The following is a 144,179-nucleotide window of genomic DNA, read 5'->3' as shown; positions in this document are numbered from 1 at the left end:
GAGAATGTCCTGAAGGGACACTCCTCGCAACCTGTGTGAACCTGCAGCTATGAAACAGACAAGCCAGTAGCCATCTCAGAAGATGTCACTGAAGATAGAAGTTGCTGAGGTCTCTCTGAGAGGCAGTGACACTGTACAAGATTGCTGCCCCAGGAGAGACAAACCTGGATTTACTGATCACAAAATGAAATTTTAAAATTTATTGGAAATGTGTATACTCTGTTCACGTAAGTGGGAGCTAAAACGAGGATTGTTTTTTCTTCTTACTGGTCACCCAAGCTTTCCAACCCTAGATTGAATGATTTACTTGACTTCATTCTTTTATTGTTTAATTGGCAATATCACCTGCTTGAGAATTTTAAATTTTCACTTGGACAATTTCGTAGGGGAGGGAGGTTTCTGTTTGCTCATCCCTACCATTTGCTCACTGCCTTTGCCCTGCTCCGCAGGTGGAAGCTGGTGCTGTGATCTCCATCTCCCAGGTCCCTTTGCTGCCGGCTTCTGGTTGCTTCAACCAGTGGGAGGCACTGGCAGTAGCTGGGGATGCAGGAGGTGGGCCAACAAAGGGGCTAGTGTTTCTTTCTCATTCCCTCTGGCATTGAGTAATGGCCGTACCACTTCCCAGGCTCAGCTTCTACTTCAAGTGTCCGAGACTGCCATGAGGCTTCAGTAATGTTTCCTCTCTTTCCGCTCCCAGGCTTATGGGCTCCAACACTTTCCCTCTGTCGCAGGACCCCGGGCGCCTCCTCGTGTCTGTTGTTTCCCCTCACTGCCCACGGCTCAGGGCAAAGACCCTTCGTTAGAATCTCTTGAATCTTCTCAGTTGGATTCTCTTTCCTCCTGACTGATACAAACAGTTATTATCATTTTTTTTTTTTTAATTTCTAATTTAGAGTGTCTTGGTGGGAGCTAATAGAGATCCCATTTCTTGGCGGCAATGGTCTAGAGATACACTTGTGAATAAACCAGACATGACCCAATAGGGCTTCTAACTAGAATGAAATTTCAAACATGTAAGGCCTCACTTCTCGAAATGTGGTCCTCCCTCAGATGCACCTGGTATGTTTCAAAGCTGATTTTCTTTCCACGTGGGCATGGATTCAAGCTTCTTGCTGTAGCACAACTAACTTTTAAGTGTCTAAAGTAAATAATTCCACATTTGGTTAGCATAACATTATTTTAGTACTTTAAAGACATTTCCAAGGTATTACATTAATGATAACAATAAACAAAAATTAATATTTAGATGTTATGATTGCAAGTTGCAGTCATAAAGTACTTTAAACATTCACATTTTAAGGAGTTGGTTACAAAATGTCGAGAAAATTTAGATTCACACAAACTAGCAACATAAATTGTGTACTGTTTTTCAACCACTCATCCTACCAACCCAGGGTGTTCTTTATTCAATTAAACGGTGATGGCAGAAGTAACTTTACTCTGTAGTCTTAGGCAAATCTCCAAGTTGGGTTTTTAAAATAATAGTTTTAAAAATAATTGGAAAAATATTTTAAAAGTGAAATTAAAATCAAATGTTTCAGAAAGTACTTCTGTGGAACCCCAGGGTAGGTGAGGGGCCCTACCTAAAATCACCTCTACTGGGCATTGGTTTAGATTTTGTTCTGTCTGCTTAATATAAGGTAGTGATTTAGCAATACTTTTTTTAAGTAGATCAATAGACTCAGCACATTTAGATGAAAGCAAATGCATATGCTTTTCTCTGGGCAATTAACTTAGTGATTAATAACTTAAATCACTCAATAAAAAATTAAGCTGTTAACATAAGGATAGTGTATGAGGCTAAACTATTAGAAAAGACATATCTAAATATTTTTAAATTTTTTCTTATGGCAAATATTAAGCATAATCCATGCTAAAGAGAAGAATTTAATGGATGGTCGTCAACCCGTCACCTAGCTTCAGTATTACCAAATTTTATTTTATTTATGTTTCTCTTCTCCTTCCAACTCCTGCCCTAGAACAATTTGAAGAAAATCTCAAAAAGCATATCACTTCTTAAAGTATTTCGGTAGGCTCTCTAAAAGATAAAAATCTCTTTTTTAGAAACATAACCACAATCCCATAATTCCAATAATGCCTTACTATCATCATATATCCAGTCACTGTATTCATAACTCTCTTATTGTTGCATATTTTTATACTTTGTTTCTATGAATCAAGGTCAAGTATGTTTCATAACATTGTAATTGGGTGATATGGCTCTTAAGTCTCTCTTAATCTTTTTTCTCTTTCTCGTAATTTATTTGCAGAAAAAAACAGTCATTTGTAGAATTTCCCACAGTGTTGTGATTTTGTTGAATGCATCTCCTGTCTTGTATCCTCTGAATTTCTTGTAAATTGGTAGTTGAATCTAGAGCAGTTGTTCTCAATGGGGGGCGGGGGGGCAATATTGCCACACCCAGGGAAGATTTGTCAATGTCCACAGACATTTTTGGTGGTCATAATGGAGGCAGTGGAAGCGAGTACTGCTAGCATCTAGTGGGAAGAGACCAAGGATACTAGAAAACGTCCTACAATACATGGGACAGCCCCCTTCCCCCAACAAAGAGTTAGCTAGTTCAAAGTTTCAATAGAACTAAGGCTGAAAAACTCTAGAGGCACGGTCATTTCAACTTTGATTTTTCCCCAACTTTTTCCAGTTTGTCTAAACATTTTTATCATCGTCATATTTTAAGCACTATTTGCATTATGTCAATTTTCATTATTTCTGATGTATGATTTGAAATATACCATAGGTTAAAAAATATTCAAATGACTTTAGAAAGTTAAAAACTGCAGTTGGGATTAGCATTCATCTTGGTTCCCCCAATGAGCTTATAGTTTTATTCACTAAAATATATATTTTTATTCACTAAAATATAATTATACTCAAAAGAGTTTGATATCTCAATACAGTTGTGGCTCATTCTTTACATACTACTCATTCCAAATTAGTCCAGCTGCCCTGCTGATATCTATTTTCTGAACCTATTATGAAAGCTCAGAAAATTTAATATTTATAAAATTGTGTTCAAAATTTGGAGAAAATTCATGCAAAAGGCAGTAACAAGTTTGCTTCTCATATGTACAGCTATAATTGAATTTGAAAATAAAAAAGCCATCTGTCCTGTCATTTCGAAAAAATAAAACATCATTTAGAAAAAAATTGGAAAGAATATCTAATTTACAAATGGTTCAAATCTTTAAAAGTCACTGAAAAATACACTGAAGAAATACATTTTCTACTGAAAGTAGCCTACTTTTTTGTGAAAAGAAGAAAATTTCTGAGTCCCAATTCTGCCAGTCAACTGAGTGCAGCTTTTATGTCTTTATGCTTTATGCTTTTTCTTTTAAAAAAAATTTTTTTAACAGTGAGCAATGGAATATGTGCATTTTCAGAATGTGTGGTGGATAAAAGAGCACATAAATCTTAAATTCTAAAAATATTTTTATCTCAAAGACTGAAAACAAAATAAAGATGATGAAGCCTATAAAATATCAACTGATTTGATTTTGAAATAGTAACAAAGCCCTGTTTTTGATAACAGCTCAATTATCTCCTCAGTAAGTGCATGAATGCGCTAATTAACACGCATGAAGGTTTAGTAGAACCTATATGAAAATGTGGAAAGAAAACCCATTTTCTAAAAATAAATAACCCTTATAACTTTTATTTATTTGGTAATGGTACATTAATTTATAAGAGATTTCTTGTAAATATTTTTACATGTATAATAAAGATAAAATTTTTAAATGAGATCTTATTATACACGATTGGTTGCAAAGGACTCAAAGTAGCTTAAATAAATGAACTATTTTTCCTCATTTACCTGAAAAATCTATAGGAAATCAGTGTGGTAGACCCTGCTAATGGTCTACCTCCTCATACTATTGACACTGGCATCACTTATAAAATTCTTAATCTTTTAGCAGGAAACGATATGGAACATCTCTTGCAGAGTTCTTAATCTTTTTAGTAAACCTAGTTAAGTTTTCTTCCTTCCTTTCTTTGGGAAAAAAAGAAAAAAATAGTCCCTCTCCCTCAAATCCAGATAATTGCCTAGAAACTGGTGTCTCCTCAGATCCTCTGGCTATTGATCAGGATCATCAGCCCATTGTTAGCAGAATTAGTGTTAGGCCAGACAGGGCCCTTAGAGTCTGAGAAGAGAGGGGACTTTAGGCCAAAGGTCTTTTTTTTTCCTTTAAGACATATGTTAACCAAGCCTGTTTCCCTTTACTCTCATAGTAGGCAGATCAGTAATAGAAATTAATAGATATACAATTTAAATAACAAGCTTATATCTTCTTTTCCTTGTCTAGGGACTGAGGTGACACTACAGCAGGAAACCCAAGACCCCACCCTGACTGAGGCAGAAAGAGCTCCATGAAACTCCAGTAGGCAGGGACAATGACCCTTCTCAGAAGGAAGCAGATACAGGCAACCTCCCATCCCTCAACACCTTACTAATAATAAGGGAGTTCATGGCTCTGAGAAAAGAGTCAGGTAGGAAAGCTAGTTAGGGGGTTTCAGGTCGCCTGCAAGGTCATCCTATCCTAGAAGGGGTCAGCCCTAATCCGCCCATAATTAAGCAAGTCAAAATGCATTTTTTTAACTAATACAAAGAAACAAGTAAGCAGAGAATTAAGTACCAGTTTAAGCCAGCCACTTGCACCTGAGCAATGAAGACCTCAACAACCTTCAACTCACCTGAGCCTCATTATACCATTATTATAATATGATGCATATGCCCAGAACAGACTGAATTCTGGAACAAACATGCGCAGAAAGCCAACGATGAATCACTGAGGCCTGTCAATCTTAGTTGTCAATCAAGGAAGCCCACCCCTCTAAGAAAAGTAACCACCCACAGCAAGTAGGAATAAAAACTCAAAAGGCTTTGTTGCCAGGTCTTTTGAGCCACACTTCTCTTGCTCAAGCATGTTTCCATGTCTGGAAGTGTACTTTCCCTTCTAATAAAGCTTTTTCTTTTCTGCTGTATTTCGGTGTTTTGCTCAGTTCTTTGTTGGAGACATCAAGAACCTGGACAATGCAGTGGGAGAGGACCCCACTCTCTGGTAACACTATCATTTTTTTCTTGTCATGGCAGAAGAGCATGTCACTGTGAAAGTGAAAAGTGACAGAGCTGCCCTTACCCAGGCTCCCTGACAGCTGGATCAATCTTGGCCAAGGAGACAGAAGGGGAAGTCAACTTGAGACTTGTGGAAAGGACTTTCCTTCCTGATGAAAAGAGAGAGAGAAGAATCCACTTTCCTGTTTTTGGCCTTGGTTGTGTGAGGATATGTGATCCTGCGGTAAACTGCAAGTACGGAACAAGAGCCTCGATTTGGTCTACTGAATTGTGCTAGAACGATCTACTCCTGAACTCTTTGTTGCGTGAAGATAAGAAATGCTCACTTCTAATGGAATCTTTTGTTATTAGTAGCAAAAGGCATTTTAATTAACATTGCTGATTTCAGGCATGGTTAGGTGCAGAAGCTGAAAGGGTATTATCAAATCTTTGTGTTTTTCTCAGTATTGGCTTCCAGATCAGGCCCCAGATACTGGCCCCAGGCAGCTTCAAACTAACATAAAATTTATTATCATCAGTTTTAGCCTAAGGAGAACTTCCTCCAATAAAGCACAGAGAACAGTATTGGGATTTGGTCAGATTACTCTGACTTGAGTTCTATACTTTTCCCTAGTACAATCCCTCTAGCCAAGGACATCAATGAAATATGATGATCAGGAACTTTGATGCTAATGATTGAATCTTTTAAAGACATAGATCTTTAAGTTCCTGATATATTTTGGGTATTATGTAGATACTGAGAATACAGAAATTCAGACTCACAAAACCTATCTACTCAGTCAAATGAAGGAGATAGAAGGAAATCAGTGATTACAAACAACATAGAAGATAAAGGCCATGTGTCATGGTTTTGCAAAGGAAAGGCAGAGGAGGGACATCTAATGCAGTGTAGGGGTGAGGTGAAAGTGTCCATAAAACTTTCCAAGAGTGGGTAAGATGACAACTGAATTTTAGAAGGTTGAAATGGTGAAAATATCATGGGCAAAAATCAAAAAAAGAGGTGAACTCTTGTTGCATTTGACTAATTCTAGACTACATCTAACTCTGCGAGTGGCCTTGGACAACTTTTCTAGCTTCTCTGTTTTCTTAACAGTAAATAAACACTGGGCTGTGAAGTAGGGAAAGGGTGGATGGGGTAGGGCTTTTTCAGGATACTTTACAGATTTAAAGTCTGATTATTCTGCTATAACTTCTTGTTATAAATATCTGCATTTGACATTAACGTAAGGAGGAGGTAAGGGAATCAAAACATTAATCAAGCCACAATCAGAGACTACAGTATGCTCATCAGTCCTGCAGCCAGGCCAGGAAGACATCTTCAGAACAGAGGAAGATTTCTGCTGGATTACTAACAACACATTCCCCACATCTGTGCAGGGGAACCAGGAATCAACAGTCATTCCCTATGGCTAAAACCATGAGGGATCTATGCTGGGAACTGCCAGCAGGCCTTTCACTCTACATATTCTTCCCTCCTAGCTATATACCCTACCCCCTTTCTTACTGTATGTCCATATCAGAGGAAATGGGTTAACAAAGTCTTTTAAACAATAGGTCATAGGAACTCAATAATATATAAACTGAACTCCCTGAACATCCCACCTACTATCTTTCTAAACCTCTCTTGTTTCCTCTCTTTCTTTCTCTGAAGGAACATTTTGTAGAGTGTTACCCCTTTTCTAATAAACTTTCCTTTTGACTCTAACTTTGGCATATGTTGAATTCTTTCTACATTTTCCTCCAAAGACCCTCTTCTCTTGGTATAGGGCTTTGTTTCATTGTGAGTTGGGGAAATCTGTCCTGTCCTGCATCAATATGACAAAATGATTTTAACCAATCACAAAATTGACAACCAACCCAGCTTTCTAATTATTGCCAGAAAAAAAGACTTTAGTTTAACACTGAATTACAGATAAACAAGTTCATCATATTTGGGAAATGTTCCCCTAAAATTAACTGCCTCATAGTTAACAACCCATTTTCTAAGGATAAATTTTACTATTTTTCTCTCAGCGAGTTTGTTACAGGAGAGTGGGGTCCTCTCTCTCCAGGTTCTTGATGTCTCCAACGAAGAACTGAGCAAAACACCGAAATACAGCAGAAAAGAAAAAGCTTTATTAGAAGGGAAAGTACACTTCCAGACATGGAAACATGCTTGAGCAAGAGAAGTGTGGCTCAAAAGACCTGGCAACAACGCCTTTGGGGTTTTTATTCCTATTTGCTGTGGGTGGTTACTTTTCTTAGAGGGGTGGGCTTCCTTGATTGACAACTAAGATTGACAGGCCTCAGTGATTCATCGTTGGCTTTCTGCGCATGTTTGTTCCAGAATTCAGTCTGTTCTGGGCATATGCATCATATTATAATAATGGTATAATGAGGCTCAGGTGAGTTGAAGGTTGTTGAGGTCTTCATTGCTCAGGTGCAAGTGGCTGGCTTAAACTGGTACTTAATTCTCTGCTTACTTGTTTCTTTGTATGTGTTACTTTTAGCCCCAAAATGCATTTTGGCTTGCTTACTTGTGGACAGGCTGGGGTCGACCCTTTCTAGAATAGGATGACCTCAGCGTTTTTGCAGGCAGACGTGAAACTCCCTAACTTTCCTGCCTGACTCTTTTCTCAGAGCCATGAACTCTCTTATTATTAGTGTGGATCTTGAATGAACTGCTGAGAAAGGTCATTGTCTCTGCCTGCTGGGGTTTCATGGAGCTCTTTCCCTTTCTGCCTCAGTCAGGTTGGGGTCTTGGGTTTCCTGCTGAACTGTCGCCTCATTCCCTAGACAAGAAAAAGAAGATACAAGCTTGTTATTTAAATTGTATATCTATTATTTTCTATTACTGATCTGCCTACTAAGAGAGTAAAGGGAAACAGGCTTGGTTAATATACTTCTTAAAGAAAAAACACCTTTGGGCTAAAGGTCTCCACCCTTCTTGGACTCTAAGGGCCTTGCTTGGCCTAAAGCCATTTCTGCTTATGATGGACTAATGATCCTTGTCAAAAGCCAGAGGACTCGAGTCAGCAGTTTCAGGGTAATTATCTGGATTTGAGAAAGAGGGCCTTTTTCCCAAAGAAAGAAGGGAATAAAACTTAACTAGGTTTACTAAAAAGACTAAAAACTCTGCAAGAGATGTTCCATATCATTTCCTGTTAACAGATTAAGAATTTTACAAGTGATGTCTTGTATCAAGTGCACCAAGAAACTATGTTGTTAAAATTAAAAGTAGATTTGGTACTTTCCTGAGCTGTTTTGTTGTGATAATACAGATTTTTAAAGCTAAAATTTTCATGGCCTTCTTTGAGGCTTCAAAGACCCATTCACACGAGTTTACCCATATACTGGAGCATGTTTACTGTAATTATTTTGAAAAATCTGAATTACTTAGCCCCTATTGGACTTCCACTGAATAGTACAAAAAAGTTCAAAATTGTACAAAAAGTTCAGAAAGTAAAGAGGAGAAAATAAGGGAACAGAAATTATGTAAGAGGATTAAAGTTGAAAGAAAATTTCTTTTGGGACAGGTCTTATAATGAGAGTCAAATTACTGATCATCCTGAACTTAGCACCTATTTGTTCTAAAAAATAAAAAAATAAAAATAAAGCATCACTTTATCTCTTGGTATCTTATGTCTAATAAATACAGAGTTATTTTTCGTCTTGACTTTGCTCATAATATTGAAGTACTTTTGCCAAATAGCCTCCTTTTTAAATTTATTATAAGATGTGTCCTAATGTTCATATTAACTTGGAATAGATCTGTATTTATAGACATTTTGAACTACATGTTAGAAAACATATTCCTCTGTAGAAATACAGAACTTTCTTATCTCTTTTCCACCCTCTTTTCACGACTTTGACAATCAACAGCAATAGAAAATTCTAATATCTATTAAAGTCAATATCTGAGAAAGAAGCTGCTATTTATTGGACAAATAGTGATAGATTTCAGTTTTGAGGCTTAGCATTTTTAATGTTCTGTATTTCTGATTATATTCAAGAAATTATATTTAAGAAAGGAGGCATTTATTATGCTTCTGTTATTTTTTTCAGAAATTAGAATAGTAGTAATAGACATGAGCTTTGAAAATATTTGAAATTGTTTAGATATATTCTGCTACCATGGGCCTGTTTATTTCGAAGTTTGACAGCAACTTTACAAGAAAACAACAATATCATACATCTTAACTACATGATACATTAATTTGAAAATATTCATTATGACAAGAAATGAGAGAAACAGAATGCTCTATTTGTTTAAGTGATTAGAAAACTCATTTGGAGAAATAATGGGCTTTCTCTGGGAATCTGACACAGGAAACTATGAGAGGACACACACAGCTTATTTAAAGTGTGATTTGTATTTGATTTTATTGGAAAGTTTTTTGTAGATGAATCCAGGTAATTATTTTGGAAGACAGAGTATTCTTATGTTGTACCAAGCTAACTGAACATTTGCCTTATTGCTGTCAGTGAAGCGGAATATTCCAGAACATGAAAAATTGAAATGCTACAATTTAACGGTATATTTGGATAAAAAAGCTCTCCTTAATTTACCATTCTGAAGAAAAGGGATATCCCTCTCCTCTAAATTTCACCCTACTGAGGGAAGTGCTATTAAGATTTACCACTCTATAAACTCCAGACAGTATTGCTTCAATCTATTCTTCACTCACCAATTCAGTTGCTACTACTTGCCATTCACATGCTAGGGCTGCACTAGGAGGCCAAAACTTTTAGGTGACTACTTAAGGTCACACAGGCTTCCCTTTCCTGATCCCTGCAGTCATCACCACGGGCACCCCTGGCACCACAATGCCCTGAAGCTCTTAAGGGCTTTGCCAAAACCATTGCTTCAGCTATCTTTAGCAGCACCACCAGGATTAAAGCTCTCACTCAAATTAAAACTTTTGCTCTGCGAAGAATACAGTTAAGAGGATAAAGAGACACATGTGGACTCTAAAGAACAACAACAAAAATACAGAAACAAACATATACATACAGAGAACATTTTGAAGGTTACCAGATGGGAAGGGAGTTATAGGAGTAGATGAAAAGGGGGAAGAAATTAAGAAGTACAGAATGGTAGCTACAAAATAGCCATGGAGATGTAAAGTATAGCATAAGGAATACAGTCAATAACTGTAATGACTATGTATGGTGTCAGATGGTTACTAGATTCATTGGGGTGATCACTTTGTGAGTAATATAAATGTCTAATCACTATGTTCCACACCTGAAACATAATATTGCATGCCAACTATAATTGAAAAATAAAAAATGTTTTTAAAAAAAAGAAGATGAAGAAACAAGTTACAGATGAGGATAATATATTTTCAAATCACGTACCCTACAAAAAAGGCTTGAATCCAGTATATATAAAGAATTTTTAAAACTTGACAATAAGAAAATAAACTCCCCTAATTAAAAAGGAGCAAAAGACTTGAGTAGACACTTCACCAGAGAGAATACAGAAGGCAACTATATACATTGAAAGATATTTAATGTCATTAATCACTTGGGAAATGCCAATTAAAACTGTAATGAGATATCACTTCAAACTATTAGAATGGCTTTTTAAAAAGACAATATCAAGTGTTCTCTGCCGCTGGAACACTCAAACATTGCTGATGGGAATACAAAATGGTAAAACCACTCTGGAAAACAGTTTGGCAGTTTCTTTTAAAGTTTAATATATACTTATTATCCAGTAATCCCACTCCTGGGTATTTACACAATTGAAATAAAAACCTATGTTCACACGAAAACCCATACACAAACATTTATAGTAGCTTTCTTCATAATCACAAAAAACTGGAAACAATCCAAATATCCTTTAAAAAGTGAATATGTAAACAAACTTTGGTACATCCACATAATGAAATTCTACTCAGTAATAAAAAAACAAACTATTGATACACACAACAACTTGGCATAATATCGAAGACGTGCTGAATGAAAGAAGCCAATTTCAAAAGGTTACATACTATATATATAACTTTTTTAAAAAGGAAAACTCTAACAGTAGAGTTTGTAAGGGGTTAGAGGTGGAAAAGAATATAACTACAAAGGGATAGCATGAGAAAGTTTTGGGATCATGGAACTGTCTATATTCTCACTTAGGTGATGTTTACACAAATCTATGCCTGTGTTAAATTCATAAAACTATATTCCTCAAAAAAGTCAACATTATTGTATGTTTATTTAAAAATAAAACTAAAAACAAAACAGAAAACTCTCCAGCACCACTATCCCCCTAAAAAAGAATAAATAAAAGAACAACTAAACTAATTTTTAAAAAGAAGAACTAGGTAGAAGGACTTATCTACTAGATATCAAGACTTACTATGAAGTAACACTAATGGAAATGATATGGTATTGGCATAAAAATAGATAGACCAATAAGACACTCTAAAGCCCAGAAGTAAATCTACACATATATAGACATTTAATTTATGAAAATGGTGGCATTGCAGAGCAACAGAGAAAGGATGGTCACTTAAATATATGGTGCTGGGACAGCTAGGGTATCCACATGAAAGAAAAATACACCACAATTATATTGTAGATCTAAATATGAAAGACAAAACAGTAAATCTTTAGATGATAATATAGGAGAATTGTTTCATAACCTCAGAATAAGGAAAGGTCTTTTTAAACAGAAAAGTAGAAATAGGAATAAGGATTTTATTCATCACATTTATGATAGCAAGAAACTGGAAATAGTCTAAATGTTCAATAATAACTGAATGCTCAAATTATGAATTGAATGAATGTTACCATGCTAGCAATATTTCAAAAATAGTTAATAATTTGGGAGAATAAAATATTAAGTGACAAAAGCATGATCCAGACTATAAGTGTTACTTACTGGAAATATATTGTAAATAGATATAGAAAATGTTCTTTGTTATCAGTCTGACTCCTGACATAATATGGTTAGCACGAATCAGACAGGTACTTGAAGAGCATTTAATAAAGGACTATTTACAAAGGCGTAGGCAGAATTTAAAGAGAACAGTTGTCAGAACCCACAGAGTGTTTGTATGAAGAGAACTGCTTGAGAGGAGCTGAGGCCTTTTATAGAGAAATATAGCCAATCCATGAAGGTCTAGCAGGGAGTAAACAAGGAGAATAAATACACCAACTTCTCTCCCCTATGCCTCTCCAATCTCTTCAGATGCCTCCCATTGGCCAAATCCAGCAGGAAGCCAGAATGCAAGGGGGATGGTTAATTCAGCCCATACAGATTATCAGGCTCCTAGAGCTCGAAGCAGGGGTGAAGAGTGGATTTGCAGAGGCAAAGGGAAGGTATCAGCATATCTGGGTGGCAGGATACTAGTGATGATGATTTTCTTCTTTGTAATTTTTTCCACCAAAATTTAAGAAAGAACACATATTACTTTTAAAATGGAAAAACATGTTATCAAGCCCTAGGTATATTTTCGTAGTATCTAAACATAGCATGGATTAGGAGTTAGGTGGTTATATGTATTCAAAGGAGTTCGGAGGTACTCTAAACTAGAAACAACTCAATGTCCATCAACAATAGAATGGATCAATAAAATGAAAGCATATTCCTACTGTTTTCAAAACCTTAGCTCTGCCCACCTCATCAACATTATCTCCCTCTAACTTTATGTTTTAGCTTCTGACCTTCCTGTTTTTCAAGTGTGTCACTTAATACTTCCTTAGAGCCTTTGACCTAGGTATTCCCTCTTCCTGGAATGATGAAGATCTTCTTGACCTTTCCATGGCTGGCTACTTCTTGTCATTTAGATCTCATCTTAAATGATACCTCTTTAGAGCTGGCTTCCTAAACTGTTCGATCTAAAGTAGGTCTCAAATCAGCCTGTTTTAATTCTCCAATATAGTACATGGCATTCATCTCTATTTGATATTTTTCTGCTTATTCATTTGTTGTATGACAGCTATTTATTGTCACATCCTACCAGAATGTAAACTTTCTGAAAGCAGGCACATCGTTGGTCTTGAATATTATCATCTCCACCCACAGTGCCCAGCTCATAATAGGGGCTCAAATTCTATTGGTTTAAATGCATGCCATGTCCATAAATATATATGTGCACCCAGGGAACAGAGCAGGGGAGGAGTAAAAAAGAGAGAACCATCACCTTTATTTATTATATCAGGACCAAATAAGTGCAAAATGCTTTCAGTTCTATTTTGAAATCCAGTTTTGAAATGGTGATAAGAGGTAATTTAATCTTATACAAAATTTCAAAAGTAAAGTCCCACTTGCCAAGAGAAAATTGTTTGTTTTTACAGGGCATATTATTTCTTTTGAACATTATCTACCCAATTATACCTTGGAAGTTGGTTTATTGTGCAGTGGTGAGTCTGATTTTCCATTTAATATAAAGGAACAGATGTTTCACGCACGCCAGGGACAGGGGAACCTGTCCTCCTTTCCCTTGTCTCCCACCCACAATCCCACTGACTGTTCTCTGCATTGTGGGCACATTTATTTTCCAAAATGTGCAACACAGAATCACACAGAATGCTACTAATTTCCTAACATTTGATCATCATTTTGCTAAAAAACAATTTTAGGTTAATAATAGAGGTGAACTTTTCATAGAAGTTTGGAATAATCCAAGGAGAAGTGGAGGCTGAGGGATAAAGTTTAGAGGCAGAAAACAATTTGTGAGAGTTAAAAGACCAATTTAGACTGTGTTATTTATAATTTAATTACATTTCCAATAGTGATTGCAGACCAAGGATTAAAATCTTGATTCAAATCGGTAGCAGGGAATTTATCTCTATGAGTTCTACTTAAATAATTTGGAAATTATTTCATTACTAAATGTTTTGTGCACATGCCCTCTAATATATTTTGTTTCAGTTTTGACCGATGTAGTCATTAGGAATTATTGATGGTTTGCCTCTTGGGAATTTACATCTAAGACATATAGAAGAGTATTTATATGTTTGGATTCCATTTTCCACAGTAGAAGGGACTGGAGTGTGAAGAAAGAGCTGCCCACAGGGCAGCCTGAGAAGTGGAGGCTGTCAGGTGTCAACAAGGGGAGGGCAGATAACTTAGAAGTGATAGTGTACCAACTCAGGAGAGAAGACCGAGGTCATTAGCCCTGTTGAAGGAACAGGGCAAAGAAGAAAAAGTAGGGAGGAAACCATGTTGATGGCCAGGGAAGTTTCCAGATACTATAGTTTGGGGATTTTATTTTTTTTAATTGGGTGGAATCAGCAGACAGTTTTCTATTTTTCAGTTTCCTAAGTAAGAACATTGTGGTAAACACTGGCTAAATTACCTACTCAGCATCCTTTTCCACCCCACTAAGAGTCAGACTTGTTCAGATAGAGAGGAGAAATCCCTTGATCTTAGAATAGGTAGGCTTCTACTTCAGGCATCAGGGTGAACCATGAGACCCTAGACCAGTGTGGTCATTCATTCATTCATTCATTCATCCATTCAAAGTTAATCAAGCACCTATCATGAGGTACGCACAATTCTAAGCATTAGGAATACAGCAGTAAACAAAACAAGCAAAGTCCCTGCCTTCAAGAACTTATATTCTAGTAGGAGGAGACATATAATAACTAAATACATAAAGAAATAGAATATGCCAGATGGGGGACTAGAGAGAAAACTTAAGCAAGATGAGATAGAGAGTGGTGAGTTGAGGTAGAGGGTGATTGTTATTTCACTTTACATTGATAGTTAGAGATGGCCTCAGCGAGAAGGCAGTGAGTCATGGTAGTATCTGGAGGCTGAGAACATTGCAAGCACAGAGGTCTTGGAGAGGAGGCATGCTGGGTGTGTTTACAAAACAGCAAAGAGGCTGCAGTGTTTGGAACAGAGTGAGTGAGGAGGAGAATAGGAGACAATCAGACAGGGAATACGGCTGAGAAGTCAGATCGCGCATGAGGATGAGTAGACGTTGTTTTTACCCTGAGCACAGTGGAGAAACCACTGGAAGTGTGAGCAGAGGAATGACATGATCTGGGATTTGTTTTTTAAAAAGTTCTGAAACTGCCTTGATCAGGTCAGTGATTGTGGTATAGGCTATTATGTAGCTCCACTCTAATGAACTATAAAGGGGCATCTACTGGGGAGAGCTTCTTTGGCCAAATTTTTAAAAAACTAATCATTATGAATAGAAGGACTTTGCCTTTTCCCCTCCTTCCCAGACTTGGATGTGATACTTGGAACTGCAGCAGCTGTCTTGCTACCATGAAGTGAGGAGGGACCATGGTAAGGATGGTAGAATTAAAATACATAAGGAACCTGGGTTTTCGATGATACACTGAACTTTTATAGCAGCCCTTGACTACGAACTTCTAAACCTCCTATTAGACCTATTTTAGTGGGTTATTTTTTCTTGTAATGGAATTTGACACTGGAACTGTTGAAAACAACAACCATTACACACTTGCATGGCATTTAAGTACCAAAAAGGAATAGGAAGGGCACAACCTTAGAATATGATAAAATTTTAAAATTGAATCAGTTTGTAACAATCTCATAATTGGGTATTAATTATTCTTATTTCCCTGGGAACCAGTAAAAGCTTCATCACAGACTAATCTCTAAAGCATAAGGATGGAGCAGCTGGACAATTCATCAAATTAGGTCCTTAAACAGTAGTCAGGATCTTGATGTGCCCTACTAGCATTCACATAACACTTCAAGGTTGAATATTATATGTCAATGTTTGCTAAGGACAACCCTAGTTTATGTTTCCTGTCCTTGCATAATTGTTAATAATACCTACTTTCACCTTCAAAAGTGTCTTGGTTTGGATAATAAATTACAAGATTGCGCGCGCGCGCGCGCGCACGCACACACACACACACACACACACGCAGGCACCCACCACAAGATAAATAAAATCTTCCTGAAAAGATCTACAAGGAACTGAAAAAAGGTTTCTTTGGAAATGGGACTGGGTTAGGGAAGAATTATATTTTATATACTATTTGAGTTCATTGTATGTTTTACTTTCAAAATTAAAAAAAAGATTTTTAAAACAATTAAATGAAGCACCTATCAAAAATAAGAAGGATCCTAAACTTTATTTTGCCTACGTAGGAAGACTATTATGGATGAAAATGTCAGATTCTATTAGAATCAACATCTCGATGAGATGAAAAGCTAATTTTTGAGAATAAATGTCAGGTACTTGGCTCTGAGACTGTGGTCAATACATGATAGGATCCTCGGTGTCTGGTTCTAGTGCTGGCTGTTGCGTTTACCCAAATCCACCTCCCCACAGGGTCAATAAGCTTCCTAACATTATTGTAGCTCAGGGATTGAAGAGAGAATGGAAACTTGTGCTTTGACATTCAATAAACATTCAACACATGTTTTTTGAATGCCTACTATGCATGAGGCACTGTGCTGGGCTTTGGGGAATTAAACTGACCTGCTTCCTGCCCTTGTGGAATTTATAGTCTAATAGGAAAAATAAACAACAAACAAATAAATAAATACATATGTAGGAATTACAAATTGTAATAAGTTTTGTGAAGCAAATGAAAAAAAAAGGCACAGTGCTAGAGGATAAATAAATGAATGAACTAACACTAAAAATACATTTATTTTGCTGGAATAACAACAATAAAAGCTGAAAGCATCTGTTTCCATTTACTCTGATGGCAGGTAGTGTCTAGGAGTGGAAAAAAAGATAGAATTTGGGTCAGAAAAGTCCAGTTCTGGTCCTGCCACATAATAATGCTATGGCTGTAAAGACGACAAATATTCTAAGCGTCATTTTTGAGGCCAACCTTCTTTAGTCATAAGGCTGTTGTGAAAAACAAGATCAATGCAATTGAAATGCTATGAAGTACTATTTGTTATCTACTCTCTGAAAAAACATTTATCGAGTACTGTCTTTGGTTTGCGCTTCTGGGCTAGGACATTGCTAAAACAAGACTTCAAGATACAGGTTATAGTTACAAGAAGTTCATCTCTGATTTAGGGAGATAGATAAACATCTGTAACTATGTGCCTCTGTAAGATAGATAAATATATGTAACTGTGCACTGGGGTGGGGTGGAGGGGAGGGAGGGGAAGAGAGAGAGAGAGAGAGAGAGAGAGAGAGAGAGAGAGAGAGAGGTTTACTCTTTAAAGATACTTTTTATTTTTATTTTATTTTTAAAATTAATTAATTTATTTTTATGGTGATATTGATTAATAAAATCCAATAAGTTTTAGCTGTACATTTTAACAGTAAGGCATATATATATATATATATATATATATATATATATATAAAATTTACATTATGTGTTTACCTCCCATAGTTAGATTTCTTTCTGTCACCACATATTTGACCCCTTTTACCCCCATCTATCCTCCTCCTCCCCCCGCCGCTACTCTCTGATAACCACTAGTCTATAGTCCATGTCCATGAGTCTGTTTGTACTGTTCATTTGTTGCTTTTGGGTTTATGGTCCGCATATAAGTGATATCATGTGATTTTCAATTTTTTCTGTCTGGTTTATTTCACTTAGCATGATTATCACGAGATCCATTCATGTTGTCGCAAATGACTGAGTAACATTCCGTCGTATATATGTACTACAGCTTCTTTATCAAATCATCTATCATAGGACACTTTGGTTGCTTTTATGTCCTGGACATTGTGAATAATGCTGCTATGAACATTGGTGTGCAAATATCTTTTTGGATATGAGTTTTCAAGTCTTTGGGGTAAATACCCAGTAGAGGGATTGCTGGATCACATGGTAGATCAATTCTTAATTTTTTGAGGAACCTCCATACTGTTTTCCATAGTGGCTGTACCAATTTGCAGTCCCATCAGCAGTGTTAAGGATGCTTTTTAAACAAATGGAAGTAAAAAGTTCACACAGAAGATTGATTTTGAAAGCCTTTTTAAAGTTTCGCTCATGTGAACACAGTAGAGATATAGTCAGTATTTATTATCATTTATATCTATTATCTTAGACTATGAGAATAAATGTTTGCAATGAGATACTGAGGCTCAATCTTTGTCATGCTATATGAATTACCAAAGATTAAATATTTATCAGCATATTTTGGTTTGTATTTTATATATGTGAAAACCAATCATTTATATATAGTAAAAATGACCACTCTCTGGGATTTTAGTTTGCCATAGCATACTATTCCATGATGACAATGCTAGATTAAATTATAGACCATGTGATATAAAGGACTGTGGATGAGTTGAAGATGATTTTGCCAAAACTGGAATCTTTTTTAAGAAGAGAAGGAGTTAGAAAGATGGTTCTTACAGCTAGCCTTTTTCAAATGTTCAAACAGAACCTTTATTTAAATTTCTTTATTTAAACCTTTATTTAAAATAGAAAGTTTAAAATATCTCTTTTGCAGTAAAAAATGAAGACTCCACAGTGTTAACTTAGTCATTAAGAGTTATTTAGTTCACAAGTTCTACAATTGGTTTGCCTGAAGAGATTGAATTTTTTCAACTAAATTGAGACATTTTGATTTATTATCTCTAAACCTGCAGACTCTCAGAAGTTACTCTCATCAACGTATCCTCTAGTGGCCTATTTATTTTTCACATTCCTACATGTTTTCAGTTTGATCTTTATAAAGCATATTACATAACTGCTACGTGAAACACGTGGTACTTGAAAAAAAATTCTTGGAATAATTGAGGACATGTTCTTAAACAAAATTGAATAAACAACACAAAGAAGTGGGTAAAACTTCTTGAAAATTCATTTTGGCAATTATGTAACAATAAAATTTTATAAATGTCTATATTGCTTTGTGCTCTTATCTACATGGCCCTACTCTGCTTTATTGGCACTAAATTACTCCTGTTTCTGAATTATTACAGTTCTCTACTTCTTTCCTTTTTCCCCTGTTACAACTTGACGCTTGTCCTCAGCAAGAGACTAAATGATCTTTTAACAATTTTTCTATTAATAGTTCTTGTTATGAATAAGATAGAGACAGAAACTGAAGGCATTTACAAAAAGGAAGCTCATAGATTACTGGTTAATAATGACTTCCTGTAAAGTGATAACCCCAGGAGAGCAACAACCATGCCCATCATGTTCGACACCACATCTCCAGGACCTCTCTTAGGACAAGCCTTCAGACACCTTCTGTGAAACCCAAAGGCCCCAGAGAACACAATTTGAAAGCTAATGGACTTAATTATTCTCAATATTCTAGTCTGAAAATTTTATGACTAATACGAAAAGATGTAATAATGAAGAAAGAACACACAGGTCTCAATAATAGCTAGTGTCAAGCTCTAGCCTTACATTACTGTGTGACTTTGTTTCTTATCTATCAAATTGAACTTATCTATCAAATAGAATGCTGCTTAATCGTGGTCTGCTAATCGATGACAACATAACTTAGGAGATAATGCTATACCCAAAACTTGGTGGTTAAAATAGCATCTTATAGTTTTGTGAGTCACAATCAGGCAGAGTTTGCCTGGGGGACTTTTCTGTTTGCTTAATGATATTCAGCTGGAAAATGGGCTAGTCTGGCAAGTCCAAGACAGCTTCATTCACATGGCTGTCTCCTTGGTAAGAAAAGATACCTGGGAGCCTGGATTCAGCTGGGACTGTCAACTGGGGTGCCTATCCCAGGCCTTTGCAGCATAGCAGATTCAAGGCACTCAGATTCTTAAATGGTGGCTCAAGGTTCTAAGAAGAATGTTCCAGCAAACAAGGCAAAAGCTGTGTAGCCTTCTATAACCCAGTCTTGGAAATCACATAGCATCCCTTCTGCCACCCTTTATTAGTGGAAGCTGTTACGATCTTGTCAAGATTTAAGGGAAAGGGCTAACACTCTACCTCTCAATGGGAGGAGTGTCAAAGAATTTGCAGCCATGTTTTAAAATGGCCATTTAACCATCTGTCTTATTACTGCAGAAGTCAAGGAAAATTGGTAGGAGTGAGTGATACATTTCATTCCTCTGTCACAGGAGGAGACTATTGCAAGTGATTTTATACTTTCATGAAAATTTTATGTTGGAATTAAATATGCTAAGTCAAACCAAATGATTACTGAGTTTTTTGAGTTCTGTGCTTTAGACAAGTCTCATACCTGTGGCTACAGAATGTTTTGGCAGAATTCTTTGCCATTAGTATCAATCAATAGAAACAATACTTCTTTAGTTAGGATGTGCTAAAACCACTCAAGCATTGTTTGGGTAATGGAAGCAGGACATGCATATTCGGAGGGCTGCTTTTGGATTTGTGACTATAAGAGTTCCTGGCATGTACTAGAAATACTAGACTAGAAATAAGTAAGTTGAAACTCTAGAAGGTATGTTGTCTAGGGGAACATATTGAATGTGGTTTTGACATAGGTCTTTTTTTGGAAAATGTATTGTTACGTAAAAAAATATAAAAGTGTTTCAGAGACTAAATTACTTATTGTTCTTGATAATGATAAGTGGACTTGGATGTGCTTTTTCTACACAGACAAAAGGTAACAGGGAATCTAGTTCTGCCACTAAAAATTATTTTCTCTGTTTTACCTCTGTTAATTGCACATGTTGCCTGGAGGATTTCTCTTCTGTGTGGAATATATAACTCAGAATTTTTAAAGAAACATAAGTGAAAACAATTTCAGGAATCAAATTACTTTTGTGGAGAATTGCCACAAAATTTTTTCACAAAATGAAACGAGACTTTTTTTACTATCTTGTATTAGACCACTTTATACCCAATAGGTCTGCAGTCCAAGGATATCACCACCAAAATGTCTCTTTTAATCATCACAACAGTCTCTAAAACTACTGGAACAAGTTAACCCCTTTGTTTAAATTAAGGTAATGGGTTAATTAGAGTTCTTGCTACCCCTCAGAGAGGTAATAATTAAAATTTAACAGTAAGTACTGTAGAGATCAATATTATTACCTAGGTAACATGGCATCACTGAAGGAAACGGAGAGCAGTATTCTGAGAGCTTGTGGCACAAGGAAGATGGAAAAAGGTGGCATTTTCCTAAGAGGATTTTTTCCTTAAATAAAATATACTATTTTATTTAATCTACTGTTACTAAGAAAAAAGGTTAGCATTCCCTTAACCAAATAGGATGGACATCAAAGACTAAATTTTGAGACCCGAGGTAGTTATGAATCAGCCACATAAGCTCTCTCCCCTTATCTGTGATTTGAGATGATTATATGGATAGTGGGGAAAAAAGAAATGACTGAGCTAGTGGGAAGGGGCATTTTATCTCCTTCTCTGGACCAAAGCCAAATGTGTTTAGGGAGAATTAAGATAAATCTATTATACCCAGAGCCACACAAAAAGTACTATTTAAATCACTCTTATAGGCAGTTAATGTTATTACTTAAAAAAAAAATATGCTTCATGTTTATAATAATATAGTCATACAGTCCACAAATTGAAATAATTTACAGGAAAAAGTCTTGTTTCACATTCACATCATTCCTAGTTCCCCCATAGCACTCTTCCCAAAGGACGCCAGTTTAATTGGCTTCTTGTATTTCTTTGCGGAGTTTCTTTAGGTTATTGCTAACAAATGTGAATATATTGTTTTACTCTTACTTTTTCCTTTTTCTAAGTTGATGTTAGCATAACTATTTTTGACCCTTATTTCCCCATTTAAAATATATTGCTGGGATTTCCATATCAGTAAGTGTATTGTGTACGCATTCTTTTGTTTTATTTATTTATTTATTGTTCGGAGTCTTCTATTGTAAGGATGTTTTATAACTCATATAACTCTTTTTCCTATTGATGTATATAGATAAAAAATTGCCATTATAAACAGTACTGCAATGAATATCTTTATAAATATGTTATTTTATCTACATGCAGATATATTTTTAACAAAAACCTAGAGGATTGAACTTTAAATGAATGTGTAAGCTGGATGAAGACCTTTATGTCACTGAACACTGTAACATTGCCAAGTCTCATTGTCCCAGGCACCCAGTGAGAAGTATCTTTTAGGTGATCAGATCAGTTAAGGAGAAATAAAGCTACATAATCTTGGCTCATCTAAGAATATTGTTAGTAAGTTTATAACTACTTCATATCCACACACACACATGTAAGCACACATTAAAAATACAAAATTGGGCTCATGGTCTACCTACTGTTATAACAGTTGCAAGATAGAGATCCACTAAGGCCAGATCACTTAAAGGGCTTATTGAAAGGATTTATAAAGGATGACAAAGAAATCGTCTTGGAACTCTCAGAGCAGGAGCCAGGTCAGGGTGGGCTCCTTGCTGGAGTGTGAGTCCGGATCCTAAACAGCTGCAAAGACCTGGGCATCAGGAGCTACAGCCCTCGCTGCAGAGCTGTGCTGACAACATGGCTGGCTGCCTTCCGTTGGTCTTTTTGCCCTACTTCTAACCACTTTTTCTACTAATTCTTAATTCTTCTCTCCTATATTTTCTGTTTATTACTTCTCATAGTAGCTACTCCAGCTTCAACTCTACCTTGTGTCCTTTTAACTCAGCCTTCGCCCTTATTGTCTCATACTTTTTGGGTATTTTGTACAAACGTCAATCTTTGCCCTGTTCATTTTTCATCAAGCCCATACAAATAATAGGTTGCTGACAAGTCTACTGATTGGTTACTCTTGAATCTGTTACTCACTTTTGAATCAGTCAGAAATAGTGGAGGGAGGGGCCATGTGTTAAAACGAGGTCTCCCCTCCCTGGCTGCAAGAGATTTGGGTGAGACAGTTACCCTGATAACCGGGGTTGGTAAGGGCAGGCATGTTAAATTTTCCAATATATCAAATCATGATAACATTTTTTTCCATGTTTTATATCCTCACATAATTAACCGCATAGTTGTGTATCATATGGAAATTCTGTTGTTTATATTATAGATTCCTATTGCTAGACATTTAGATTTTCTTAAGTTATTTTGACAATCCTGTTGAAATAAAATAAAAATGAGACCAGGGTTGAAAACTTCCCAAGCAGACAAAACAATTAAATCACATAAGAAAAACTAAATCTAGCTTATTTCATGAACAGAAGTGAAATAACCTGAGGCTATTTCTTGCCAATGCCTTTAGTACTTATAAAACGTAGATAATCTTCCAAAAATGGCATAAAATAATCCCCCACTGTAATAATCATTGTAAATTAGGCTAAACAACTTTTGTATTTTCACTTTATAAGCCCTCCTGTAATGTCATACCTTGAACTTCATACCAGTTTTGGATTTGAAGTTCTCCCTGTTCTTGAACAGCTTGGTTCTTGCTCAGAAAATACTCAAATTAAGTAAAACTCTCTAAATTTTCTTTTGACAATAGAAACAATATTCCAATAAAAATCAAGGAAAGAGATACTTTAAGTGTTAGAAACAGGGCCAGCTTCTTGAGTGTGACCTGTGCAATCACCCAAGGCCACTGCATTCAGATGGGCCCTGTGCTTTGTTTAATGTTCTGCTGTAACCTTCTTGAAATCAGTAATAATTTTTGAACAAGGAGGCTTGCATTTTTACTTTGTGCTGGGTCCATCAAATTATGTAGCAGATCCTGGATAGAAAATATATACAACAAAGAGAAAAAGACGAAACAGTGATGAATGTTGAAGAGAGGTCAAGAAGTTTATTGGAACCGGATCGATATTGCCCCCGTGTGACTGTGTGGAAAGACATAAAACTAATGTATTAACCGATGTATTTTTCCCCTCTTTCCTCCTTTGTCTCCTGTGACTCTCCTCACCTCTGTGAGGCAGCTTCTGGGAAGAGATGACACAAGAAAAAGGAAGAACAAGTAAGCAATTCTTCATGTTTGAGTTATAAAATATGCCTTGATCGTTTTAAAATAGGCCTTTGGAATCACAGCAAAAACAATTGTCTTGAGAGAAAAGGTGCTTTGAGTTGCAAGAACCTGGATTCTGAAGGCCTCAGAACAGAATAATGATTTTGAAAGAAAATGCTCTCAGTTCAGGACAGTTTTCCCACTCTCTCAACTACAATATTCGTTAAGAAAGAAGAATCAGAAGACACAGATACTGAAGTTTTCTAGAGAAGAACCCTGTGCCTAGGTCCCCACTGCTGGGGCAGGAACTGGAGAAAGTTTTGGGAGGGGATCAGTGGCAGGGAAGAGCTGTGCCTCGCTTTCAGGGTGGAGCTAGGAGAGGCAACCAGCTTTATGAGTCCCCTCTAGGTAGCATGGTGGGGAAGCAATAGAGTAGATATGGTATGGAAGTGTCTGCATAGAGGAAACTGACACACCCTCGCAGGGTTCCCCAAACCCAGGAGGACTAAGGGAGCCACAGAATGCTTCCCAGAGAGACCAAGGGCTGTTGATAAAGAGCTGGACCTAAGAGACTTTATAGTCAGGAATAAACAGGATCCTCATATACCTCATGTTCTGAGGCTAGGTGGGACAGAGGATATTTCAGAGAATGCCATCAAAGACAGACAAGGAGGACCTAGAAGCAGAGTCCCTCCCTGCCTTGGAATTGCCTAAAACTCTGGATTAGACATAACCATAGTCAGGGGCAGGGTACATTAGATATCAGGATGATAGGACATAAAAATAAAAATTAAGTCAGTTGCAGAAAAATGAAACACATTTTAAAAATTGCACTTGTGGTCCAAGATTCTTAGCTGCTACACATATTTTTCATGGGTGCGAATGTTTGAGCTTAGAAAGCCCTTAGAGTTCACCAAACACCTGAAAAAATGTAACTTAAGAACAAACATTCCTCTGTTCTTTTAGTGTTTTACATTTCATTAATTGTTGAACTGGTGTCTGGCTCCTAAGATACTTTGATAAACATCTTAGAAATGGGCACATGATGTTTATATTTTTAGAGAAGGGACTTTTCAGATCTGGCATACCTCAGCAGTAGAACCCTCTCTTCGGACAAAATATGAAGAACCTCAATATACATATACAAATAGCTAGGTGAGGAGTGTTCTGGTGGGAGATCAGCCTCCCCTTCCCTTACTGTCTCCCTTTACGCTCTGAGGTGACCCTGGAAACACCCCCTGTAACCTTGACTCATGCACAAGCTGGAAAACCACCATTTGTTCAGATTGCTCCAGATAAGAAACGAAATGGCGACATTGCCCTTAGCTGCTGCTGCTTTCCAGTTGCCACGTCTGTCAAGTGAGCAGGCTGAACTAGCTCAATGGTGTAATAGTAATTAGTATCTCGCAATGGCTTTAAGGATAATTATACCTGCCCCCTCTTGCTTCTGCTGAGGTTAGTCTGGCATAGGACCCAGGAATCTGTATTTTTAACCACTCCTCTCTGATCCCCACAGTTCTAATATGCAGCCACCATGAGAACCATGGAGGAAGATGATCATTGAGGACTGTTATTAAAAATACAGTTCTGTGAATGAGAATTTTGGGAGAAGAGACATTACATTTTAACCAAATCTATAAGTGATTGGAAAATTTTGCTGGTTTACTTTAATTTGTCAATCCAATTGGAATAAACTCTAGAGGGTAAGAGAGGTCCTTTGAGGACTCGTGGGAAGTAGAAATAATACACTTTCAATTTCCGTGGTGTTAACTCAGACAATGAAGCAGAACAAATTTTATTCTCCTAAGAAAGCAAGAATTTCTTTCAGCAAAAAGTCCTTGAAATAATTATTTGTCCTTGGTTTCTTGGAAAAGCGTGGCTCATTGCCAGGTGGATATAGAAGAAAGATGATTTTATTCATGTGAATGTCAATATTCCCTTCAGGAGGTAGGAATGTTAAAAACAGCGTTTGAAATTTTTGGAAACTAGTTACCATATAATTAAATTAAATCTCAGCTACAATCTTGCCTTCTGCGAGAAGAATATTATTCTATTTTTGTTAAATATTTAAAAATTAACCTATAAGGAAATGAAAATCATCATTTTAATCTTACCTCATATTTGTTTAATAATCTCAAATGATTAATTTTCTAATTAAGGAAATAGAATTGATTTTGGAAAATTATCATGTAGTATTCATGGTTGAAGTGTTCAATATTTCATTATGACATTTAGCCCAGTTTAATAAAAATTCTTCTGCAGTTTTCTAAAAGAGCGTTCCCAAAATGTGTCCTATTGCTGCTGCAAGAGGTTAATAGAGATCGCACATGCCAAAAAAAACATTTTTACAATGAAATAAATTTGGGAAACACAACCAGTGTGTGTGTGTGTGTGTGTGTGTGTGTGTGTTGGGTTTGAATTTCAATACCCTAATTAAAGTCCTTAAAAATTTCCTTTATAATGTGTTTTGTTTTTACCTCAAGACTATTTATAGCCATAGAATAAAAGGCAAAGACGAATTTTTTTTTTTTAAGTTCTTATTTCCAGCACCAACTCTATTTACTCAAAGAACACAACAAATGAGAACCCATATTGTCTGATTCTTGGTTCTCTAAACAGAGATGTTGACAGATTATATGGTCATTCTAAGGAGCTCATTCTCTGGGCCTCTGAAGCAGATCAAGGTCTGAACAGTGAGGTTCCTCTCAGAATTCTGAGGAAGCAAATGAAAAGGCACAATTTTGGAATGAGTTATTGATTTTTATCCCTTCATCAAGGTGAAGTCTGACACGTGATGTAATAGGCACACTGTCTAATATGGTAGGCATTAGCCACATGGGGCTATTTAAATTTAAATGTAATTAATTAAAATTAAATAAAATCTAAAATTCACTCCACAGATGCACAGGCCACATTTCAAGTACTCAGTAACCACAAACATTTTCATTTTGCAGAAGGTTCTATTGGAAACACAAGTCTAGAATGCTGGTTCCAGCCATTGAACCCTAACTCAAGATAAGAGTTTTCTGTACTCTCCATTGGTTTGTTGCTTTTCCCTATCCATCTACACTGAGTTCCCCTGTCTTGACAATTAGTTTTTATTTTATATTTCACATGACTTTCTCTCTAGGCACTATTTCAGGCCCTACCTAGTGTTCAGATGTCTATTCTATTTTTATGATGCTGCGAGTTAGCTGGGCTCAGTTGGTTCTTCCTCTTCACATTATATCCTTTAGGATCTCTTGTGAGACTGTATTCAAATAGGAGCTTCACATGACCTGGAACGTCCAAGGTTGCTTCACCTCCATTCTGGGCACCTCAGCTGGGATGACTGGAGTGGCTGGGAGTTAATTGGGTCTCTCTCTCTCTCTCTCTCTCTTACATTATGGTTCAACTCTTGTTTCACCTTGTAAACAAGTGAAAGCAAAAGCTGCCATGCTGCCTCTTAAGGATTGGGCCTATGGAACTTGCCCAGCATGGCTCCCAGCTCAGTCTATAGGTTACAGCAAATACCAAGATCAGCTGGAGTTCAAGGAGAGGGGAAGCGGTCTTCACCCCTTGGTGGGAGGAAGAGTTATCTTTGCAGACATTCTGTTACACTACCTCATCTCCTTTTGGTCATCACATATGACAGTTCTCAAAGACAAATATATAACATAATTGTAAAATGAATAACAACAAACTTTTACTTTACAGTTTTTACATGCAGTAGTATATACTCATAAATAACAATTCCGCAGCTTCCAAGAACCAGAGGTAGAATCATTATAAACCGAGATGCTTAAAAGAAGTCCTTAGATGGGCAGTTCATAAGTAAAAGAAATGTGTGATACTAAAATTCATTCATAATTTAACGATGCAATTAAAAAACAAGATATGCTTACAAATTATATTTTCTATAATTAGAATATCAGTGACTTCAGGATGTGTGTGAGGAGAGGTGGGGTTCAGGATAATATAAGTTTGTGGGAATATATACTTAACCAACTTTTTAGAGGACATTTGATAATATCAAAATTTGAAAGGCATATCATTTAAGGCAGCATTTCTATTTATGGGAATTAACCCTCATCCAGTAAATCCTTAGTCAAACTCCCTTTTAACACACTCCATATATTTCATTATCTTTTGTCCCTTGAGGAAAAAAAAAATATCAAATTGTGAGATAACAATTGTTTACAAATAAGTCATATCAAGATAAGTATGCTCCTTTCTTAAAAAGAAGTTTCATTATTCCTACGAATTGAACATGTAATGATTGCAGAGTTTATGGAAAATCTCTGTTAAAGAAATTGATCCAGCATGATATTTATTATTACTTTAACAAATTAGCATGAGGGATTTGGGACATCCCAATGATTTCTATCTTAAGAAAGTTAATTTAAAAAGCCAAAAACTACTCACCCTTTGATGATGTCACTCACCTGTAGCCAAAACCCTCCATAATCATCAACATGATGAAGCTAGATAGGTCAGATGTTTTAAACAATTCTGCTCACCAGCAGCGGACTGAATGAAGCCAGTGTGGTAATATCTAAATATTGAATAATATTGCTTTGAGTAGAAAATAAATAATAACTGTTTTTAACTAGTTTCTGGGTCTCTTGGGGCCCCAAAATGTACGCCCCATTATTTATTATAATCAAAGTTAGTGCTTGCTTAGAGGGTAATCCTTGATTTTCAAGCAACTAATTCAATTTGAAAGATAAACTAACATAAGTAATGCAAAGATTTTCTTACAGGACTAATTGTTGCCTGATTGTTTCCAGTAAGGGAAAAAAGAAACAGTCCTAGTAGGGATTGTTACCTGGATGATGTACATCCATGCAGTGGAATGACAATAAATGTAGCCATTAAAACAAAAATGTAGAACTATATATGCTTATATAGAAAGATGTGCAAGATATGTTAAGTGAAAAAAGAAGGGTAAAGATTATGCAAAATATATGTTCATCTAAGCTGAAAAAAATGTGCGTATGTGTATGTGTGTGTTTGAAAATAGGCAGAAGTTTTCTGAAAAGAACTCTGTAAGAAATTTAATAGTGGTCATCTCTAGAAAGGGTTGAGGATGGGGGAAGTTTTACTTTTAACTATAGCTTTCTTATTATTTGATCTTTTAAAAAAACTTAAGAAAAGTATTAGTTTTATAATAAAAACCTAATCAAATGGAAAAGAAATAGAACAATGGCAGAGGAAAGGAGAAAAAAAAATTAAAGGTAATCTTTTCTAAAACAATCCCATATGAATATAATTAAATGATTATTGTAATTTAAAGTACATGAGAATTGATGGCTTTATGATACACAAGAAGAGGTTTAGAGCCAGAGAGATCCAGGATTAAATCCCAGCTACCTAGCACTTAAAGTAGACCTCTAGACAGGTCACTTAAGCTTTCGGAAACTCAATTTTCACATCTATCAAGTCGATTTAATTATACTTTCCTTTTAGTCTCACCATGAGGACAATTATGTTAGTAAAATACTTCATATACTGCCTGTCTCATAGTATTTGCTCAGTTAAGGGTTGCTGCTGTCATTATATTATACACAAGATTCATGGTCTTGAGAAAGTTTCAACTTTAGTTTCTATATTTGAGAACAAAAAAATTAGTACCTATTACATTGACTACAAATAGATGAGCTGAAGCAATTAGCAAATGGTATTTTTACTATCTCTGCAAAATTCCTAAGAGCTGCGCTTGGGGGGTGGTTTCAAACTCATGGAGTAGAGAAAAAGTATTAGTTTTTGTTAAATTCACTCCATGATCAGCCTACGAAAGACAATTCTAGTTGAATGTCCTCTCAATGCCATTCTCCTCTTATACCTTGTTGCTCACAGCCTTCTTAGTTGATTTCTACTTTGAAGACTGTTGACTCATATTCTTAGGCTCTTGACAGTTTACAACTTAGTAAACTTAATTTAGTCAGAAATCACTCCTCAGACCATGTTTTTTCTTCTTTTTTTTAATTACGTAAAAAATTTTTCTTATGGATTGCATTAGTCAAGGTTCTTCAGTGAAACAGAACCAGTGGGATATATCTATATATCTATATATAGATGTATGTGATATATATCTATATATGTGAAATTTATTATAGAAGTTGGCTCACACAGTATGGAGGCTGAGAAGTCCCACAATCTGTCATCTGCAAGCTGGAGAACCAGGAAAGCCAGTGATGTAATTCAGTCTGAGTCAGTAGGCTTGAAAATGAAGGGAGCCAATGGTGTAACTCCTAGTCCAAGGCCAAGGGCCTAAAAACCAGAAGGCCACTGATGTAAGCCCCAGAGTCTGAAGGCCCAAGAACTCAGAGCTCTGATGTCTAAGGGCAGAAAGTATGGGTGTCCAAGCTCAAGAAGAGAGGAGAAATTTACCTTTCTTCCTCCTTTTTGTTTCGATCGGGCCCTCAGAGATTGAGTGATGTCTGCCTACATTGGTTAGGGTGGATCTTCTTTACTCAGTCTACTGAATCAAGTGCTAATCTCTTCCAAAAACACCTTCACAGACACACTCAGATATAATGTTTAACCAGCTATCTGGGCTTCCTTAGCCCAGTCAAATTAACACAAAAAATTAACTATCACATGTATTTTCTAATTTCACTCTTAAAACATTCCCATCCATCTGCAACTGTATATATCAGACTATTTTTTCCAAGAATATTTCTTGGCTCATGTATAGAAATAGACATAAAAATATTGTCTATTAATGGTTAAGAAAATGGAGTCTTTGTTTATGTTCAACTAAGGACTCAGACAGAATACCAGGCCAAGTTTCCATATGAAGCCAAGCAACTTGATTTATTTATCATATATATCTTCGTGAGTAGAAAGAGGTAGTTAGTATAAAAATATTAAAGTAGATTTCTCAGTCTTCTTAATTTACCCTACGAGCAAATTCTATAAAATGTTAAAAATTTAACTCATAAACTCTTTAGTCCACGTCTCTGATAGATATCACCACATGTGCCAATTTAACAACAATTCCTTAATATCATTCAATACATAGCCTACGTTTGAATGTTTCTGGTGTCTTAAAATATATTTTGAATCAGAGTTAAAACAAGATCTGCATATTATGTTTGGCTGTATGTCTCTTAAATATATAAAACAAAACTTACAGATATAAAAAGAGGAATATCTGAGTCCACAACGATAGTGGGAAAATTTACATGCTTCTTTTACTAGGTGATAAAACAGGCAGTAAAAATCCATCCTTGTACACTGTTGGTGAAAATGTAAATCAGCACAGCCATTATGGAAAAGAATTTCTCAAAAAATGAAAAGTAGAGCTACCATATCATTAGTAATCCTACTCCTGGGTATATATTTGAAGGAAACAAAATCAGTATCTGGAACAGATATCTGCACTCTCGTGTTTATTGCCGTGTTATTCACAATAGCAAGATATGGGAAAAATCTAAGAGTCCAACAATGGATGAAAAAATAAAGAAAATGTGGTGTGTATATACAATGATATATTATTCAGCCAAAAAAAGGAAGAAAATCCTGCCGTTTTTGACAACATAGATTAACCTGGAGGGTATTTTGATAAATAAGCCAGGTAGAAAAAGACAAATACTATGTCGTATTATTAATATGAGAAATCTCAAAAAGTTGAACTCGTGGAAACAGAGTAGAATGGTGGTTGCCAGGGACTGTGGGGATGGGGAAATGTGTAGCTATTGGTCAAAGGGTACAAACTTTCAGTTATAATATGAATGAGCTCTGAGGATTTAATATATAGCACGGTGACTATAGCTACCGTATACTTGAAACTTGCTAAGAAAGTAGATCTTAAGCATTCTCACCAGAAAGAAAAAAAGAAAAAGGAAGGAAAGAAGGAAGGAAGGAAGGAAGGAAGGAAGGAAGGAAGGAAGGAAGGAAGGAAGGAAGGGAAGAGAAAGTAATAATAGGATTAATAGACTTGATTTAAATGACATACACAGAACACTCCACCCAACAGTGATAGAATTCACATATTTTCTAGTGTACATGTAACAAATTTTAAATGATCAGATGCTGGGCCATAAAACAAGTCTGTAAAAATCTGACAGGATTGAAAACACACAGAACATGCTCTTTGATGGTTGTGGGATTAAACCTGAAATCAATAATAAAAAGAAAACTAGAAAATATCGCAAATTTTTAGAGATTAAACAAATACATTTGCATAACTTATGATTCAAAGAGGTTTTCTTGGAAACGCCTAAAATATAATAACATGGGCGAATACTTCAATATAAACTCAAAGGGGGAGATTTCTTAAATGAAACAAAAAGCACTAATTACAATGGAAGCATTGAAAAATTAAAGTACATTAAAATTAGAAGTGCAAAGAGCAGTTTCTTTCGGGAGGAGGGGAGAGTTAGTGACTTGGAAGAAATACAATAAAACTTCTATTTTTGATTTAGACTATAGTTACCTGAGTATATTCATTTTCTGTTAATTCATCAAGCCATACATTTATGATTTGTACTATTTTCTGTATTCATATGAAATTTTTCAAAAGATATTATAAAATATGATATCTGAAAATAAACCTAACAAAAATTTGCAATTCCTTTAAAGAGAAAACATTAATACTAAAACTAAATAAAAATGTAAAGAAGACTTAGATACATACACTATGTTAACAGATCGACAGATTCAATAATGTGCAGATGTCAAGGATATTGATAGGCTCATTTAAAAATGTTATATGGAGCAGCAATGACCTAAAATGAGCCCAGACATGATTTTATCATTTATTTTTTTATTGTAGAAAAATACACATAGCATAAACCTTACCATTTTAACCATTTAAAAGTGTATATTTAGTACAGTGGCATTTAATATATTCGGAATGTTCTGTAATCATCATCACTATCTATTCCAGAATATTTTTATCACCCGGAAAAGAAATCCCAAACCCATTAAGCAGTTAATCCCCATTATCCTTTATCCCCAGCTCCTAGCAACCAGTAATCTGCTTTCTGTTTCTATGAATTTGGATATTCTGGACATATCATATAAATGAAATTATACAGTATGTAGCCTTTTGTGTCTGGCTTATTTCAGTTAGCATAATTTTTTAAGGTTCATTCATGTCATAGCATATATCAGCATGTTACAATTTATGGCTAGACAATATTCTGTTTTATGGATATGTCACATTTGTTTGGTCATCAGTTGCTGGGTTGTTTCTACCTTTTGGATAATGTGAATAGTGCTGCTATGAACATTTTTGTACAAATTTTCATTGGAACAACTGTTTTCAATTCTTTCAGGCATAGTCTTTCCAGGAGTGGAGTTATATGGCAATTGCTGAATTATATGGGAATTCTATATTTAACTTATTGAAGAACTATAACTATTTTCTTCAATGGCTACACCGTTTTACATTCCCATTGGCAAGGAAATACTCCAATTTCTACACATCCTCACCAACATTTATTTTTGTTTTGTTTTTAAATTACAGCCATCTTAGTGAATATGAAGTGATAACTCACTCTGATTTTGATTTACATTTTCCTAATGACTAGTGATATCGAGCATCTTTTCATGTGCTTGTTGACCATGTCTATATATTTTTTGGAGAATGTCTTTTTAAATCTTTTGCCCATTTTTTAATTGGGTTGTTTGTTCTTATATTATCTAATTAAAAGAGCTTTTTATATATTCAAGATACTAGATCTTTATCAGAGATATGATTCAAATATTCTCCTATTCTGCATGATTTTTATCTTCTTGATAATGTCCCTTGATGCTCAACAGTTTTTAATTTTGTTGAACACCTAATTTACCTATTTTTTCTTTTGTTGCTTATGCTTTTGGTGTTATCTCTAAGAAACCATTGCCAAATCATAGGTTATAAAGACCCACTACTAGTTTCCTTGGGTTACCATAACAAAATGCCCCAAAGTGGGCAACTTAAAACAACAGTTTATTCTCATAGTACTGGAGGCTAGAAGTCCAAAAGTGCCACCAAAGCCATACTCTCTTTGACCCCTCTGAGGGAGAATCCCTCTTTGTCTCTTGCAGCTTCTGGTGTTTGCTGACAATGCTTGCATTCTTTGGCATGTAGATGTGTCACATAGCCAGCTTCTCCCAGGGTGTCTTTACATCTTCCCCCTGTGCGTGTCTATCTTTGTGTCCACATTTTCCCTTTTTATAAGGTCACCAGTGATGTGGGATTAAGGCCTACCCTCATGGTTTCATTTTAACTTGATTACCTCTATAAAGATTCTCTTTCCAAATAAGATTATATTCTGAGATATTAGGGATTAGGATTTCCACATATCTTTCGGGGAGACACAATTCAACCCATAACGATCTCCTAGGGTGTTGATTGTGTCCTTAAACTGATATCCTAGTTCCAGGTGGCAGAAAGTAATTTATTTACCTGTAAATGTTTTTGAAAAATCCCTTCATGTAGCAACTTATTTGCCCTGAGAGATTTCCTGGTTAGGCAAAATAAAGGCAAGATCTTTTCTTTAGTCCTTCAGGGAGTGATCAAACAGGTCAAAACAGACAACCACAATCAAGGTTAGCTCTGCTCCCACTACAGGCTGTCTTCTAGACCAGCATTGAGCTGTGGACAGGGGAATGGGGCAAGGGTGGGTTAAAATGCCACAAAGAATTCCTGCCACGTTTCAGTTGCTGTTTTCTTGATTGTTTGCTTGGTTGCTGTAAACCATTGACTGTTTTCTAGAGTTCTGAAAAAGTTGATTCTGACAGTTTTTGTCAGTTTTTCAGTGTTTCTGTTGAGACATAATTTCTTACTGTGCCATTTTTTTCTGACTTTCCTCAAACAAATTTAAGAAGTAGAATAACATAGGGGCTTGCCATAACAGTTATTAAGAGTTGTAAAACCAGAATAATAAGATAGTGTGGTTTTGTTTTAGGGTTTTCCAAATCAAACTATAGAAAAGAAGTGGAAACATGAAGGTAGGCCTCCATAATATTGCTAGGGTTCCATTTTTTAGTTCAATTAATGGGTATCAATTCCTACATACAGTTTTTTAAAAAATATTTATCAAGTATGGCATAATGAAATGTATTCACATTCTAACTACCTGAACACTGAGAATTATACTTCTAGCTAACCACTGGATTAAGGATGATTTCAGAACAAATTATGAACTATCTAGAAAGTAACAAGAGGAGTTCACTTCTCATCGAAACCCTAGACTGCTGCAAAAGCTATACTAAGCTATACTTAGGAGTGAAGGTGTTAGCCTCAAAAGCTTTCATTATTAAAGCAGAGCTAACAAAAAGAAAAAAGGATTGGATTCATAGTATATGTCTTAAGAGTATTGAAAAAGACCAACAATAGAAACCAAAAGATGGAATTTTAAGATAGAAAAGAAAAAATTAATAAATATAAAGCCAAAATTGTAAAGATAAATACTTTCAAAATGGAAAAGATCAATAAAATTAAACTCGAGTCTGATTAAGAAAAAATAGAGTCGATAATATAGATTTTGCTCAATTCTAAGAAGAAAGCAAACAGGATTCTCTGATGGAAAAGTTGCTACAGTGATTAAAGATAACATGTGGAGAGAAATTTTCCTAATCTAAGAGTGAGAAAGATCCAGTCTAGGTCTAGAACATTTGAGGGTAGTGATGGGAAGATTTCTAGGATATTCTTGAGGTCAGAAAGAGTATGGTGTATTAAAAAAAATTCAATTTTCCGTGTCTAGGACTCAGCAAACAAGGATCATATGGGGTAGAACAATGCCTGAGTGAATTAATGATGTTACAGAATCTGTCTTTCTTTGCAAGTAGCCACAAGTTGATGACAAGAGGAAAAATAAGAAATATATATTATTATTAAGATATATACTTTATATTATATGCAGGTGCAAACTGGATAGCAAACCCTGGATAATTTCTGAACACAATTCCAAAGGCAGAATTATTTTTCCTCTCTTTCATGTAAGTTTTCAACTCAGGGAATTCTACTTGCTTTGCTTATATCATCATGCAACTTAACACTTGTGTTAGTCATTTCCTGTGTAGCCAATCTACTATGTAGATAAATTGGATCACCAGAAACCAGGAAGTATATGAATAATCTCTGTGAAGCTCTTGCTCATCATGCATTAGTGATTTGAATACTAATTAGTGTTTATATAGCAGAAGAAGAAACAGGAGTGTAATGGTGGTTGATTTTCATCACCTGATTGTAACAAACATACCACAATATTATTATAAAAAATAACATCCCACTGTCCTTTCATCTTGCCAATTTAAAGGAATGAGTCTTTACCTCATTCTACATGGAAAGATTTGGAGCAGATAAGGACAATTAATAAACATGGTTTCGAAAGGGATAAAAGTAATGAAACCCATACTTATTTTTTTAATTTTAATTTTAATTTTTATTTATTTTTAAATTTTATTTATGTATTTTATTAAGTTTATTAGAGTAACATTGGTTAATACAATTATATACTTTTCAGGTGTACACTATTATTCAACATCTGTATATTCTATTGTGTGATTACCACCCAGAGTCCAGTTTCCTTCAGCTACCTTATATTTTGGACTTTCTGGTAGGTTTTTGATGATTATTTCACTTTCCAGACTGCTGATAGATTAATTTAGATTTTCCAGATCTTCTTGAGTCAGTCCAGGAAGATTGTATTTTTCTAAGTACTAGTCTATTTCTTCTACATTATTAAATTTGTTATTATATACTTTTTCATAGTATTCTTGCATGATCCTTTGTATTTCTGCGATGTCAGTCAATCATAATTTCTCCCCTTTCATCCTTGATTTTGTTTATTTGCGTCATTTCTCAAACAACCAGCTCTTTGTTGGATTTATTTTTTTCTATTTTTTTTGTTTTGTTTTCAATTTCACTTATTTCTGCCCTAGTTTTGATTATTTCTTTCCTTCTGCTGACTTTAGGCTTCATTTGTTCTTCTTTTTCTATTTTTTTTTTTTTTTTTTAATGAAGAAGCATTTGGTTGTTTATCTGGGCTTGTTCTTGTTTTTGGAGATAGGTCTGTAATGATACGAACTTTCCTCTTATGACCACTTTTGCTATGTCCCAAAGTTTTCATATGTTGCACTATCATCATCATTCATATCTATGTATCCCTTGATCTCTCTTTCTATTTCTTCCCTGACTCAGTTATTCTTCAGTAGCATGTTGTTTAATTTCCATGTATTTGTGGTTCTTCCTGATTTCTTTTTGCAGTGGATCTCTAGTTTCAAAGCATTATGATCAGAGAATATGGTTCGTGTGATTTCAACCCTCATATTTGTTGAGGCTATCTCTATGTCCCAGTATGTGGTCAATTCTTGAGAATGTTCCATGTGCACTAGAGAAAAATGTACAAGCAGCTGTTCTGAGATGGAAGGATCTGTAAATGTGAATTATGTCCAATTGGTCTAATGTGTCATTTAAGGATGTTATTTCCTTATTGATTTTCTGTTTGGATGATGTGTCCATATCCGACAGTGGGGTATTTAGATCCCCCTACTATGATAGTGTTTTGGTCTGTTTTTTCCTTTAGTTCTGTTAGTAATTGCTTTACATATTTCGGGGCTCCCTGATTGGGAGCATAGATATTAATAAGTGTTATATCCTCTTGGTTCATGATTCCCTTTATCATTATGAAGTGTCCTTTAGTATCTTTCTTCACCTTTTTTATTTTGAAGTCTATTTCATCCGATATTAGTACTACTACTCCTGCTTTTCTCTCAATGCCGTTTGCTTGAAATATCATTTTCTACCCTTTCACTCTGAGTCTCTAATTGTCTTTGATGCTGAGATGTGTCTCCTAGAGGCAGCATATGGTTGGGCTTTGTTTTTTTGATCTATTCTGCAACTCTGTACCTTTTTATTGATAAGTTCAGTCCATTTACATTTAGGGTGATTATTGAAATATGAGGTCTCCTTATAGCCATTTTATCTTTTGCTTTCTGGTAGCTCAGTGTTTCCATTGCTTCTTTGTCCCCATGTTTCTATTTTCTTTATTTTCGTTGGATTTTGTGTGTTTTGCTTCTAGTTCCTCTTGTTTTATGTTATATACTTCAGTTCTGAATCTTTGGTGTGTGGTTACCACTATGAATATGGAAAGTGTGGTTATATATATATATATATATATATATATATATATATATATATATACATGTTTATTTATTTATATGTGCATGTGTGTATGTGTATATGTGTGTGTATATATACATATACATATACAGTCATCCATTTTCTTCCGCACATGTCTTATCTAAATTCTATTTTGAGAATTTGGATCTTTGACTCTTCCCCTTTTCAGTCATTGTTATCTCAATGTGTCCCTATGTTTGCTGAACTTTCATTACTATCTTGCCATAGCAATTCTCTTTTTATTATTTAAGCTTATAATGAATGCCCTGTTCTTAGTAAGGATTGTACTCTGTTTCTATTTGTCTGATAGTCACTTTACTTCTAATTATGTGGTTTGTTTGTATGTTTGTTTGTTTTTGTCATTTTGTTTTAGGTGAGCTGACCCATTTCAGTATTTCCTGTAGTGCAGGCCTCATAGTGGAGAATTCCCTCAATTTTTATATGTCTGGAAAAGTTTTAATTTCTCATACATATCTAAAGGAGAGCTTAGCTGGATACATTATTCTAGACTGGTAGTTCTTTTTACTTAATAGTTTAAATATTTGATTCCATTCCTTTCTGGCTTGTAAGGTCTGTGCTGAGAAGTCCAATGATAATCTAATGGGTTTTGCATTATAAGTTACTGTTTTCTTCTCCCTGGCTGCTCTGAGAATTCTGTCTTTGTCATTGATTTTTGATAACTTTAATACAATGTGTCTTGGTGAAGGCCTTTTGGGGTTGAGATAATTGGGTGTTCTGTTGATGTCTTGAATTCTAAGCTCCAGCTCATTCCTTAGATTTGGGAAATTCTCGCCCATTATTTTTCTGAAAATGCTTTTTAGTTCCTGCGCCTTTTCTTCGTCTTCATTAAAGCTCATTATTCTTACGTTTCCTCTTCTGATGGTATCTGCTAGTTCTTGAATTTCCCTTTCATTATTTTTCATTTTTAGGTTTCTCTCTTCTTCCTTCTGATTTATTTCTAGATTTCTGTCTTCAATATCACTATGCTTTCCTCCAATTGGTCAACTCTGTCTCCCAGGCTTGTTGTTCCATTTGTCAGCTCTTGAAGTGTGTTCTTTATCTCCAGAAGATCTATTCTACTCTTCTTGAGGGTTTCAATCTCCTTGCTCTGCTAACCTAGTTGTTTTTGCAATTTCTGAAATTGTAGATATGACTTGTTTCAGAACTCGCTGAGTTTTTTCAGAAGTACCATCCCAAATTCTCTGTCACTTAAGTAATATATTTCTACATCTGTAAGCTTATTTTCTGGAGATTTTTCTCTTTCTTTCTGAGATGCCTTCTCATTTTGGTCATTCTTGGTGTTTAATGGACTCTTTCTCCACCTGGGCATTAATGGGAGTGTATTCTGCTGTTTTTCCAGAAAGAAGGTTTATTATATAAAGGTCTCTCTTTAGCCTGCTACAAAGAGGGCACTTTTCTTTTGGTTTCAAGTAGGTGGCGTCTAAGCCTCTTGGATCCCTGCTTTATATAAAGCCTAAACAAGGCCTTTTTTATTTTCTTGTAGATATTTAATCACAGTCACTACCCTCAGTTTCAATCCCTGTCAGTGTTAGCGACAGTCTCGGCAGGGTTTGCTCAGATTCTCCTGGGGCTCTGTGGTCATTTGTCTCAGAGGGTATGGGGGAAGGGTCCCTTTGGGTTCGAGTTGGGGGCTGTGGCTCAGTCTCGGTTTTGCAAGTGGGTCCAGTAAAAATCAGCTCTTGTTCGTCTTTGGTCCCATCCCACTTCTTTGCTTTCTGCCCTGATGACTGAGCCCTGGTCCCAGCTGCTAGAAGTTCCGGCACTTCCAGGCAGGGCTGATCAGGGAAGCTGTGCACCTCCTCCCCTCCCCCTCCTCTTGCAGGGAGCTCCAGAGGCTTCAAGAGGTAGCTTCAGTCTCAGCAGCTTTTGTTCAGATTCCCTGGGGCTCTGTGGTATTCAGTCTTGGAGGGTATGGGGTAAGGGCCCTCCGGGTTGGGAGTTGGAAGCTGAAGCTCAGCCTCAGTTTTGCAACCAGGGCCAGTACAAATCAACTTTCATTTTTCTGTGGTCCCATCCCACTTTTCTGCTTTCTGCCCTTTTGACCGGGCCTTGCTGCCAGCCATGTAGAACTCACAGGACCTCCAAGCAGAGATGTTCAGGGAAGTCACTGCACCTACTCCCCTCTTCCTCCTCCAGCAGAGAGCTCCATCAGCTGTGAGGCGCAGCTTCTTTATTTCTCCCAGTCCACCATCCGACACCCAAGGTTCTGACCTGTGGTAGCTCTTATGCGCAGATCTCATGCTCAGACATACTGGTGTGCAGTTTGGGTGTTTTTTTGTTGAGTTTTAGATGTTCAGCTTATTGTTGTTTCAAAGGGAGAGATCTGAGGACGTCTCTCACTCCACCATATTTCCCATAATTCAAAACCCATACTTCTAATATCTTTTCTAGTCATCAGACCCCCATATACGAAGACTTATTCATTAGATTCACCTGGATATTTTCGAACTTGAAAAAACTAAAGTCATTCACAGTGTGTTCTTTGCACAGTAGAATCAAGATAGAAATCAATAATAAAAAAAAAAATCTGACTAGAATAATGTCCACTGCTTATTAATTAAGCACTTTAAAATCAATTAATTTGACAGTTTAGATGAAATACATAATTTCCTAGAAAAATACAACTTTCTAAAACTGTCAGAATTAGAAAATATGAATAGCTCAATATCTTTTAAAGATATTTAAACCATTATTTAAAAATCTCCAAAGTAAACTTTAGGCTCATAAGGTTTCACTAGTAAATTCTTACAAAAATTTAATGAAAAAAAAAATAACATAAATCTTGCGCAAACTCTTCCAGAAAACAGGCAACTGTTTTTCTAATGCAGCTATTATGAGACCAGCATAACCACAGTTCCAAAACCTAACAAGTACATTACAAGAAAGAGAATTACAGAGCAATCTCTTGTGAACATCTTTAACAAAACAATAGATGATTAAATCTAATGATAAATAAATTGAGCTTATTCTAGGAATGAAAAATTGCCCTAACATTTAAAAATTAACCCAACCACATTAAGGTAAAAAAAAAAAAAAAAAAAAGCAGGAAAAAAGGCTACGTGAACATCTTAATAGATGCAGAGAGACAGTTTGACAAAATTTATCTCTCCTTCATTTATTATATGTTAAAAAAGAATTTCACAAACTTAGAATAAAAGGCAATTTTCTTAAACAAATAAAAAAAATTACAACCCCCCACCTCAAGCAAACATCATACCCAATGGTAAAATATTAAAAACTTTCCTTCTGTAATTGGAAATGAGACGAGAATGCCAGCTACTTATATTCAATATTTAATTGGATGTCCTTGCTATTGCAGTATATATTTTTAAAAAGGTTTTAGGACTTGGAAGAAAGAAAAGAAGCTATGATTACTTGTAGACAGCATGGTTATATGCCAAGAATATCCAAAAGAATCTATAAACTACAAACTAATAACTAAATCAGTAGTATTGCTAGATACGAGGTCATTGTTTAAAAATCATTTTCATTTCTATATATTATTCACAAGCAAGTATAAAATTATATTTTAAAATATGCTATTACCTTAGTATTAAAATATAAACTACATAGGAATAATTCTAACAAAGGATTTGCAATGCCCCTACATTGAGAATTATAAACATCTCTGATAGAAACAAAATATCTAAATAAATTTAGAAATAAGTATTTAACATTTAGTATTTAACATGTAAAGATGTCAACTCCTCCTAAATGAATCTATAAACTAACACTGTCACAATCAAAATCTTAGCAGAATTTTTTTGGAGACATTAACAAACTGATTCTAAAATTTATATTGAAATGCAAAGGGCCAAGGGTATCTAAGGAAATTAAAGAGGAAGAGCAAAGCTAGAAGATTCGTTCTACTTTAGAAAATTCATGATAAAGCTATAGTAATGAAGACCTTATGGGGTTAACACAAAGTTATATAAAATAACCAGTGAACTAAATTAGAGCGCCTACCCATAAACAGTCACTGGATTCATGCCAAAGGCAAAAATGCGATGGGTGAGAGAACGGCATTTTCAATAAATGTTGCTGGATTAAATGTACATGTGAAAAAATATCTGGACCTCTTCCTATGCCATCTCTCAAAAAACTAATTCCAAATGGTCACTCATCTAAATGTAAAAATAAAACAATAAAGATTTAGAAGAGAATGTAAGAAGACATCGTTATAACCTTGGAGTAGGCAGAGATTTTTTTAAACAGTACATAAAGGCCCTAACCATAGAGAAAAAAAATCCTCATATGTATAATGACAAAAGACTCATATCTAGAATATATGCAAACTGTTACTAATCAATAAGAATAAGACTGACGACCCAAGAGGAAAATGGACAAACGATTTTAATAAACACTTCACAAGAAGATATGCAAATATTCAAGAAACATGTGAAAGCATTTTTTGGCCTCATTAGCCAGCAGGGACTTACAAATTAAACCACAGTGGGATGGTCCCTACACGCCTACCAGAATGGCTAGCTTAAAGTCAGGAAATTTCATGTATAGCACAGCAGGTAGGTTTGCAAACAGATATAACCATTTTGAATATTGTTAGGTAGTATCTACCAAAACTAAAAAGGGTACACATGACAGGATTTCATTTACATGAAGCAAACAGAGGCAGGTCTAATCCATGGTGTTGGAAGTCAGGATGATGGTTGCCCTAAGGAAGGATGGGACAAGTTAATAAGAATATGAATGAATGTTCTGGGAAGCAGAACATTCTGCTCTGTTCCTTGATCTGGATGCTGGTCATATGGGTGTATCTAGTTGTGAAAATTCATTAGGATTAACACTTATGATATGAAAAGGTTTCGTATGTATATTCATCTCCAGTGAAAAGTTAAAAGTAACCTAACAACTCAGTTTTAGAGATGAATTAAAGTAGAAAGTAGAGACTGAAGAACTCTACTTATTTTCACCTTAGAATAATAATGATAAAAAAGAAGCTATCTTCTTAACTCACCTTATGATCTTAGCCATGAACTGCTTAGTAAAATACATCTGCTAGCATACCCAAGTCAATTCTGTACTGCTGTGGGGGCTGGTAGTGGGACGAAATTCTTTTTTCCCTATCAGAAGAATTACTTCCATACCCTATATTTTATTTTCAAGTTTAGTTCTCCCCTGTCTACAGTTATAACTTTTCTTTTTTTCCTCTCTGCCTCTAAAAACAAACATAATTTTCACCTAAATAGTAGAATAAAATTGCCTATTCTAGGTTCTAGAAAACAGCTCCTATTTTGACAGAGCATCAGTTCCGTAATTTATTCTTCACAGAATTACATAATTCAAACTCATTATCTAACGATTCCCCTATTTTAACTGTATCTTTTTTTTTCCTGTATATTTTATTCCATAGCAACATGCTCTCTAGCTCTCCCACAACCATTTCACTGAGGGGAGATGTCGCAAAGGTTTCTCTTCACATTATCAACTACCAAGAAAGGAACGGGTTTGAAGCTTTGTGAATAAGAGACACTGAGAACTAGGCATTCATTGCACAATTCAACAATGAGTTTTTGAGGGCCCTCAGAGTGCCAGGCAATGTTTTAGGCACTAGAAGTACAAAGTAATATGGTCAAGCATGTAGGTTCTGAATTTAGGTAGCTTGGGTTCGAATCCTAGCTATATAAATTGACATCTTTAAAAATGATTTGTTTACTTTACCTATATATGACTCAGTTTATTCATTTATGAAGTACAGATACCAGTATTGCCTTTCTCCTAGCCTTGTTAGGAAGGCATATAACGTGAAAATCTCTTAGAGCTATCCTTGACACGTGGTGCATGTAAGCTGTTATTACCAGAAGAGGTGACACTTAATATTTGCCAAATTGCCTATTGAAAAACTTTTCACCAGGACTGCCTGCCATGTCCTCTTCCCTAACTACTACCTGTCATCCATGCTAGCAAGGAAATGACAAACTCATTAACTGGATTAGCAACTAGGATTGTGGTACTGGAAAGTCCTCAGTCCACCTCAGCTTCTGCTTTTTACAAATGAGGACACTAAATAAAGCCCAGAGACATTGCCCAGCTTGAACTGAATCTCATGCAACTAATTAGGGGATGAAGCTGGTATTAGACCTTGGGTCTCTACATTCCTAGTCCAGTCCCGAGGCCGGAAAAACCTGCAAACTGGAAGATTAGCCTATTCTCTTGTCTGGATCCCATTTGACACCACCAAAGTTGTAAACCAGTCACACTCCTTCTAGTTGGTAGGGGTGGAAGATGGGGGGGGGCACCTTGCTGTAAATTGTCTATTTTTAGCCTCTATATGTTCTGCTCTCTCTGCAGACTCGCTCAGGCTAACAGACTGCTGCGGGATTTAAGGCACTCTCCATGCTGTTGCTTGGTGGTTGCCATGCCAACAAAATTAATGGAAATAGAGTTTTCTAGTAGATTATTCTTGTGGAGGCTTTAAAGCCAGATTACAGCTCCAACTCTGAAGCTTAAATGATGCAAGTGATTAGTACCGGTATATAGTAGATGCACCATAATACTTGTTGAAAAACAGAATGAATACATGAATGAAATTAGTTGCATTAGGGAGCTGAAGATGTAGCAGCAGAGAGCTGACCTGCTACTTAAAGTCAATATTTAAAGTCAGTCTGGAGCAAGTTGACTCATATCCTCTCTGAATTTTCATAATTATCTGACACTCTGATTTGTCTGATTCCAAAGGACTGTCTCTGATCTTCAGGCCACTAAGTAGCTCTGCAACCTACAGGGCTCTGACTGCACACGGATGCTTGTTGTAGACATGGAAAAAGTAGCAGGAATCTGACCCAGGACACCCCTTGCAGGCCTTTTATTGGGGGAGCTCATTCACATCTGAGAGGGTCGGTGTTCAGTACTTCTAAGGATGCTTTTTGGCAAAGGTAATCACCATATTTAATGAACATTTGTTTGTTTTTTTATTTTAAGTCTCTGGTTCAAGAAACCCTTGTTTGAAAGGCCATCCTCTGGCCACAATGAGTGAACGTTATCAGATAAGCAGAGGGGCAAGGGAACATGTAAATCTTTGTTCAATTTCCGCATATTTCAGCAAAGATTCTCTGACAACCCAGCCTGATGGATTCTTTCCCTTCTCAATGAAATCTATTTCTCTATTAATCATGGCCTTCCTTTCTCCTTCTTTCTCTTCCTCTCTCTGTCCTCTTCCTCCCTTCCTGCGTAGTCTTCCATTCTGCCTTCCATTCTCTCTTCCCTTCCACAGTGGCAGTGGAAAGAGCACAGTCTTTTGGAGTCAAAATTAGATTCAAATCCTTACTATCACTGATGCTTATTGGTGGTGGGACCTTTAGTGACTTTCATTACATCTCGAGCAGAATTTCCTCTTGTGAGCAAGGGGCTGCCAGCGTCTGTCTTGGATGGTTATTGTAATGATGGAGTGTTTCTCAAACTTTAGTGGGCATGAGAGTCACCAGGGAGATAGGTGAAAATGCATATTCTCAAAACCCATACCTATAGTCTCCAATTCATTAGATCAAAGCCCCAGGCATCTGCATTTTAACAAGGTTCCCAGATTTCAAGGGTACTGCTTTGAGAAACACTCTATATGCTTTAAGAGCTCAGCAGAATGAGGCATATAGTGAATATTCTAAAGGTGGAAGCTATGATCACTATCCATTCAGTAAACATTTATTGAACATCTACTATGTACCAGGCATGATACCAGGCTCTGTAGATATGTCTCACTAAATTTCTTTTACTTCGAATTTAATTTATCCTATATATTTCTTGTCTCATCTCACTAGTTGTAAGTTCCTGGAGGGTAGGATAAAGCAGCAGAAAGTGGTACAGAAGAACTTAGATGTTAGAAGACATTCTATTATTCACTAGCTATGTGACTTTAGGCAAGTCATTTTATCTTAGAGTTTTATTTTCTTAATCAAAAACTGGAAAAACAATGAATGTAGTGGTTAAAAGTCTAAAAGTTTGGAGTCCTGGTACTAATGGTTTCTAAGTGTATGATCTCTGGAAAGTAACTTCATTGAGCCTCAGCTTCCTCTTACATAGAAAGGGGATTCATTTGTTAAACATTCATTCCTCCAACAAATATTTATTTAACACTTTCTCTGTGACCAACACTTTGTTAGGTACTGAGAATTCATTAGGGAGTAAGACAGACAGGGTCCCTGACTCACATAGCTTACAATTCAATGGTGGGCACAAATATTAAATAGGTAACTACACGAACAATAAGTTCCATTGTGATAAATTCTTTTGTAATACATTTAACTAGCTAACTTAGCCTGGGGTTTCCTAGGAGAGGGGATAGATACTTAAGCTGAGCCCTAAGCAATGAGTAGCCATTACCTGAAAAAGAAGGACCTGAGATAGGAAGAAGCTGTACTCTTTTGAAGAAATAAATTGATACTTGTGTGGATGAAACTGAGTGTACATAGGTGTTGAAAGGATTAAATGAAATATTAGATTGCTTAGCACAGCGCCCAGCACAAACAAAATCATCATAGAGATAACACACTTTCTGATTTGCTGTAGACAATGTATGAAGTCCTGTGTTAACCAAAGGTTCTCAAATCCGTATTCATCAGAATCACCTGGAAGGCTTTTTAAACCAGATTGCTGGGTTCCACATCCAGAGTTTCTGATTCAGTATATCTGGCTTGAGGCAGATAATCCACAATTCTACTGTAACAAGTTAGTAGGTACTGCTCATGGTGCTGGGCTGGAGGAAGGGGTGGGTCTGAGAACAATTCGTGTAAACTCTAGAGTCCTAAGTGCCTGTCAATAAAAGTTGAATTTCCTGAGACCCTGCACAGGACATCCTCTCCAGAATTATTTGATTATACTCTTTAGACTTTTAGGGTGAGAAGTGTCCTCAAAAATCCCCATCCTTTCATTTATACAGGAGAGGATCCCAAGAGCCAGAGAAGATGAGAATGCTGCCTAAAAAATGGGAGGAGCTTGAACCCAAGAGCCTTTCTTCTCAAGAACCTACTTTTGGTGTGTTTTGCCCTGAGGCAGATGCAAGGCCACCCCTGAGAGCAACTTACCCTGTATGCTCCTCCCATCAGCTAGATGACCAAAATGACCTGGCCTTCCATTACATGTATCTTGCACATGTAAAATTTTTTAGCAAATGAAATGATTTTTTTTTTGAAATAAACATATTTTTGAGTTACAAGACAAATTCAATAAAATATAATCTTTTCAAAGAGAATATACCCTGTCACAATTGCCTGTCACACTTTATGCGGAAGTGAAAATGTATTAGTTCCTCTCATCTTTTATTTTTTTAAAAAATAGGTGTTTTGGTCCCTATCTTGTAGTAATATTAATAACGAGAATGAAAACCATGTCTGGGTCAGAGTACTTTGCATTCATCACCTCATTTGATCCTCACCACTACATAAAGAGATAGGTCCTGATTATCTCCATTTCACAGATGAGGAATCCAAGGCACAGAAAAGTCTAGTAACTTGATGCAAGTCCTAGCGCCAGGATTTGAATCCTAGAACTAGGATTTGAATCAAGGCTGACTCCAGAGCTTAGGCTCTTAATTACATTGATGTGATGATTCATTTGTCAAAAAAAAAAAAATCAGTGTTGAAATCAGAAACAGTAAGCTCTGAGGACAGAGACACCCTGAGGAGTCAAGACAATGCATTTAAATAACGGTCTGGAGATGAATAATAGCTCCTTTGGACAAGAAGATGCAACAACTCTTATTTTGGTTTCATATTTCAAGAGTTAGACTAGAAATATCCCCAAACAAGTTTTGCTTTGTTTTGTTTTAAAGCTGAGTCATTAGGGTCGTTCAGAAGGAAAGAAACCTCTAGGATAAATCTTTGCTTCTGCGGAGAGGGGGCGTGCCCCTCAGAGATTGGGATGCGGATAACGGGTCTCTGTTGCATTATTTATTCACAGCCCCTATACTTTACTAGCTTTAGTTCTGATCCTTAACTTAGCACCAGGACACTTGGCTAGGAAGGCTAGAGTAGGTTCTCTAGGTTAGTTATTTTGTGACATCCTTTCCCCATTGCTTAGGATGAAGAGGTCCTAATAGAAACCCTTGGACCTTCCTGCTGGCAGATTTTAGAAGATGCCCAGCCATACTTCATCCTCACCCACCCTCTCCCGCTTCCCAATAACTGTAAAATGCAAAAAAAAAAAAAAAAAAAAAAAAAAAAAAAAAAAAAAAAGGTTGCCAGGGCCTGCAGATAGCGCCGCGCCCCCGAGGCTGGCACGCTTTGCCCCTTCACTCCCCTGGGGAGGGCTCCAGTATCTCTCCCCGCGCGTCGGCGGAATCCTGAGACCGAACCCGTTCCACGGCTGGGGGAGGGGAGACGGTGCTCAGGGCTGCTGGGCAGAGCAAGGGTGCCACCCGCGGGACCACAGAGCTCCAGGTCCCCCACGCCGGGCGTGCGCTCTCCGGACGCGCAGGGGATCCCGCAGCCGCGCGCGCCACCCCGCCGGCCCGCGCCACGCTCCGCCCTGGACGCCGCTCATCCCGGCTCCGGGGTGCGCGCGGGTGGGAGCGGGCCCGACTCAGCCTGATTTACGGCTCTGCTGAAAACCGCTCTGCTCCCGCAGCAGTAGCACCGGCCGCGGCGGCAGCAGCAGCAGCAGCAGCAGCAGCGCCTGCAGCTGCAGCAACAAGTCGGGTAAGTGGTAGCCGCGGTGCATCTGCGCCTGCGGCCCGGCCCAGGGGGTGCGATGGAGGGGGCTGGCCGGGGCTGGGCGTGAGGTCCCGTCCCCTCATCGCCGCGGGGAGTTGGCCTGCTCGGCCCCCACCTGCAGGAACTCGTGTGCACACGAACCCACTCTGGCACCCAGGGCAGGTACGCTGCGGGGCGGGGGCGGGGGGAACCGGGACCGAGGCGGGGTCCTTGCTGCTCAGGCAGAGGCAGTTAGGGCTTTTCCTGCTAACCTTGTGGACTGGGGTTTCCGTTGGGCCTTTGAAAGCTTGCGTACTCCCGGGGTGCGTGATTACCCATTTCTCCATCTAGAATGCCACCCCTTTCCCATTGCCCCCTAGAACCCAGACTATTTCTTTTACCTCTTGTCTGTATTTGGCCAGGGTTTGTATCCCATCCCAGAAAAACGCTGGTTACACAGCCCGGTGTAGCACAGGAAGAGGTTCCCCTCTCTGGGGGCCAGAGGCTTGTTAACCTGGAAGCTTTGCCTAGCAGTCCGGGGACCATTTGCACCTCTACTTTTGAAGAGGTTTAGGGCCCAATAACACTTTTCAGCCTAGACCCTTAGCTGAGCTCCCTCTTTTGGGGGCCCAATGCTTCTTACACTTAAGTCGAAATCGTTCCTGGAGGAAATAGATATATGCTTCTTGCACAACTGGGTTGCTAACAGTCATCTGTTGCTAAGGCTAAGATAAATTCCTCCAAGGAAATAAGAACTTCCTTTTTTTAAGAGTTATGCTGATACCTACCTGGTTCAGACATTGGCCATTCCTGGAGGTTGTCATTAATGTCTAGAGGTTGATCCTTAAAACAGGATCAGAGACAAGACAAATCCATTCAGAACACTTTTTTTTTTTTTTCCAGAACTATTTTAATAAAGTCTTGGCCGTGGTTCCACTTAGGTCAAACAGTATTTGACACATTGAGTTTCCAAGTTTTAGTAAAACTGGAATATAGGGACCGTTATTGTTATGATAATACTTTGATTTATGTCATTACAGCAATGACCAAAGGACAAAATTAAAGGCAAAATGTCAGGTTGAAAACTTTTCAGCTGATTGGTTAATGCCACTGCACCTAGTTTGAGTAATGTCTTTTCTGTTCTTCAGGAACGATCGCTGAGCTTGCTCTCTTAGGACGTGCTTTGACAATTCATGCTGAGTTTTTCTCATTTTTTGTATTCATGCTTATCAGGTTGTCAGTAAAATAGGGCACAGTTTTGCAGTTAGTATACTAAATTCAGGAAGGCAGGAAACTTGAATCTACTTCTGGATCTGACATTTTCCATCTGGCTTTGAATTAATTATTTTACCTCCTTGCTCCACTATTCTCATTTGTGAAAAGGAACGTTACCCACCTTCCCCCACCTCCCCAGGCAGGGGTCTGCAAACTTTTTCTGTAAAGGCCAAGTAGCAAGCATTTTGGCTTTGCCATAGAGTCTCTGTCTCAACTATTCACCTCTGCCTTATTGTATAAAAGCAGCAGTAGACAATACAGAAATGAATGGGTATGGCTGGATTTGGACCAGGGGTTGTAGGTTTTAATTGTCACATAAGATATTATGTGCAAAAGTCATTTGACACCAAAAGCCTCTGCCCTCATGGAGATGAGCAACAACAATCATTTCAGTAGCATTTTAAAGCAGACATATAAGCTATTTTATTTTCCCTTACCCAGGACTTTCAGAGTAATGCAACAGAAGGCTTTTGAGGAAAGCAGATACCCCTGGCAGGAGTCTTTTGAGAATGTTGCTGTGTGCCTGCCATTCCGCTGCCCGAGGTGTGGAGACCATACCAGATTTAGAAGCCTGTCGTCGTTGAGGGCCCATCTGGAATTCAGTCACAGCTACCAGGAAAGAACCCTCTTGACAAAATGCAGCCTCTTTCCATCCCTCAAAGACACAGACCTTGTTACTTCCTCAGAAGCCCTGAAACAGGGAAAATTGCAGAGCTGTGGCAACGTGGTGAAGCAGAAACCGAGCTATGTTAACTTGTATAGCATTTCACATGAACACTCCAAGGACAGGAAGCCATTCGAGGTGGTGGCAGAGAGACCTGTATCCTATGTGCAGACCTACACTGCAGTGGATCTCCGTACAGACTCGCTGGATGGGCCGCAGTCAAGCCCTGGACTTCCCACTTCAGACCCCAAAGCTGCTTTTGAGGCCCATGTCAGAGAAAAATTCAACCGGATGGTCGAGGCGGTGGACAGGACCATCGAGAAGAGAATCGATAAACTCACCAAAGAGTTGGCCCAGAAAACTGCCGAACTGTTGGAAGTTCGAGCAGCTTTTGTCCAGCTGACTCAGAGAAAGCAAGAAGTTCAGAGGCGAGAGAGGGCCCTAAACAGGCAGGTGGATGTGGCCGTGGAGATGATCGCAGGGCTGAGGCAGCGCCTGACAGAATCTGAGGAGGAGCTTCTCAGGAAAGAAGAGTAAGTGGCTTTGAAACAGGATGCTGACCTGATTGCTTTAGGCACCTTCCCCCAAGTTACAAGTGAATGTTAAGCAAGGCTTCGTTTTTATTACTTGCAGATACCTTGGCTGTGTTTTCATTGATAGAGCTGAATGTGGGAGGTACAAGGCTTTTAATATTTGCCCTCTCTCTGTATGGTCCACAACCTAGCAACATAAAAGTCAAAATACCTAATTCCTTCTCACCTTGGAAACTGTAAAGTACAGATAATGTTTTTAGAGAGAGGCATAGTACATCATTTCTGTAGTGGGCTCTATTCCCTGCAGCCACTGGTGAGCTGGGGAATTGAATGGAAAGGCAGAAAGGGCATTTTGGGAGAGCCTTCCTTCTTGACAGGCTTCATGTAATAAAGTTAAGAACATGAGGTGCTGTCGTATTCAAGTATAAAAATATGCTCTAAGTACAAATAATTTTGGTTTCTTTGCCATTTTGGATTATCTGCCCCTGTTAATTAAATGTTGATTGCTGAGACTCCATTTAATTATAATTTTTATTTGGAAGGAGCAGACATTAGGAGACCCAGAGGAAACTTTCTGGTATTGCTGTGCTTCTATGATTTAAGTTTTAGAATTTTATTTTTGTAAAATAATACGTCATATTATAGTAAGTCATACCTGTTTGCAAAGAGTTGACACCGGTTTTCAGAAGTTACATGTAATCAGAGAGACTAATATTTTAAAAGTCATCAGACTTGGAAAAGTATTTCCTTATCAGTAAGTATAGATTCAACACAAGCTAGAATAGTATATGTAACAGTGCAGTGTATTTCTCAAATGCAGAACGTTGGATGTAATTTTAAATGGAGACTCAGAATTCATAGAATGAAAGGGCATAAAAATTAATAAATATTCTAGGAGGAAGGTTTCCAAATAATTTGAGTTCTATCATAGAGATTGACTTCATTTCATATTTTCTTTGCCCTGTGGCAGTCTTCTATTTGGGTTGTCTCTTAAAATACAGCAATTAAAGCTTATTCCATTTGTTAAGAGGCTGAGAAACACTGTATATTAAAGGAATCATCACCCGCTGTCACTAAATGCTTACATTCTACAGAGAAGGAAAGACTGCTCTGCTGCTCAACTAGACATTTTTTACATTACAGAGTGAGGACAGAATTGAATCAGCCACTGATTTAGTTTGCTCTTAGGGAAATGATCTCTAATGAAAAATGTTTATCTCTTGGCTTCTGGTGTTTCCTGGTGGGAATTTAGTGCCTTGACCCATTACTGCCACCAGGGTGACTAACATTACAACACTGGAAAAATGGCAGATGGGGTTGCCCTATGTGCGGAGAAAAGCTTAGAATTAAATGTTATGGTATTTCTGTTTGATTCAAAAGCAGTGAATTAGAAAGGTAACCAAACTAATCATTCACATTTACTTATTTGTTGTATTTTAATTATTATTTACACAATTTATAATAGATCTGGGATTTGAGGTAGTAGTTGCCGGGAGTATTAGAAGATAGTGTGGTGACAGGGAGGATGGAGTGGTTAGAACTAAGTTATGGTTGAGGATCTAAATTTAACCTGGGGCGATGGGTTCAAAGATGCTTTATTATAAAAAAGAACTGGTTAACTAACTTAAGTAAAAGTGGGCCATGCATGAATCAATAATGATAATGTTTTATGGTTAATCCAGTGTTGTCACCTGAGGACCAGTTGAAAAACGAATATGAGCTTGTAAAACAAAAATTAACAGGGTAAAATTGTACGTGTTAAAAGTCTTCCCTGCTCTCGAAGTATATATGCCCCACTGCATCCTTTGGAGATAGCTACTGTTTAGTTCAGTGAATGTCCTTCTAGACCTTTCCTGTGTGCATACAATTAATTACCTGTACTTTATACATACATACAGAGTTACTGTGTTTTCCCAAATGGAATCATGACAGGGACTATTCTGCCACTTACATGTGAAGTTTGTCTTTGATTTAGCATAATATGTTTTATGTTATCCTTCATGCTCTAAATATAGAATTATATAAATTCCTTTTGGCTCTTGCATGGTATTCAATGGTGTGGATGCACTTCGATTGATTTAATTAGCTTGCTACTGATGAATACATGGTTTTGTTTCATTTTCCAAGTTTTAAAAATAATGCCCCTGTTAGCATCCATATCTGTGTGTGTGTCTGTCTGTCTATCTATCTATCTATCTATCTATCTATCTTTGTTCACATTTCCGTGAGTATATCTGAGGGTAAATTATGAGTTAATTTTTAGTATAACATTTCTTGAGCTACCAGGAAAAAAAAGCAAAGCAATGATATTAAAAAAAACAACAACACTTTAAATGAGAATACAGTCAACTGTCTTAAACTTTTAAACATAAAATAAACAAAGTCTTCATTTTTTTAAGGTTTCATTTGGCCTATCCCATCAGTTTCTATATTCAATCCTCAAATAATAAATCTTTCTGTCCATAATATAGGACTGAAAGAGTCTTGTTTCCAGGAAGGACAGTGGAGCCCTTGGTCTGAGAGCGAGAGACTCAGTGCCCTCAGTGGCTACAGTGTTCCATCTCCATGCCACTCCTCCCTCACCCCCACTTCTCCTGAAATGGGGATGCAGCAGAGAGCAAGCCAGCTGCTCATCTGCTACACCCTTGAAACCGGGTTGATTTGACTGGATCTGCCTGGCTGGGCCCCACCCTTGCCCTCCTCACTATTCCCTCACAGAGCTGAGCCTTCCACCAAAGAGGTGACCCTTCAGATAGGGGAAGCTGCTGTGTGGCCAAGGCCATACCAGGCAGGAACTGTGCTCTTCTGCTAAACCCTTCCAAATGGGCTCTCAAGGACCCTTTGTGAGAGAAAGTAGGTTGCTATTGTCCCGTTCAAAATTGACTTGAACTCCAGGGACCCTTTGAGACTTGATAGATTCAGTTGAAAAAAAAAAAAAAAGCGAACACCTAGTAGTTAACATTCACGTTAGATTTTGTTGCTTATGGATTTTCTCCCAGCTTTAAAATCCTTTCTTTCAAACTGAAATAAAAGACTTGAGGGCTAATTTTGCCCTGAGGCCATCTATAGACTGAAATCACCTTGGATTATAGAAGTCATATATATGCTTTTTAACAGAGGTTTGTTTGAATTGGCAATATTTTGTACTGGTAAGTCTCATTGTACCTTTGTAGAGAGGTTTCTACTTTTCTGGAGAGCAAATCCATAAAAGAAATTGCTCACCGTCTTAACAAAGTCTGTGCAACTTTAAAAGTCCTATGGAAACAGGTATTTACTTATTCAAGAGTATTCAGTATTATAGGGTAGCACTGCCCGTAATCAGGTAAATCAATCCTGGCCAACCTTGCAGTAAGGTAACCCTTAACGAGAAAGGGTGGATGTGTCCAGGATATGATTCCTGGTGGAGTTGGTCACCTGGGGTTTGAAGAACATCAGCGTAATAACAGTAATGCTAAATTCAGGTAATCCTAACTCTCTGTTGGTAAGGTTGGAAAGTCCAGACTGAGCACCTGTGATATGCCCAGCACTGTGCTAGCTGTGTGAGGGGAACAAAATTATTGGTATTTTTCCCCGAGGAGCTTATACTCCACATAGGAAGAATAAAAATACCCTTGAACATGTCCATGTTCAAACCCAGAGTAGTTTGAACAAGGGCTAAAATACAAGCCACGTTTTAAGTTGATAAATAAAGAACAGATTTTTCTATGTGAAGAGCTACACGGAGAGAGGGAGGATAAAGGGCAGGATTTGCATTGGTGGCCACACAGTGACATTGAAGGACAGCAGAGAGGTGACTGTTAGAGATGACCCATGAAGGGACTGTGTAATTTTAGTACTCCCTGTCTCCTTCAGGAAGGCACTCTCTTTTTACAGATCTGGAATATAAGGCCCAGAGTAGTGGAATGACTTTCCCCAAGGGCAAAAATTCAGTAGCAAAGCTAAAACTGGAACCCAAATTCCCCGTCTCACTGCTGACTGCTTTTTCCATTCACTGTGTCTCAGCCAGACTTCTGAGAATGTGATACTTGCTCAAAGTGTCAAGGCTTAAGTAAAACCGAATCTGGCCCATTTTGGAATGGGCTCCTTTGCTATTTTGAGAGGGCTGCCAGAACAACACCATTTATTTTTCTGATGTGATTAAAGAAAATGTCAGCTGGCATCAGAGGTGTCGGAAAATGGGGAAATGGTGGTGTCGTTAAATGTGGTTACAATATCAAGCTTCCGGAACACCAGCCCAGGGCTTTTAACTTCCAACAAGGGCTTTTGAGTTGACTCTCGGCACATCCATGCCCAGGCAGGGTGGAGCGTGTGCCACTGCCAGCCTCGGGTTGTGGTGAGTGGCCTCTTTGTAATTCTGTTCTAATTTCCAGACTGCTACCTTGTGAGCTACGATAGGTAGAATCTTTTCTCTTCTTTCTTCATCGTTTGCCCTGTTCCCAGCTTGGAGTCGGCAGAAGACAACTCTTTAATGCCTGCCCACTGAGTGCAAGGTACTCAGGTTCCGGTCATACAGTGGTAAACCAAATGAGTCCAGTTCCTACTTTCATGGCAGGAGAAAACCAGAAGGTAAAACAGATGTTAAATAGATCATCTCTATGATAAAAGGGGCGTATAGGGGCGGCCCGGGCCAGACAATGCCCATTTAGGTTTCTGTCCTAAGCTGGCTGTGGAACACTGGCCTTTGAAAGGAAAGTTTGACTTGGTAAGTTGCTCTGCGCAACAGCCCTCTTGCTGCTTCATTCGTCTTTCCCATTTTTGATCACTGAAGCAGTGTGTTGGAGACTCAGTCTCCAGACTGATTCATAGCTAGGCAGCCGGCCAAGGAAAATCATGTTCGATGTAGCTTTCAGTGAGACAGGGTGGGGTCTGTTTGTTCCACATTGTAACGCATTCGTATAAATGGGGATCCTCTCTTTCTAGGCTATGTTCCATGTAGACTTACACACTAATGTAGGAAAAACTGGATGTCAAATATGTTCTCTGAGGGATTACATGTGGTAAAATCTGGAGACACAGGAAAATTTTCTATTTTTTTGTCTCTTGCTCCCTCTAACCCCCTACCCATTTCTGGCCTGAAGGGCTTAGAATATAAGTGTTGATTTACTTAGAACCAATTCAAATAATTTGACTTCTTCATTATTTTTTATATCCTTGGTGAGAAATATGTATGCTTCTTGGTTTATTCAAAGCCAATAAAGAAAGATGAGGCAAAGGGCTGACAAAAGTAGAGATGTGGTGAGGCCCCAGATGTGCGGCAGGTGCAGATTCTCCCCCAAGGGGCCCCGTGGAGTACACGGGAGCCGTCTCCAAGCTCCGAGTTTGCAGCGTTTCCCAGTGCTTGGAGATGGTCGAGTCTGGCTTTGGGATTTGCCTTCTGGCTGACGTTACAGTCTGTCTGAGGTGCTCTGTGATCAATGACTAGCCTATTTTTAGCTGGAGGTATTTTTACCATTTCATATACCTCTGAAGAGGTTCATAAATCAGTAATGTAAAATGAAATTTAAAGAACTTGGTAGAGCTTTTGCCTTTGGGACGAGAAGCTGATATTAAAGTGCTGTTTAAAAATAGAAGAGAGACATCAATTTTTGATAGCACCCCCACTCCTGTAGGAGGTACCTATATCGTAGGTTACTTATTGGTTTTATGCCCAAGTACTTACCTGGAAAAAGGTAAAGATTTCATCAGTTAAAGATTTTCAACTAGAAATATTGTGCATTTCATGCATTCAGCAGAAATTTGTTGAGCCCCTGTTGTGTGCTGGGCTCACGTTAGATACTAGGGATATCACAGTGAAGGAGCAGGCAGGGTCCCTGATTTTACTCACTGCTTTTACGGTGAATGGGTAAATGGCAGTAGTCCTCTGAAGCATGTGCTGTGATCAGGTGCAAGGTTCTGCGGGAGAACACAGCAGGTTGCCTAACCCACACCTAGCCACATGTGGCTAGCAGAAAGCTGCCTAGCAGAAGAGCCTGGGGTTGAAGGGATCATTAAGAGTCAGACTGGAAAAGGTAGGGGGAGGGACCCTGGTGGAGAAAGAGCATGTGTAAAAGTTAGAAACTGGCTGAATGAAGAGTTCACTGATGCTGGAGCAGAGAGGGAGGCGATGTGCATTAACGAGGCCCAAAGAACATGAGGCTACAGGATGGCCATGAAAGCTGGAAACAGAGGAATGCTCATTATAAGTTGTCTCCATTGTTGTCCCCATTAACAGTGCATAGTTCAGTGCCTGTTAAAATGGAAACAAACACCACCATTTATGTGCATTTGCCTCTGTCTGTGCCTGCTTCTAGGTGTGTTGATAATATGTCTGTAATTTTTCTGAATTAACCTGTCTTTCACCCACCTCAGAAAAAGTAATTGAGGGGGTAGAAATCAGTATTCCCTTATATTGTGTTTGTTTCTGAATGTCATCGAATCTCAGGTTGTTGACAGATTTCCAGGTCTGCAAGTCATTTGGCAAAATATTGAATTCAGGCGGTTGCTTGTACTGTACTGAGATTTTTTTCCTTTCGTGTCAAATATTGCTTTAAATAATCATATTTCCTACTTCAAACCTTGGATTTAGTCATATTTAACCTTTTTAACAAATAAATAAGAAGTCAAAGATGGGGCTGGAAGTAGCCTAGAATCAGTTAATTTCCCCAAAGCTGGTTTATACCCGCATCCTGATTGAATTCACTCAGGTTTACCCTTCTCATCTGGCCTTCAGCTTTCACACTTTATTCTGAATCACAGGGTTGAGAACCTAAAATAAAACCACACAAGTCTTTCTACTCTTCTGTCTGATAGCGTCATATTATTCTTTTTCTTAGTCACATTCAGCTCAGCTTTGTAATTACACATTTATTTTAGTATTTGTTGCTTTTAATGTCTGCTTTCTCACTGTATCAGGGCTTAGCATACCACTGCTCACATCCAGAAAAATTATAATTTATGATAGATGAAAATGATAGGAAATCCTAATTTCAGTGTTCATAAGTAAAGTAAAATAATAAAAAATAAAGTTTTATTGTTACACAGCCATACTCATTTGTTTACATTTTACTTCTGGCTCCTTTGTGCTAGGCATAGTTGAATAGTTGTGACAGATTCCATATGGCCTGCAGAGCCTAAAATATTAACTCTCTGATCTTTTTTAGAAATAGCTGGCTGATCCCTGGGTTAGACAGTAAGTTTCATGAATATAGCCATGGGTTCATGAGTGCCCCAGCACTGAGATGAATACCTTGGAGCATTCATCAAATGTTTGTTGAGTGACTGAATAACAGAATAAATAAATATATGAATTGTGTTCTAGCCCACACTGTCCACCATCATCAGAGTTTTTGGATCACTCTGATACATAGTATGGCAGTAATTCTCAAACTTTTTGGCTTCACTTCCTCTTACACTCCTAAAAAAAAACGAAATCCAAACAAACAAACAAACAAACTCTAAGGGTCCCAAAAAGCTTCTGCTTGTATGAGTTTTATTTATCGATATTTAATGTATTAGAAATGAAAACTTAGAAATTTGAAAAACAATTCATTTACAAATAGCAATCTATTACTTGTTAACATGAATAATATATTCCTATAAAAAAATAATAGTTTTCCCAAAAACAATTTAGTGAAAAGAATGGCATTGTTTATAAGTCTTACAAATTATTTTAATGTCTGGCCTAATAGGCATCTAGATCTTGTTAGTTCTTCTGCATTTAATAGGTTGCAAATTCGTTATTGTGGTTGAAGTAGGTGAAGAAAATCCAATCTCATATGGATATGTAGTGGACAGTGGAGAGGTATTTTAACAGCATTTTCAGAGAATAATGGATATTCTGCTTTGATACTATGCCAAAATTTGACAATTGGTAATCTCAAAGGTTAATTACAACATGGAATCTGAAATCACGTCAGTGAGTATTTCAGTCTCCCTTGCGCTGAAATCCGTTGGTCTCTCTTGCACTTTAAATGGACATTTTACTGTTTTGAGTATAATTATTAAAGAAGTTACAAATGCAGTGTAGTTAAACTTCTTTTCATTCAGGAAATTCCCAAAATCCTCTGGGAAATCAGAGGTGTTTCTGGATATTGTTAATCCAGACTGAGCAGGATGTGAAAGGGGGAGCTGAAGTCGCACACACATGCTATTCCCGTTAGTCACTGGGTTTTGTTACTGTTTTTATCTAATACAGATACCCAACCACAGTCTCTGTATGATGAATTTCTCCAGCCCTTGTCTTATGTAACTTCTCTTTTAAAATTCTGTCATCAGGCTTGTTTTAACTCTTTATTTTTTAGTTGACATGAAATACCCATAAACTGAAATTAGGTTAGCACTGGTGCCAGGCTGGTTGAAAAAGAAAAAGAACATTAACTTCTCAGCATCAGGGCACAAGATAATTAGATAAGGGGGAAGTTTAAAAAAAGATGCTTTTCTTCTACAACATGATATAACACTCCACAATTTGCTAGGAACTTAATGTTAATTCACAAAAGTTTTATCTGGAACCAGTAGCAAAACATAACATGATTTAAAAATACAGCTACAGTTATAAGCTGTATTGCATTCAGGTTTGTTTTCTTGCTTTTGAGATGATAATCCTGTGGGATTAAGCTGTCAAATATTTCTGTTTTATATTCTAAACTGTATAGATGTGGAGCCCAAGAATAGTAAATCTGCACAGAAAAAAAAAGACTGGAAAAAATATACCAGAATGTTGACAGTAGTTACCTCTGAGTGGTAGGATTATGGTTCATCTTTTGGTCTCTTCCTTGTCTTTTTTAAACGTTATTTACAACAAATGTTGAATGTTAAGTGTCATGTATTCTATCAATTGAGGGGCTTAGAGCAGAGAACACAAAGCCGATTCAGTTAGAGCTTCCAGATAGGTCAGTTTTCATGTTTCTTATGATAAGTATGAAATCTTTCCGTAATGATATAAATATTGTAAATATTATAAACCTAAATGAATTGAAAGAAATACACTGGCTTTTTATCCTTTTTTTTTTCCCCGGTCGAGGAGAGGGTTGTGGGTTTTCAGTTGTTTGCCCTGTTAAGTACAATTCAGAGACTGTTCCATGATTTGAGTATCCTAAATATCATCCAGTCAGTCTCTACAGTGGGCTTGACTCCGAATGAATTGAAGCCTTAATGTTGGAAAGGGGAGGGAGGAGCCATTTTCTGGGCTGTTTTCAACGGTGCTTTTAAGCAGCGAAGAGACTCTGTCTAAAGGATCTCAGCCTTAACTAGGAACCGTGAAACAGCTGAATGTGGCACTCAGACCCTCCACTATTTTGCTGCCAGTTAAGGTTTGTGACTCACCTAGGAGGCAGATCAAAGCCAAATGAGGGTAGAGCTTGAACATTGGCTTGTGGCCATGGCCTGAACAACTCAGAAAGTACACGTCTTCTCTGCAGGGCTTGTTTGGAAACATCTGGAAATAAACTTTAAACTCGATGATGAAAGAAAAACTCCTTTACAGAAGGACTCTTATTTCTCTCATGTGAATATTTCTTGACTGTTGAAAGATAATGGAATTATTACGGGATTAGGGTTTATGTTTGATGCTGGATAGGAAGTTGGAAAAGTGAGCAATTCTTTGAGTAAATCACTGTGAGAACCAGTCTCTTTTCTATTTTTACAAATATATAATTCCCAGGGTTTTGCAGAGACATTTGACTCGGTAGGAAGTCTCAGAAAAGTTTCAGTATGGCCAAGTGTGACGTATTTGTGAGAGAAAAATCATGACTAATTGTGAAAGCAACTCACTAACTGTCATACAGAAAGGGGCTGGAGGCTGTGACCAGCTATTTTGCAAAAACTTTCTGTGAAACTGTGACTCCTGAGCCAGACTTCCCTGAAGTTCTACTCTTAAGAAATTGTGGAGCTCAGTGGAAAATAAAGATCAAGTGGAGGTTGAGAAGATGCAGAGAAGGCAATGAATTTACTTATCTAGAACAATTGCATGAGGTTAGATTTAAAAATAGGATTCATTTATCCAAAATGAAAAAGGCTGGGGAGTGGCAGTGATCAAAAGTGTTTAGAATCTTGCTTCTGCTTACGCTGAGAATGGCCAGAAAATTCTATATTCAACAGGTGGTAATATTAGGGTATTCATTAGTCCCAGTGGGAGTGACAGAGCGTACAGAAGGCATGGCTGAAAGGATCTTCATGATTTCTTATTCAGTGAGGCAAATCAGATGAGAATTGTGATACTGTATACCTACTGGTAGTACCGATTACCTGGAACTTGTCCTGAGAAGAAGGCCAAACACGTGTGTGTGTGTGTGTGTGTGTCTGTCTGTGTCTGTGTCTCTGTGTGTGTGTGTGTCTGTGTGTGTGTCTGTGTGTCTGTGTGTATATTTGTAAAGATGATTGTAAGGATAGCTACCAAAATGTTAATGGTGATTGTCTCAGGATAATGGGATTTCACTGATATTTTCTTTTTTATATTTTTAATGTTTAAATTTTTTATTTAAAAAAACTTTTATTAGTCATAAATCAGAAAAATGTTCATTTTTGGATTACAATAACAAGAAAATATAAAATAGTAATAAAGTCATTTTTCTGGAGTTGTGAATCCACAAGACATTATATGGATAAAGGAGTTTGAGGTATTTTGCTCAACTTTTTAGGGAAGGGCAACCTGCACATTGCTTCTCCTGTGTCAGCTAAAATAGTTTTCCCAGTGCACCTTGGATCTACTTCAAGATGGCATTTCTTGAGCTGTTTCATTCTGAGCTTAGAAGTCTACAGTTGAGCAAGGTGACTCATTGTATGAACTTTGATGCTCAGCGTGGCTTCTTCCATACCTTCCCTCCCTGTAGCCTTTCCTCTCCCAATAGTTAAACTTTTAAAATGTAAGTCGTAACTTTTCTCAAAAACGTCCAATGGTTTCCCATCTCATTTTTAATAAAATCCAGAATCCTCCAGTGACCCGTGAGGCCCTACCCGGCTCCTGCTGTCCTCCGCATTCCCCACTCTGCTCTGGCCACACAGGCCTCCTTGCTGTACCTCAGATCCATCTGCACATTCCTACTGAGTTCTTGCCAGGTATCTGCACGGCTTATTCCTTGCTTCCTTCAGGTGTCTGCTCGAATGTTACCCTTTGCAAAAGGTCATCCCTGACTTTACTTTCTAAAATATCAGTCACTCCTTCCCTTCCTCTGTCACTCTGTCCCCTTGCACCCACTTTTAGTTTTCTCCTTAGCACTCATCACCACCTGACATATATATTTGCCTGAATATTTTATGGTGACTCTCCTTCTACTAAAATGTAATCTCTAAATGTAATCACTAAAATGGAATTTTATCTCTTTTGTCATTGCTATGGCCATACTGCCTAGGGTAGTACCCGACACATAGGAGACGCTCAATAAATATGTGTTGAATGAATGAATTCCTGTCTCATCTCTCCATTTTGTTTTCTGACATTTTTCCTTGCAGAGAAGTGGTTACATTCAACCATTTCCTCGAAGCGGCAGCCGAGAAGGAGGTTCAAGGGAAAGCTCGGCTCCAGGACTTTATTGAGAATCTCTTGCAACGGGTAGAACTGGCGGAAAAGCAATTAGAGTACTATCAAAGCCAGCAGGCTGCTGGCCTCTGCCAAGACGTCAGTGAGCATGTGGTAAGTCACACAGGGCCAGCCACTAAGTATAAGGTCCTTGAGTATGTTGAGATCAGGTCAAGGACGGAAGGAAAGGGAGATGGGGAGTGACTTGTAGGGACTCTCCTGACATCATTTGAAAGCACTGCCCTGGCTGTGACTGTGTTATGGAAGTGATACAGGTGAACCCAAGGCACCCTGAATTAAGCTAAATCCTGGATGCATCGTCTCCAGTTCTTTTCCACCCTCCAAAGTAGAGCCAAGCTGAATTGGTAGAAATATTTTTATATTTGTAGAATAAAGCTTTGAAGTATCCAGAGAAATCATCTGTCCCAACCTTGATGTTCAGATAGATTGGAAGATACTGTCGTGCTTCAGAACTCTTCGAGGGAATCTTATGAAAGCTTTAGCCCTTCTCAGTACAGCAAGATTTAGCCATGTACTTCTTTTCTTTCCCTTTATAGGAAGGAAAACACTATTCAATATTCTCTGTAGGTTATACATTCTTTAAGTATATTTTCAGAAAGACAGAAAAATTCACAGGTGATAATTCTATTATGGAATAAATTTTTGCATATAAGCTTGCATATAGTTGCTGGGGCTTAAGAAACTGCCAGAGTCCATATGAGAATCCTGGATGTGGATGAAGGTCCAGGCTCTCACACTGGCTGCATCAAGATTCCCTGACCTCTTTGGAGGGCAAGGAGAGGTACAAATAACCACACTGTAGGTGAGGGATGTGGGTGGTAATTTTTGCCCTCCATAATTTTCTTGGTGGCCTAAACAACAAAGCCAAAGAAAAGATTTTTGAAACCCCAAAGTGTTAAATTTACCCCAAATGGATATATATGATATATGATATATATATATGAATGAATGGCTATATATATATATATATATATATATATATATATATACATATATATATATATATATATATGAATGAATGAAACATTTATGCCAACCAAAAGTTTAGGTTGCTGTTGGTTGACAAAAACGTTTAGTTTGAGCATTCTGAAAGCCAAAACTAAAAGGAAACATAAATAATAAAAGGAATGAAGTGGAAGACAAGTGGGCAAAAGAAGAAAGACTGGGGAGGGAGAGAGCCAGACAACAGGGAAGAAAGGAGAGAGGGAGGAAGGAAAGGCAAGAAGAAACCTTACCCAGCGTTTACTGTTAATAATGTGCACTCAGCCTTAGAGCAGTACAGCAATGCAGGCTCCAGAACTTGCCAGTCAGAAACAAAGTAGACTGGAAAGAAGTACATTTGTTACATCTGTGAGGTTTCTGTGTTCAAGTAGTTTCAGCTACATGACATATTTATTGTTTTCCGGGTGGATATCTGTGGTCTTCCACATGTAGTTCTCCTGAGAGGGTACCTTTACCCCTTTCCTCCATCCCTCTGTTACCTCCTTGGGAAACCATGAGCGTGTCCAGTCATAACTAACTGCGACTGGAGGGACACTCCGTCCTTTCTTTTCTTTTTCTCTTGCCTTCTCTTAGGAGAGGCTTATGGCGTGAGGTCACAGAACTGAGATGTGAGGTGAAAGGCCTGGCTTCCTGATCATTCCCACAGGTTGTCTTCTTGGGCCTATAATTCTTCTATAAAATGAAGTAGTTGGACTAGATGCTTTTAGCCTCTTAAATTTTCTGATCATCACCTGACTTTGTTGGTTAGGAATTCTAAAATGAAAACGTGGCAATAATATTTTAGTCTTTTGAATTATAAGTAACCTGGAGCTAACAATGGAAGGCAAGGAGGAAGAAAAGAATCCCACTAATTCTCTCTTATTTATATTTCTGTGCTCACTTCCTCTCCTCAGTTTATTTTTCCAGGTTGAAAAATTGAACACCTTTGAAAGACATAGCCAGTTACTATTTTTCGTCATGTGACCAAAAAATGAACATCATCTCTGCTCTTCTAAAATTATATGTGTGCATGTACATACAACATATAAACAGGCACACATATGTACACATATACATATGTAAAAATACACACATACAAATATGGTAGACATTAATAAGTATTTATGTTTCTGCCCGTTGTGTGACAAACATTACATCATATGCTTTTGTAGACTTGATTTACCTAGAGAAGAATTGACTAATTCAAATAAAATGCAGTTGAGATTATAGCAGGGAATTTGGAGGTGAGAGCTCTTGTGAATAGGGCATGATCACACAGTAGAGAGGTGAACTCTAGTGGAGGATGCGTTTTTCACCCTGAGAAGACCAAGAATGAGATGTTTGATTTCTCAAAGGATTTAGCAGATGTAGTTTCCCTTGTTTTCATGTATAATGCTTTAAACTCTACTGTCGACCATGATGTACCACATTATGAGACAGTCCACAGACCCTGAGACCATGTCCCCTTCTTACTTAGTCTATTTCATTGTAATAATACACATTCACCTATGAAATTAGGAGGTATGTCTTTGTTTTAAGGGAAGTACTAAGTCTGGCCTCCCAGGGTGTCTGTGGCTCTAGATACACAGATGAAGTTGGATGCTTTTGGCAGGAAAGTTTGAAACATGCCTTTATTAACCTCTTTGGCCCAGCTTACTGAAGGTCCAGAGCTCTGAGACACCCAGGCTTCTGGAGCCTCAGCCCTACTGAGGAGAGCTCCTGGCCCCAGTGTACCCAGGATGGAGCAGGACGTTTTAACTTACTCCCCCTACCCCTCAGCTCCTTCCTCAGAACAGTCGGAAAGGCCATCACCAGCCTGGCCTGACTCTCACCATCTCCACTAAGGCTACACTACAAAACAAAAAAAGTTCTTTATCTCTCTTCTTCCACCCACACCCAGTTCTCCCTCTCTTTTTTCCTCTTTTTCTCATTACCACCTCCAGATAGCAGTCAAATTTCTAAATTGATGTATAAGTTGATTCTATGGTGTCTTCTAGCTTTAAAATTCTATTGTACTCTAGAAAAATTTCCTTCCCCCTCACATTTAGAACCTTTTTCTGAAATAATGTTTCAGCATCTGTATCTTTCCTTTAATCCCCTTGAGCATTTATGTTCTTTTTCACCTGGCTGGTTTCTAAAAATGGAGTGTGCTTACTCAGATATTTTGTCTTCATGCTCTGAAAAATGCTGTCGAATTAGACACAAAGTGACCTAATATCCCATCTGCCAAAATCACTGACAGAACTGCTCACAGGGAAGGTCATGAAACAGCTTGGATAATCTTATTTTAAGCGTTGCATTTATATCCTGCAGGTTGCTAAATTAGGACTAGCAGTAACTCATTTAACATTTATTTATTGAGGATGCAACACTTACTGTGTGTTCAGGGAACTGCTGTGAATTAGATAGATGTGGTCCTTGCTCTCAGTGAAGAGGGGCACACAATAAACAAATAACAAATGTAATTTTGTATAGTGATAACTACTATAAAGGAAAAAGTCAGATGATATGTTCACTTTAATTTTAATGGAGGTTAGGAAAAACCTTGCTGAGAAGACAACATTTGCACTATGACCCCAGTAACAAAGAGGCAGCTCTGAAAATTTGGAAGTGGAATAATCTAAGCAAAAGAATAGGAATTGCGAGTGCCTTAGGAGGGAACAAGCTTGGCACATTCGTGTGATAGAAGATGAAGTCAAAGAATTGGGAAGGATCCAGATCGTGCTGGGGCTCGTAGGTCACCTAAGGAGTTTGGATCTGTTCCAGAGCACAGAGGGAAGCCATCGACAGGAAGGTTTTAAGCAGGAGGTGATCTGTGTTTTAAGACAGTCGCTCTGGCTGATCTGGGGAATTGACTAGAGCGGTACAAGAATGAGAGATGAGTTAGAAGGCTATTATGATGTGGCAGGTGATAGGGGATGGCATTTTGGATAGAGGGGAGGTAAAGAAAAGTGATGGGTATAGGATATGTTCTGGGAGTAGAATTGACAAAACCGAAAGATTAAATTTAGGGGGCGGGGAAAGAGGAATCAAGAATGAATCTAAGGTTTAGGTCTGAACCATCGAATATGCGTGTTGCTATTTACACAAAGGGGAAGTTGGATGAGGGCTGAGTGTCCAGTTTCCCCAAGCCTATAATAACCTGAGCCACCATATTTGTGTTTTAGAAGTACTTAGACTGGCTCTCAGTGCAACGTTTTTTATATTTTTCCTACCTGGAGCCTCAATCAAAGACATTTTGATCCCCATCTTCATACTCCTCTCTTCCTAAACAAAACAAAGACAGAGTTGACTAGGGAAAATGGAGGTAGGTAGAAAGGCTAAGTAGGAAGAGCCTTTCCATCCATCTGAAGCTGTAGGAGCCAGAAGGAACAGAGGTTTCTTGTGTTCACGGGGAGGAGAGCATATGGAATTCTGTGGTGTGCATAACCAGTCCCACCCCAAAACTCATAATCTATAGGATCGCTGGAGAAATTCTGATCCAGACATGGATTCCACTTAGCTTTTTGTGTGTACACTTCCTTGCTCTTAAACTTATATACACAAACTCATACTTTTTGGGGAGGCCGTGCAGAGTGAAAGCTTTCTCTGTCTTGGAATGTGCTAACTTGGGTTTGAAGCCCAGCCCTAACACTGGTAAAGCATTGATGCTTTGAACCGGCTACTTAACTTTCTCCCTGAGAAATTTTCATATCTGTAAAATGGGGATTATAGTGCTGACCTCACAGGGTTGTTTTGAGAGTCAATTGTGGTTGTTAAATGCTTAGTATTTTACCCAGTGTGTGACATCTAGACATGCATAATTTATGGTACATGTATATATGTGTATATGTGAGGTTTATGGATCGTCTTTACCCATCTTTATTTATGTATTTCCCTTTCTGTAAAATGGTAAATTCTTCTCTTTTCCTCAGGTCTCAGCAGGGTCTATCAGTGATGGGTATAGGAGCTAAGGTTGTAGTTATTAAAACATTTTGGTAGTCAGGGACTCCTTTGAACATTTGATAGCCCTTTTCTCTAGAGAGTGATCTTTCTTTCTCTCCTTTATCGCTGTCTTCCTCCCTCCCTCTCTGAATTTGGCATAAAATTCCAAAGGGCATTATGTACACATACACAATAAGTCATCAAACTATATGCTTACATACACAAAGTGAAAAAATTTTATTCTGCTTCAATAATAATACAGAAAAAGGAGGTAGGAATTTAAAGGAAGGAAGACACATAATTATTTTTTTACAGTGTACGCACACTAAAGTCCATTCAAGGAGTCCAACTGAGAACCCCTTATTGGTGGTGGTGGGGGGCAGAAGGGCAAGAAGGTTGAGATGCTTATGCTTTTGAGGTTCCCAGGAGCTGCCTGCCCGGTGTTTATCTGAGCCATCTGTCCCATTCTTCTTGTATATTGCATAACCTCACAACCCTAATGCAAGGAAGGTGCCTTTTTCTGTCCATATTTTCTAATCTCACTAAGAAGCCAGCCATTGTGAACAGGGTCAGCAATAATGCTGACTTTTGTCAGAAGGCGGAAAGCAAATATTGCCTTCTTGGGGACATGACCCTCAAAAGTTTGTTTAAGAAACCTTTCCGATTTGCTCCTGACCAAAGCTCAAGCTGCAGATAGATGGACCGCGCCAGTGATCCTCTTATGCTGAACTTGGTGTCTCAGGTTATTTGAGTATAGCAGGAACTGTGTCTGGGCCACATTGCCCCCCAACACCAAGATGGCCCTTTCTCCACATCTTTTGTGTCAGCTTTCATCTTCTATTGGTCTGTCTGCCACTTCCTTTAGTGGAGGCTACATAAGGAAGGTCAGGAACAGACAGTTGGGAATACGCTGGGTTTGCCTGTAAAGTGGTTGGTGACACCTGGATCACAAAATGATGATTATCAATTTATTTTGAAAATGATATTCCTAGCTTGGCCACAAATGTACGTTAAGATATTTTATTGGGAGTGGAAATTAATCTCAGTGATAGATAGCTTCAGGAACAGTGACAGAATTGGTTACTGTTTGTATGCTCTCATTTTAAAAATGATGTATTTTAGGCAATAAACATTTTAGGCCAATTTTCCCCTTAGTTGATACACTGTGACCAGCCACAGCTATAGTAAATTAGCTGCAAATACAGCCTGAATCAATCGAGAAATAATGGCGCATCATTCCAGTTTTTAAAAAACATGTTTCTTCAAATGTTGCTCTAGTGGGGGCTCGTTGCCTTTTTGAAATTTTTGAGATCTACTGATATTGGCTTCTTGGAAATCTCAGAAGGGGAGCTGTGGAGGCTCCCTGAGTAAACAGAGGCTAGTGTGAGCCATGCTTGTTCGCTGCTGCGACGGAGGTGCCGTGGGCAGTGCGACTGACAGAAGTTACTGGCTTCCTTAATGAAAATGCAGTTTCTTAAACCTATAAGCAAAATTCTAAAAACTAAATCCAACTTCAAGTGAAGTAATGTTTTTTCTTGTTTTTCCTTTAGCTTACAGATATCTCCTCACACAGGAAATCCAAATGCCTGTATGTATATCTTTTTACACTTGGGGGCCATTTGATAATGTTTGCATGATATGTTTTCCTGTTACATTTTATATGGCCTCTGTAATATAAATGGACTTGAGAGTCTCAGGTGAAAATTTGCTTGCTTATATACCTACCTTTCTAAAATGTGAATCTAACTTTTAGCTGTACGAGTTGTCTATTGGTATATACCGGTATGATAGTACTACAGAAGTGTTTTTATGGTATTATGTAGTATAACTTTTTCTTATTGAGGCATAGTATAGTCATAATAGCTCTATAGTTCTATTAATATTGTATATATACTACATTATACATACATAAATTTATACTATGAATCATATACTTTGTAATAGCTATAGTACAGATTTGTTTGAGTCACCTAGTAGCCACTTAAAGACTGAGATATGGGTTCTGCTCCCATCTTCTCCGTAGACCAAGTGTATATATTATCTTGGGTAGCCATTTAAATCTTTTATGCCTCAGTTTTTATTACTGGTAAATAGGACTAGTAATATCTCTCTGAGAATATAGTATCATGAGATCACTTCATAAAGGCCATAGGAATTTTTGGAAGAAAAATACCAATGTATATTATTTGTTTTATTGGCAGCATTATCACTGCTCTAGCATGCAGGAGCAATTGTACCATGGGTAGTTTTTAATCTTTAAAGGTTTTAAAGAAATCTTTCTGTTCATCTCCCTCCTCCTGCCTGACCATCTGTAGAAGCCGAGGGCACCCGCATTTAGTGTGTATCCACCCCGATCTCAAGACCCATTTTCATCAGAAGGGAAGGAGCTACCTGAAAAAAGCCAAGGATGACAGAGCCAACATGCAGCCTGCTAAATCCAGTCATGAACAGGCCGAGTCCCCAAGAGAACTCTGCAGACTACCGAAGAAGGGGGAGCCTCTAGGGTTTAGTCGGAAAGGCAACATCAGGCCCAAAATGGCCAAAAAGAAGCCAACAGCACTCGTGAACATCATCTAAAAGGGTGGGAGCCTCTGGACTGCCATTGCCGAGCTTTGGGGAATGTTGTTCTAGGGGCTAACAATAATGTCCTTTTGGACACATCCCGTAGTAAGACACAGTGGGAAAGCAAGGGGTATAACACATTTATTTCCTGTTCACATAAGCACGTGGACTAACTGTAGTTTAACAAACTGGAATCTCGGTGAACCAGAATTTTACTATAGGCCCCTTGTAGAACCAAGAAGCAAATTAGAGAAAGAATTTAAAAAATGAAAGGAGTCTTATCCCAAAATTTTAGTAAAACAAAGCTTCAACTTCTAAAATAGTTAGCCCAGTCTCCAGTAGCTTCCATATCTTGTGTTCTGTACAGTGGTGATTGATTCTCAGACCCAGGGCCACACAAAATGCCAGGCACTGAAAAAAAAATTCATCTGTGCCCCCTGCCCTCTAATCTGTGGCACAAGGAATGAGAATATATAGTTCTCTTCATTGCAGTGAATTAAAATTATTTCTGTTTGTTTTTAACCTTCCAGCTCAACTAATTTGAAATCCTCCCAAATAAGGATTCCTATTTCCCCAAGTATTCTGGTTAGTCAAGATTTCAATGTTTGGGTTACTTCAGGGACTTGTTTAGTTAGACTTCAGTTCTCGTTTTGATGGACTGTTTTCCAGTTTGTGTGATTCAGGTTTTTTGTTGCCCTGGGTGCATGTTTCCTTGGGTTTTGGTGCACTTCTGCTCACTTCTCTGGCTGGATATTCTGCACCCTTAAGGTCGTCCTGCCAGTCTCTACCTTAATAGCTGTGTCTATGGTTCTGGTTGCAGAGGACCAAAAAACCCTTTTGATCAGCACCCATCAGGAGCTCAGGGCCTGAATGGTTGGATGCCATGCACTAACGTAGTGCATCAGTGCATTGTGAGCCAGCCTGGAGGCACTGCAACCCTTTCCCAAGACCTCACCTGGCAGTGTCAACAGCCTCACTGTTGGCTGTAGGCATGAATTTCTCCTTGCTGGACTAATGTTTTCACCTCCTGCTGCTCCTGTGCCCTTTTATGACTAAAATATACATTCTTACCTTTCAGCCAGGTATCTGAAGTGTACATGGTACACTGCTTTCTAAAGTAGTTTCTGACATAAACTGTGCATGTGGGATCCAGAATCTGAGACTGTCCTCCTCTTTATCCTTAAAATGGCCTTTGTTTCCACAAATAACCATCTGTTAAGAAGCTCCTGCTTTATGATTTTCTTTAAGAAAATCCATGTTACTTTTTTTAAAAAGTTATCATTAGCATCAAGTCTCCTGCAGAGTTTACAAGTGCTGACATCCTTCTGGAAATAAGAATAATTACATCCACAAATATATACATATATACATATATCTATAACATACAGAATATATATGTCAAGTATATTAATAATTTATTTTTAAATACTCATGGAAAAGGTGTGTGTGGTGAGTGGTTTTTAAGCTATATGTGTTAGTTGATATAAATTGAATTCTATCATTTCAAAAATTAAAACTGTAACCTAATTAGTAGAATTATGATTGTTATTGCAATAAACGTCAGATTAGCAGTTTGTTAAAAATAGGTAATAAAGCAATTACTTAAAAATGCCAGTAAATTGAAAAGTGTAACTTATTATTATACAAGCATTTTGAACCTATTATAGTGAGAATGTTGATTTTTGAATCTTCACTTTGACTTTTGGCTCATGGGGTGGGCCGTTCATGTGGTGTATAGACAGCTGTCAAGTGGGAAAAAACATTTCTGTGAATATCACTGTTTAGGCTAACATTGTAAAAATCATAATGTTATGATTATTATTTGGAGAATTAACTTTCTCCAAGGTTATTTATTATTGATATTTGTACCATGATTGCACTTTAGCCTTTTACATACTAAAAAATTGACTTGTTGATTGTATTGCATGCAAATTGTCCCGTAACGTGTGTGCAATGACAACTTATTTTTAAAGGTGGCATAGCCAGATTATTTTTCCAAATTATTTAATGTAACTTACATTTTCAATTTTCATTTAATATACCTAGAGTGCATGACAGTTCTCTTTGACGGTGGTACCCAGTGACCTTTAGAAAGCACCATAGTGTCATATCTACTCTATGTACATTACACAAGACAGATGCTTTTAAGGTCTATTAAAACATTTTTTTTTAAGTTCTAACTAAATTCTGACCCTCACACAAGGAAATGCATTATGTATGGTGTGCTTCTTTAGAGATATAAATTTGCTATTGAAACACGGAATATGTCTTACTCTGAGGGATATCCCACTTACATGCTATGACCCAGGCTGTGTGCCATATCTCACTTGGGTCTTATTTTTAAATATTTTCTTTGTCCACATAGGCAGTCAACTATAGAGTTGCTTTTTGGAAGAAATCACCAAAGTTTCTGGGAAAATGTGTTCAAGGTTAGACTCAAGGACGGATCTAATTTTATTTGTTTTTTATGGAAGAAATCTTTATTTGAACTGTTCTTTCATTCTTTTTTTCCCAAACTAGAGATTCTTAATGGCAAAGTTCAGATTGCTTAGACACTGTTTTCCAGTATTTTTCAGGGTCAGTCAGTTGTCTGGAAGTTGGAATATTCTCTTCCAAGAATTAAAAAGAAAGTTTTTAGATTATGAAATATTATAATAATAAAGCTATATTTCTGACTAATGTGTTGCTATGTTTTGTCTAGTTGAAATGTTTCTGCAGAGCCAGGTATGCTGGTCCATTAACAGTGAACAAAATGGTCCTTCATGAATAAGCTGTTCATTGTACATATATGTACATATAATCACAATCTCATACCTATAAGCTTTCTTGAAAACTTAGCTTGTTTTTATCCTAATGCCTATATTTAAAAGTTCTTTTTACATATGTTGACACTAAGAAGTCCTCATTACAAGCCCATTTGTCACTTTTTTCCCATCTTCCCCCACAACTATGAGTAATTTTCCTACACTGTATTTTTAAACTTGTCAAGTCTTAGCAAAAACCATGAACAGATTTCACAGTATATATCCCACAGCATATATGCTTTCCATCCTAGCTATTGCAAGGCCCAGAGAGTGATCAAGATACATACCAGTATCACTGGTAGAATAACTCAGTCTTTGGTTTTTTTAAGAACTGTGGAATTAGGAAAATTTAGGGGACTCCATTTGTTCAGGAGTTGTTAGAACTATAAGGGAGATGACCTCAGTCTGTTCTTATACTTATGTTAAAGTTAATGCGTTCACCAGATCAAATGTTCCTCAGAAATAACTATGACATTCCTGATTATGTCTAGGCATTAGAGCATAAATCCCAGTATCTTGATTCTGTTCAGTTCGGATCCTTGAAAAATGAATTCCAGAGATGGCATGCTTGCAGTATCCCATAGACAAACCCTGGAGCCATTTCAAATCTTTAAATGATAGGGAACTTTGGAAATTGGATTCCTTTTTGTAGAATGGAGATGAAGTATTTTTCTCTTTTGGGGATCCATGTTTTATATAAGTAAAAATGGACACATCTGAAATATTCATTTAAGAAAGGGATCATCAACCTATAACCCTATGATATGTTTACTCTGGATCTGTAGTTTTTATTCTAAGAAATGATTTTTTTCCATTAGAGAAAATTTATACCCAGGCAGGCAGGCCCTGCTCTCCTGCCCACCCTGTGATGAGGATACTGGTAAAATTTATATATGTGGAGGCAGGAGTTGGATGATGAGTAAGGGCTTTGGTACCCATGTCCTGGTACCCTGTCCTTGAATATCAAGGGCTTTCACATGCATGAATACTTATTTTGTGTAGCTGCAAAAGACATTACTAAAATCAGTGAGTGGAAGTTCTAAAGAAGCAGGTATCAAGCCATTGAACAACAAATGGCTAAGTTCAACACAGAATAGGTCACCTTGTTGAAAAATGAACTCCATGTTTTCCCACTGCTCTTTCCTTTGTAGTAGATGGGACCCTTTTTGGGGGTAGAGAATTATCTTGGATTCTTCAGAGAACACTTGTAGCTCTGGGATACTGTTGTAGGTACTGATGCTACCTACATCATTGTAAATGTTGGCCGCGTAAAACTTGGTGTAGACCCGACAAATTGATTTTGGAGATTCTATTTCACTGACTGGAACTTTATGGAGTGTTCGACAACACATATCCACAGTTAATCCTCGTAGGTACTTTTGAGGTAGTCAGTGATGACGAGGTATCATTTTCTTCTGTTAGCAGGTACAGAAACAGCAGTTGGGGAAATGGGAGATATACATCTGGCACTGTTAACTCAGGATCACGTGCTTCTCAGGAAGCATCTCACCTCACTGAATGTGGTTTCAGTCTAATGAGACGGTGCATTTTTCTGTAACAACGTGGCTCCTGAATGATAGCCAGCGATTTCATCTGGCATTCAATTGAATCAACAGCAATTCTGTCCAACACTGAAGGAGAACTTGGCAACTTTAGACATAGTAAGAGATGGTATGTGCTATGTCAGGCTCCAAAATAATATCTTCTGCAGGCATTTTCAGGTAATACTAATTATACTAAACTATTGCCTTTCTTGTGACTTCATAATATTTTATAATGAAGGTGGGGCTTATCGTTGTTTGAAAGAGTTGTTCAGGGCCCGAGAGTTCCATTACAGACATTGCAAGAGCACGAACCAGAATATTGTCTCCCTAAACCTTAGCCAAGGCTTTCTGCACAACATCGACCTACCTCCTTGACAAGATTCCCAGAAAAATGGTCCTAAATGTATGCATTGTTGATTATACAATGGTTCTCCGTGTCTTAAAATTCAGTTTAATATTTATTATCAATTATTGCACCTATTTAAACAAGCTACTATGGGGGATATAAATGTCACCACTCTGTCATCTCTAGACCTCCCCCCACCTAATAACAGAGCCACTCCAATTTGCCAAGGAATTCCCAAGTTTCAGATTTGTCTGTTAGAGTTTAATGCACACATTTTTGGACACTTCAGATTGGTAGTTTGCTGACTGACAGGAGGGGCACTGCATTTACCTCGGTCAGTTTGATCATAGAGAAACATAAAGCTGAGTATATATCTCAACTCCTCTTTGTTCAAGACAGAGTGGCCATTCTCTGTATTCTCAAGAGTGTACTTTTATTTTTAACACTTATTTAAGTGAGCCTATAACTTGACACCATAGCTAAAATGTCTTATATAACCCTAAACACAGAGGGCCAATGGAGGGAACTAGGAGTTTTATAAATATAGGTACTTACAGGGGGCTAAGGGCAAATGGGTGGACACACAGTTAGTTACTGGTACGCAGAACAAAGATCCAAGCTTGTCCGCGTGATCTGGCTCTGGCCCACCTCCCCCATCTCCTCCAGCCCCATACCTCTGACTTGCTTCTCTCCAGCCACTGTTTTCCTTTCAGAGCATCGCAAATACATTGCTCTCCCCCAACACTGCTCTTCTGCCAGGTTATGCCTTCTTCCTGGAATATGCCCCTCTCTTTTTTCTCCACCTGGTTAATTTCTATTCAGCCCTGATTTCAGGTCAACTGTCCCTTCCCCAAGACAGCTTCATAATCTCAGAATACCATCTACCTTTTCACTGTAGGGATGCTCCCAGGTGCCCTTTTACATCTAATGGTGTTATTCCTTGACTTGTATCTGCCTCCACCACTAGCCTGTCATTTCCATGAACAAGGGGCCATGTCTATATCTTTTATCACTAGTATGTCCCTAGTGCCAGGGACAGTACTGGCACAAAATGGGTCTTCACCAAGTATTTGTGGAGCATGTGAGCATAAAAATCATAAATATGTGCTGTGTTAAGCCACTAAGTTTATGGTAATTTGTTATAGTAGCCACTGAAGACTAGCACACCAGTTCATCATTTGGCGCGCAAGGGCAACCTATTTGCCACTCCTCAACAGTGATGCGGTTGAAGGAGGGCTGGTGCTGGCTGCCTGCTTTATGGCTTGTATCTGCTGTAACGGTGGGTCCAGTTTCCTCAGCTGGAAAATTGACAGACATAATGCCATGCCTTGCCCATGTAGGAAGTACATGGGGACAACCACGAGGTCTTCCTTTCTCCCTACCAAAACCCTACCCAAGAACTTAAAAATAAAAAAATAAAATTCTTCCCTTTACATTTAAATAGAGAGCAAATTATGATGAACCAGAGCAGAAAATTATGAAGTTATACAGTCCAAATGGCAAAGAATTAACTATAACCTGTTTGATGATATTAACCTACCTAGTGAAACAGCTAGATATTAACATACTTAAAGAAAGCCATCGGGCTCTACCACTTGCTAGTTTTGTTATCTTAGGCAATTTATTTCATCAATTAGAGTCTTATTTTCTCTCCCTATAATTAGGATTATGAGATGATCTACATAAAATTTTTAGCACAGTGCCTGGCAGTAGGTAACTAATAACTTTATTTAAAAGAAAGTTGGTTAAATATGGAAACTTACAAAAGGGAATGTCTGACAAATAGCAACAGCATCTGTTGGGGATATGTAGGCCAGTAAATAAAATTCCCTTCCCAAGTTTGGAAGCAACCAAAAATTATGACACATAAGTTCAATACATGGAGACCAAAATATCAGTACTGCTGGTTAATCTGAACTCCAGAACATTCTTTGGACCCACACTTTTTTGCATTGCTGTCGAACCTTAATTCATCTGCTTTGCTTTTGTTCTTGAAGCCTAAGGTCTTCATGCTCCAGCAGGGTCAATGTAGTGTCTTTGTCTTTCTTTTCTTGAATCTCTACTCTAGCTGCAGTCAAAATCTCTCTTTTTTGGTTGTCCATTATTTGAACCCCTTTCTTATTCTGCAGAGAGATTCCTTACCTAATGGGGTAGAAAATTTCCTCTAGAGAACCTGAAAATTCCACATACTTTCTTTGTCATTTTTGCCAGAACTCTATGACTTAGACTCTGCCAATCAGACAGGTCTACTTCAGTTTTTGATCAGCAAGAAATGACTCAAGGGGTGGACAGAATCCAGTCTGGCTCCATCCAATTTCCTGAGGCATCATCAGTGACAGTTCTGACAGCAGGATCCCACATCCACTTTGGCTGGGTTAAGTCGTGATGTTTATGCCCACTGGCAATGACCCTGGTGTTTTCACTGAACCATTTTAGTTGTATAATTTTGTCATTGTTTCTGGCTGGGTAGCACCTCCTCACCTGAGATAAGTGAGGTATTATAAGCTCACATTATCTCCATCCTTCCCAGAGATAAATGAGCTTATGATGCCATTCTAATAAATTCCTGTCTGATAAATCAGCTAGAATCAGTTTCTGTTGCTTACTACTAAGAACCTTGATGAATATAGCACATCTGTTTCAAGTAGCTTGGGAAGAGAAACCACTTTCTTTTAAGCGGGTCTGTAATGAATTTCAGATAGATTACAATGAAGTGGCTTTGACTCTATAGCAGTAAAGAGGTTTTGTGTATTCTTACTTAGCCCATTTTCTTCTCGTGCTTTGGGATATAAGGTAGAATATTTCAACGTGTGCCTAATCATTTAGGAGGGAGCTAGCTGTTCATCAGAGTGAATGCTCAGTTTGGCCCAATAGCTTAAACATGTCCTGCTTTAAGGTCTCACTAGATGGATCTTGTCAAAATCACTAGAATTAATTAAACATCCAATAAACCATCCATCCATCCATCCATCCATCCATCCATCCATCCATCCAACCATCCAACCATCGCCAATATTCACAGAGGCCTGTATGATCCAGTTACTGTAGTAGGTACAAGAAATATAGGCTGCCTCCTAACCAACTATATTTGAGGTAGCTGATGAAGTTTTCTGAATCATCAAAGCCAAACCAAGTCACTTTTGGCTGCTCTGGAATGGTGGGTTCTAGGACCCAAGTATTGAAATATAATTCCTGACTCAGTTATTCTCTGTCCCATGACACTTTATTTTCTTCACAGCATTGGTTACTATATGAAATTATCTTATTTATTAATTTATTTGTTTATTGTCTGTCCCCTACCCCTGCCTCATGGGAGCATGTTGTCCGCTGAACACTGCCAAAATTCTGACTGATGAAGGTTTGTTCAATGCATCAATGATCTGGTTCTAGAGGGGAAATCCTTTTTGTGTGCTCTGATTTGGAACAGGGCTAAGGGATAGCCAATGTTGACTAGGAGGTTATAGTAAAAGACTTAAAGGAGTCCTTTCAGTATGTAGAATATATAGAGGAATCTTTGGGGTGCCCCATCTAGTCTGAATGTTCTTCCTTAGATGAAGGCAGTTTGTAGCTGATACTGGTCCTCCCACGGAGAGCAGAGGCTTCTGCAAGAGGGGAGCTGGGCTAGCAGACAACCTTGCCTCCCCAGCTGGTAACGGAAACTCCTCTGAGATTACTCTACAGCAGAGATTCTTAAGCCTTCGTGGCAGTCATATCACTAGGAAAATTTGGTGAAAATACAAAGGCATAGGACCTATCCTACTTCAGCAAGTTCTGTCTTCTGTGTTCTCTATTAGCTCTCCAGCTAATTCAATACACACCAAAGTTTGTAAACAACTGCTCTGTATGGCTGCATTTCCCAAAGTTTGTTTGTGGAACACTAGTTCCTTGGAACGATAATAGTTAAATAAATGAATTATCAGGTTAAACATGTTTCCCTACTTCAGATAGTTCAGTATCATTAAAATGCAAGCATGCATTCTCAATCTCTCAGAGAGGAAAAAAGTATACAAATGCTCCCAAAACTTATTTGTCCATGGAACTTTCTTCTACGGAACATGCATTAATATCTTCTGCAACTACTATAGTTAATATTCAAAATATACTTTGGTAAACATTTTAAAAGTGCAATCACTGGGTACTCCTCTCTCTTTTTAGGAGAATTTAAAACCCCCTATCATAAAGCAGCACACAGTTAACAGTGGGAGTGGCCAATTTTTAGGTGATTTGGGATTCACCTAAATTTTGCTTCTCAAAATAACCTGTGGACCAGCAGTTTCTAGTATCACTAGGGAGTTTTTAGAAATGCAAAATACATAGTCCCACCCAGAGCTATTGATTTGGAATCTACATTTTAATAGGATTCCTGGATGATTCATTTGCACCAATATATAGAAGTGATTTTTAATCAAGGATATAGAAATATATAGGTAGACATTCAATACTCAATTACTAGCCCTTTTTTTTTTTTTTTTTTTTTTTTGTCATCCTCTATCAGAATTTCTGATTCACTCTTGTAAAGAAAGAAAGAGAAAATGTCCCTAGATAATACTGATATACACTCTGGGTCTTCCCTTCTTTGACAAAATTTTTCCAAAGCTGGGCCGGCTGAGAAAGTCAGAGATAGCAGCCATCACAGATTCAGGATACCCAGCAAAAAGCAAACCCTTCCTGAAACTCAGTATTTCTCAAATGATAAATTATTTAAATTAATTTATTGGATACAATAGAGAGAAAGAACTATTGTGCCTCAAATTAATTAGTGCAAAAATTGCTTGTGATTTTATCATTGTTTTTAGACTTCTTAACACAAGCGAACTGAGTGAAGTTCAAAGTTATTCTGTTTCTTTAGTCTTAAGAGCTTTCACCTCCATCTCTGAAATATGCTGCCAAGTGTACCACCCAGTGGATCATCCAGGTAATCCATCCTCTTATTTTCTGTTAATAGAGCCTTTTCCCAGTTTCTAGTCTTTAGATATGTACTTGGAGTTTCTCTCTTGCCTTGCCATTTGGTTTTCAGCAGTTTTATCATGATGTACCTAAATGTGGTTTTTTTTGTACTTAATGTTGCTTATGGTCGTTTCTTGAATCTATGGCAGTTTCATGAATTTGTGTTGATATCATTCTATAAATTTGCAACATTCTTGGCCAATTTATCTTCAAAATATTTCTTCTGCCTCATTCTCTCCTCTCCTGGTTCTCAAATTATACTTGTTATATCTTTCACTGTGTCTCACATGTCTTGTGCTTTTCCCCTATATTTTGCATTCTCATTTTCTCTATGCTTCAGTTTGGATATTTTCTATTGGCCATTCTCCCTGTTCATTAATCCTGTCTCCTGTGTCTAATTTCTTTTAAAACCATAGTAATAGGTGTTATATTTTTTATGCTAAAATTTCCATTTGATTGTTTTTTACAGATTATAGTTCTCTTAAAAACTCTCAACTTAATACTTGACTTTCTACATTCTTAAACATATTGATCATAGTTAAAGTCCCTGTTTGAAAATTCCAATGTCTATGTCACCTGTGGTTCTATTAGAAGTTTTTGCTTACGGTTTTCAGTAATATGGTGACTCACAACATGTCTATATGTTTTTTATTGAGTGCTGGTCATTGTGTATAAAAATTAGATAACTCCAAATGATTTTTTCTTCCTTTATAGTGGGTTCATCTTTTCCCTTGCTAGGCAGATGAAGTTGGGACTGATCCTTTTAGACCAATCAGGGAATGAACCAAGTCAAGGCTAACTTTTAGTTTTGGTAAGGTTTAGTCTGCCTCTGATTGGTTTGTTATTATACTCTTACCCTTCAATGTTTTCAACTGGTCTCCCCTTCCGAGATCCAATTTGCATCTCTTCAGCATTATGAAAGAGTAGAAAACATCTCTCTGATTTTCAGTGGTTTTTGACATAGCTTCCAAGTCTGCTCATTCTTTCTCTAGTAACATTCATCTATGAAAAAAAAAATGCTACTTTGTATATCAGAGGTATTCTGCTTAACTTTTCGATCACTTGTCCTCACAGCTTTAGAAACTGGCATGTTATCTTGATGGGTTGTGTATTTGAGGTCCCTCAAGCCTTTAATTACATGTCTACAGCCCCATAAGACCATTAAAATCTCTGCTGGTTTTTCTTTCCCACAGTCGTCTGGGAAAATCTCACATTGCCAATCTCTTAGAATCTGCATATACCCCAAGGGAAAAAGTGATGTGATTGTCTGAGAGCTGAAGTTCTTTCCCCTTGAGAAATTTAGCCATTTTTGTCCTCTTTGATTCAGCAGCCGTTTGATGTCTTTAAACAAGTAATGCTATATCATATCCAGTGTTTGTTGTTGTTCTTGAAGATGGAAGTGTTGGCCAGCTTCGTATTACTTTATTCTACCCAGAACTGGGTGTTCTTATCTTGCCTTTTGGATTGACACTTTGATCATACAGTTTCTCTGGTTTTCTGTTTTGGTTTCTCTCTGGATGCTATTATTTGGGTTACCCTCCATTCTAAACCATGCAAATCTCTCAATCTCTCTCTCCCCAGCACAGGTTTTCAACGTAAGTCAAGTGTCTTATGCTTCCACCTGAGCAGATGGAAGATTATTAGAAAAAAAAAAAAAAACTACTATGAAACTAAAATGGCATAAGCCAAACACAGCAAGCTAAATGCAGGAAATGAATGGTCAAAAAATGATTATTTTTACTCAAAAAATGTTTTCCTAACAAAGAAAAGCATTTTTCTATAGGTATTCATTCTCTGAAGAATTCTATCATCTGAAATATTTCTGTGTTTTCCTAATATTGAATTCAAAAAAATGCACATCTGGTATCTTGATGAGATGGCCTATTACTTCCAATTTCTTGATGACAAATAACAGAAAAAAAAATCCACAATGAATTAAAAATTTTTGAGAGTCCGTTGGTCCTGAAATATTAGGTATCAACTTATAGATAAAAATAAACTTTTCCTATTTACATTGAAATTTTATGAGAGAGAAATTGAACAGATATGTGATCATACAGCATGAGGTTATTACTGCATTTTATGTTCTTCTCCAAACCAGTGATAAGAATCATTTAAGGCCAGGTACCTCTGTAGCTCAGTAACCCAGAGAATTTCAGAAGATTTGAGATCTAATTGACCTATTTTGTTAGCAAAAGTTATTGGAAATATTAAAATATGTATTTTTATTCAAGAGAATCAGCCTCACTAAGTGTACTTACTTTGTTTATCAAATGACCACTTATATTGTTCTTTAAAATTTCCAACATTAGTCATCAACTCCTTGAATCTACTTGAGCTAAACATACTAGGCTTTCTTCTTATTTTGCGTCATTATAATGTTTATTCATACATCAGCCAAATGCTGATTATTACTATGCATCCTGTCTGAAGTGCTTAGAGTAGATTATTTTTGTATTTTGGGCCTTAGTATTCATTTTTTAAAATACCAGTAATGATTCCAGTGGATAAAACATTCAGTAGTTTTTCATAAATAGAACCTGCTCTAAACATGAACAAAATGTCCATTCTCATTTATTTGCTAATGCTATGTTTGATTCAACTAAGGTCCTTTCCTACAACCTTTACCTCTAAAGGGTTGGCGTGGAAAGTGAGAAAAACAAAAATCAGCTCATCTAAATTATAATCTTGGGACATTTGCTCATATTTGTCAGACCTGTTGTAGAGGAAGAAAAATAATTTTCCCTCTACCTTTCTAGATATTTGGCTGAGACCTACCCTCTGCCCCATAATAAGAGACAAATTCACATGAAAAAATCATTTTAATTAAGTATGGACATATGGACATATGAGAGTTCCATAAAGATATGAGACTCAAAGAAGTGACCAAAGCAGGAAGCTTTTATACCTTTTAGACAAAGAAACAATAAATTTATGAAGTATCGACAAGACAGAAGGGTTTGGGCTAGAGGTAGTAGTTGGTGAAGAAGCAATAAGGTTTGTTTATACAGCCTTGGTGGCCCTAAACTCTCTGTCTCTGGTGATAAGGATGCCTGCTACCCTGCTGGTACAGGATGGGTACCTTTCACATGGGAGATTTATCTCCTGCTTTCGGAGGGACAAAGGTAGATTAGAGTATTGTTTTTGCACTAGTTGTTTCTCAAGTACCTTTAATTCCAAATAATCAACATGCCAGAGTTATATTTTGGACTGACACATTCTAAACCCGTATGGTATTTATCTAAATCAAGCTAGATGTGCTTCATTATCCAAAACTCAGACATCATTATAGCATTTTTGCCTTGGAGATGGACAGGACTTACAGATTGTTAGTCCCCTTCTTGTTTTATACTTGGAGAAACAGATACGAATTTATAGTGTGACTTTCTTGAATCAACCAGAAAATAAGCAGTGGAGAAAGAACTGCAGCTGGAGTCTCCTAACTTTATTAAGATTGAAGCTCCTTAAGAGCAAGTAACAAATGTACTTTTCTTTAGAAACATACTTGCCTCTTACGATGCATCTCTATGTAAAAAAATACCTAAATCAGAGTTAGTGTGTGTAGTGTGTATTATATTCTACCTTTGTATAAGAAGGAAAAGGGGATAATGTGAAATATATATTTTCAAAAGGAAATAATGGAATGATAAACTAAAAACTAATAAAAAATTAGTTCCGTTCCTAAGGGCAGGGAGAGAAAAGGGAGAGGGCGTGGATACCACTAAGATGTCTCTGAATTACTTCGTTTTATGACTTTGGTTTTAGAATCATATTTTACATAATAAAAAAACAAACTTAAATATATAAAAATTGAAAAAAAATTGTTTCCATATCTTAGCTATTATTAGTAATGCTACAATGAACATAGGGATGCATATATCATTTTGAATTAGTGTTTTCAATTTTTTTTTTTTTTTGGATAAATACCCAGAAGTAGGATTACTGGGTCATATAGTAGTTCCATTTTTAATTTTTTGAGGAGTTTCCATATTTTTTTCCATAGCGGCTGCACCAATTTACAATCTCATTAACAGTGCATGATATTTTTCTTTTTTTCTCCACAACTCAGCTTCATTTTGCCACCTTCTTTGTTATCCTCATGTAGCAGGGACCAGAAGCCTTGAAACTATTTCTCAGAATCCCCAGAAAATTGAGTCCCAGTTTATATCTGCCAAAGAGAGACACTCATACACAACTTGGAAGGCAGAGAGAAGCTGAAACCATTATTCTTTTTGTAACAATAGGCAGATAGATACATTAGTTTTGGCAGACATGGAATTTTGCAGCAACCTCCAGATTACTTGCAATGTTACTTCAGTGCTTCAGGCAGCTGTGACCACTACCATCCAGATTAGCATACCTACGTTATTCTTCAGCAATAAATTAACCCTGAAATCTAAGTGACTTAATACAAAAAAGATTTTTTCTTTCAAATAATTGATGTCCACTATGGGTTGATGGGATACTTGGCTTCACGTATTTAAGGATCCAGGTTGATAGAGGTTCCACTGTCTTTGTAAATACATGAAGTTTCAGTTTGCGGATCTTTCTAGAAAACCATGGCACAGAAATCAAGAGACTAGAGAATTGCATGTGGGATTTGTTTTTCTTAATCCAGAAATGATGCACATAACTTCTCCCATTTCAGTGGCCTCACATAACTTCAGAAAGCTGAGACTCAAAGGAAAGCAAATAGAATACTTGGCAATCTTTTCTATCTCTGACAGCTTTTTGAGTTCTTGGCCTGGACTGCAGAAGCAATATCTTGATTTCCTACAAACTGGCAGTAAACTTGAAAACAAGTGATGGCCTTGCCTGACTCTGTCTTCTAGCCCTCCCAATGGTTTTATGAGAACCTAGATCCCTATTTAGGTTTTGTAGGCACCTAATCCCTTTCTGGAGAGGTTTCTGTTTTTCTCACCCAACCTTGACTGATAAAGCATTTTGTACCAGAAGCAGTTCTGAGAAACAAACTCTCAAAGATGGGAATCTGGCCTACTTAATTTTAAAGGCATTGATAACTGATAGTGGTAGTTCATGACACACAGTTGCAAAATATGTACTTATCTATTTTCATTTATTTTTTTCCTGGCGTGAAATATTTATTGAGAGAAGTCTTTGGGAAACCAAGTGGCTGCTACAATTGATTGCTCTTGTAGGAAAATAATAATAAAAAAGAACTATGGCAAATTCTAACTGAATTTACAAGCTTGGGTTTAGACATGGTTGAAAATCATAATTATGACTGTGCTAAAATAATACATTATCTCTTATAATTATGCTGTTAATATATATCAAACCTACAGCCCAAGTTTGATTCTGTAGGCTGTTAATATTTATAGTGTTAGTGTAGATATTTTTTGTGAAAATTAGAGCATTGACCGAGACCCTGAGAATTGAAATAGGGAAATTTGGGTAAGTATAGATAAACCTAAATACCTCAAATCCCATGGAGCATCCTCATTTCCTATTAGAAGATGCTGATTTCCCATTGCTTGAGGACTCTGTTATGACATTACCTTAGGCAATTACTTTTAAAGGGGATGCTGATTTTTCTTAAGACCCGTCCCCACTCACACTGTCTACAGATTGGTAACCAGAGTAAGATCCTCAGCATGCTATAGGGGAACAACTACAAAGTGTAACTTACAGTGGGTAGTTTAAATTCCAAAAGAATTGTATGATGTGACTGATTTATCTTGGCAGAAACTTGGAGATAAGTGTGGGGATGGATTATAAGTGTGCTAGACCAGTTAGGAATAGGGCAACATTTTCTTATGAGTTACTTAACAGAGATTCTGGATTCATTGTGTTAACTTAAGCAACTGGAGGTAGCTTTATAGTTTATTAGTTGATAGAAACTGGAATCAATGGTGGCCTACATTAAATAAAGTTGCTAGAATATTCTTGAGATAACATAAAGAAAGCAATCTAAAGGTTTGCTAGAATATTCTTGAGATAACGTAAAGAAAGCAATCTAAAGGTTTAGGAGGATAAGAATATTGGAGTGGATCTATCATGTGTGTTCTTCTCCCCACTCTTTCATTATATCCTCTCAGAAGGGACATTGGATATAGCTTTGGACAAGGCAGCGAAAAAAAGTTTACGTATCTTTAGAAAGCTCTGCAGTAGATGTCCTAGGAAATGCAGAGATTATGATGGGAAATATTATCACAGAAAAGGACTCTTAAATTGTAGTGAGGATGATGGGATCCTGAAATGGTGGCAGTCAAGTGGCAGTACTTAACTTCCAAGACAGAATAAACATGGTTATTGCATGTTTGGTAGGGTAGAATAGTTATACCTCCAGACATCTTTAGTAGCACCTAATTGATTATGTTGTCCCTTGGACTGAAATAGATAGGTAATCATTTTGTTTCATAATGAAGACCTAAGTCATTAACGATCATGTTCTCATGCCCAGTTTCCAAACTGAGCCAGCTCACAGGAGGGCTCTGTGAATGGAGGGGTATCTAGTCAACTTGATGAAGGATCCTACAACACTGGTACAATTATGTACTGCGTAAATCTGTTACCCAGTCCTTCCCACAGGAATCTGTGGCTCTTTGCCAGAGTAAATACACGGTAAGTAAAGTAAAATCCCCAAATTTCCAAGGGTTACTTCTTACTGGCTCTGAGATGATGCAAATCCTAACGGACCCCAAAAAGCCTTGAAGTCTATTAATTAGAGTTGGTGCTTCGAAGTTTAGGTGGAAAATGGAATTTTACCTAAATCAATATCATAGTTGGCATAGTAGATCTGCAAAACCAGTTGATCTACTAATCTGTGAAAGCATGACTGAAATAGATTTAATTAGCTACTGGCAACATCCCCATATTGGCATTCACACCTTAAGAGTAAAGGCTTTTATGATAGGAAAGGCCAAGTAGAAGTCTTTAGTATTGCTCTCCAAATATTAAACAATAATTAATACTACATTCCTGAGGCAATTGCAAAAATCAGTGCCACCATCAAATCTTGAAAGCTGCAGGTCTATTGATTCATTCATTTCACATCAACATTAATTCATCTGTTTGGTCCATGCAGAAATGCAGATGAATCTAGAATAATGACATTGGATAATTGCAGTTACAACTATAGATGTTGCAGGTGTGGACTTTAATTCCCCCTCTGTTCTGAATAGCAAAATACATCAGAAGTAGTTTGCTTTTATCTACCAGGACAGCAGTATACCTTCATTATCTTCATACAGAGCTATGTTGACATTCTGGTTTTTAGCAATAACCGAGTTCACAGAGACCAAGGTTGTCTCACTACTCTACAGAACACTGTGTTAATTTATTATATGGGTGACTTGTGCTGATTAGACCAGGTGAGTAGGAAGGAACAGGTACTTTAGATGCCTTGGCAAAATATTTGCATGTTGGAGGTGGGAAAAACACTGCATAAAATTCATGGCATGTCATCTTGGTGAAATTTCTAGGGGTTAAGTGGCCTGGGAAATGTGATATCTCCTAAGAAATGGAAGATAAATTGCTACTTACACCTTACATCCTTATCACTGGACAGTACAATGTTTGGTAGGTTTCTTCGGTTTTAAAGGTAGCATACACACATTTGAATGAGCTGCTCTGACCCAATACCAGGTAGTGATCTGTAAGTTTGCCAGTTTTGAATGGGCCAAGAGTAAAGAGGCTCTACAGCTGATCCATAGTACTGTGCAATTTTAGACTATTGCTATTTGAGCCTTATGACCTAGAAGACCTGGCAGCTAGTGATGCTGTATGGAGCTATAATTTACCCTAGTAAGAGAAATCAGAATGCAGATTCTAGGATTTTAAAGGAAAGCCACACTGTCTTCTAAAAACAGTCATTCTCCATTTATAAAATAATTCTTAGCTATCTGTGGGGACCTAGTAGAGACTGAACGTTGAAACGATCAGCAAATGACCATTCAAGCTAAGTAGTACATCACGAGTTAGGTATTACCTCATCCACCAAACCACAAAATTTGGTGTTTATAAAATGCTCCATGATCACAAGAAAGAGAAGGAGCTTTTCTACGGGATGTAGGTCCAGCAAATGTTGAAGACAACCAAGTTGCACGAACAGCTGGCCCACACTCCCATGGCACCTATTCCTGCTGCTACCAACTCTCTCTCGATTCACACCTCTGGTCTCTTAAGCACTTTCCTATGACTTCTCATCTGAAGAAGGAAATATCTGGACCTGGTTTATGGGTGAGTTCACATAATATGTTGCTACTATCTAGGAAGAGACTTACTATCATGTTAAATAAACTTATTGTGAGACCAACATATATAGTAGATTTTCCATAAATGTTAGTCTAGCTCAGCAATTTCCAAACTGTGTTCTGTAGGATGTCACTAAATGAGATACTCAAACAGAGTTTCTGGTCTGTGGGTCCCAGGCCTGGCGGGTCCCAGGTCTAGCTGTGATCCAGGCTCACAGCTAGTAATAGGACACCCTAGTAATAGGGCACCCATGCCTAAAATATGTAAACATAATTCAGCTTATTGTATCATGCATATTGCGGCTGAATGCCACTATTGTACTTTGATACATGTGGAGCCATGCTGTTCTCTGGGGAGCTGAAGGGGAGCACAAGAAGCGCACACAATACCACGCTCCCCCTCAATAGAACTGTGCTCCCCACAATAAAGTTGGTGCCCACTGTTTCGTTCTCATGTCGGTCCCTTGTGCATTTTTCCAACTGGGCGTCTCACCACCGAAACCTTTTCTCGATCAGCTCGGCGCTGACATGGTTTAATAAGTTTGAAAAATTTTGACTAAAAACCTAAAAAAAAAAAACAAAAAACTAGAAACCTAAAAAAAAAAACAAAAAAAACAAAAATGCAGTTCTAAAGGAGCTAAGATACTAAGATATACTTCGAATTTCAGCATTTCCTAAACTTATTTGACCCTAAGACGACTATTTCACAGAGCATTTCATAGCAGTGCTTTTTGGAATCTGCTTTGAAAATTCTTATTTTTAATGATTTAGGCTCTGACAGAGTATTAGTTTTGATAGCTAGGAATGAAAGTGTTAATTTTTATACTAACTGACTAGGATGTAAGATGTGCCCATCGTGGTTATTCTAAATGACTGGAATTCTTAGTTGAGAAAGATTTTAATAGAAAATCCTTGCCGTTAGGGTAATGTAGATGATGCTACCCAAAAGGAATGTGTAAATCAAATTTAATGATGGTTTTTCATTTTGTAGTAGGGATTAGGGTTATAAGGAGATCACAGCTCTGTGAATCCAATTAGGATATAATGAAATGCTCCCTTTGAGCTTACAAATCAATTGATTTGGAAAGAGAAATAATTACAATAATAAGCATAATATTTGGCACTATGATTACATGTTAGGTTATTCAAATTATTGAAATCATTCTTAATTTCAAAATTGAATGTACCTAGTTTTGCACAATGCATTGAAGTTTATTGAGTCTGAAGTTATAGTTTCTTTTGAGACAATACTGGAAGGAAAGAATTGTAAACAAGATAAGGGTATAAGGTTAGGATAAGAAAAACATTAGATCTTATTACAAATGACTGTGTTATTAATGAGCTTTTGTAACAGGCCATATCAACATTATTATATGTCAAAAGAACAAAAAATGATCGCTCAGGCCAAATTTCTGAGAACTCTATTAGAGAAGCTCACGAGTGAGGTTGCCTGTCCAATGAAGCTTAATTTAATTTTATCCCATTACCCACCTTGCTTCCAAATTCAGCATTTTTTGTTCTGCTTATATGGGACACAAATGAAGAGGTGGTAAGGTTTAAAGTATAGATTTCTTTTTTTCTTCTTCTTTTTCTTTTTTTTGCAAGTAGGATATCTAGTTCTATTTCAGCAGTTGCATGATATTATAGATCAGCTCTTCTCAACCTGGGTTTTGGGAGAGAATTAAACCATTATCCCTCAGGAATCCATTGTATGCAATGAATTAACTTCCCTCCTGTACATCAAAAACACTACCAGCTATGTTTTATCTCTGGAAGAATTGAGAAAATAGTCATTCAAATAATTCTTTGTAGTGCTAATTTTCTAGTGGAAACTTGTTTGATTGAGGCTACTCTAGATTACTGATTTCAAAACACTAGTCGATGAGAGTTAAAAAAAATTCCTGCATATCATCCTCACTGATTTTGATTCAATTGATCAGGAACGAGATGCAATAGTCTGTGTTATGGAAATCTCTCTAGGTATTTCTGAGATAACCAAATCTAGGGAACAACTGCTTCAGATATGAACACTGGTTCCCAAGACCCCTTACAAAACAAGGGTTCCATTGGCTAGAAAGGCTCTCGTTGGAGACACCGATGATGTTAACATATTAAGGGATCACAACTGTCCTATACGTAAAAAATAATTATCCCAAGTTTTTCAAACTTATTATATCATGGGAAACTTTCTTGCTGAATATTTGTATTCATCCTATGGAACTGGAGTACCACAGAAGCACATTGTGAAGTGAAACTCTAGAGAATGGCTGTTGGCATCTGTGAATGTCAATTTTAGTAGGATCTTTTCCAACTAATTTCAACCCAGCCTGCCTGTTATATCGCCTTTAGAAATCCATCCTTTTGGGTCTTGGAAGTTTTTCAATTTCAAGAGTCCCTTGTTTTTTAAGCAGTAAACCCTACCTTATTTATTGTAAAATAATTTCCAGATGGATCAAAGTTCTAAATGTCATTTTTTAAAAATCCATAATATTAAAAGAAGGAAAAACAATACATTGTTTTTTATTCACACACACATCCTAACTGGAAACAGCTCTGCACCTGCTACTCCCCTGTTTAGAAGTCTCTCTGGTCTATTCCTCATCCCTGCAGTCTAGGTTCTCCATGAGCAACTCAACTGTCTTTCAGTCTTTCCCTCCTAAACATGTGCATCCCCAGTTCCAGTCTCCTGAACATACCCAGAACTTTCTTCCTTTGTAGTTGTTCTATGTTCTTTAAGAGATGGTCACTCAGGTGCGGCCACTAGAGAGAACGCAGGAGAAGCTCAAGAAAACAAAGTGTATTATAATCACAGGTCCTAGAAACTGAGGCAGGTCATGTCAGGAATACCAGGTTTTGGTTCAGGTGGCAGAAGACAGGAGCCAGAGAAAGCCAAGACTAGAGCTTCCATTGGGGTTTCTGTGGGAAAGGCAAGGCAGGGCAAAGTAAACAGTTTAGGATAGGCCTGGGTGAATAATTTCAAAAGGCCTTTGGGGCGATTCCTAGTTGCCTGAACTGCCCCTGGGAAGATTAAGGCAGAAGAATATTTCCTCCTGGGAATAGGCAAGGGCCAGATAGAGGAAGAAGGGCTCTGGATTGGTTAGTTTGCATATCAAAGGAATTCCCCCTACTGGGCTCTTTGCTATCTCTAAGAATTGGTGAGTCCCAGGAGGGGCAGTCTCTCTCAAGCTAGAAAGGTTTTTAAGATGTCAAAACATCAAACGTAATACACAGAAAATAAACAATATGAGCAATACAGTACTTCTGCCTATGCTATTTCTATGACTAGAATACCTTTTGCCAAACACTCACCTTCCTCTTATCTATTACTGAAAGCCTACCTGACCTTAAGGTCTCAGTTTCCCCCAGGAAGTTTTCTGATTTCTCCCAGCAAGAAACAATATTTCCCTGTGTGCTCCCATAATACTTTGTAATTTTCCTTTTGTAGTCCACTTCGGTAATTTGAGTACTTGCAATGCTTCACAGGGTTAATCAAGAGTAGCACTGATCCTCGCCAATCAGCCTGCATTTGCTAATGTCCAGTCTATGGAATGAAGAGGGAAATGGGTTCTATTAACACCTGTCTAGACTGATGCTAGAAGGTAGCTCCTTTGTTGCTTATCTTTTTGTTCTGTTGCTGCAAATAGGTACCAGTGCTATTAGATCAGAGCTCCCTGCCTCTTGCAGAGCAATCTTCACCATTGCTAAGAAATAGCCATGAGAGAGTTAAACATACAGGAAAATTCTATATTCATTCCATTGAACATCAGAGTGGCCAGTATGATGGAAAAACAAGAGTGGTATAGGAACTCCATAGCTTCAGTCATAGATTAAGTCAGACAACCAATTTTTAGACCATCCCTCACTGACTTACTCTGAGATTGAGCCTGTGTCAGCTGTTCCTAGCCTATTTGGTACCAGGAACTGGTGTTCCTATGAGAATCTAACGCCCGATGATCTGATGCAGAACTGAGATGGTGATACTAGCGCTGAGGAGCAGCTGCAAATGCAGGTAAAGCTTCAGTAGCTGCAAATGCAGGCTAAGCTTTGCTCGCTGGCCCACTGCTCACCTCCTGCTCTGCGGTCCAGTTCCTAACTGGCCACAAACCAGTACTAGTCTGCAGCCTGGGGGTTGGGGACCCCTGTTCTATGTGATCAATTCCTGCTTGGTCTTTCTGAAGGACAGGACCTACCAGGAAACATGTCAGGACATGGATATTATGATATTCATGTAATGGGGCCCCTCGTACCACAGCTCATAGCTCTTCAGCAAAATTACTGATAGTACTATTGTGAGTTTAGAAATATTAGACTTTTAAGATCTCATGGATGTAGACATGTACTCAGAGATACATGCTGGATCTCATGCCCTGTTTTTCTAGACCAACATGAGAGAGGCCCATAGAGGGGCCCTCCCAGGGCTCACAGTGACGTCCAGAATTGGTGTGGTGACACTCATTCTAGTAATAGCCCTGCATCATGTTGCTGAATACAGCTTGTCACTCCAGACACTTCAGACACTTCAGTCCCTAGATGTGTTCTCTTTCAAGGGCTCTCGCAGTGGGGTGCTAGTAAATGTTTAACACCTGGCTTGGGAGGTGGAGGATGGGGAAGGTCTTAATTTATAGCATTTGTTGCTTTTCATGGTGTAAATGCTTACACTATGGTCAGTTTCTAGCTGCCAGTGTGTAGTCACTGAAGGAAAGTTGGGAAGAGAGGTGTACAAGGGGTCTCTCTAACTGATGGAACCGGCTCTAGCACACCCCTGTGTTCCTCATCTTTCTGTGCTGTTGATTCTGTCTCCAATTAGAAATGCCTGTGTGTGCCAACTCTAGTTATGGGCACTGAGTTCTCCCAGGAAGCTTCCCAGCCTCCATGTAAACCAGTGGTTGCCTACAGTGGGAAGTGGGAGTGTCACCTATTGTGCACGTCCAGTAGTGTATATCCCAACCTCAGCCTTTGCTCATTTGAGAAATCCTGTGACACATATTGTTGGCGTTGACAAAATAAGTACTGAAGGCTGTTTAGCACCTAGCCTGAGGAACTCAAAGCGGTTTTGTTGTATTAAACTGAATTGTTATGGGCACATGTACCATTTAAAGAGATTACGATAAACTTCCTTACAATAAACTTCCTTAAGGATTGCTGAGTCCTTTTGGTGCTCCCTTCACACATGCTCAGTTGGTGAACTAGTCTCAACTCCAAGTAGAACAAGATTTTGACCTTTTAAATAAACTAGAAGACAAACGAATTTACCACATTTTTGGTAACGAGTTGGGGTTAATCTATCACTCTGAAACTGTGCGCGCATGCGTGCTTGCATACTCTGCAGGGTAGAATTCCTTGGATGTCAATTTCTTAGTTTTCCACAGTTTAACTTATTGAGAATATAATAACATGAAATGTGCCATTCTTCTAACTTCTCAAAAAGTTTCGATGATTGGCTTATAACGTCAGGGGGGAGAAATGAGCTCCTTTCTTACTGGTGGTTAGGCTTTTTCTTTTGCCTTTCGAAACTAAGTCAGCCTGAAGCCAGGTGTTTGGCTATCACTAGGAGTCTTAATTGGAACTAGGGAAAAGTTAAAGTTCTGGTTTTCTTGCACTGGTATTGCGTACCATAGAAGCTTATTTAGGTTCAATTCTAGTTCTGGTGGCATGCTTAGAATGATGGTGGTGATGCCGACATTATGGTGAGTGTGCGCAGGACTCCTAGGTGAAAGCTGATTGGAGCCAATCACCAGTTCTCAGTGGGCAGGTGGTAGTTACTGAGCAAACATTCATGAAGATCAGTGACATTTTTACATTTCTGTTTTTCTGGTAATGAGAGAAATAGTCGTTTTAGGAAACTTAGAGTATAGAAAAGAATAAAATCTTCCCAGATCTCAGAAAGAGTGATGGTTAACATTGTAAATAAAATTAGATGAGACTGTATGTGCATGTGATACACGTACATATATAATAATATACATATGTTATTTATATTCTCAATGGTGCTGTACTAGTCTATCATATGAAGGTACTGTAGCTGATTTAGTTCTTACTATTTAAGATAAGCATGATTCCACAATTATGATAATAATTTGAAGAACATCCTTTTTCTACCTCTTTGATTATGTATTTAGGATGTAATTACAGATATAAAATTATTAGATTAAAAAAGTAAGAAAATGTTTAAGGTTCTTGTTTTATAGATTGCTTTTGAGAAAGTTTTTAAAAAATTTAAAATTTATGTATTTTCATGGATTCTCATTTTTCTAAGATTAATGATATATAAATAGAATGGAATGTACCATAGTGAGGTTTTTACCTTAAGCTTTATCTGCCATAAAGCTAGAGCTCTAGAGAAAACAGGAAGTCCTAGTATGGCAACACTTTATAAACAATCATTCATTAGTCATCACCAAAGTGCAAGCTGCCAAGAGAAGAAGAAGAAAGAGATATTGACAAGAGTTTATGGGCCTTATGCAAATGCTCAGCTCACCTGGATATCTTGTTGGGTGAAATTTCTTTGGTTATTTTTCTTCCTGCTGTAACACTAAGCACCAAGTATCTGACAAACAAGATGTAATATGACAAACAAGGTGTGGCCTCAGGTGTATTCCTGAATGAGTGGCTGTCACACCTGTCTTCTAAGGAGGTGATAATGAGGATTAAGAATCTAATCCAAGCATTTTGCTGCTGTTTCTATTTATCATGTAGGTGTAATTATAGTGTTTCCCTTTTAAATGGCTCTTAATGTGTTTGGCCAAAGGGGAGAACCAAAACTGTTGGTAAAAGTCAAGTGTTTCACCATCTGTCTCTCTTTCCCTGGTTGCAGTTCCAGCAGCCCTGCTTGGGAGGACTACTTTTTACAAATAGGTCAAATTTATTTATTTTGGCCAACAGCCCCAGATTTAGAAAAATACAAAGGCCTTCCTCTTACCTGCTCTTTGATATTACTTATGAAATTACTATCAAGTGATAGTGCGAATAGTAAAAACAGTACTGCTCTTGGGTATCCTTTCAGAATTTTCTGTGTAGAAATAAATATATATTTTTACACACACTCTCACTCTCTCTCTCTCTCTCTCTCTCTCTCTCTCTCTCTCTCTCTCTTTCTCTCTCTCAATAACAAACCCAGATGGAGTCATCCTATATACATTCTTGGTTTACTTTACAATATATTCTGAACATCTCTTTATATCAATAAGTAGGGATCTTTTCCTCCTCCTCTTCTTCTTCTTCTTCTTCTTCTTCTTCTTCTTCTTCTTCTTCTCCTTTTTTTTTAAAAACAACAATAACATAGTCTATGTATGTCTCTAAGGTAATTTTTTACACCAGTTTTCTACTGACAGACATCCTGTTTTTAATGTTTTCAATCATTGCCACCATGTAGATCCCAGTATACTTTTTGTAGTATATGTCTATGGTGAAGTTCTAGGTCAAAGGATAGATGCAACAAAAGAAACTTTCAATAAGAACGAAGCAAAACAGAGAATGATATTCTAGGTATAAGAATGAGCCTAGTAGTCTACGGCCATGTTACCCTGAACAAGCCCAATCTCATCTGATCTCAGAAACTAAGCAGGGTTGGTCCGGTTATTACTTGTGTGGCAGACCACCCAGGAAGACTGGGTGCTGTAGGCATAAAAAATAAAATTAAAAAATAAGAGGTTATAAACTGACAAGGTCTTTGCAATCTGTGAGGTCAACCAAGGGTTGCCTCATCTAATGCTTAAGTAGCATTTGTTCTTTTTCTGTTGTTTGCTTTAAAAAAAAAAGTGCAAATGGACACTCCAATAATGATATTGAGATTCAAAGACAGCACTTACAAAAATTGATATAGAGGAAAAAAGGGGAGACCTGAGGTCATGTTAAAGTTAGTCAAAAACATACACTGTGATCATTGTCAAAACATGTCTTCTGATCTCAGCTTTCTCATCGATAAAAAGAAAGTGTTGGAAGATCTTTAAACTATATTTTAGAATAGTTTTATGTAATTTGTTTGCCACTTAGGGCTTCTAGTAGTATTGTTTATGAGTGAATGCTGCTCAAAAATGGAAGCTATGGTTCTCTGAAAATGGGCTCTGTTGACACAGAGTTCAGCCTTTGCCCAGATTAGCACTGGTGAGTGCTAAGGGGAAAACATATGATATCTCAGGAGAATATTTTTCATGTTTCCCATACTGTCTTTGTCATTTGGCCCCAGACATATGCTCATCAGCTCCAGGAAGAATTTGAGCTAATACTCTACTTGACTCAACCTTTAGAATTTTCCATAGTAAGGAGCAATCTTAAGGAATGATAGTTTATCAGTGTTGCTTCTATGGTTTGAGTAGCTTTGCTCATTCCCATCTTAGAGTCTAATTTCCAGAAAGTATTTCACTGAACTGAGTGTCTTGATAGTCACAAATCTGGCACAGAAAGATTGACCATTGACATTTTCTGGGTTTTCTTTCTAAATCCCTCACTTAAACAAAATTAATATTGTAAAAGTTCTAAAAAGACTTCTGTCTTTTTAGATCACTGTGAGCAAATTAGTACCTCCATGTTTTCAACGTAGCCCAATGGTGGGTAAAAGTAAATAAATGCTCAATAAACAATAGCAACTACTGTTATTATAATGACAGAAGATGAAAAAATTTGTAATACCCAATTAAGATAATGTTCAAGACCTAAAAGACTTTCAGATAAGTCACCGATATTGAAGAGCATCTAGATAGAAAACATAATTTATTTATCTTATAGAGTATACAAAATTTTTAGTCCCCAGAATATTTTATTATAATTTCTAAAATTCACATTGAGCTCTCTCCCTGTAAACCCAAACTGGCATTTACTCTTATTCACTCTTCATTCATCATGAGGTTTAGCAAATCTAAGGCTCTGTCTCCAAGCAAAACCACTCCATATTTTGGGTTTCCCCTAAAAGTCCAGATTACCAGGGAAATCAAAACAAAAGGAAGTGCAAGTTCACCCTAAATGTGAGTTGTTCCTTGTAGGACCCACTTATTGATATCTCTAAGTTCATCTTGGATTTCTTTGAGGAGGGAGAAAAGCTTCGGGTGAAGGAAAAGGCCAGGGTAACTCAGATATAACTAATGAGTTACTAATGAGTTTAATGAGCTTTTGGAGGTCCCTGGAAATGGGTTTCTGAAATGAATTTCCTCAGACAGTAGACAGATGACTCACTAACTTTGGCCATCAATGCAGGATGAATCATTTAAAGGCAGCTGAATCACCTGCTTTAGCTCTGTTTTATAAAAATTGGGGCTGGATGGATATTTCTGTCTTTAATTGCGAGTATTAAGCATTTAAATTTATGGAGAATATGATGTCCTTCTTAGGAAAACTACATAGACTGCTCATGCACAGATGGACTACATTAGTGAAAGCAGATTAGTAATTGTTTTTAGTTCCTGATGATGAAAAACTTCTCTGAACACCTACCTTACTGGATTCTTTACTCACCAGATAAGCCAAGTGATACTTGATGAGGATCCAGGTTAGGATTTAAGACACTGATGGCTAATGCCACAGAGCCATAATACTGGTCCAGAGGATGTCCTGAGATGTCATTTGCAGAACTTGCATTTAAAGTCTTGATGCTAATTTGGACCACACACACATTATAAGTGGAGAGTTTTTTAAAAGAATATTTTTCAAAATGAGAGACTACTGAAAGAAGTCAGCTAACGTTTTCACTGAAAATACTAAGGAAACATTTTTGGGTGCTCAGGTCTCCAGTTGTGTGGGTATATATATATATATATACATACATATATATATGTATATATATATGTATATACATATATGTATATACATATATACGTATACATGTATATACATATATATACGTATACATGTATATACGTATATATGTATATATATATGTATATACATATATGTATATACATATATACGTATACATGTATATACATATATATATATAGAGAGAGAGAGAGAGAGAGAGAGAGAGAGAGAGAGAGAGATGAACATTTAGTAGAGGTGGATTGATATACAAGAAAGAATCCAGATCAAGAAACATAAAGATTCTTGAGTCATATGACCCAGATGAACATCCAGGCCTTTCTAAGCCTCAGTTTCTTCATCTGATAGGGTTATGTTAGGTTGGTGTTTCAAACTTGTTTCATCATGAAGATCACCTGGGGCACTTGTTAAAAATACAGGTATCACTTGCCTCACCCCAGCCTATTGAATCCAAATCAACTAGGGTGAGGCCTGAGAATTGTTATTTAACTAGTACCTTGGGTGATTCTTGTATTTAGACAAGTTTGGGAAACACTGCTAGATGATCAATAAGATATTTTTCAGCGCTGAGATTGCTCAAATGATCCTACAAAACACCAAACTTTTCCCCCCTCCCTCCAAATTGAGGAGGCAAGAATCAAATGGAGAACAAATCAAGTTATGTTGTGGGTGGAGAGGTATTGGTGGGGCTGGTCTGCCACCTAGTTGTAATGTATATGGAGATCATCTTGGGTACATTTAACCTTAGATACTCCAGGACTGTGTGTTGTTCCTGCTCTAAATGAACACCTTCTCTCAGGAAGGGCCTGGTCGATTCATTCACCCTGGAATTTAAATAGCTCAGGAGCCTCTTGGAATTTTCTCTGTTGTATATTAACAAGATTCAAAGTCAACGGAATGGAGGGCATCAAGAATGTCAGCAAACAAGGCAAGCACCAAAAACAGGCAATGACTTTATCTACTCAGATAACTTCCCTGAACTGGTCCCACGTGAAGCAGTTCAAGGACAGTGGAGTAGGACGTTAATCATCCAAGCAAGGAAGTATACCAGAAATCAGGGCAAAGTTAGTGTCACCACTGAAGAATAACGACTTCAGATAGCTTCCTTCAGCAGTTCTCTTCTCTTAAACCCATTTGCTAACAACAGACATCAGAGCAAACTTTTTTAGAAGGGCAGAAATTTATAAATCATAAATTCCTTCATTCACGTGTTCAATATTGTTTATTGAGGAAATTCATTTATTCATATATTCAGCATTACTTATTGAGTCCTTCCATGCACCAGGCACTGTTTAGGTCCTCTGGATACAGCAGTGAACAAGATGGGTTCCTGAGTTTGTCCTAGAAGATATTTCAGAACTTGTACTCTAGAAGGTGAAGAATACTAGAATATGCTACCCCCAAATATGCCACTTTGGCATAAAGATTATTTTGAGCCAAATTAAGAAATAGTAGATGTAGGTAAATCTCCCAACCTTCCCCCAATCTTCTAAAGGCAGAATATAAAATTCTCTTTGTGAAAGTGTCCCTTCTCTCCTCTCCCCTACCAGGAGGAGCAAAACAGCCTTTATCACCTGAAACAGAGACTGAGCCAAGATGAATCTGCACAATGAACTTTACTAAAATAATCCTTATCTTTCATTAGTTCCTCCTATATATCTACCTTTCTACAATTTACTGCCCTGAAAAGCTTAAATCCCTTTTCCTTTGTTTTGTCACTATTCTGCAAATGTATTGTTCTTTGTTAAAATGGTATACAAGCCTCTGGGTTTAACTGTCTTTTTTTTTTTTTTTTTTTTTTTGACTTTCACTTTATTTCTTGAGGCCTTCATATGCATATGAAATAAACCTTGTTCTGTTGATTTGTCTTTTGATAGTTTAATTTCCAAGACTCCAGGTGTAGAAGCTAAGATGGTAAATGAGTTTGCTTTTCCTCTCCTGAAGAGGGGAGAGAGACAGTAGTGAAAAATAAATAAGATCATTTCAGAGGATGGTAAGTGATATAAAAAAAACAATAGATAAATGGCCTTAAAGAATGATTGTCTGGGGTGGGCATGAGGTATGAAGCCTAATCTACAGGCTCTGCTAAGGCAATTTGGGAAGGACTATTAGACATGAGATGAGTGTGTGTGTCTGTGTCTGGTGGGTAAAATAACTGAGGTCCATTGACACAAAGGACTTACGCAGATAATGCAGGTAACGGTGAGACTAGAGCCCACGTTTCCTAGTGTTTGCAGGTAACTTTTTCCTAATAAACTTAACCTACTAAACGTTACTCTCAATGAAGAGGTTTTATTTTTGTCTGACAGATACCTTACACACATATCTCTGAGTCTTTTGTATTCATCACTTGCTGGAGTTTAAGTGCTAAAATAGGTTTAGAGTGTAAGGAACAGTGTAAGGCTCACCAGCTGAAGTGCTGAGGACTTTTAGTAGCCCATTTTCAAAAGTTTAAGGAACAACAGGAGCTAGAAATATCGTGGAACTGTAGGCTCTTAACCTCACCTGATAAAACTATGGGAAGATGATTTGTACTCAATCAAGATCTGGAATGGTCTGATCACCATAAGTAAAGCCAGTTTCAGTTCCCACCCATTCCGTTAACTAACGTGGAAGTTATTTTTACCATGGATCTTTACAAACCACATTTTTATCCAGACTCCTGGCAATGCTTGAATCCTTCCATTGTAAGAAAACAAAGAAACTCATTTCTTTCAACATGAATTAACTCAGTCTCCTCTGTCTTGCTTCTCATAAGCCAAATGCATGAATGGTATGCTCAGACATGATACCGTTTCTGAAGTATTTAACAAAAGATGAGTTGTATCAGAATGATTTTTCGGTATTGGTATAAGACAAGCTACCCATTCTAATAGTCCTATGGCATTTGTGCTTCTTTTTCTTTGATGCTTGGAAGGTAGGATTTTATACTTGAGGCTTATGGAAATTATTACCTGTTTGGTGTTTGGTTTTCTCTCCTGTAGTATTTTAAGACTAACATTCCTTTTTTTTATCACCTAACTGACGCACTAGTCTGAACATCTTTGTGAAGGTCCCTTATTTACATAAAAAGGAGCCACCGCCATCTGGTGTATCAGAGAAGACACTACAATCGACATGTTACTTGTAACCCCACAAGGCAAACAGGCAATTTTCCAAACCATAGGAATTTTCTTCTAGACAGATGCGGAAGTTCCAATAGCCAAACAAATTTAGTAGAATAAAATCTTGGTTAACTTGTACTAAAGTAACTAAAATCCTTAATTAAATTATCTTCTTCTGTGATTGAAAAGGTGGTATAGGGCACTATACTTTTTATTTAGGGAAAATAAAAACAAGTGCACCAAAATAAGTAATAATTGAAATTTGGTTAAATTAAATTCTAGAATGTGTTCAGGTTATCAATAATAGCATATAAAATGTAATGTTAAGAAGAATAATATTGATGTCCTATAAGATTTTAGTCGTTAATTAAGTTTTTACTTTTTAAGACAGAACGATTTTCATGAATCAGTTTAGTCAATAGGAGATAAATATTTCCTGAAGCCTTTGAATCCTGCGTAGCACCCTCAGTGACCAATGTCATTGCACTTCCGAGGTTCTTGTTCGTTGAGTAGTACAAATTAAATGAAAAAGTCATTGCTAAAAGGACAGCTAATTGGAATCCAATAAGATCTAGTTTCCGCAGTTAGTAACTTTGTGCCAGAAATTAATATATCTAAGCAGGCTGATCCATAAAGTGGTGATGAAATAGTGTCTATTTTATAGGTTGGTTAGGAGAGTTCGATGCCAAGTTCAATGCATGGTACATAACTAATGCTCAAAAAAAAAAAATGTTGCTAGTACACACACACACACACACACACACACACACACACTAAGCATTTCAAACAAGTTCTATAAGAAGATGGTCTTTTCACTTTAAACTCTCTTATAAACTTACTATAAACCCTCTTTAGCTAAAAGGGAGAGTCAAATACCAAAGTGAAATATATGTATGTAAAAAAAAAAATTGTTCTCCGCTCTCATAATGCTTTCAGAATTCAAGATCATTTTAGATGCTTTATTTTTAAAAGCCTTCCTCAATCTATACCCATAGATACAAATATAGGTTTCTGTGGGTGTTTTGGGGGCTAGGATTAGATGGAGACTGGGAAATGTTGAATTCAGTTAAACAATTGGCTGTTTTGAAACTAATGATTATAAGTAGCGGTTTGGCTGAATTTAATATATATTTTAAATATGTAGTTTGCTGAAATTCATTTTAAAAAGTTGATCTATATCAAGCTTTAGTGTAACTGCCATGGTTTTCTTGCTTTCTAGAAGATCTATTTATGTCATGTCAAATTTTAAATAGAAAATCAATATTCTTCTCTAAGACGCTTTGAGAATAAATCACTATTTTAAAATCTTTTTTTAGGAGAGGGTTCCAAAAACAAGTGAATGACAGAAGCAGACAAAGTTCAAAGGGAATTTGAAACAAGTTATTTTCATCTCTAGTCACATTGTTCAGTAAGTTAACAAAGCCAGGTCATTGAGGGAAGGTACAACTCATAGTGTGTGCGTGTGCATGTGCATGTGTGTGTGTGTGTGTGTGTGGTATAGATAATTAGAATTTGGTAGCAGAAGTACTTTTCTGCAAAAGCCTCTGACTCTGCCAAAGCCTCTGACTCCTTTCTTTTGAAACTAACCTGAAATGTAGAGCCTTGATAAGTATAATCATTACCACTAGGGGGTGACAGCTGATAATGAATCAGCTTTCCTTAACATGAGCCAAACCACGTAGTTTGGTAGGTACTGGAGTAATGTTTCTTATTTCATTGATTACCTGGTGATGTTTGGTTTGAAGTACTTTGTTTGCTGAACATGCTCTACACCCAATATCATTCCTGTTGTGATATATAACACAGGCCTGACAGAGGACAGCTAGTGCTGGATAGCTTTGTAGATTTCAAGTAACTGTCTGGAAAATTAGTTAACAGATAGGAATGTTTATTCACTCATGCATTTATTTAATACACTTTGAGAGCCCACAGGCCAGTGACTGGCACTGGGAACACAATGGTAAACAAAAATATGTCTTTCTGCAGGGAAGTTTTCTTGCAGGAGGAAAGATAACAAAAACCAGGTAAACAAACACATCAATAAAATAACTTTGAGCTTTAATAAGACAGATAAAGGAAAGAAATATGAGGATGAGATATAGAATAACTGGAGTTAGAAAAGAGATACTACATTAAATCAAGTATTACTTTACCGAAGGCTTTGCTATTCCCCATCTAACTAGCGGATTTCAGAGATATGTTATATCCCCTACTTTGGTTGTTTTCCACTTGCATAGATTCTATCAGTGTTCTCATAACTCAGCATTTTGCTGCCTTCGAAGCCAGGAATATCACTAATGGTTGATATCTAGCACTAACATCCCTTCTCAGTACATTTCTCATAGATATTTGTAAAACTTCATTGAGAGAGGTATCGAATGAAAGGGACATACCTCGTTCCATTCCACATCACGGAATGCAAACTTCTGTAATGTAACTGGCTAACTTGCATCCATTTTTTTCTAGATAGCTGGAGCACTTTTTGAGAAATATATCACACACATACACATACGCACACACATTTTTAAAAAAGATATTGCTAATTTAAAGGTAAAATTATCTAGCATGGAAAATAAAAAATTATCCGAATGCTGATATAAATATTGGTAAGACCATACCTTGTTGCTAGTGATATTGCACATTCTCTAGTCATTACAGAGTATTTAATGCCATTTCTTATTTTCTTGATCTCTTTTTTTTTTACCTGAGAGACCCTCCCCCTTTATTCTCCATAATTTAAGTCCACCTCATCTTTCATCTTCTAATGAGTGTTTCTGTCTCTCTCTGAATTTCTTTAAATTCTCCTGCATGCCATGTGTATTCCTTTCTTTTCTTTATTTCAGAAGTACTCACATATTTGAGCCATTGGTTAAATAGTATATTCTTAGGTTTTTACAATCATTTCATCTCCATTGAAAACGAGTGTTGACTAGCTTACCCAACAATCCCTCTTTTTCCCAGCCTCACTTGCAGCTAGGGATGAGACATGTGGCCCAGTTCTATCTAGCCCGTGAGATATAATGGAAAATATACTGGTATCTTCTGAGAAAGATATGTTTTCCACGACAAATGGAAAAGGTATATGCGGAGGCCTTCTCATGGCCTTGGCTCTTCTCTTGCCTTTCCTTTGGATGAGGTTACAAAGAATGTAATATCTGGATCTGTGAAAACATGAGAAACCCAAGAGGCTTTTGGAGATGTTGATAAACCAGCTCTGTGAAGCTTACCTTTCAGCTTCTTGTTATATCATTTAACTCAATGACTTTATTATTTACACCACTATTACTTTATTATTCTGTTTTTGGGAGCCAAAATGATCCTAAACAACATAATATGAAAGCTAAAATCCTTGATAACATCTCCTTTTAATTTTGATATTCCTGAGAACTTGGCCCATTGCTTGACAAAGAGTAGCGGTTAAATAAATATATACAATCTACATGTTTTCCTTTGTCTCTTCTTCCCTTTCTCTCCATCAAATGAACTTCTTAAAATTAATTTTATATGCTTATTTAAGAGACTATTGAATTGGGGTAAGGAACTTTCTCTACATGGGTCTTTTATATAAGATGTGTATTTGTCAGAGGGTAGCTTATGCTCACTTTGCCATGAAAATATGAATGATTTTGAGCTTTATAAACACATGCTTTTAAAGGGTAGAGGTCTTTCTTTTTTCACCTTTCTATCTACAGTACCAGCTCTGTGCCTCGTATAGAGTATACAGACAATGGCTGAATAGGTGGTAGGGAGAAAGGAAGGAATGAAGTTGGAAGCAGGAAAATGTATTTGGCTACTTTGAGGGTATAAGAAAGATTACTATAAAGTCCTCGAAGCAGAGGTATTGCCTTATTCCTCTTTGCATCTTCTAAACTGGTGCTCCAAAAAGCATAGTCTGATAATTCAGAATCAACTAGAGCTTTGCTAAAATTCACGTTCCTGGGCCCCACTCCAAAACTGCAGAAAGAAAATCCTGAAAGGCAGTCCAGGAACCCATGATTTTACTCAATGTCCCAGTGCCTAGCAAAGTTCTTCGTATATATTAGACACTTGGTAAATAACAGAATGAATAGATAAGTGATACAAAGATAATACAATCTCTCAAACTCAATCGAATCCAATCTCCAAAGTCATTCCTTTAAAACCTAATATTTATTTGATGAGGCAGAATGTTTCATTTAAAAAGTAGAAAATCCCCTTTTACCAGTGGCAAAATATTTTCTTTGATAACCAAGAATGATTCACTTGGTCTCAGATGTAAATAAGTCGAAACCAAAATAAGATTCCTTTTAAAATACATGGGCTCATGGAAATGAATACAAAACATTCCAGGTCCCCAACCCCTTAAATATTCTTCACTATTTCTCTAATACTTTTTTCCACATACTCCTCCCCAGAACCTGAGGATAACTAGATTTGCCCACCCGTTCACTGAAAAATGAGTTCACTTTCAAGACAGGGATAGAACTGACCTGTAGTGGACACAATGGTGAATACAGATTCCTCTTCGAAGTGGTCATCTGGCTATCATCCAGCATTTCTGACCCCATTGGGAGGCCAAATCATCTCCATGCCAGTTACAGCCTCACTTCCTTAAAAGCTGTGTTTATAGAGACTTGTGCTTTCTTGCTCTGCTGAAGTAGATAGTGCTGCATAGGGTCCACCCTGGCATAACCAGATCAACTGTATAAGGAGGCATCATCTAGACTATTTCTGTGCAGGACGAGAGAAAGCTCTTGCTTAAATAGCTGATGTTGGGAGATCCATTTTAATAGTGCGTGGTTACAAGGAAGTGAGGAAGCATCTGTTTGGAGGGAGTGAAGAGGTCTTCTTTAGCCAAGAAGTTTGCACAACAAACTGGAGAATCTGACACTACCTGCGCTATCCAAACTTACCTCTCTCCTGCATTCGCTCAAGATCTTTTGCTCCTTACTCTTTTCTCTTCACAAATAACAAGGAGTATGATGATTACAATAACCATTGAGTGGTTACTATGTGCTTTATATACATTGTCTCTTAGAATCTACTAACCCCTCTAAGAAATAGGTACTATTATTATCTCCTTTTTATAGATAAGAAATGGAGTTGCCAGTCAACACAGAGGGGTTAAATTACATGGCTAAAGTCATCCAGCCTGTATGCTACAGAACTGAGATTCAAATTCAAGGACGTCTGATTCTAAAGTTCATGGCAGGAGCCATCGTACACTCGTTGGAATTTGTTTTGCTCCTCCAAATCCCACATTGACCATGAAGCCCTCTTTGACTTTTTATGTTGATTATTAACAAAACCATACATATTAGTACTTTAAATAAAATCATAGAGCATCAGAGAAAGAAGTACTTCAGAGGCCATTTTAGAGATGAGAAAACTGAGGATGAGAGAGAGACCTCTGTTCTTTTCAGAGGTCTTACAGAGCTCAGTCATGCACTTAGCGCAGTCATGCACCTGCTGATTCTGCCCCAAAGTTAGGACTCACTAATATTCTGTATCACAGGGTGTTCAATCTGTGTTTGAAGTTTCCTCCGTTTCATCTGTGTTGTCTAATTTCTCAAATCTTACTCTACTAAGACGTTGTTCTTACTTCAGTATCCTCTACAGTGTCCGATCAGGAGCTAGACATATTCTAAGTGTCTGGTAAATGTTTGTGAACTGAAATTAAGAAAGTTTTGATACTGAATATTTGACTAGGAGGTGGCAAGGAAATGGATTAGTTCAAAGGCCACATAGAGCAAATCCTCCATGTGGGAGGCAAATAGGTAGGGATTATAGGATTTGGCTTGTCTCATTTACTTTAGCTTATAATGACTCGGAAGCCTGGTTGGCCAAAGGTTTCAGGTAGCGGAGTTCTGATTTCTTATTGTTTTTTACCTTCCCAAGCTGAGTAGACATGCTAGTAAATGTGACCCCTAGGTTCTCGGGACCTGTCTTATTCTGCTATGAGCACACAGAACCGAGCCCTGGTGACACTCTTGTCTTGGAGTGGAAGAACCTTATATGGAAGTAGAGTGTACTTTTTGCTTTATCGAGGGATCTTTAAATAGCAGGGAACAGCAACTCAAAGCTTTCAAAGAGCTACTTAAAGTTATTTTTCTCCATGACAACAGCCTGCCAATAAGGATAGAATTTAAAGAGCTAGGACCCCAAGTAGAAAGAGAAAAGGAAAATTTCCCTGCTAAATTTTATGCTGAGAGATGAACCACAGCCAGAGTGTAAATTCCATGCATTGACTCACAACTATAGAACAGATGAGATGAGCAATCAAACTGCATTCTTTAATTATCTGTGTGCAAAATTAGGAGGATATTTAAAGGTGTTCACTTGGTAGATGGGGTGGAGGGAGATAATCACAGGCATACACAATGATTGCTGTTGTTGAAATGGATTCATTTTCTTATGTGTTACCCTTAGGGGGTTGAAGTATTGATTTTGTTTTGAGTGCTTAAAGATTAAGTTCTAAATAATCCTCTTGGCTTCCCTGTACCTCCCCTTGCAAAATCACCTTTTCCTTATCTCATGAAATCTGACTCCAAGGACAGGCTGTAGTGGATTCAACTCCTGATTTCTTCTTTTCTAACAAATGAAAACATTCAGTTGCCTTCTCAGGGAGCCCCTGAATGATAATATTGTATATTTTTTTAATTAAGACTTATTTATTTAGAGTAGTTTTAAGTTCACAAATTGAGGGGAAGGTAGAGAGACTTCCTGTGTACCTCCTGTATTCATACGCATGACTTCCCCCACCCCACCCCACCCCCACCCTCCACCACTACCAGAGGGGTCATTTATTACAACTGATGAGCCTACACTGATGCGTCACGATCCCCTAAAGTCCATAGTTTACATTACAATTCACTTTTGGCGTCACATATTCTGTGGATTTGGACAAATATAGAATGACACATATCCATCATCATGGTATCATAGAGTGTTTTCACTGCCCTAAAAATCTTCTGTGCAGTACCTAGTCATCCCTCCCCCAACCACCCAAACCCGGGCAACCACTGATCTTTTTACTGTCACATAGTTTACCTTTTACAGAATGTCATGTAGTTAGAACCATTTAGCATATAGTCTTTTCAGATTGGCTTCTATCACTTAGTAATGTGCATTTAAGATTCCTCCAGATCTTTTCATGTTTTGATAGCTCATTTCTTTTTAGTGGTGAATAATATTTCATTTTCTGTATGTACCAGAGTTTATTTACCCTTTCACCTATTGAAGGGCACCTTGGTTGCTTCCGAGTTTTGGCAACTATAAATAAAGCTGCTATAAACATCCACGTGCAGGTTTTTGTGTGGACATAAGTTTCCAGCTCCTTTGGAAAGGGCACCATTGCTGAATCTGCTGAATTGTTTGGTAAGACTATATTTAATTTTCTAGGAAACCACCAAACTGTCTTCCAAAGTGCCTGTACCACTCTTTGTTGTCACCAGCAACAAATGAAAATTCCTGTTGCTCCACATTCTTATCAGCATTTGGTGTTGTCAGTGTCCTAGATTTTGGTCACTCTAACAGGTGTGTAATGGTATCTCATTGTCGTTTTAGTTTGCATTTCCTTGATGATATATGATGTGGAACAGTTTTTCATAAGCTTATTTGCTATCCATAGATTTTCTTTGGTGAGCTGTCTACTAAGGTCTTTGGTCCGTTTTTAAATTGGATTATATATTTTCTTATATTTGAGTCACATTGGAGTTTTATTTCTCCGTTCTCAGAGGTCACTTTTATCCCCCACATTGGAAGGATTTATATGATTCACCTTCTACTTCTAATTGTCCCCAAGAACGAGGATGGACTTGCCCTAATAACTTTCTTAACCCTCTACCTCCAACCAAGTCCTAGTCTAGCTCAATAGCATTATCTTTAAAATTGATCAGTTTTAGAAACTGAAATCTATCTGATACAGGGATACCCTCCTCATTGTTCCCTACAAGTGCTCATCCAAGCTTTAATCAGTGACAGATAGCTCTCTAGACAGGGGCACTGACCAGTACCAGGGATTACAATTTACTTAACAAATATTACCAGGTGCCTTTTATATGTCAAGCTTTAAGCTTGTCACTGGAGAAGTGAATCAATCAGACAATTATCAACTTCTTCCTTATGGGATAAAAGTGGTTTTCCTATAATGGCTGGCTCTAGTTCTGTCTATCGAAACCATATAATTAGCCATTTCATTCCTTCAGACATTTGAAGACAACAATCATCTTCTCAAAGTCCATTGTCATTCTGGTCACTCCTTCCTTTGGACATGTTTCAGCTGGTCAGTGACCCTTTCAAAGGAGATTGCACAGAATTTCACCTTACTTCCTGGGCTCTTTTGCCTGTGTTTGGATGCTCAGTTCTTATTACAGTTGCCTAAATCTATGGAGTTACATTGCTTGACATGTTTCCTGATTCTAGAAGTGCAAGCTTGCATATGTATATGTCCCTTGGGGAGAAGGAGTTGAAAAGATTAAGTTGGACCTGGGGAGTTGTTGTTCTTCTGCTCTTTAACCAGAAAATAAATGTGATTGTAGCTTTGAAAACTGAAATGTTAGCTTTTAAATAACTTGCAAATAATAGAGTTCAAGATTTCAAGGGGAAAATGGGCTTCATAAAAATTCTGTAATAGGAACTCCTACATTTTTCTTTTAGTTGATAAATTGACTATAAATGGTAACCAGAAAGTAATCACTTCTAACTGCATTTCAATGAGAACTAATGTTCCTCTGACCAGTAAATAGTGTTAACTTACAAAAAATTTAAGCCAGATTTTTTCAGTTTGACAACTGAAATAGGCAATGATTATAGTCCTTAAACTTTTGCTCCCCACACTGTCCCTTCCCACCTCCCTACAGCATGACTTTGAGGGAAGGGGCATATGAATCTGGGGCCAGGTTGTTACACACAAGCCCACACAGTGCCATCCATGACAATGCTTTGTGGCTGATATTACCAAGGATCAGACAATCCTTTTGCACTTAGACTTGGCTTCTTCTAGGACTGAAAAGCAGACTGATTCAGAGGAGAGTCCATAGCTTCCTCTTACATCGGAATTTGGAAGAACTGACTTGCTCTTCTGGCTGATTATACCCTGCGCCCATTTTCCGCCTTGTTCTACTACTATGTGATTGTATTCTCTGCCTTTCTCTGCCCTGCTCTTGACCCCAGGAGGTTGGCCCCTGCAATGCATCTCCTGGCTTGTCAGTTAGCTCCCAGCTGAGTTTGGTCAATGAGAAGCCCAGGTAAGAGTGTGGGAAGAGAGGGTGGTCAGTATATATCTTCCAATCTTTGTGCTTCTGTAGCATGTCTCTAGAAATAGCTGTACTCAATTACTCCAAATTACAGCTCCTGCCAAGCAGGCCTGAACCTAGGGTTCCAGCTCTCACAATGCTCTAAAAACTCGATTTCCTCCCCTAGCCCTCCACTCTATGGCTGGTAATCATTGCTCCTCTCTGGGAGTCTCAGCCTCCTTAACTTTTCCTTAAGCCTGCCCTTACTTTTATCCTGTCATCGCAGCCTATTCATTCAAATCAGCGTACATGAATTCTTTCCTGCTTGGGCCCCTACAGAAAAACTTCTGGATGTTCGAGGCTCTTCTGTAAGTCACAGAGCACCATGCCACCTGCATCAGGGAAGCCTTCTTATCTCCTTCAGGCCAGTGCAGGACCAAGAGTTGGTAGTCCCAACCTGGCAATTCCTCAGAATAACTGGGAGAGCTTTGAAAAAATATAGATTCCAGAACCCCACCTGGGGCAGGGTCCTACAATTTCTACTTTTAAAAAGATCCATGAAGCAAGAATGGCAAAATAGTGATAACTCAATATATGGAGTTCATTATATCATTTCTGTGTAGACAATCGGAACAGGCCAAAGAGATCCAGCATCTTCCATTTACTGTAGTCCTAGGTACGAGAGACCCAGGACCTTAAGTCCCTACCTCACAGATACCTTTGTAGATTGAGGTTGAACAGATTTGGCCAAATCAACAGCTCACATTCACATAGACACGGTTCGTGACCTTTAGCCAAATTCTGTCGGTATGGAATTGGAAAATCCAAATCACTACACTCTGGTGTGGCTCTCTTCTCTGCCTTTCTTTATGAGAAATTATTCAAAAGTCCCACCATTCTATTTGTGCCTTACCAGAAAAGGACTCTGATTTTGAGTAACAAATTTAGGTTTCTAGTTCCTGTTCCTGTGTGATCTTGGGCAAGACACTTACCTTTTCAAATTCTTCCATTTAATTTCACAGCATAATAGTTAAAAGCCTGTCTCTGGGTTTGAATCATAGTTCTGCCACTTCCTAACCATGTGACTTTGGGCAAGTTGCTTAGCTTCTGTATGCCTCAAATTTTTCATCTGTAGAATGGAAATATTAACAGAAACCATATCACTGGGTCGTCGGAGAGATTAAATGAGCACTGACATAAAGGGAGTAGCATGGTGCCTGCTGTATAAGTTCTTTTAAGTGCTAGCTGACGCTGTTATCATTATTGCTACCTAAATTTACATTTATAACTTTGGAGGAGTGGGAAGGAGCAAATTAGCAACTGTTTCAGATATAGAGTTCCCAGGGATTTTAAAAATCACAATAAAATATGAGAACTACTGCTATAGATTTTGCAGAAATTAATGGCTATAAAATTTGGGGTGGGGAGAAGATCCACTCAAACAACTCGGTGTAGCTGACTCCCTAGTTACTGGTCATTTTGTAAAATTCTGGGCTTTGGCACCAGCCTGGGTAGAAGGCCGGCTGTTTCTGGAAGTGGCCTTCCCCTGCTTTGGTCTGGACTGACACAAGCAGCCCAGCTTACTGGGTTTGATGTGTGGGAGGTAGTAGTGAAAGGAAGAGCAGAGGAGTGTTGAGGATGATCCTAAATCAAATGAAAAAGACAAAAATGCAGAGATGGCCCTGGCTTACGTATGTTCATTCCCAGCCAACTTGAGGACACAAAGCTTCATTTAGCAAACCTGACCTCATGTTCCTGTCAATTAAGAACTATGCAAATGTGTTTTGAATTTTCTAGGCAAGGGTGTATTACCTCCTAATGCTGACTATCAAAATTCCTGATAAAATTCAATCTCCAAAAGTTGGATAGCAAGAGAGAGAATGTCAGAGAGAAATAAATTGGGACTTTTAATAATTTATTACAAAAATATACATCGATGCATAGTTGTATCTTAAAGAACAACCCCTTAAGTCCTCGTTGGCTGGGAAGAAAAGGCTAACCCCTCTTCTTTACACCTAATCAAAACAACATGCAGTTTGAGAACCCTTGTTTAAGTTTTTGAAATTAAATTTATTGGGGTAGCATCAGTTAATAACATTATATAAGTTTCAGATGTACAATTCTGTAATCCATCATCCATATATTGCATTGTGTGCTCATCACCCAAAGTCTAGTCTCTTTCCATCACCATACTTTTGACCCCCGTCACTTCATCCTCTCCCTAACTCTGCTTCCCCTCTGGTCACCACCTTTCTAGTGTCTGGGACAAGAACTGTATGATTGCACTCATTTGTGGAATAAACAACAAATGAACAAGCAAAACAAACAATCTCATAGATGCTTTTTAAAATGTAGATCTGGGTTTTATAGGAGCCAAATGCTGAATAACATAAACTGATTCACTCGTAAGCCAATATCTAGCAAATGGTTGACAGCTAGTCTTTCCTTGGACAAGTATATCTTTACTCCGAAATACCAGTCATTTACACTCTTTGGCATATCTTGTTAATTTTTACTACTCCTGGTGGCATGTATTTTAAAGTCACTAGCTAAGAAAAGTCAGATCTTCTATTGTTAGTTTTAGTTTGTGAATGGCAAGGAGACAGACGTAGTACAAGGACACAGTTATAACCTATCATCTTCATCTGCCCTGTGGTTCTGAAGACTGTCAGGGGTTCATTTTAGGGTGGGTTCTTGCCTTGCGATATGATCCAGAGGCCATGTCTATGGCATGCTCCTTTCTTTGTGGAGAATGATATTTCTTTGCAGGTTCTCAGCTTTCCACTCCCTGCTTTATCATGTGTCCTGGAGCTGTGTGACAGTGCTTTGCTGGACACAGCGGATAGTTTAATAACAGACGATTAACCTAAACTGAACAGTCAGTGTCCCACAACTTACTTTGGGTCAAGGCTGGGAGGGATCCCAAGCTGGTCTAACTAGAATCTTTCTTCAGGTTTAGTCCTCTTGTTCCCAACATATTATGAAAAATTTCAAACATACAACAAAGTCAAAAGAACTTATAGTGAACACTCATGACCTAAACTATACCGTTAACTATTCATATTTTACTGCATTTGATTTATCACATATCTATCTATCCATCCCTCTATCCAGCTATTAATTTAGCTGATTTCTGGTGTATTTCAAAGTAGATTGCAGACCTAGTACACTTCTCTATAAGTACTTTAGAATGCATTCATTAAGTGAGGTTCAATATATGTTTACAGTGGGGTTTCCTTTTGACATAAAAATCATATAAAGTGAAATGTACATTTGAAATTATACATTTGCAGAATTTTGACAAATGTTTACACTCAGGATTTATTTTCATCAGGAGTGGAGAAAAAGCTCTTTTTTCTTCCTTAGAAGGCTGATATTCAAAGATGTGAGCCCAGAGTGTGGCAGTTATGACTCCAGCTGTGGATTCTGAAAGCCCTCTGGGACTATGAATACCAATGTGGAGGTAGCGCTATGAGATAAAAATAATTATGAAAGTATTATAGTCATTTCTGTCCTTTGTTTTTTCCCTTTATTTACATTAGCCTGTAAATTCTTGTATATGCCTAAACCATTTTAAGTGTTTTTCTTTTACTTAGACCTAGTCTTGTCTATTATATATAAACCATCCCCTTTAATTTAAATAAGATATTATGTGTCTATCGTAGGTTTTAGGACCAGGTTAAGAAAATCTAAGGTTTCTTACAAATCCAAGAGACTGGATTTAGTAAATTGAATGCACTGGTCTTACCTAGGTTCTAGCTGTGGATCCATCATATATGGGAATAAGAGACAATTTTACACAGACACTAGGTGAGTTTATTCAAAGCAGAATCTTTAATGAATAAAAATGGAAGCAAAAACATGACATATAATTAGATATTAAAAGTATAGTTACCGATATTAGAAACAGGACCCTAGTGGACTTGATAATTATTCTTTTCAACTTTGAACATTGCCCAGTTTTCGTGACTTTCGCTAAATAATTACTGAAACAGAGGCAGTGTGTTTTCACTGTTAGAGGTGGAATAGGTTGCAAAATGCCAAAATGAGTCCAATCTGGAAAATGCTGAATCCATGTATGGGAGAAGGGAAGAGAGCAAGACTCAATCATTCGAGGGGGAGTAACGGAAGTATTGTGTTACCCAAGAGAAATTTCTTTCTTTTTTAAAAATTTTGTTCTTACATATGATACTGTTTATTAGTTGTGTTATTTTCATATTCCATGGTCAGAATTAATTTATTTTTCTCTCTTCGTCTCAATCCAAAATAAAAATTTCCTCCTTGGTGATATCTATAAAAGTCAGCACAGTGGTTACGCTGGGAAAAGGAAAGGCTTGTGAATGGAAAGGGACTCACGGAGGCTTCCGGAATAGGTGTCCAAGTTTTTACTTCTTGACCTGAATGATAGTTAGAAGTGTGTGTTCACCTTATCTTAAGCTATGTATTTGTTTTGTGGGTTTTCTGTTTTTGTTTTTTATATTTGACACTAAAAGTCTTAAAATCTGAAGCAAGCATGTAAAGATGTTAAGATTTGATAGAGCCATGAGGTGGGATATATTATTCATGCTTATTTCATTATACTCTTTATTTTTCTATATCATCGGAATAGTTGACAATATAAAATTTTGATTAAAAAATTCTTCTTTAACCTCCAATATCTCTTTGAAAGGACAGAATTTTTATATAGGATTTCATTTCTGAGGCCTGTCGAAAGTAGCAAGAAATGATGATCATTCTAAAATTGTCACTAGCACCTCTCTCTGCACTAGTTCCTCAGATTAGTTATTCAACTTCCAGGTATTCTAGTTCCTCAACTCTTTTGTGTGAGTCTTAGCCTGATTCATGTTAATAGAACATCTGACCTTTACTATATATTTTTATAACTTCACATTAAATTTTATCTGACCAGATCTACCCATCACCAGAGTGAATGGGAATAAAGTAACTCTTTGGGTAATTTATGTTACTTGTTCAGATAATTTGAAGAAAAGCAGAGAAAAGAGTACAGTGGTGTTTGTCCTCTATTACCTAATTAGTGCCCCAAATTTTATTTGGTAATTGAGGTCTTTTTAAAACAACAAAAAGACTATGTTTTTTAGAGCAGTTTGAGTTTTGCAGAAAAATTGAGAGAGATTTCCTGTGTACTCCCTGCCCCCAACATGCACAGCCTCCTGCATTATCAACATCCCCCACCAGAGTGGTACATTTGTTACCAAGGATTAACCTATATTGACACATCATAATCACCCAAAGTCCACAGTTTACATATGGCTATTATGGCTCACTGTTGGTGTCACACATGCTATGAGTTTGAACAAATGTTTAATGACATGTATCCATCATTATGGTATCATACAGAATATTTTTGCTTCCCTATAAATCCCGTACTCCACCTGTTCATCCTTCTCTCCACTCACCAGCCACTGGCAACCATGGATCTTTTTACTGTCTCCATAGTTTTCTTTTACAGAATGTCATATAGTTGGAATCACACAGTACGTAGTTTTTCAGATTTGTTTATTTCACCTAGTATATGCATTTATGGTTCCTCCATGTCTTTTCATGTCTTGACAGCTCATTTCTTTTTAGTGCTAAAAAATTTGCCATTGTCTGAATTTACCACAGTTTATTTACCCTTTCACCTAGTGAAGGACATCATGGTTGCTTACAAGTTTTGTCAACTGTGAATAAAGCTGCTGTAAATGTCCATGTCCAGATCTCTTGTATAGACGTTAGTTTTCAACTCCTTTAAGTAAGGAGTTGTAATTGCTGGATATGCCAGATTATATGGTAAAAGTATGCTCAATTTTATAAGGAACTGCCAGACTGTCTTCCAAAGTGGCTGTCTCTGTATTGCCATCAGCAATGAATGAGATTTCCTGTTGTTCCACATCCTTGTCAGCATTTGGTATTATCGGCATCCTGGATTTTGGCCATTCTAACAGGTGTGTGATGATATCTCATAGTTGTTTAAATTGAGGTCCTTAAGAGCATCATGGTATAAGCAGGTAATTGGTGACAGCAATAGCTAATAATGTTTAAACACTTCCTGTGTGCCACGTACCATGTTAAGCAATTTACAAATATCATCCGATTTAGTCATTCCACAACTCTATGAGATAAGTATTATTATTATCTCTAATTTAAAGATAAGAAAACTGAAACTTGTGAGGGTGACTTTTCAAAACTATGCAGTTAGAATGGAGCAGCTGGGCCGGCTTCCTGGACATGCGGTCTGGGCCATCGGTCATACAGTATCCTGTACTTAGAAGAGCTCCATATTTGGTTTAATGTTCTGAGGTTACTGTCTTTAAATCCTTAATAATTTTTGCACAAGAGGCCCTGCATTTTCATTTTATACCGGGCTCAGAAAATTATGCCCTGTGGAGTAGAGTTGCATATTTGACTCCAGAAGCTGTGCTATTAACCACTATTCTATTCTGCTGCTTTATGGCTCTCTAAATGAGTCTAGGAGAAGGAAACACAAAGAAACAAACAAACCAAAATAAACAAAAACACCCCAAAGAAAGAAACGAACAAACAAAAAACCAGTAACAGATGACCAGTTGATGTGGCATTTCCACATAACTAAAGATAGTAAAAAGCCAATATGGGAAGAATGATTTAAAAATGTGTGACTTGTGCTTAAATTAACATTTCTTGGATATAGTTCTTGGTAAATAAAATTAATATCTGAGACTTGTTATACCTTAGGAAATACACACACTCCCATGACATAAAGTTCATATTTTTTCTTCATTCGTCGCATGTTGTCAAAGCAAGAGCCTTTTCTGAAACATACCATTATTTGGGGGAACAAGAGGGGTGAACTCAGCGAATCTGAGCAAATATTTGGATCTGCTTATTGTTTTTCCCAACTGAGGACAGCTGCTCACTGCCCAGCTTTTACACCTGTAAACTCATCCACCCTTGCACCAAAATGGAGCTTCGGTACAGAAAGTGCCAGAAAAATGGCTACAGATTGGGGAAGGCTACCCTGTGAGTGTCCCCTTACATGTGATCCCTTTATTTCCTGCTTATTCTAATTTAGGTCTTGAAGCTCCTTTTCTCCCTGATTGCTGTGGTGCCTGTGTTTTCCATTTTATTGCGATTTTTGCCCTTGTTTTGCGTGCGGTTTTTGTGCTTGTCTCCTCGCTGGAGTTGCTCAATTTGAGCGGCTAGTTAATAGCTTGTCTAATTTAGCCTCAAGGGTCCTCATCATTTGGTGGCCAGAAGAAGCTTGGCTCCTGCTCCTCCTTGGTATGACTTGTTCAGTGGAGGATGAGGGGAGGACTGGAGGCAGTAAGAAAGTGACAGCTAGTGCAGAGGATACAGCCTTCATTCCCCCTGGCCCTGGAAAGCTTTGAAGCTTAGATGCCTCAGGAGTTTTAAATCTTATAGCTTAGCTTTACTTCTTAATCATACAAATGGAATCACGAGAGAAAGAGCTTTTCTTGCTACATGGGGGCTTGGCTAAGGTTCGTTGGTAGTTATCAACACTCCCCTTCTTGCCCCACCCAGCTCAACAATGCCCATCATTGTTTCCAAAAGGGTTTCACCTGTGTGTGGTGAGAACTTGTACAGGCAGGTCCACAACAGCATCCAGCTGAGAATTTGGCCTTCTCAGAGCAGGAACACAGTTCCCAATGACCAACGTTCCAAACTGAAGGATTGTCATAATAAGTGATTCTTTTCTTTATTCTGGATAAAGGATGGATATTAAATAATAAAAATTAATAATACCTACCCCTTGCCCCAAAGTTTGTTTATATGTTTCTCATCACATACCTGTCAGATAGTCGAGATAAGAGCCATTATTATTCTTATTTTTCCAATGCAGAAACAGTTTCAGAAAAGTTGTCATTTGCCCAAGACCTAAGATGTCAGCCTAGATCTTTCTATGCCAAGAACAGTATTTCTCTGTTACTCCATCACATTATTTCTATCATGAAACAAATCTAGAGCAGAAAGAAGGAAGTTATTTAAGAAAGCTGGGTGCTGCTTTCAGGGTAAAGGTGGGAATATCATCATCATCATCATCATCATCATCATTAGTGATTTTAGTTTGTGTACCTAAACTATCACCCTATTCAGTGATGGCTAGATTTGGTCCAGGCTGACTAGAAGGGTCATCTCTGTATCAGGGACCAAGGAACTTGATAGGAAGGAAAAATGCTGACCCTTGAGGGAAAATTAACCACCCCCAGAATAGTGACCTCATATTTTATGGTTAACTGAGAAATGCATCTTGTTCTTTAGAATCTTACACTGACTGAAGTTGAAGGCATCTTAGAGAGAGTTCCTTATTTCTCAAAGTGCAGTACATGGCAGTGAGATGGGGTCTGGAAACTACATATTAAATTGTGGCACATCTCTCCAGAGCACTAATACAATTTGAAAAAAAAAAACAAACAAAGAGAAAAAACAAAATGTTTTTATTTGTTAAAAACACCAACATCTTATGAAGAAGAAGGCAATTTTGAATATAATTTTAAAGAAAAGAAAAACTGCACACCTGCAATGAATCTCTTTAGGTCAAATGCATCCAAGATTATATTTTTGGATTATCTCTATGGAACGTTTGAGAACTACTGGTCATTTTAGTAGATATGTTGAAAGTAAGATGTTTAATGATTCTCTTAGGCTGGGTTCTCAAGATCCTCTGAATCCTTGTCTACGATTCTCTCTACTACTATTCTATAAATACATTCTTTGTTGTGGAAATACTCCTAAAAAGAAGGTATATTTTCCTGCCCTAGGAAGACTAGGATGCAGAAATAATGCCTATCTTGGAAAATGTAGATTGTGTGTTATAATTGCTAAAGCATCATGGGACATGGGTTGTGGAGAATCCTGAGTTGAATGTGACTGAAGCCTCAAGGAGTCCAGCAAAGGGCTTTCCCAACCACGCTCGGTTGTCATCTTGCTTCTAAGCCTTTTGCCTCTTTCTTCTAAAGTAAAAATTCTAGTTATTAAGATAAAAATGCTCAACCTCATTCAACATTAAGCAGTACAAATGAACATAATAAGCTACAAGTTTTTCCCACAATTTATTGGTAATGATTTTTTTTTAATATTGAAAATACTGAGGGTGAGAAAAAAACAGAGTAGAATAGAAATTTATCCGATTTATCTGATAGAATAAAAACTTGATAATAAGTATCAAAAACCTTTGAGGTTGCACATTTTACCCTTTGACAAAGTAATTCTACTTACAGAAAATTTTCCCCAAGAAAATAAACATGAAAGCCTAAAGGAATTGATTCAGTTACAAAGATGTTCATTTCAGGGTTCTCCAGAACAGTGAGAAATTAGAAACAATTTAAACGTCTAACATTTGGGATTTGGTAAAGTAAATGATAAGATATCTTTATAATAGTGTTATTCTAGTCATCATTGTGTCTTGACTCCCCCAGTGAAGTGATTCTGTGAAAGTTAAAAGATAGTAGTGAGGTCAGATGGTTGAGTAGGGGATTCTAGAACATTCCTTGGGTTTACAACCTGGTTTTGCCACTTACTAACTGCAATATTGGGAAAGTTTCTTAAATTCTCAGTGCCTCAGTTTCTTCATAAATATAAAGACATACCTTCTTCATAAGGTACTCATCAAATCTTAGGTGTGTTAGATAAACAGCAACCCGGTGAAGTTGTTTTTTATTTATTATTAACCAGGAATAACAGGTTAACAAAAAGAGCTTGTATAGCATAACAATAAATTTTCTTTTATAACATCCTTTTAAAAATTTTAGACCAGTGGTTCCCAAACTTTGCGCCAAGGCTTCTGGGGCACTGCAATGAACTCACAGGATCCCGCAGGTTATTTTAACATTTCAAGAGAAACACAATACATTTGACACTCTGTGAACTACTACTATTAAGTTGTTTGGACCTAGCTATATAATTTTTTTTCTGGTTTTAAAGAACCAGAAAAAATTACTAAAACACTAAATGTGCCATGAACTGAGAAAATTTGAAAACCTCAAAAGTAGTGCATGGATGTATACCAAGGTGTTAAATGCTACTGAGAAGTGGGATTACATGTGCTTACAGGTTCTGCTTTTGATTTATCTGAACTTTCTAGTTTTTCTACCATGAACCCTTATTGTTTTAAAAGACAATAAAAGTTATTTTAAAATAACTTATTCCTGAATCTATCTTTGCAATAACCACTTACTGAGTACTGTTTAGGTTCAATTTCTATCTGGGCTGGGCACAAGAAGGTAAAGATGCCACACCCTCAAGGAGCACATAATTGAGGGTGAGTCGGGAATGTAAACACATGATTGTTATTCAGTAGGACAGGCTCTGAGTCAGAGGTGCCAGTGGGAGTAGGAACTCTGAGCTCTGCTTTGGCTGACTAGAAAACCTGCACGGAAGGCAGGTATTACGTGGGTCTTACAGGGCTTCTCTAAGTGGAAAAGGTAAAGAAGAGTGCTCCTCCTTGCAGCCTATAGGTAGAAACTTAGATGCTTTAGGGGGTTGGTAGAAGACTAGAAAGACACGGGCAAGGTTAGAATGGAAAGGTGTTGGTGGGTCATGCCTTGGACTGGGCACTTAATTTGTAAAGGATGGGAGAAGATTGACAGGTTTTAAGCTGGGGAGTGTTTTAAGTGTCATATTGTAAGTGGAAGGATCACTCTGGCAGCACTGTGGAGACTAGACTGAGAGGCTGGAGCAGAGCTGGACAGGGGAGGGACCAGCCACAAGGATTTTGTAATAGTCCAGGAAAGAGGTCACAAAGCCCCAGTTGACTAATGACGAAGATTTAAAAATGGGCCCCTGTAGACTAAATCAGCAAAAGCAAATGATCCAGATGTAGCATGTTATTCATCTCAAAATATATTGTCTTTAAAAATAAAAACTTCGTTTTATCTGATGATAAAGATAATACATGGTCAGTGTAAAAATTTGGAAAATAAGATAGAAAATGAAAGCATTTATATCCCATGAACTGGAGCTGAGATATGTGTGCATACATATCACATATGAAATATTATGTATCAATCTCATATATATACATATGGTTTATTTAAAATATGTGAATATGGCAAAACAAAATCTACCTTACAGAAAGATAAAGAGTAAAAATAATAATTACTGAATGCTTACCAAATGCTAGGCACTCTTAGGAGCACAAAATATATAACATTACATATATTCGTTTATTTAGTCCTCACAACAATGCTGTGAGTTGGGTCTGTGTGTATTTTTCAATTTACAGGTAAGAAAATTGAAGTGTAAAAAGATCAATGTTGGGCCAAGGGTTCTATAATTTTTGTCAGAGCCAGTATTTGAACCCAAACATTTTATTTCCAGGGCTGTATCTTTAAACCTCTATGTACAATTTTGAGTGCTATGTTTAAACTTCTGTTTTTTTGATTAACTGTCTTTATGCAATGACTCGACACTCTATGATAATGTTGTCCAACTGAACTTTCTGTAGTGACAAAACTATTCTACATCTGCCCAGTCTAGTATGATAGCCACTAGCCACATCCAGCTATCGAGCATGAGAAATATCACTATGTAAATAAGAAACTGAATTTTAAATTGTATTTAATTTTAATTAAATCTGAATACCACTTGTGGCTGTGCATTGGACAGCACAGATCTATATAAGATTAAAAAATGGGTTACCTCGTCCCTTTGTTATACTTCATGTCTGGTAATCACAGATAACCACCTTTGTTTATTTCTTATTTCAGAACTTCCTCATCTTCATCTCTATTAAATCTAGAATGTGTGCTTATATTTATATTTCTTGATTTACCTACTTGAAACTTCGATTGACTATGCCGTGCAACATGAGGAATTAGTTTGCCGTGTGTTCTCCCCTCACAACTTTCTCTCTTTTTAGTTTTTGTTAATTATTTCAGTTCTTGTACTGGTTACCTATATATTTTGGTGTCAGTTAAGATTCTTCTGATTGCGAGTGGGAAAAAAAGCCAAATACAACTGGTTTGGGTGATGTAAACAGAATTTATTGGCTCATATAAACCAGAAGATTAGAGACAAAACTGACATTAGGAAGGCTGAATTCAGAGCTGAAACAATGTGAGCAGGATGCGATTTCCAATCAGCTCGCGTCAGTCTGTGAGTTTCATCCTTAAGTTCTTTGTGGAGGCCACAGCCTCTATCTCCTTAGATTCCAGACTAGCAGGAAAGAATGCAGGTGTCTTTATTGTTGTGCTGTTTAACTAAGACCACAATAATGCTGACTTAAAACACACACACATATACACACAACCTCAATGATGTACAATAATAAACATTTATTTAATTCGTATATCTGTGGGTTGGCTGAAGTCAGTTGATCTAGATTGGTCTTGGTTGGGCACGTCTACTGATCTAGGTTGGGACTGCTCACAGCTTTAGGCTATAGCTCAGCAGTGCTCCATGTGTCTCTCATCTTCCTTCTAGGACTGGTGACCTGCTCCCAAGGATGTTCTCATGGTGATGATGGATGTACAAAGGCCCAAGACCAGATGTACAAGAGCATCTCATTAGCCAAAGAAAGTCATATGACCCACCCCAAATCAACAGAATAGGGAGGGAGGTATACTTCTCCCATGGAAGTGACAAGGAGGGAGGGAATATTTCTAAGCAGAAAGGCTTGGCTTGCTCATTTCAAAACTGGTGATTGTGGCCAAAGGCATGGATCACACGCTTTGGTGTAGGCCTAGGTCCCATATTTCGTAGTGGGGGTAAAGCATGCATTCAGGTTCTCTCAAAGCATGTGGACAAAAAGTAGAAGAGGAATGATTACTTCAAGCAAATATTAGAGTTCCATTGGCCACGTGAATGGGAAGTGGATATGAGATGGCAAACAACAATGATGATTAGAACTTTAAACGATGTACCTAAACTTCTGTTTCTTGAGCCTTTGGTTTTAAATAATATTCCTTAACATCAAATTTATGGGTTCATTTTTGCTCCACATTTCCCAATTATATTGGTTTGATCATTCAAGGTATTTTTTTAAAAAAAAAAATTTATGAAGGAATGACCAAATAATTGATAAAGGGGGCTAGGTGTGGGCAGTGCAGTTCTCTGCCACTGGGTAGTATGTTCCCTCAATGAGCATATTTCTCTGAAGGTGAGGACTGGCTTTATACGTGGGTGGGACATGCCAACTAATAAGCTTTTCTTTAGTGTACAAACATAGGGGATCATGCAAAACTGTACTTTTCCCCTTAAAACACCCAAAATAAAAAGTTTCACTGTAGAATACCAAATCTCGTACAAAGAGCCTTAGTACAGCCCAGGTAGCAATTTTATTTTCTTAATACAGCACATCTTGAGGAGGGAGTGAGAATTTTTGAATCTTATCTTGCTGGTACATCTGCACACTTTGGAAAGGTGAAGAAGGTATAGCCATTCTCTGGACAACATTTGGATCTTCTTCCAGTCCCAAGCTCAGATGCATTAATGCCCAGGGCGGAGACTCCCCAGACTTCTTTGGTAAGAACATTTCCACTCTTTCTCCTGAGTGTATCTAGGCTGTTGCTTCCTTTGCTCTGCTTCATCTATTAACACAATTCACTTCCTTTCTATCTTTTAGAAAATTATCAGAATCTCTGTTAACCGTCTTCTTTTTATCTTCAGCATGCTTTTCAATTTATTCTCTTTGCTGACTCTTCAACAGAATTTTGAAAGGAAGTATAGATAAATGCATGTGCCCAATCTTGAATGTATACATATATAATATTGTCTCTGTGTGTGTATAAAACTCTTAAACAAAATGAGACCTTGCCAATTACATTTTTTACCACTAGCTTAACTGAATACTGTTCTAGGAGAATTCAAAAGTTGTCTCTTGAAGTCACTCTGGGGAAACAGGGATCTTCCTCTCCCTCTTTAAAAAAAAAAAAAATGTGTTAACTGGGTATTTTGGTTTATTTGTTTGTTTTGCTACCTGGATTAATAAATAATTTCAGATTTCAACTTCAGATATGATGTGATCCATTATGCATATATCAGATTAAGTTGGCATCTAAAAAAAAAACAGAAAAAGGTATACATGAATATCAATTGATTCTAACTTCTGGAGGTTAGAAGGGTTTTTGTTGTTTTTGTTGTTGTTATCTATCTATCTATCTATCTATCTATTTATTTATGTATTTATGTATGTATGTATGTATGTATGTATGTATTTATTTATTTATTTATTTATTTATTTATTTATTTATTTATTTATTTTAAGCCTGAACAATTCTAAACCATAAGCTTTTATCAAAGTAGCACATTCACTTCAAATCCTGAAAGTAGTTGGTGAGGAATGGTAGAAGGAGGCCTGGAATAAATGACCCATGAAGGAAATGACTTTCTTATGTTGGACCTAAAACCTAACTAATATTAATATTATTGTTAGTACTATGTATATTTACTGTATGACGATAGTATTCAAAATAGATAGGTCTACTATGATGGCTAAAACACACATAGGGTGTGGGAGGGTTTCTGTCTAGTGGGCTTCAAATTGCAGAGATGCACAGCATTGAGATAGACACTCTCCAGGAGAAAATGATGACTCACACGGGGATGACTTAAGTGGCATCTGGTTTCCATCTTCTTTGTTTCTACTCTTGGACTCCATTCAGAGGCACTTCCTTCCAGCTGGAGATTTTAATGGCATAATGTGAAGGCAAGATCCACAGAAGTGGGTTTAGAGGAGGGACTTAAAGGAGAAAATGCAGATCATCAGGGGAGACTATGGAAAATTACACACAGATGGGAGGTAGCAGAGAATATATACACATCCAGACTAAAATGTAACAGCTAAAATATTTAGGGAAATGCAGGATTTTTTGCCTCACTGATTTAGATAAATCTGGAAGCACTGCTGGCTTTACACATAGGCCAAGGGTCCATGAAATCAGGTGCTCAACAGCCAGGCAGTCACCATAAACGTGTGAATCTAGACAGGTGTAAAGCTATCGGGAATGGTGGAACTTGTGATGAACTAAGGGGCACACCTCACCAAAAATATTTTAATTTCATATGAAAACATCAAAGTCAAATAATTCAAATGATTGTCTGCAGATCTTCTATGTCATCTAAAGTCTTCTCAGTACTTCCAAGTTCAGACTCAACTATCTCCTTCACCCCAAAGAAAGACCCATGCTTTTCTTCAAGAATACAGTCACATCTGCATAACTAACAGAATCTTCTAGAGTTGACTCTTCCAGAGCTATGAAAGAGTAGGCCACAAAGGCAAACACACTCTTTTACTATGGAAGATGGGATTCTTTGGAAGTCAGTTTAATTAGCTTCTGAGGGGCATTCTATCATATTTGGGCCACAAACCCAGCAGTGGAAGATCTGGTAGAGTTGACTGAGTCTCTCAGTTTTTCAGGGGTGTTCCTGGGGTTCCAGGGCTGCCCCCAGGCAGAGGGAAAAGAGGAATGCAGTTTCAGTCAGGGCAGCTGTTTCATGGGTTGGGATCCTGAATAAGATTTTGTCTGAAGAGAGAAAGACTTCTGAATGTTGTTATGATGCAGATGAAGAAACTCCATCCCACCTATTCAGAAGACTCGAGTGTGATGCCTCGCCTTGGCTTTCCTTACAAGGTTCCTGTGAGGAAAAACTCGTGTTTCTCCTTTATCCACTACACTCAGAACACTTCACTTCTGGTCACCAAAAGTGTGGGTGGTTTCCCCCATATTAAGTAATTCACCAAATCTTGGCAGAGATTGACTGCATGTCCTACAAATTTAGCTCATTTATGACACATTTACCTGGAGATAGCATCAGATCCCATAGGTTAAAGGCTCAGTTCCACATGGCTGTCCTCACTTTAGATGACAGTCACAGGTCTCATAGTCACTTTACTTCTGCCTGACCAGTTGTAAATCAGAGTTCCCATGACCTCCTCATCAAGTTTGATAATTTGCTAGAATGGTTCACAGAAATCAGGGAAACATTCATTTATTTTTACCGATGTATTATAAAAGGACACAACTCAGGAATAGTCAGATGGAAGAGATGCATAGAATGAGGTATGGGGGAAGAGACATGGAGTTTCCATGCCTTCTCCAGGTATGCCAACCTGCCAGCACTTGCAGGTATTCACCAAACTGGAAGCTCATCAAATTTCTTTGTTCAAGAGTTTTTATAATTTGCAGCCCTGTAAATGCTTGGTCTTTCTGGAGACCAGCTCCCCCCTGAGGCTGTCAAGGGCCCTACCCTAAGTCACCTCATTAGCATGAACTCTGGTGCACTGAAAAGGGTTTGTATGAATAACAAAAGACACTCCTATTACTCAGGAAATTTCAAGGTGCTTAGGAACTCTGTGCTGGAATCCAAGACAATGACCAAATATACTTCTTATTGTACCACAGATCCACTCAGAGCTTTTCCCTTTTGCATACAAAGGTTTATCTACACCCACCCCCATCCCTTTCAGTAAAGGCGTGCCTCAGATGGAACTGCTCAATAAGGATAATTTATTGAAACAGAGTAAAGTCACATTAGTCCTGATTAAATTAGCAGCTGACTTTAGAATTTTCCAGAATTGAAGAAAAACAATTCTAGGGTTGAATGTGCTCTACAAGTACCAAATAGAATTAAAGAGAACATTATAAAGCTATACAGAGCAAAACTACAGAACACAAGAGAAAAAAAAGGAAAAAACTTACAAAAAATTAAATTAGAATTTAATCTGTGCGTGAAATATCTAGATTTTCTCCATTAATCCTTTTGATAATAAACAAACCCATCAACATATATTAAGGTATATTAAATTAGAATGGTGTAAATTCTGTAGGCAAATAGGAATACTTCATCCATTCTCTTTTTACAACTAAGGATTTTAGGCATTTGCAAATAAACTTTCTTCTTGTTCCTTTTTTGTGGGAGTTTAACTCAGGGATTCCCAAACTCTTGTGTACAGGAATATTTTGTACAGTGTTGGATCCCTACCAAAAATCAATATACGAAGGGCATTTTGAGTATACGAGATTCTCACTGATATCCAGTTAGATGTTACAGACCCCACATCCCCTCCTACACACACACACACACACACACACACACACACACACACACACACACAGGAAGTGACTCTTGAAGGTGAATTCAATTGTGTTTGTTTTCCATGTTTGACACTTTCTCTTCATTTCAAACAGGTAGTCTGCTTGTTATTTCTTGCTTATGGCAAGAAAGGGGAAAGCCTGCTTTTGAAAGGATGATGAAAGAAAGAAGTTGCTTTCCTAGGCTGGAGGGAATCCCTGGTTCCTGTGAGCAATGGGGCTCCAGGTCTCACTCTGTAACTGTACCCCTTGGAGGGGAGGGCTGCATATGCCCTAAGGGAAGCTAAACCCCAGGTGCAGGTCCCCTCACTTCACCAGAGATTCCCACCCACAAGTGGCCTGGAAGCAGCAAAGGTGGAACATGAGAACATCATGTAGACTGGGACAATTGCTATCTCAGTGATACTCAGCATAGACAAATGACAAAATACTGAAGGATTTTCCCAATGCCTCTACATCGTATAAGGCACTGCACTCTGTTACACCCAGACTTTTGTAGAATCCTGGTGTGTTGGGCATGAGAGCAGCCTAGGCGTGGCCCGGTTAAATTTTCTGCCACCTGGTGGGCTGGTTATTCAGAATCTACATTTAATTTGATGTAAGAAAATCTAAAAAAATAATAATAATAATTCATGTCTCTCTAACGTTAATTCATAGACCAAGACTTATACCTATTTTGAATATTTGTTGACTGCTTTGCTGATGGGAAGGATTCCCTGGCAGCTCCTGGGGATCCACTTCTGCCAGCTTGGGATGGATGTGCATCAGAGTCTGAGCAAAGGGGGGAGGAAAGTTGTGTGCACGACAGCAGTAGGAGGCAATGAAAATGAACTACACCAGTTTCTCAGTCTTTCTGAGGCTTTGTCATGGAACATTTAGCTAGTTCCCTAATCTATCCTGCCAATACTTTGGGAGAAAAAAAATAAAAATGCAACATATTAAAAAACAAACCAACAAACGACTTCACTCTAGCCAATCATTTTATTAGGCTCAAGATGAGTTCCTGCCTGCAAAGCTCTCAATGCCAGAAATTGTAGGCCAGGCAGCTGCCTACTTCCCATCTCAGTCACGCTGCTTAGGGTTCTATTTGAATGGCTAATTACTGGTCACCTTATCTTCTTGTCAAAGCCAAAAGATTATACTTAATGCACAACTTAAGCCGTCCCCTGGACCTCACTTGTTTGGACTGGCAATCACGTTTTCTGTTCCCTTCCCCACTTACCTTAAGTTTTGGTAATTGCCCTCTAGGCTCAAAAGAGCTTCCCACTAGGCCATTGAAATGTTGAAAAGCCCCCTGACATGGGAAAATGTTTATCTGCTCTCTGAGAGAAAGAACTGGGACAATATGTGCAGCTTTGGTACATGACAGGAAGCAGGTTTCTTGTGAGCAATTTCTTAACTTTCAGCTGAATAATAACTATAATCAACTCGGTGCGTTGAGAACTGTTGTTAGGCATTAAGTAGAAACTTTAAAGATGGTAAATAAGTTATAATGGTGATCTTTTGCACAACGTAAACATAATGCCCAGTGTTCTTTTGGGCGTTGCAAAATGCAGGAATACTTTCTCATTCTATGTCTGTAGGAATGAGGAAGATAAAAAATGTCCTCTCTTTAGCTCTTCACCTATCATTTCTGCTATGGATTTGCAGCAGACGAACATGTTCCATACTGAGCAAACCTTTCAAGGATAAATGTGGTGGATCTGCTACGAGTTTCCTTCCAACAGATGGGAGACTCAAACTGTGTGCATTTGGGGACCACCTCAAAACCTTGACTCTAGCAGGTTGTAAATAGGATCATCGAAGAGGAGCCAGGCACACTTTATCAGGAAAAATAAGTTTCTGAACTCAAATAGTTCTACTATTAAAACTCACCATCCCCAGCAGCTAACAATGAGACAAGTAAGTGACTTAAGAGATAAATATATATATCTAAACCTTATCTGTAGCATAAGGATTACAATGCCTTTTGGACTTACTGGCCTTTTTCTTTCCTTTGGGTCTTTATGCATGTCATTTCATCTTCCTGCCTAGTCTATTCTCAGTCATGCTTAATATCCCATTGTAAATATAATTTTCTTTTAAAAAATCCAGACATGATCCCCATATTATGTAAGGCCACTATTACAATGTTGCCCACCCAAAACACATGGTTCTATTTCTTCTCGACACATAAAGAATTATAATAAAATCATTTTCTGTGTAATCTGTTTTCACTGATGGAATACAAACTCCATGCGGGCAAGGAGTGTTTATCTTATTTACTGTGACATCTCAAGCTTCTTATACATAACCTTATTTTTAGTAGATATTCAAAAAATAGTTGCTGAATGAATGAATGAATGGTTGATCTGCCTCCTGAGGCTGATGGGAGGCCTGTGAGATGATGTCTCTAATAGAGTTTGTACATAAAATCAGCCTAATCAATCCTTTTTAGCTTTATTCCTTTTTTCTATATTTTGTTGATGTTTGACAGATATGCATTTTCCTGCCTCTACGAATTCTAGATCACATGTGTCCTGGTGAAGAATAATAATTCTAGAGCTGGGTTATAGGAAAATCATCACTTATGGGCTCTCATGTTAGAGACACCATAGCTGAAGTCAGAAGAGTAGTCATTAATTGTTAGGGTCACATAAACTATTTGTTGGCATGTTCAGTACAGGGTCTTGATCTTCTGCTTCTTGAATCCTAGCTCTGGCCTCCTCATCACATTCAGCATATAGATAGTCTTTTACTTTCTTTCTCAGTCTTCAACTTTTTCTCAAACTCTTGCCCAGACAAGAGCATTCAACAAGTTATCTGAGTAGCTAACCTGACAGTGGTCCGGCCTGGCTGAGACTTTTCATAAGAAAAAAAAAATCACTATTAAAGTAAATATACATTAACCATTTGTTATAAGTAAAATAATCCAAAAAGTTTGCCCTAAATCTGAAAAAAAAGTGGAATTTATTTGTCATAGATAGGATAACTCCAATGAAAAATAAAGTATGTTTTTATGGTTTTTTTTTCCAAATCCAAAGTTTAGTACTTTCTTCTTCTGTTGTATGATTCATCAGAATTTAGACTGTAACACTTTCAAATTAATTTATCATGTGATTCAATGCTAAAAAGTGATCAAAATTGTGGATTTTCTTTGTTTTAATGCCCCTGACCTTTGACAACTTATGGCCTATTTGGAAGAAGTGGAAGTTGACTGGGAAGATTAGATTTTAACTAACTAGATGACTGAGTAGCAGAAAGTTATTGAAGCTACTTAACAAATTTAGATCAAAGACTTCTGGAATTAATGGACACCCCAAGAGAATAAATCTGTTAGACCCCAGAGAAAAGTTTAACTTATTTTCCATTGTGACCTGGCCTGAACTTAATGGGATCAGAAATTCTGAAGAAATGCAGAGCTATCTAAGGAAATGAAATCACTCTCTCACAAACAATTCACTCATTTTGATGTGATGAATCATGCTTTAAGCATATTTGTTTGCTTTTAATGCTTAAACCCAGAAAGTTCCTGAGTGCTCAAGTATCTGTTATATCAGTGACACTGTTTCTAGAGCTACTCAGGCTCAGCCTTTGGCCAATGTTTGTGTTTGCATGGCTCTGTGACAATACATTTGATTTCATTGACAGAGATACCCATCATCAACAATATAAACCTAGTGTCAGTGGTCCCTGATTGAATGCATCCACAGTTCTCAAGAAGATTGAATTGACTGACTAGTTGTATTCTCTCTGTTCATCAACAAGAACTGACTAGCCCCTGGCTAAAAACTGTACGTTTTTATGTGAAGAAATTGGGCTAAATACCTTCCTTAATCACTTTAAAATTATTCATAAAAATCATTAAAAGTAACTTTTGTCAAATGAATACAAAAGTAATAATTATAAAAATCGGGTAAATACATAAAAGCATATAGAAAAAATACACCATCTTAGCACACACACGCACAGTTAATATTTTTTGCATGTATTTTCCATTTTTCTGCTTCTATTATTATATAACTGAGTGAGAATTTTTCTATATCTTGTAAATTTTATGTTCTTGCAATTTGTACCTTAAACTTTATATTTTAATACTAATAATGATAGTGATGATTATTATTACTGCATGTAAGGCACCAGGCTAAGTGCTTTATAGGAACTATCTCATTTAATCCTCAGGTCACCCTATGAGATACTATTGTCGGTCTCATTTTACAAGTGAGGAAACAGACACATAATGAGGCTGAGTAACTGCCTGAAGTCATAGAGCTAGACATCGATGGAGCCAGAACTTAGAATGATGTCTTATTCCCGAATATGTGATTGTAACATTTCACTATACTGTTTTCCTTTTCAAGACATTAAGCATTCTTCTACCATATTTTTTATAAAGACTATTTTTAGAGCAGTTTAAGGTTCACAGCAAAATTGAAAAGAAAGTACAGAGATTTCTCACATACCTCCTGATTAATATGGAGATTTCCCACATACCTCTTGCATAAACGCATAATTATGAACATCCTTCTCCAGAATTTTACATTTGTTACAATACATTGACACATCATAATCACCTAAAGTTCATACTTTACATTATAGTTCACTCTTGATATTGTACATTCTGTGAGTGGAGATAAATACATAATAACCTGTGTCCATGATGAGGGTTATCATGCAGAACATTTTCACTGCCCTAAAATTTCTCTGTTATCTTCCTATTTATTCTTCCCCACCTCCCCTTCTATCATATTTATTATTTATTTATTTCTCCATTTATTTCTCCATTTATTTCTCTATTTATTTATTTATTTATCTGTTTAATTTTTTAATCTTTTTTTAAGATTGGGAGAAATTTTAAAAATTAATTAATTATCTTTTAAATAGTGACCTACCATATTTTAATAGGTGTACACTGTATCATAATACTCATAAATTTATTATTATTATTATTAGTGCTTCATATTTTCAGTTTTCCAGTGGTATAAACGACACTGTGATAAACATCTTTTTCAATCAATGTTTGCATATATCCTTGGTTGGGTTTCCCCAGATACTGACCTGGAAATAAGCAATTGAGCATCACTAGCCTATTTGAGAATGATCCAGGAAATATTAGTAAGAGAAGTAAGAAAAGGAAAAGAAAAAAGTCAATACGGAAGTTGTGAATGAGCAAGTTACCACCACAGGCAACTGAGGACTCAATTCTACCCTCAGTGTAGAGAGCATAGAATCCTTAAATTCTGCTCTTCATCTGTTGAGGACTGCTTCCAGGGATATTACCTCTGGAACTTCTAGCCAGCCTCATGTGTGATCTGGTGCACTTCCTTAGGCAGAAAAAATCCCAGACAGAGAGCTGCCAGTGCTAGCAGATGGAAACCAGGTTACATGCACAGAAGGGCTATGAATGGTCACTCGCAACATCTGCTGCAGCATATATCCATGATGCTTCCTTCTGGATAAATTTAGTATAAATAAACTTCTAAGATACCACATAGTTTGATTGCCCAACTGGTCCACAGAAATGTTATACCAATTTTTCATACCTTCTATGCTACAACCAGTGTTGGGTTTACCATGCTTAATCTTATTTGCATTTTCTTGATCAGTGTTGCAGTTAAAATTTTTCATTTATTTATTAGTATAATTAGTATTTTTGTGTATGTGCATTGCTCTTCATTTACTTTGACTATTTTTTTGGTCAGAGTTCTTTTTAAAATTTACTACTTTCTTAAGTGTTACAAATATTTTTCCTAGTTCATTCTTTGCCTTTTAAGTTTTGTGATTCATTAACATGAAAAAATTTAAAATTTTTATATACTTTTATCTATAGATTGATTTCCTTAATGGACTCATATTTTGCATGCATTTTTTTTACTTTTAAAACTTTCACAACATTAACACATCTAGTATTTATCTTGATTTATAGTTTGAGGTAGGGATCAAATAATCTATTTTTCCCGTGCCAATTCGAAGTGCTACATTTACTAAATTTGTATGTAACAGATCAATTTATTGAAAATAAAGATTAATAGATTTCTTGATTAATTTGTATTTTCTTATTTTTACTGTTATCCATGTTTGGAATACTTACTGATTTTAATTTATATTGTATATTAATTTAACTGTATAATTAATTTTAATTTACTTGTTAATTTTAACAATACTTCACAATACCTATTAATTTAAAAACTTCAAACTCCCCATATTCATATTAATTTTTCATCATATGGCTTACCATCACAAAACCCTGGCAACCCATACTGTATATCAAAATGGATGTACAGCAATCTTCATGATTCTTCTCTAACTTCTTGTATTCTTTAGCAAGTTACACTCTTAACATCAAACAGAAAGAAAACATTACTTTATCTTGAATTTTATTGTAAACATAACTTGAACATGATTGTTAAAGTACCTTGTCTCTGCATGAGGCAACACTCTCTACAGCGGGATGTGTTATTTGGTTATAAAGTAAAATTCTAGAAATTAGTGCATGTTGAATCAGCCACCAGGGACTCCTTATGTTTCCACAAATGCAATATCAGTAGCATAAAAATGAAAATTGCCTAAAAGTGTTCAAGCTGATTTTACAGTTACATGAGAGAAGTAAGCCAGAGCTGGGTGCACAGCATTGCAAATGGCCTGTTACTGAGATACCAGGCCTATCATGTGTAATAGTTATATTTTTCCTAAGATGTGCCCCTCATATCAAGTTCATGTGGTCTCATACCACTGAATTAAAATGTCAAGGGGATGTTTATTAAAAGGACTTGAAAAAATTTATTGTTCTGAGAGAAGGAGCCTCAAAATGGTCTCCTGTCCATACCGTTTTGAAAAATAGATTTTTTCCAGATTCTTACGCCTTTCTGTTATGAATCGAATTGTACTCTTCTACTCTTCAACTCTCCGAAATCATATGTTGGAGCCCTAATCTCCAGTGCCTCAGAATGTGACCTTATTTGGAGGTAGTGTCTTTATAGAAGTAATCAAGTTATAGTCAGGTTGTTAGAACAAGCCCTAATCCAATGTAACCAATGTCCTTATAAAAAGGGGAAATTCAGACACAGAGACACACACATAGAGAGAAGATGATAAGAAGACACATAGAGAGAAGATGGCTATTTATACACCAAGGAACACCAGAGGCTACCAAAAGCTAGGAGAGATGCCTGAAATGGATCCTTCTGTAGCATTTTCAGAGGAAGCATGGCCCTGCAGACACCTTGATCTTGGGCTGCTGATCTCCAGAACTGAGACAATAAATTTGTGTTGTTTCAGCCACTCAGCTTCTTGTGTTTTGTTATAGCAGCCCTAGTAAACGTGTATATTTTCCATGCTTTCTTGTTTTTACTTTTTGTACTCTCAAAGCATTCTGTATATACCTCTAGAAGAATTTATCATATTTTATTGAATTGGAAAATTTTTAAATTGTTTTTTAATAGGTAATATATACATATGGTAAAAAAAAAAAATCCAAGAGTACGGAACAGTATAAATCAGAGTGGAAACTGAGTCCTTCTCAGCTGGTTTTCTACAGCACCCTACCCCCACTACCCCAAGTGCCCTTTCAAGAGGCAAACACTGTTCTCTACATCTTATATCCTTAGTTTCATGATCATCTCTAGTTTAATTGTCCATTTCCTCTCATTGACTATAGGTCCCTTGGGAGCAGGATTTACTTTATTCTGTGGAATCTCAGCTCTCAATAAATCTGAGTTTAATGGCTTGTTCACCAGCTATATATAGGTGAGTCGATGCATAAAATTTAAGTTGGGTTCAAGGTTCTGATTGCCGTTAATATGCAATATCCTGTTATCTAGTCATTTACACCTTTAGAGTGAAGCGAGATCTGAGCAAAGGTTTTGCTTACAGGGAAGATTGAGAAGATATCGAGGGACCTGGATGATGCTAGGGAGAGTGAGTGGAAAGAATTTCATTGAAGACGAAGTGAAAACTTTGTTAGTCTTACTTCTCCTTTGTTGTTCTTCATGGTTCCCAGTAATTGAATTTCAACAGAACTAACCCAGTTCCTATTTGTTGATTTGAGAGGCGGTCTAACATCCTGGTTAAGAGCTTGAATTTTTGGACGAGACTGCTATCTTTGTAACACCAGTTCTACCACTGGTTAGCTCTATAACAAAGAATAAATGATTTAACCTCTCTGTAACCAAGTTCTTCATCTGGGAAATGATGAAAACAATAGTATCTCCTTTATATAGTTGCTATCAGGTAGAACCATGTCTGGCGATTAGTAAGATTTAGATTTATTAAATCACCCATAAGTTGTCCAACTGTGGATTTATTAATGTATTAGTTAGGATGCTTTTTGGCTGCAAGTAGCAGAAGGCCAAGCAAAAAGGAGCTTAAACAATAAAGACATTTATCATTTCCTATAAATGGAAGTCCAAAGGAAGGTTTTAGGGTAGGCAACTCAGTGGCTCATTGATAGCGCTAACAATCAAGTTACCTTCCCTCTTTGAAATGCTAGTGTTCGAGAGATAAGTTTTCTCAGCATGTTGTGTTCTCAGGGTCACAAAAGTCTAGAACTGTTCCAGGAGTCACACACAGACATGACAACATTGAGAAGTATTGTCAGAAAAGGGAATACCTCTCCCCACCACATGTTCCTTTTGAAGAACAACCAAAAAGCTTTCCCAGAAGTTGCCAGAAGTTTTCTCTTGTCTCATTTGACAGAATTATATCATACGTCCATGTTTAACCCATCACTGGGGTGTGGAATGAGAATTTCATGGTCATGGGCTGGGAATCTCTTTCTTGAAGCATATGACCAGAGTTAATAAAATGCATAGAAGAAAACATAGGAATGAAACTCAAGGACTTTGGACTTAAAGAGAATTTTACGAATTTGACCTCAAAGGCAAGGAAAGTGAAAGCAAAAATAAATGAATGGGACTACATCAAACTAAAAAGCTTCTGCTCAGCAAAAGAATCTGTCAAAAAGGTAAAGAGACAACCATCCAAATGGGAAAATATATTTACAAGCAATGCCTCCGATAAGGACCTAATATCCAAAATATACAAAAAACTCATACGACTCAATAACAACAACAACAAAAAAACAAATGATCCAATCAAAAAATGAGCAGAGGACCTGAATAGACACTTCTCCCCAGAGGACATACAAATGGCCAACAACTATACGAAAAGATGCTCAACATCGCTAGCTATTAGGGAAATGTAAATCAAAATCACAGTGAGACACTATCTCACACCTGTTAGAATAGCAATAATCGACAGGACAAGTAATACAAATATAGGAGAGGATGTGGAGAAAAAGGAACCCTCCTACACTGCTGGTGGGACTGAAAATTGGTACAGCCACGATGAAAAACAGTATGGAGGTTCCTCAAACAACTAAGAATTAACCTACCATATGATCCAGCAATCCCTCTACAGGGTATTTACCCCAAAGACTTGAAAACCCATATCCGAAAAGATATTTGCACATCGATGTTCATAGCAGCACTATTCACAGTGGTCAGAACATGAAAGCAATCAAAAGGTCCTACGATAGATGATTGGCTTAAGAAGCTGTAGTACATATATATAATGGAATATTACTCAGCCATAAGAAGAGATGAAATATTACCATTTGCGACGACACGGATGAACCTCGAGATAATCATACTAAGAGAAATAAGTCAGCCAGAAAAAGTTGAAAATCACATGATATCACTTATATGTTAAGTGGGATATAAACCTAAAAGCAACAAATGAACAGGACAGTGACTCAGGGACATGGATAATGGACTAGTGGTTACCAGAGGGTAGAGGGTGGAGTAGGAGCAGAGAGGTAGATAGGGTAATGGGAATAGGGAGGGTGAAGTGGGTAAAGTGGGTAAAGGGGATCAAATATATGGTAGCTGAAGGAAACTGGACTCTGGGTGGTAGTCACACAACAGAATATATAGATGTCGAATGATAGTGTACACCTGAAAATTATATAATTGTATTAACCAATGTTACCCCAATAAACAAAAAAGTAAAAATAAAGTTATAAAAGTAAAAAATAAAATAAAATAAAAGTAAGATTAGTGGATCCTTCTTTGTTTCTTGTTATAGCCTTTGTTTTAAAGTCTGTTTTGTCTGGTATAAGTATTGCTACCCCAGATTTTTTCCCTTTCCATTTTCACAAAGTTTCTTTTTCCATTTCTTTATTTTCAGTCTGTGTGTGTCTTTTGAGCTGAATGAGTCTCTTATAGGCACATATGTAAGGGTCTTATTTCCTTATCCATTCAGCCATCCTATCTCTTGATTGAAGCATTTAATTCTTTTTTATTTGAAGTACTTGTTGATAGATATATAGTTACTGACTTTTTATTAGTTATACTTTTGATACATTTTTTTCTTCTTTATAAAGAAGTCCCTTCAACATTTCTTGTAATACTGGCTTGGGGGTGATGAGAACTCCTTTAGCTTTTTTTCTTGTCTGGGAAGCTCTTTATCTGTCCTTTGCTTCTAAATGATAGCTTTGCTGGGTAGAGTAATCTTGGTTGTAGGTCCTTGCTTTTAAAACTTTGAATATTTTGTGCCAATCTCTTCTGGTTTGCAAAGTTTCTGTTGAGAAATCAGCTGACAATCTTATGAGAGATCCTTTGTAGGTAACTAACTGCTTTTAGCTTGCTGCTTTTAAGATTCTCTCTCTGTCTTTAACCTTTGGCATTTTAATTATGATGTATAGTGGTGTGGGCCTCTTTGGGTTCCTCTTGTTCGGGACTCTCTGAGCTTTCTGGGTTTGTATGTCTATTTTCTTCACTGGGTTAAGGAAGTTTTCCATCATTATATCTTCAGATAGGTTTTCAATTTCTTGTTCTCTGCTCCTTCAGGTACCCTTATGATGAGAATTTTCAGTATGCTTGATGTTGTCTCAGAGGCCCCTTAAACTACTTGAATTTTTTGAATTCTTTTTTTCTTGTTGCTGTTCTGATTTTGTATCCTCTGCTACTGCATCTTCTAAATCACTATTTCAGTCCTCCACTTCATCTAGTCTGTTGAATCCCTCTAATGCAGCAGTCCCCAACCTTTTGGGCAACAGGGACTGGTGCTCCTATAAGAATCTAATGCCTGATAATCTGAAATGGATCTAAGCCAGTGATGCTAGTGCTGGGGAGCAGCCACAAATAAAGATGAATCTTGCTCACTCACCCACCATTCACCTCCTGCTGTGTAGCCCAGTTCCTAACAGGCCACAGACTGATACTGATCCACAGTCCAGGGGTTTGCAGTCCTTACTCTAATGTACTATTCATCTCAGATATTGTACTCTTTATTTCTGACTGGTTCCCTATGATGTTTTCCATCTCCATTTTAATCTCTTCTGTCTCTTTGTTAAAGTTCTCACCAAATTCATCTACTCTTCCCCTAAGTTCATTGAACATCTTTATAACCAGTGTTTTGAATTCCGCATCTGGTAGATTGTTTGTTTTTATTTTGTTTAGTTCTTTTTCTGGAGCTTTGTTCTGTTTTTTCAGGTGGGACATGTTTATTTACCTCCCCATTTTGGCTGCCTCCCTATGTATTATTAGAATGCATTCTATGTATTAGGTAGGGTTCCTAAGTTTTCCAGTCTTATAGAGTGACATTATGTAGTAGGTGTCCTGTGGGACCCAGTAGCACAGTCTTCCCTGGTCACCTGAGCCAGGTGCTCACAGAGTGTCCCTTGTGTGTGTTGGATGTGTCCTCCTGTTGTAGATGAGCCTTGGTTGCTGTTTGCACATTGATGGGACGAATTGACCCTTGGGTTGATTTTTGTGAGAACTGATCAGTGAGGGGCCAACCCTACAAAGCAGGATTCACTTTAGCAGGGCTTGGGGGCCTTCCCAGTTTGCACTTCAGGTGTGTCCTATCAGACTGTGTCCTAATGCTGCCCTGAGTGGTGCTCTGGCTCTGGTTGAAGCAGGTTACTGGTGCGACAGGCCAAAGGCCTCCTGGGAGAGCCCAACTTCAGGCCAAGTTGAGCAGCAGCCTATGTACTTCTGGGGCCACCTATTAAGAGTCACCAAGCAATATGCAGATGGCTACCACTCGTGCTGGGCTTATAGGTGCCTTGAGAGGCCAAGCCAGGAACTGAGGTCAGTTGCCGCTAGTGCTGGGCTTGGGGCTGCTCAGCAAGAGATATGGGGCATGCCAAGGATGGATGCTGCTTCCTTGGGTTTTGTGAAATTTTGAGAGATTTTAGAGTCTGCAGCATGAGCCAAGACAGGCCATTTGTATGGAAGCAACACTAAAGGCAGCTTGGGTAGGCCCACAAGTTAAGTGGGGAGAGGTTTTAAGGAATCACCTGGGTGGAGCAACATGTGTTAGTCAGGCTAATGAATACTCACATATGGTGGCTGTCTGTATCTTCAGGCTGGGAGGGAAGAGGATTCAACAAGGGAACAATGGATACTTCCAGTACTTCTGTTAAGGAGAAAGCCACCCCTCCAGCTCTCTCCCTGAAGCCAGACAAATTAGTTCCTCCCCTGTGTGTCCCTGGACCTTTAGAGAAGCTGCCCCAGCGCTACAATTCAGAGTGAGAGTTTTTCACTGAGTAAATCTGTGCGTGGTCCCTCTAAGAGGAAAGTCTGTGAGTCCTACAGTCCTCCGTCTCACTCAACAATCTCCACTGGTTTTCACAGCCAGAATTGTGGAGACTTCTCTTCCTGGCACTAGAACCCGGGGCTGGGAACTGCGGTGCAGAGCTAGGACCCCTTGCTCCTCTGGGAAGGTGCTCTGCAGCCAAGATACCCCTCCCAATTCTCAACCCTCATCTGCAGTCATGGGACAGGCCTATTTTGCATCTCCATCCCTCCTATCAGTCTTGATGTGACCTCTTATGTATGTCCCCAGTTGTAGGACTTCTGTTCAGCTAGCTATCAAGCAACTCCCACTGATGATTGTTCTGCAGTTTCATTATAATTTTGGTGTGGTCGTGAGAGGAGGCAAGCACAGCATCTACCTTCTATGCCGTATTGACCGACTTTCTATATTTGATTTCTTGATGGCAGTCTCTATCTGGCTATCCTACAAAAAATCTCAGATGAGTTTAAAACTGAACGCATTTCTCTCTAAATTGACATAATCACCAAGGAAGAAGAGGATCAGCCGTGCCCAGCAGACTCACAGTGCAGTAACACCACTTCACCCAGTTTTGCCTCTGAAAGTGTGTTTCTGACACGATTAATTTCTCAGGGTTCTGCTCTGTTCACTTAACAAATTTTTCCATTAACTATTTCCATTATCAACCCTCCTTATCTGCTTTCTCATCCACAAATAAGCAGTGTTCCTTTAGCCAATCCATTTCAGACTGTTTCCTGATGAGAATGCATCTCAGCACAGCCAAAGCTCCACTGCTGGCCCTTTGTCTTTCATGGAGCCTCCTGGCCACTCTGAAAGATGTGGCCTTGCTCTGGACTATGGCCAGCCCTTTTCCTGTCTTAGTCATGAAGGGCTAAAAGTTTGTTATCACCTCTTAACTTTTCATAATGGACAAATGGTTCATCAAATATGAAAAGGTTTCCAGGAACCTTGCTATTGGGATGACTTGATTTCAATTTAAAAAAAAATTTAATGCTGTATAATTGTGACTTTTCACTAATTTAGACTGCTCAACTATGAATTGGAATTAAAAAAAAGTACCTCTACCTCATTCAATCTTTAAAAGCCAATCTTACAAAACTAGAGAGAGAGAGGCTAGAAGACTCAGAGTAAAAGGCAGGGCCTTTGCACTTTCCTCTTAAGCCGACCAAGCTGAGATCAGACACCTGGCATGGAACTCCATCCAGGAAATGCCCCAAATTCTTCAACTGAAGAAGTGAGAGTCACATTTCCTCCCAGTGAGTTCTCTGACTTTGAGGGCACAGTGGCAGGATAAAACCTTGTGTCTAGAAGAAGCTAGCCTTCCTGTGACAGGCCCAATTAAGCTACCAGCCAATCAGGTGCAGGCATCTGGGAGCTGGACTGGAATCTTCCAGAAAGCCATCAGACTCTCAACTGTCTAAACTTCTATTCCATTTGTATTTATGGAGCCCCTCTTAAAACTCAGATGGGGCTTATTGAAGCTCCTATATCTGAGGAGTATTAAGATGCAATAAGGAGGTAGCCAAGATTAGGTGTTGCCCTCTGAGAGGTTGTGCCAAGGCTTACTGCAGAACCTTTGGTGTACCCGCCTCATGTCTATTTTCTGCAGGGTGGGGAAAGGGTCTCTATGCCTAAGGGACCAGTATCTATTATACTTTCTTCTCACTCAAGAGAAATTCTTTCACTTAGGAGTATTACTGATTACTGATATATTTTAGTTATTTTTATACAATATCTTTAGGGGGATAAAACCTTGAGCTTTGCAGTGGTTTTCAAACTTTGTTTCTCAAAATCATCTCGGTTCCAGAGTTTTCACAGAGCCCTGTTTAGGAGGCAAAGTATGCTGTCCTTGGGCTTTGTATAATATTGCCTTCCAGGTAGTAAAAAGTTTGTTTTTTAAAAGAGTTTGTTTTTTAAGCTCTGAAACTCCAGCATACACTTGTTGCTCACTCCATGAGACCCTGATGAAGGTCATAGTTAAGGTTATATCTAGAGAAAAATATTGTTCTGACACTTGATGTCAAAGAAGCCATTAAGATCAACTAAAATCTTGTGGTAGGAAGTCCAAATACAGACTTCTTTAGTTCCTCCTCCATGGAAACTCTGAAGAGAAGCTGGAATGTGTAAGTCAAGTAGCTAAGGAAGTAAAATGAGATGCCAAACTGTGTTCAGAGTTTGATCTGGATTGGTTTTATAATTGAAACAGCTTTGTTCTAGGTCTTGAATACTGTCTCTTAGCACTGTCTAGATTTTAGGAAGCAGAGAAACACCATACACTGCTTCTGTGTGCTGAAACCCATTCATGTTTCCTGTCTTTTCTTGCAACTAGTGGGCAATGTTCATCATTCATTACTGAAAGCTGAAAATAATTGTCTTTTAAAATCCAATTTGCCATTCTGTGATTAATTACTTTTGTCACTAGGAAGCATATAGGAAGTAAAAAATTCAGCATCTTGTTATTATATCTATTCTCTGCCTAGTTCACATGCTAGGTAAAGGATATAAAGTGGAGCAAGACAAAGCCCTGAACTCAAGCGGCTCATAATCTAATGGAAGAGAAGGGACCTAATGTAAATATAAGAAAACTGCAAGGAGCTATATAAGGAGATAAAAGTTAAAGAATGAATTAAAGTCTGGGATAGATTTTTGATGAGGCAGTGAAGAGCTGGGGACTGTATTCAGGAAGAGAGTATTAAGGAAAATAATGAAAAGAGACTCATATCTTAAACATATTCTGGTAAAATTTTAGAACCCAAGGATTAAACAAAGATTACCAAATTTTCCAGAGTGAAAAAAGAAAAGCAACTAGAGAGTCCAGGAAAAAACTAAATGCTATATAAGAAAGACACAGTTAAAACCCAAAGCAAACAAATGTAGGAAGATTTTTGTGTCACTAAATGCTGGGAGCTTTCTACTTTAGGTATGTGAAATTATAGCTTCTTTATAGGTCCAGTCACATTACTTGGGACTATGGAGAATAATGTTTACATGATCATACTATTTTTAGCATTGTTTATTGCTGCAAAAGTCAGAATGAGCTAGGTTATGCTGCAAATGCCCCAAGTCTCAGTTGCTTCTGACAATAAAAGTTTATTTCTTGCTCACATTAAATGCTCATGCAAGTAATCTGAGGCTTAGATGTATGTTATCTTCATTTTGGGACCCAGACTGTCTGGAACATTGTCATTCTCATGGCAGCAAGAAAAGAGACATGTGATTCATGTCTCTTAACACTCTGCCTCGGAATGATAATCATTATTTTCACTCACATTTTATTAGCCAAAGCTACTCCTGAATTCAACACAAGGGGTGTGTATAATCCTCCCACAGGGAGAGGTGCATAGGATGGAAACAAAAATATTTGGTGACCATAATACAAACTCCCACAGGCTACCTTTCTGGTATTCAGCTATTTATTATCCTCCTTTTCCCACATGTTGAACACAGTTACTCCTCTGAAAGAGACAACCAGAAGTCCCAAACCGTAACTTGGTCTTGACCTTTATTTCTAAGGTAAAGGCAAAGATCTCTTTAAAATGTGAGATAGTCTCTATATCGGATCTGGATGCAACTCTTCCTGATCCAAAGCTGCAGGAACAAAAGGAGAAGCTATCTGCCCCTCACATATTCAATATGCAGTGGTAAAACAGGAAGAGTGTGACGATAATAAGAACTCTCATTTAGAAAGGTGAAGAATGGGACACACAGATGTTACAGTCTCCACAAATTCTAAAATCTCCTTGGGCCTTGATTTCACTCTTTGAGAATGGCTCCTCAGACAGTTTTCTCTTTATCCCTTGGCCCGATCCTTCGGGGAGTCTTTCTTTTTCACTGTTTGGCTACATTTCAAGAGAGAATTGTAGAACATATCTTTGGAGGTTGAAGACTTTCTCTGCCTGCTTCCAGCTCAAGAAGAAAGGATGGGGAAAATGCAAGGGTTGTTTTAAGTATTGAACCATTTTTCAATCTAGGCTAGTGGTTCTCTTGGTGGTACAATGCTTTCAATTCTTAACTTATCTATTTGATTCTTGTCAAAGAATTTCTATCTTGTTTTGAAAAATGTCTCTATAGACCTTTAATGGCTAGTACCTTGTATCAGATTTCCCTAGGAGGCCCACAGCTTTAATCTCTTCTCCTTGAGGCATTTTGTCTGATTAAAAGAATTTTCTGGATACAATATTAATAGGTTAACGTTTTTCAACAAATGACATACAGAAACCCCTTATTTAGTCTTTGACATAAGACTAATTTTTAGTAAGACTTTGTTGTTCAAAGATATTCTTTCTCTGTAGTTTATTGATTGGAAATGAGAATCAGTTGTATCTTTCGAACCATGAAAATCCTCAAGTTTCTGGATAGTATCTATTCCTTTTCTTCCTACTTCTAAACTGACCAATTCCTTTTGAGTTTATTTCTTTCTAGTCAAATGTATCCAAACACCAACCTACTGAAGCTGTTAACACACTATTTTCCCACATGTTCTCCTAAAGCTACAAGTTTATTAAGGATATGGATCATTATCTTTGCATCTCCAATAATTTCCTTGCTTTCTACTAATGAGCCCTGGAACCAGTGCAATTTATTTTAGTTTTGTTGTTATTGCTGCTGCTGCTGTTGTTACAATAGCACATCATATTGTTGTTTCAA

The 144,179-nt window shown here is 37.6% G+C and overlaps 1 protein-coding gene and 1 long non-coding RNA gene across 2 annotated transcripts; one reads left to right on the top strand and one right to left on the bottom strand.

Annotated features, from left to right (window-relative positions):
- Positions 1-23,539: 23,539 nt before the first annotated feature.
- Positions 23,540-49,200, bottom strand: LOC107517969. The gene is made up of 3 exons (XR_001598692.2): positions 48,969-49,200; positions 28,230-28,339; positions 23,540-23,782 (listed from the first exon to the last, which is right to left on the bottom strand). It is a non-coding gene; the product is annotated as an uncharacterized LOC107517969 (long non-coding RNA).
- ZNF365 (zinc finger protein 365) lies at positions 48,374-70,154 on the top strand. The gene is made up of 5 exons (XM_016159182.2): positions 48,374-48,573; positions 50,284-51,039; positions 62,467-62,647; positions 69,010-69,047; positions 69,775-70,154. Exons 2-5 carry the CDS (start codon positions 50,297-50,299, stop codon positions 70,034-70,036), a joined length of 1,224 nt encoding a protein of 407 aa, XP_016014668.1. The 5' UTR covers positions 48,374-48,573; positions 50,284-50,296; the 3' UTR covers positions 70,037-70,154.
- The last annotated feature ends 74,025 nt before the right edge of the window (positions 70,155-144,179 follow it).

This window comes from Rousettus aegyptiacus, unplaced genomic scaffold (genome assembly GCF_014176215.1).
Source record: "Rousettus aegyptiacus isolate mRouAeg1 unplaced genomic scaffold, mRouAeg1.p scaffold_m13_p_6, whole genome shotgun sequence".
Taxonomy (NCBI): Eukaryota; Metazoa; Chordata; class Mammalia; order Chiroptera; family Pteropodidae; genus Rousettus; species Rousettus aegyptiacus.
The sequence above is the reverse complement of the archived record's forward strand: the minus strand, read 5'-3'. Positions and strand labels throughout refer to the sequence as shown.

Coding starts and splice junctions, on each gene's coding strand:
- ZNF365 (XM_016159182.2), top strand. CDS start 50,297: ATGCAACAGAAGGCTTTTGAGGAAAGCAGATACCCCTGGCAGGAGTCT. Junction 51,040..62,466: donor GAGCTTCTCAGGAAAGAAGA/GTAAGTGGCTTT, acceptor TTTTCCTTGCAG/AGAAGTGGTTACATTCAACC. Junction 62,648..69,009: donor AAGACGTCAGTGAGCATGTG/GTAAGTCACACA, acceptor TTTTTCCTTTAG/CTTACAGATATCTCCTCACA.